Below are 137,100 nucleotides of genomic sequence, written 5' to 3'. Positions count from 1 at the left end.
GCTGCTTTCAGGACTGCAGTGTCTGTATCCCCTACCCGGGGCCCGCTGAGACCTCCACTGATGATGGAAAGAACGGAGATTATAATGGGCGACTGCCAAACAGCCCCGCCAACGTCTCTCCCACTGAGAAGAACGGGAACCAGATCAAAAAGTCCAGCATGGGTAGCAGTTTCAGTTACCCAGATGTGAAACTGAAGGGTATTCCTGTCTATCAAAACAGGAGCCCCAGCCACCACCTGGAATCGGATTCGTGCTGCAAAGAGCTGCTGCCAGAGAAGCCCTTCAGGAACAGCATAGAAAAGCCACCGCTCCCCAGCAGCCACCGCAGTTCGGAGGAGTATTATTCCTTCCACGAGTCCGACCTGGACATCAGTGAGCTGAACGGTTCCATGTCCAGCAGGGAGATCGACGTCCTGATCTTCAAGAAACTGACGGAGCTCTTCAGCGTCCACCAGATCGACGAGCTGGCGAAGTGCACGTCAGACACTGTCTTCCTGGAGAAGACCAACAAGATCTCGGACCTCATCAATAGCATAACTCAGGACTACAACCTGGACGAGCAGGACGCTGAATGCAGGCTGGTCCGAGGCATCATACGCATCAGCACCCGTAAAAGCAGGGTCCGGCCCCATATTTCTATCCCAGCCAGCCAGAGCCACGAGGAGAAGTCCAGCAGAGGCAACGCACCAGACAGCGGTAACGAAACGATGCTGGAGTCCATGGTCATCAGCCAAGATGGTACGTGCAGGTTCTTTGATGTTACTGCTTCCGTACGAGAGGGTTATTTTATCAAAGCCATGGAGATGTGGCGATGGAGCAGGGTTGAAAGCTGATGTCTGTCTTCAGGCTGGGCTTTTTTTCCTGGGACGTGTGAATGGAGGGCCTTATGTATCGATATTGTTGGAGACCTCTGCTTCTCACCAGTCACTGCGTTGCGGCTTTCTTGATAGTATCTTTCACTGTCAGTGAAGTTTGTGCTGAGTAATGTGAGGGCTTATTCTGCTGCTACTCCAATGATTCTGGCTTTCCTCTGCACCTCTAAGCTAGGCAGAAAGACCGTGAGTCAAACTTAACTGGTATGACCAGATGAGCTGGCTTGTGCCAGAGGATGTCCAGTTACCAAGCTGGCTCTCGCCCCTGTGTTCTACCAGCGCTCTTTGCTAATGGCACCCTTAGACTACCGTGACAGGGTGCCTCCTTGGAGCCGAGACTTCCTCTACGCGGTGGGGTGAGGAGCAGCCAGGAAATATCCCCACAAAGAGCAGGGAAGGGCTGCCGCCCGAGCGTAAGTGCCTCCTGGCTGTTTCAGGGATGCTTTCCTCCTTGTCTGGAGCAGCCTGAAGTGACTGACCTCCGGAACAGGTTCTGAGAGAGTTTGTTGTAGGAAGACCTTGAAAAGCTGAGTATGGAGGGTACGGGGCCATCCAGAAGTCGTGGAGGAAACCGGGTGGCTCTTGTGCTTTCCAGTTTAACAGTAAGGCTGCTGTTGCTTCCTGGTATTTAGGGACTAATAAAGCTCAGATTACCAAGACAATGGTGGAAGCAATCTGAAGAATCAGACTCTACCTCTCCTATTACCCGAGGGTGGTGCCTTTTGAAGGAGAGCCCTGTGCGTTCCCTGACAGGGATCTTTACTCTTGAGTCATAGCTGCCCATCCTTTCCTGTCCAAACCGGGCCCTCTTGGTTTTCGTTCCAGATTTGGCCGTGCAAATATCGGAAGAAACCCCAGCAGATGTGATAGCCAGGAATATGAGGCGGCACAGCAGCGCAGGTAACGTAGCTGGCCGGGGGTCTTAGCTGCAGCGGCATCACAGGAGTGAGGGGAATGCCCTGAACCTCCCGTATTACCTGTGCCTTCAGTTTTCACCAGCTGCACAGGCTGAGCTGACACCTGCCTCTTAGGTTGTCGTAATGGGTGTAGTCCTCTCGAGCTTCAGGAGTGAAGGGAGCTCAGGAGAAATCCTGGGTTGGTGGGTCCTTCTGAAAAAGAATGAAACCCAAGTTTGGAGTATTTTCTCTGTCCGTGCACCGCACTTGGCCTGAGAGCTTTCAGTCTCTGGGTATCCCGACAAAGTTTGGGGGGGGTATTTGGGGTGTGACCAGCTGAGATCACAGCTGGGTTATGCTGGGAACAAAAGGAACTGTGCAAAAAGGGAAGCAGGGGAGAGTGACGGGCTGTCCCCGAGCTCCGATCCTCACGGCATGCGTGTTCCACTCCAAAGAGCAGCCCAGGGCTAAAAGACAAGTTTTCTCCTGCGTAATAACAGATCTGTCCTAGAAGATGGTTACAATACAGGCAGGGTTGTTCCCTGCCCGTGGGCTTTGTGTGGCTTTCTCCTCCCTCATGATACACAAAGCCTTTTGTGGCAGCTGCTTGCCTAACTGCCAGGCACTCGGCTGCTACAGTTCACCTTGTCTAATGTCACCATCTCTTCTCTTTCCTCTCCAAGGCTCTCCAACAAGCAGAGATTCTTCTTTCCAAGACACAGAGACTGACTCATCTGGGGCACCTCTGCTTCAGGTGTACTGTTAAGGAAAAGGACCCAAGCAGCAGGCAGGCGTTTCGAGGCTTTGCTGCAATCAGATTTCTCCTCTTTCGATACGGAGCGTGCTATGCCACTTACTTCCCTCCCCCTCCCCCCCGCCCCAGCCTGCCCTGACCCTTTGTTGAAGCCAAATTTCTCCTGCTGTCTGAATCTCACCGGATTTTTAATATTTTTTTTTTGTTGTTGTTGTTGGACAATACAGAACGTCAAGGAAGTGAACTGTGGAGCTAATGAGCTTGGGAGGTGGCATGTGTGCCCAGGGAGGACAAGATGGACAAGGAAGTATCCGATACCTTGTGCCTCTGTGATTTCCATAGTTCACATTTAGCTTCAGCAACCTCAGTGGCCCAGCCCTTTCCCTGTTTTGAGGATCTGTTGTACAGTTCTTGCTTTCTGGCATTGCATAAGTTAACTTGGGTAGGGAGTAACCGGATGGTGTCTTTGTGTTTGTGCCGATGCTGAGGTGAAGGCCAAGCACCTGCTCTCTAGGGACCCAAATCTCTAGTTAAAGTGGCTGAGATGGTCCTAAAAAAGGTAAGTCCTCTATCCACGGTGTCTGCAGTAGCCAGACCTGCTTCCTTCCTGCTGCCCCTTAGTGTCGTCCTCTCCTTTTGCCCCGTAAGGAGAAGGTTCAGGTAACGTGGTTCATTTAATCTTTGGCCTCTTGGCGTGTCTCCCGAGATAGTGCTGATGGCAGAGGGGTGGGATGTCTGGGCAGCTGCGCCACTCTCGTCACCCGAGACCATGGGGACCAGCTTTGCAGTCACTGCCAGCCTGATGTGAACGGCGGGCAGGAGGTGTTGCTGATGGCATGCGATGACCTGTGACTTGCGTGCCAGGCAGCTCTTCCTCGCTCATCTGCCAAGCCCTCTGCGTTTCCCCGTCACGCCGACTGCTGGGGCAAGCCTTGAACTCGGGTTATGGCAGGTGAAGGAAATAGTCGGTTCATTTTTAGGTTTTTGTAATTAAGAATGGAGCTGCTTGAAGGGATTTTCCAGCAGAATAAGTCAAAGTGCCTTGCTTTGGAAGGAAAGCCTCCCTTGAGAGTGTCTCCAGGGGGGTCTGCGGGGAACTGCTTGGTCCTGCCTTTTGTCCTGCGGGCACTCGGCGCCTTCTCCCTCCCTTTGCTCCCCTCTAACAGCCGGGCAGAAGCAGGAGATGTGGAATCGCTGCCCCGAGGGCACGGCGCCAGGCGACCTTGAGGGCTGCAGCATTGCAGCAGGAGGAAGCTGTATTTTACCGGTGTTGCCACTTGGTTGTTTATCATAAAGTAAACACGTGAAGCCATGGGACTTGTTTATACATTCGGGTGCCCTTGGACGTGAATAGAAAATGCTTAGTTGAATTTACCAGCCGTAGAATAAACCCACCCACTCTTTTCTGGGGGAGAGGGAAACCAAAATAGGCCCCGTGCTTTGGTGTGGACCGTGTTTTTGTGCCTTAGTTGGACTGAAATGTGCCTTAATTGGAATGAAATGTGCCTTAATTGGACTGAAATGTGCCTTTATTTCATAGCCCGTGATTACTCTTCAAAAGGTCGGGTAGGGGGGAGAGGATTTAATTCCTCACATGAGCCGTCAGGCTTACTTAAATCAGCCAAAGCCCTTTGAAATGTACAGTTCAAGTCCCTGTTAGAGCCTGTTTTTGTAAACTGCTTGCGTTTCAGAGCGTGCTTTCATAAATCACGGACATTATTGAGACCACACCTTGAGACACTGATGGAGAATGATTTTTGAAAAGAAAGGGGAGAGACTGAGACTTGGATTTGGCTTCCCCTCCTCGCTTTGTTTTTTAAAGCTGGCGGTTTGTGAAAAATCCCGTTTATGCAAGGAAGAGACTTGAAGCAAGGCCAGCCCGGGACTCCCAGAGGGGCTGCGTTTGGGTCACCTCCTTCCGAATGCCACACGTACCGATGGACCCGTTTGGCTTTTCCTGCTTCTGAATGGCTTCGTGACATACGTATTGGGACAAGTTTACTTAAACCTGTGCACTGAGGCGTCAGCATGGGTCACGCTGACACGTAGCTCTGTGGTCTGGGCGCTGGAGCTTTGGAGGCGAGGGGCGAAAGAGCTGCCGATCGCTATTACAGATGCAATAGGACATTTTTTTTATGTTTAGTCTGTGTACCAAGAGTGAACGTGTATGGATTAAGCTTGCAAAAAAACCCCCCAAAAAAACCCCAAAAACTCACTAGGAGGAAGACTGTCAACTCGATGGTCTCTGAAGCTGGTGCACCTGTGGTGTCTTACGGGATTCTTTTGCACTCCTTGGCCTTAAACATCTGATTCGGTCTTTTTTATAAAGCAAAAGATGTTGCTCTTTACCTGTGCTGTGTCTTCTACGTTCCTGCTTGCATCCGTTCGGGGAGAGCATCCCTCAGCGGAGGGAGCCTGGGCCAGGCGGGGAGGGAGTCACGCAGGGGGGTTGCTGATCCCTGCTTTCCCAGCAGCACACGGATAACGATATTTTCATCCATTTGGCAGCTCTTGCCCATGCCCGGGGCGGCGGGGGGGGTGGGGGGGTGTTGTTCAGGGCATTAAATGCCGGGCTGGTGCGTGGGACAGGGGGAAGCTGGGAGCAAATAAAGGGCCTCCTTGGGAAGCGCCCGTTTGCATGCAGGGAAACCCGAACCTTCGCCGAGGGGCGATGCTGGAACTGAGCGCCGGAAAAACTGAGCCTGGGGGGAGAATTTTCAACTCCTTCCCTGTGCTGTAGACGACGGTTGCTAGAAAACGTAAGAATCGCTGCGGAGCGGCTGCTGGCCCTGATGGCGGGGCAGGATCCGCTTGGGGAGGGAGGTTGGCTCGGTCTCTGCCCCTGTGACTTGAAGGACCAGTTTGGCGCTTTCTAATTTCACCACAAAAACTCAGCCGATAACCTGCAGAGCTCCATTGCCTGCCGCTGACCTCCCCTCGCCCTCCCCGGGCAGAGGACGGTGGGGAGGTGATCGTGGGTGAGTTGGTGGGTTTTTTTTCCGCCCCCCGGCGCACAGGACCAACGCCGGTGCACAGGGCGGATGGCGTGAAGGATTGGCACTAACCCCGTCTTTTTTTTTTTTTTTTTTTCTCCTTAAATTCGGTCTGTTAAGGACTTGTGATCCTTTTCTAGTCCGTGCAGAAGACCGAGCCCAAACTTGAGTCCTGGGCATGGTCTCCTGCCTGTTCTCTCCCGATTTTGTTAAACAAAGACCCAGCTCAACCTGGCCGGCCACCCTTCGGCAGCAGGCGGAGTCCACGGCAGTTGTGCCAGAGATGTGTTTCCTTCCTGGAAGGATTTTAAAGCCTGCAACAGGTAAATGCTGCCTTCTCTCGGCTGGGAAGGGTCTCCAAGGGGATGGTTTTGTGCCCGGGAGCCCTCGAACCAGCTGGTTGGGGCCCCAGGGAAACGCAGCAAAGGCTGCCGGCAGCAGCGTGCTGGCCAACCTCCAGCACCCTTGCGCGGGGACGTGGCCGTGTCACTGCTGTCTCTGCTGTCCCCACCTCCTCCTAAGCCGTCCTGCCAGTTCCCCCTGCAAGTCTGGGCCATGTTTGTCTGCCCTCTGCCTCCCCTTCCTCTCTAAATGTCTCCAGCGCTTTTCCTGGAAGGGGTTAGTCTTCCCTCAACGCTCATTCGGGCAGCTGGAGCGACCCTGGGGCTGTAACTTGCCCTGGGGCTTCTGCTTCTCTCCGGCACGTTGAATCCCGGGGGAAAGGCTGTTTCTGGAGGCTCGGGGTCCGACCGCTGCTCAGTGGGGCTCTGTCTGCTGGGGGCCCAGCACGGGAGCTCGTCCCCCGCTCCAAAGCGCTGTTTCCCAACCAGCTGCCCGCTTCAAAAACTCCTGCTGCGAGATCGTTGCGATTCCTGGAAATACTTGAAAACTCGACATTTAAAACTACGATCCCGCAGTCTCTGCGGTCGGTCCGGTGTTCAGCAGCTCTCCTGCTTTTGAGTTGGCTGCGTGGGTGATGGGTTTCCTTCCTCACGGCCGCACGTGGAACGAATCCACAGGGGGGTTTTTTTTTGCCTGCTGAAGGTCGTGTTGGCTGCCGACGAGGCTGTCGTGGCTGTTGCCGTAGCGGTTTTTGCTCTGTTGAGGGTTCTGCCGAGTGCTCTGGCAGAAAGAGTTTGTCGTCCAAGCGGAAATCTTAGAAACATGAGAGCCCTTTACCTGGCCGCACGCATGTAAACATGCTCTTTTCGTGCAGGTACTTCCTTTTGGGAGCCTGACTCAGCACCTTTCTTTTTCCTGAAGACATTGTTTGATTTTTTTTTTTTTATTTTTTTTTTTTTTTTATTGGGCTTGGTTTGGCCAGGAGCATCTCCGGAGACTCACGCTCGTCCGTGTGTCCTCGCCCTGCTGCAGAAGTGCTGCTCTTTAGTACGGTGACTTCGGTAGGACGGGCTATCGTGCGCAGCCCAAGCCGCCCCACCGCCCCGGGTTCCTTGGGGCGCGGGTTAAGGAAGGTCGGCAGCTCTGCTGGGAACGGGTGCGTGAGGCTTTGAGCGTTAAAGAAATTTGTTTTCCCTGAATGGAATGATTTATTTCAGTGTGGGCTGGAAGTTAGAAAGCAGACAGCCTGACCCTGATTCTTTACGGCCTGGTCCTTAGTAACAGAGGAGCTGTGGCTCCTCCTCAAAGTAAGCCGTAACGGTAAATACCCGGTGCCTCCCTTTCCCTCTTCGGGGTTTTCTTCTTTCATTGCTCTTTCCAAAGCAGTCCTGAAGTCTGGGCCCTTTCCCAAAGGATCTGAGCTGCAATATTCATTAATAAAAGTTAAGCCAAGAGGTACTTTCAGACGGGGGGGGGGAAAAAAAACAAACCACCAAAAAAAACCCCAAACCCAGGGGGAACTTTACTTTTCCCATATGGAAAGCTCTCTGCAGAGCCTGTCTGCCTTCCAGGTTTTCTTTTAAAGGATGTGAGAAGGGGCCCAGCAGTGAGGGAGCGATGGCCGGAGGGTGCAGGAGCTTCGGGCTGCGCTGGTGGCCGCGGCTCCGGCGGGTGGCAGCACCGAAACGGCTTCTCCGGGTGACTCGACACGGGCGTGGAACGGCAAAGGGACCTTCATCGCCTGCCACCCTCCAGCACGGTCCTCCCCGGTTCTGCTGGGGCCCGGGCAGGGAAACAGCTGCTGGGAGTCACAAGGATGTGTCGGTAGGGTTCGGTTCCCGATGTCCCTCGGGATTTGGGTGGTGGGATGTGGTGCCTGGCATTTCCCTGCCATGGTCACAAGGACAAGGCCACAGTCTGGGTCTCCGGTAACTCAGGTTGAGGTGGGGATTCACATTCTTTAAGCCACTTTCGCAGCGGCTCGGACCGGAGCTACCCTGCCCTGGCGTGGGTTATTCCAGGGGAAACCGCCTTTTGGAAGCAAAAGGGTGCTTCTGATTCACCTCGGCCTGGGGAAAGTCGGTGGCAGCTGGGTGTTTGCAGAGGACAAGGCCGTCAGGAGAAACACCTTCTGTTCCGCTGGCCGGGAGGGTTGAAGTCCAGGGGTAGCGCTGGGATCAACCGCCGTTCACAAACACAGCCCCGGACATTCACCCGCCGGGGGGTTCAGAGCTGCAGTTACGGCCCTGCTCTCCCGGGACTGTTTGCCTTTTCCCCTGACCCGCGTGAAAGGCAAAATGACACTCCTTCACCCCCCAGAAAATCTCCTCCGGGGTTCCTGCTGCTGCCTTTTCTCTGTCTTAACTCTGTCCTCTCTCAGCTGCTCCCCAACCTGCCTCCTGCCAGTGGCACCCACCAGAGCTAAACCTGGAAAAATCGGGAGTTTCACAGCCGTGATCACCCCGAGCGCTGCCCTGGCTCCCATAAACCACAGCCCTGCAGGGGCCGAGGACAGGGACAGCCACCCAGATTTCAGTTTTGGTAACGCTGTGGGAGCCCTGCACTTAAACATGCAGCACAACGCTGCGTAACGGCGACCCGCTGAGCCTACGGCTGCCACCACGCTCCTGGATCCAGCTGTTAGCAATCGGATCAGGTCGGGCTCGGGGTTTCTGGTGTTGGTTGCAGGGCTGAGGAGGTAACGGGGAAATAACGAAGCCGCAGGACGGGTTCGGGGTGGTGCCGTGAACCACACACAGCCCGTTTGCTGCCCCGGTGCCTGCCTGTGCTTGTTCCTTAGGAGGGACTGGTGGCCGGGTGCAGGTCCCGCTGCAGGTGCCGAGCCCGGCCCCGATCTCCAGCCACTCCAGGGAGCAGCAGCAGAGCTCACACACCGCCGAGAACGGGGTGAGACTTGTCACACGCCTGGAAGAGCAGCTCGGCCCTCCCAGCTCACCACGGTTCAGCACAGACGCTGGCAGGTACGCTCACTCCAGGGCTGAGGGCCACTGAAGCCACCAGTTTTTTTTGTTGTTTTTTTTTTTTTTAACAAGACCAGGAGAGCCTGGTGGTTTATCAGGGCCAAAGCACAGCCAGGCAAACACGTGCGGGGTGAGCTGTAAGACGAACAGCCAGGAGGCTCCAGACAAGAGGCAGATGCCCGGACCTGGGCCCTTGCTCGCCCACAAGGTCACTGCTCACCTGGGCGGGTGCTGGTTTTTGACCCCCAAGAGCCTATAAAACTGGGAGACTAAATGCAAACAATGTCCCACTACTCAAAAACAACAACAAAAATTAAAAACACGCCAGGTGCAATGCCAGGCTGGACTTTGCCCAAGGAGGTTTTTCAGCCGTTTGTGCCCACTCCCTCTGGAAGGAGGTGGAAACATTTTGGGGTGCCAGAGGCAAGAACCACAACAGCAGGGACCAGGAGTAGCCCGTTAAGGACTGACAGGAGCCCGGGCTTTTGTGACACTCTACTCGTTAGCTCGTCATAAAGCAGACCTGGGGCAAGGGTGGCTTCCTCCGTTCAGTCACGCGCTGCTACGTGGAGAGTGGAGCCTGGAGCAATGAGCCCTGGGTCATCCCCGAGTGTTGAAGCTGGTCACGGAGTTTGTCAGCGCGACACGCAGCTCCAACGGCCTCTCCTTAGCCCGGGAGCGAACATCAGTCCAGAGCAGGGAGCCCGAGAGGCATTTACAGGCGGCTGCAGAGAGCATCACCCCCAGCCCTGCCAGGCAGAACTCCCCCGCCGCCCCCAGCACCCTCATTCCCAGGCGCTGCCCCCTCCCCAGCTCATATTCCCTTCTGCGGAAGAAATCACACGCTCTGCCTGGAAATACGCCACTTGTTTTTTTTTTTTTTTCCTTTATGTTGCACTGCAATTTTAACGAAGGTACGAACATGCAGAGTAATGCCGCTTGTCAGCGGGAGCTCAGAAGAGAACGCAGCGATGCCTGTCAGCAGTCAGCGAGGAGAGAGGCTCTTGGAAAAGGGGCAGGAGACGCACTCCCAGCAAGAACAGCACCCCCAGAGACCCCCAACATCCTCTCCCTTGCCCACAACCACAGACTCCAGCCTTCCCTTGCTGTAGGACAGCAGGACACAGCAGGACAACCTCTCCAGCTGCGATGGCAGCCCTCCCTTGCGCCCTGCGGGGCCCAGTCTGTTCCACTTCTGGCAAGAACAGAAGCAGCAGCAGGGAGGAGGCGAGGCTGTCTCTACTGCAATAGCTGGGTTTTTTTAAGGCTGGTGGTTTTCCCTTCCCAAGGAGGCAGAAGGAGAATTGTTTTACAAAACAAACTGGACCTTGTCACGGGAGAGCAGGAAAACCAAAGGAAAGGGAGTAAAAGCTCAGGAGTTTCTGCTACCAAACTGAAATGGCAAAGAGCGCGTTAGCAGCTCCGAAGGGCCAGGAGCTGAAGCTAAGCGATACATTAAGGGTATGTCCTAAAACCCCGCAAGCCTGGCTCTTGTAGCCCTAACACCCTTTTTGCTCTAACCCCTCCTCTCCTAACTGCCGCCTGGGAAGTGTCGCAGATGGCTCCGGCTGGAGCTGCTGCAGGACGACTCTGTGGCCTTGCGTTCTGCTCAACACGGGACAAGTGAGGACGACGTCACGAAGCTGCCTCCACAGCAGGCTCGGGCGGGGATGCTGGGAGTGTTCACCTGCCCAAGGTAAGGGATCCCTACATGTTTGGCAATACGTATCCTGCCCCATTCGACCGGCTGACTGAAAGAGGGGGGGAGAAGGGGAGGGCTCAGTTGAATTTTGCCTTTGAAAAGTCCATTTCTGGATGCTGTTCCATGAACCTGCAAGAAAAAAAAAAAAGGCAAGAGCGTGGGTGTGAGTCAGCAGGAGCCAGAGAGCAGCTCGGGGAGGGGGGTAAGGCATCCCTACTTCCCGCATTATCAAGTTGGCTTCCTCCCCACGCCTTCCGCAGCAGGGACTGTTTTTCTGAGCTCCTTCGGACACACTCCCCGTACTACAAACACATTTCCTCGGGTCAGTGGTATCAGCAATTTGTACCGGCCATCAAGGTCAGCAAGTCCAGACACACGGGAGTTATTAATTATCAAACACACACCCTTTAACTGTTACCTCTCGGACGGACACGTAGCAGCTACGAGACTGATTATGGGGCAGAGGGGAGATTGTGAGGGCAGATTACGATTTAAGCTCAAACTTGTGAGCGTTGCTGGAGACGCGGGGAATGTCTCCAGTGCTGCGACAGTGAAAACTCACGAAGGACGTGACCAGAGAACTCTGGTTTCAGGCGAGGTGCAACCTGATTTCAAATGTACGGCGATCCCAGCAGATAGGACTGTTTGGACTCGGGTTGCCACATCAGAAAGTTCTGGGAAGGCTATGCTGTCCCTACGAGCGATTAGCGCACGCAGAACCTCCTGGCTTCCTCCTCTGCCCTGCGGTTCACCAAGGGATACAAACATAACCGTGGGGGGGATTCACGCACAAAGGGCAAGTAAAGGCAGGCCTCTTGTCTGCCTCAGTGCTCTCATCTCACGGTTTGCCCTGAAACGCCACCGCCGCGTTTCCACCTTCCATTTCCACGGAAATATGTGCTGCGAGAATCGTGTCCTCGTTTAGCGGCCAGGAGGGGCTTCACTGGCAGAGATTAGGTCCCAACCTGGGTGACACCGAGTCTACTTTGGCCTGAACAAAGTCTAAACTTCCTATCCATTACCAGCCAGCCCGTGCACAAGCCAAACTTCCAGAGCCACTGGACCAGTGACCTTGCCAACGAGGTATCCTGTACGTGGACTTCCCAGGAGGAGAGGGCTGCCTCCCTTTCTACCAACTCAACAGACGGGCACTAAGGAAGTCTGGTCTCTGCTCTAGAACAGTTGCACCCTGGGCTGTACCTGGCGCACTGATCAGTGAAGCTTCTGCCGCTCCAGATAAGCCAAGGAAGAAAAGGAGTCGGGCCTGCTACGCTAATCCTCCTTCCAATCCTGACATAAGATGTGGGCTTGCACTTGCTGAAGAAGCTGCATGACCCAGAATTGCCTCCACGCCTTCCCAAACGGCCTTGGGAGCTCCGTGAGTTAATTCTCCTGCCAAGGTGCGTTTTATGCCAAACAGGGCAATAAAGACATAAAAGTGCTATTGGCTTGGAGACAGCTGTCTGGTGGCAGGTGTGTAGGGAGGGGTGATTATCTGGGCTACTGAGTAGAGGGAGATTAGAAAACAATCAAGACCGTGTTAAAGTTCAGTAGAGATGGTACCTCCAGTCCCAAACATGCTTTCTGGACTTGAAATCATCAGATTAAGACAATTTCAGAGCTAGGCTATTACCACAATTTCCCGTTATGCTTTCTACCCCCACGGGCTTTTATAGGTACTGGTGGTTGGCCAACAATTCAATGACCACGTAACTGCAGAAGGGAACACAGGGAGGATTGAAGGCCGACCTGTTTTCTGCTCACGTATTGTGTCAAAGAGGAAGAGAAGGAGCCTGGGAAAGCAAACACCCACAAATTAATGAGGCTTACGCACTTTTTCAAAATGTCTTGCTTCTTCTGTTCATCAGATGTGGGGAGGCCCATGGATTTTTGTCGTTGATCGTACATCATTTTCTCCACCATACTGCGAGTCTCGCTGTCCAGGTCCGACAACTAAAAGCAAGGAATTCTATCAAAATTGGAGTCACTTGTCTCAACCCATACGCACACCCTGCTTGCAGAGGACACGGATACGTTGAGGTTACGCTATGCTGGGCGCACGGGCTGCAGAAATACTTATACAGACACTAATCTATAGACTCAGCTTCATTCATTTAAACTTTTGGGGCCACTTATGTTATGCGATAGCATCACATGCAGCAGCACTCCCAGTACGGGTTTTACACTGGTAAAAAAACAAGATGTAGAAGTTGTACGTGAGCCAAGTGCGAGCACATTTCTGAGAAGGCTCCATTCAGTAAAACTGGGGGAGTTCTTACCTTTGAGTTTTCTGGACAAATTTTCTTGGTGTTGATTTCTGGGTCTGTGGAGACTAGTTTGTTCCACCATTCCATCTTGTTGATCTGAAGAAGCAAAAAATATTTTATTTTTTCCTGGGCTTGTTCTAGGAATTGTTAAGTCTCAGTCACAGGAAAAAGCTGCTGGAATCAAACTTTATTTGACAGTTTTCTAAGTGTCAGCGGAATCTGAACATGGATAAAGGGCACTACGTTCATTTTGAACCACTTTAGGTAGCTTGAATTTCCACAACTGGGAAATCTGAGATGTCACGTTTGGCATGACATAAATGGGATTACAAACAAATCACCAGATTTGCCCAGAAGGGACACAATAAGGGACACAATAAGCAAAAAGGTCTGTCCCTGGATTTTCATGTCCCTAACAGATGTCAAAACATGGCATCGTTCCATTAAGGAAAAACTTCTAAAATGACTGCGTTCCTTCCAGCTTTTTCCTGAACTGCTGAGCAATCAATTGGATATCCTGGATTAGCGTGAGGTTAGGCTGAGAACAGGGGGAATGTGCAATACCCTGCTTCCAACAGCATCACTGACATCGTACCGACGATAAGCACAGCATGGTTCTTCTGTTTCGGCTGACAAAGCCCAGGGCTTTTACAGGTTTTGTCAGACTCTTGTTTCACCAGGGAAGAGGCAGATAAGCCTAAATCTTTCCCGATTCATTCTGCTTTACCTTCTCCAGGTGCACGGTGACTGTTTTACCGTCTTCAATCAGCCAGGAGCTCTCCTCCACCTTCACTTCATTGAAAAGCTCTCCATCGATGACAGGCGAATGGCCCTTCAGGCCAACTTTGAGGTGCCGTCTCTGGATATCCACCACCACGTCCTTGCCCTTCAACCTGAAGTTCACCTTGAAAGGGATGGCCAGCTGGACCAGCCAAAGATCACAGTTGAGGAGCTGAGCAGTGAAGCCGCTCCTTACCCTCTTGTGCCGCTACTGTAAGATTTTTTTTTGCCTTGGTTTCACCAGAATAAGACAGAGCACGCGATATTTTCCTTGGGGTACTGAGTGAGCGGGAGGTGAAAGGATGGGTTTGGCAACAGGATGGCCAATACCTCAAAGGTATCATAAAAAGGGAAGCAGATTTTAATGCCTTGTTTAAACAAGACCAAGTTTTGCCAAAATTAACTACAGCTTCTGGGCATTTTATTTAGTTACCAAGCTCTCCCCTAGCTATTGAAATGCTGCCCTTAAGTACAACTAACAACTTCCACAGACAACTGAGATACAGGGCATCAGCTCCACCATTCTTCCCAGCACCTACACTTATTCCCTAGCTCAGATTCCTCTGATCCGGGTAACAAGGCAATACTTACATCCAGTTCTGAAAGAGTCTGTGTCCATCTATAATTTGGAAGGTCAGCTCCATTGCCAGTGTTGGGTTTAAGTTTTCCTTTATCCTTCTCATCTTCCTCTTCGTCATCTGTACCCTAAGCAACCAATTTAAAGTGTAAAGAAGCTTTTCAAGTTTCCATATATCACTTGTAACAACAGTTCTTGGATTTTATAAGAATTTCAGGTCAGCTGCACATATTTGACATTCACATAAATTTAGCCCCAAATGAATAGGTGTTTCTGTTAAAACATAATTACAAAAAAGGAAAGCAAAACAAAACACAAAAAACCCTCCATTGAAATCTTTGGGAATTAAGTGTGTATTGTCAGCGTATTCCCTCACATTTACAGGAGTTCTCATGGTGGTGCAGAAACTTATTTCTCTCCGACTAAAATAAAGTCCCTAGATGAGCTTTACCTGTTTGTTAGAATCCGAAGATTCACCTTCATCCTCCGCGGGTTTCACTGGGACGCTGTTAACCTGTCCTTGTGCCTCTTTTTTCTGTTTAAAAAGAGAAGGAACGCGCTCAGCCAAGTGTTGGCTCTTTGTGTAACTTGCTGATCTGACACTAGGCGGCCTCAGCCTCTTCAGCTGAAACTAAAGGGCCGGACGCAGAACTACACCCAAGACCGATGGGGAATTTTCAGCCCTTAGGAGAGCGTTAAGAGGAAAGCGGTACTGCCGAGGGGAAGAATCCCTTGGTCCTCATATTTTGAGGACTGTAGCAGAGGGTGTTGCTACAATCAGAGAGCTTGCTGAAGGCAGAAAGGCAAAGTGAGTTATGGGAGAATCCACATGCAAATGCAATGGTGTGGCCTCGGCTAATTTCATTTCGAAGCACGTCAGTCTGGTGGTCCCAGCACTGCAAAGGAACAAGCCTTGAGCCATTTTAAGCACCTGCCGCTATCTGAGCTACACGCAGGCCCGCGGAGGAGACGACCTAGATGGTACCTGCAGGTGCCAGACACCGCTCTCACCTGATCGATTTCCAGCTGCAGCCTTTCTGCTTCCTCATCTGTAAGTTCTTTAATCCTTGGCTCATTTGCTTCTTGCTTTTCTTTAGCGAGTTTCGCGGCTCTCTCCGCCTTCTCACGCCGCTCTGCCTCTTGACGAGCTTTTTTCTCTTTCCGTTCCTTCTGAGCTAGTTTGTTGTGATGGTTGAAGGTATCTGTGATCAGCTGAAAGAGAGGTACACATGTCAAAGGGTTTTTAAAAAAAAATTACCACTTTTTCAAACCCAAATGAAGCCAACTCACTGCCTACTGAGGAGCGCGAGAACATTTGTTAGTTGTACAGATGTTGTGACTTTTCCCTTCGTTTTCACTCTAGTCTTTTGACTGAAAATCTAGAGTAGGGGAAAACTCAAAATATTGAAGTGTAGCCCTCCCTAGTTCTTCCTTGCACAGGGAGCATATTTCCATGGAGATAACAGAGAAATGAAAATTCTCCATTTGATTTGGCTTTTGTGCAATTCCAGCAGGACGAGCAGATGCCTAACCCAGACATTTGACAGCTACGCCATACATCTAGGATAGCTGGAAGAATGGAGACGCTGGATCCAAGCTTTTTTACCTACTTCTGACCTTTCCCACAACTGGGCTTTTCCCCAGGCACTAGACGGAGATTCAGCATCATGATTTAGAGGAGAAACATCTGAAAAGCTCGGTGTTTTACACTCAGGGGCAAGTTCCTACAGAAATCTTTGCTTCAAAGCTCCCACCAAATTCTCATGTTGTTGTGACTATGAAAAGCAAAATCTCAAGGTCTGTGATGCAAACGGCCGTACTGCTCAGGGGGAGAGCCGAGTACACAGGCAGGAAGCCAGAGCAATTGCCCTGTGGTCGATAACACCAGCAGCGCTGTGCAAAGCAGCACGTATGAGAACCGAAGTCTGCTCCAGAAAACAATATAGAGAAAGGGAATCCGCGTGGAGACAGTTCTCAGACTGGTTTTTATATACGCCAGAAACTTCGGGGGGGAATGAGCACCTCTCCAGAGCAACTCAAAGCATCCACGCCTCCTGGTCTTGTAACCAACCACCAAGTATTTCTGCTTTGTTTTAAAGCAGAAAGCCAGATTTATTTACACAACGTGAGTCCACTGTCTCCTAGGATACAGAATTCAAGACGTGCGTCTCCCAGCCTCTGTTCCTCACTCCACGATGATCCACTGGGAGCAAACTATTTACGCTGCCTGAGCTTGTCAGCGTGCACACACCGCACTTCGCTCAACCTACCACCACACCCCCCTCCTCACCCTACACCACAAGGGCTTCTCAAATGCCACCCCATAAAAGACGACCACTTTCCCACCCTCCCTTTCTCTTTGATGCCAAAGGGCGAGCAGGACTGGGGAAGCAGCTTCTTCAATTTTTGTTGTGGTTACTATGGTGTCAAGAGACTCTGTATGGAGCACCTTTTCAAAAGAACATAAAGCATTTTAACAGCTACCACCCAAGGACACAAACACTTCTCTTTTACAGGCACAGAGAGGGATTTGCTATGGAACTGCCAATGTTTGGAGGTAGCCAGCACCTCCAAAAGCACCAGCCAGCGCTCATCTCTGAAATGCTACTCAGGGTTTCGCTCCCTGGGAGCACACAGTCCCCAGGAATTTGGGAATATTTGCTCTCCAGTCTAAGAAAAACAGCAGTAGGCTTCATCTTTCTTACCTTCCCTTATCTGCCTTAGTCTTACCACTTTAGAGACGAGACAGAGTGCGTTATATACTGTGTTAGCAATTAACATCTGCCCTAACACATATTACGCGGCAGCAATGCCTGCTTTGCTGGTGGAGTTCCAGTATCCAGGAAGGGGAACTGCTGTTATACTGGTAAATACAAGCAAGAAATCTTCAGCAAGTCTGGGCAGTTTGCGTTTGAATGCTCTGGTTCTTACTTCCTGAGAGTGAAACAATTTATTTTTTCAGCTCTCCAGCTGGGTGAGGAATACCTGCTGGGTAGGAGTTTCTCAGGCTGCCAATGAGGCCACCAAGACCCCCAGGCTTCCTCCCCACCACGCTCGCTCCGTACAGGTACCATAGCCCCGAGACAAAGGTGCAGCCGCATGTGCAGAGCTGTGGACTTTGTGCTTTTTTCTGAGATGAACAAACAAGGTAAGCTGAGGTTATCAGCACCGCGGTGTCTGTCACCGTTAAGTCACTCCGTCTGCCAGATTTGCTTTCCAAACAAGCCTTTGGCCAAAGTGTGGCAAAAAAAAAAAAAAAGTGCCATCAGTACCATTCGAACAAGCAATCATGTGTGCCTCACCTTGCTTGAGTGATGCTTCATCAGCATCACGAGCTGCCAGTCCCCAAGTGCACTATAATGCTTTGAGTTATTCAGGCAGGGAAGTCTTAGCATGGCACAGATATGGGTGGCATGAAAGTCAGAAGACATAAAAGCTTGAGGATTTGGGGTTTTTTACCTTCTCTGCTACTCCGTCTTCTCCACCGGTGAAGAAATCTGTTTTACGCCTCAGGAAGCTAAAGAACGTGTTCACAAGCTGGCAGTGGAAACGGAGAGGGGAGCGGGAGAAGGGGAGAGAAAAAAAAGCAGTGAGAATACATCACTCCAAGCCACCTCGTGTCTTTTGAACAGCCTGTATTCCTTGTATTCCCTATCTGTGTCTGTGCCAGGATCCTACTGAAATCAGCCCCCTGACTGTTTCCCACTGAAAATATCCAGTGGCTTTGGTGGAGATCCAGCTCCTGGATGTCCGCTTTTCAGGAGGGGCATTTGTGTGGTTTACATGAAGAAGGGGTAAGCAGTTTATTATCTCTGGTCACCTTGGAGGTACACCTACTCCAACACCCCAGGATGTTCTTTAGATCCATCCGAGGCAGGAATTTGGATATGTATGTATACATATTTGTACGTAGATATACATGTATACCATGATTTGATTCCTAGCACACCTAAAGCCTTACAGTGTGCAAACTCACCCTTCACAGATCCGTGGCCTCTTTATTTTCACAAAAGACTAAAATTTGTTTCCTGCCAGATACCGCCAATGAACTAGTAATTGTGAACTGGCATCCCCACAAAACCCCTATGGAAATCTATACTCTCAGTGGACTTGGCGTATCTTTTGTGGGTTTCTTTCCCCAGGAATTCTGTCCTGTTAGTATTTCAGAGGTTTCACTACAGCACGAGGAGCTCTTATTAGCACTGTTTCCCCAAATCGTTTGCTCATGGGACATTCCCACGCTCTCCGGCCCACCTGGACCCCCAGAGCACCCAGCCAGAGTCAGCAGAGCCCCAGAGGGCAGGAGGGGAGCCACGTTCACGTTCAAACCCACTCCATGGTTGAGCGTCTCAGGGGCCCGTTACCAGGTGGTTGTGCTGGGAAACAGGGACAGGGGGACACGGTCCCCCTCCCTGCAGTATTTCGCTTTGCTGAGACCGAGCACTGGGGGCCCAGAGGCGGCAGGAGCCGGGGTGCATGGCCGCAGCTCCTCAGCCCCTCGTTACTGTCACACTGATTAATTAGCGCCTTCTCCCCGCCCCCCCCCCCGGTTATAGCCGCTCCCGGGGCGGGGAGGACACGTGCCTCCCGTGCCGCATGTGCACCGACCGGGGAGGGCCGGGACCGGGGAGGGCCGGGACCGGGGAGGGCCGGGACCAGGCCGCCGCCGCCACCTCTGTTGGCTCCTCCCCGTTACCCCCCCCCCGCCCCATCTCCCCCAGGAATACGGGAAAGCTTCCACCGCCCCATCCCGGGCCCGGCGGCGCTACCTCGCGCACGCCGCCCTGGTGCTGCTGGGCCATGGCGAGGAACATGCCATCGAAGCGGTCCTCCTGCTCCGCCGCCTCCTCCGCGCTCAGCCCCATCCTGCCCGCCACCACCACCGCACCGACGGCCTCAACCCCTCACGCCGGCGCCCGGTAGCGGAAGCGGAGAGACCGGAAGCACTCTCCCACTTCCCGTTACCGGCCAATCCGCGAAGAGAGCGGCGGGGATGGGCGCTGCGATTGGTCTGGGCCGCGGTCAATCCGACGGAGGGAGGCGGGACGCCAGGCGCAGGGTGCGGTTGCCATGGCGACGGGCCGTCCGGGCCCGGTGTCCCCCCATGGCGGGCCGAGGCTTGGGTCTGGCCCGTCCCCGGCTGAGGCACCGCCGTCCCCGGGGGCATCCCTCACACGGCCACCAGCCCCCCCGGAGATCGGTGACGAGAAATTCTTCCATTCCTGCTGGTCAACGGATAAAAATACCAGGTAATTCATAGAATGTTTCCACTGTGCGTCCCTGTGCGAGCTCTGTCATAGAATCATAGATTGGTTAGAGTTGGAAGGGACCTTAAAGACCATCCAGTGCCACCCCCTGCCCTGGGCAGGGACACCTCCCACCAGCCCAGGTTGCTCCAAGCCCCGGCCAACCTGGCCTTGAACCCCTCCAGGGATGGGGCAGCCACAGCTTCTCTGGGCAACCTGGGCCAGGGGCTCACCCCCCTCAGAGTGAAAAATTTCTTCCTCAGTACTCATCTAAATCTCCCCTCTTCCAGTTTAAAACTGTTCCCCCTCATCCCATGGCTCCCCTCCCTGCTCCAGAGTCCCTCCCCAGCTTTCCTGGAGCCCCTTTAGGGACTGGAAGGGGCTGGAAGGTCTCCCCGGAGCTTTCTCTTCTCCAGGCTGAACCCCCCCAGCTCTCTCAGCCTGTCCCCACAGCAGAGGGGCTCCAGCCCTCCCAGCATCTCGGTGGCCTCCTCTGGCCCCACTCCAGCAGCTTCGTGTCCTTCTGATATTGGTGCCCCAGAGCTGGAGGCAGCACTGCAGGGGGGTCTCCCCCGAGCGGAGCAGAGGGGCAGGATCCCCCCCCTCGCCCTGCTGCCCACGCTGCTGGGGATGCAGCCCAGGAGGTGGGTGGCTTTCTGGGCTGCCAGTGCATGTTGGCAGGTTGTTTTGAGCTTCTCATCCACCAACACCCCAAGTCCTTCCCCTCAGGGCTGCTCTCCAGCCATTCTCTGCCCAGCCTGGATTTGTGCTGGTGATTGCCCCAACCCACGTGCAGGACCTTGCACTTGGCCAGGCTTGAACTTCATGAGGTTTGCGCAGCTCTCAAACCTGTCCAGGTCCCTCAGGATGGCATCCCTTCCCTCTAGCATGTAGACCACTCCACACAGCTTGGTATCATTGTCAAAATTGCTAAGGGTGCATTCAATCTCACTGTCCATGTTGCCGACAAAGATGTTAAATAGCACCGGTCCAGGTACCAACCCCCAAGGAACACCGCTTGTCACTGGTTACCACTTGGACATCGAGCTATTGACTGCCACTCTTTGAGTGCGGCCATCCAGCCAATTCCTTATCCACCTTATTATTTAAGGTGAAAATCTGAGAATTTGCTCTTTGTCTGCCCTACATTTCCTCAGAGACACGCGAACCAATGGGCCCTGCCTGGGTTTCACTATTACAGTCCATCAGTTTGCTGAGTTTCTCTTCCCTGACTGTAACAACACGAGTCTCCTGTCAGCAAGGTTAGGCAAACAGCTGCTGATAAAACGACTTCCAGGTTGCTCTTTCCAAGGCCGCTGAACACAGGGCCCAGACGAGTGCCCTGTGTGTGTGTGAACCTCCTGGCAGTGACACCTGCCCGATGACAGCACGGGGCCTTGGTGCCATGGTACAGGCCGGGTTAATGACTTTGTTTATACTGTTTGGGTAATCGCGATAAGGCTGCCCAACCCGCTGTCCCCCTCCCTGCACCGCTGGCGCTTCATTGAGAAAACGGCCGTTGACGCCACACGGAGAACTCATTTACCCCAGCCAATCAGCCCAGGGACGGCTGGCTGTTGGTTTTTTTTAATGAGGACCGCTTAATCACAGAGCGGTCAAGGCTGTGGAGGGGTGTTTCATTGGTGGCCCAGCCTTATAAGAGCTGGTTTGAGCAGCTGTGGGCTGGCAGAGCTGGGAGGACAGGGAGAATCCAGCCTGCAACAGAGGGTTTGGGAGGGATTTTACATCTCTCTACTGTAGCAAGAGCTGAATTTTGCCGAGGATCTGGCTGCCCAGCTCAGCTATGACCACCAGCAGCATGGACGTGGACTGTGAGAGGTGCCAGTGCCACAGTGAAGACAAACACACCGCCATCCTCTACACCCTCCTCAGCCAGAACCGCAAGCACAGCCGGGGCGGCTGGAGCCCAGCCCACCAGCGCTGCCTCTGCCACCAGCGCCGCACTGTCTGCCTCCGCACACCCCACGTCACCTGCCAGGCGGCCTCCAACGTGCTGGTAAAAACCATCAGCTTCATGAAAAACCTCCCTGCCTTCTACCTGCTGCCACGAGAAGATCAACTCCTGCTGCTGGACAGCTGCTGGGTTCCCCTCTTCCTCCTGGGGCTGGTCCAGGAGATGGTGACCTTCGAGGTGATGGAGACCCCAGCCCCCAGCATGCTCAAGAAGATCCTCCTCGATGGCCAAAGCAAACAGCAGGAGCCTGAGCGGACGCAGCCCACGCTGGCTGCCGTGCAGCGGCTGCAGTGCTGCCTGAACACCTTTTGGAAGCTGGACCTGAGCCCCAAGGAATACGCCTACCTGAAGGGAGCCATTCTTTTCAATCCCGGTGAGTGCAGCATCTGAACACGCGCCTCTTGGCTTGGAGATGTTCAGAGCGCGGGCAGGCGTGAGGGTGGGGAGGGCTGGTTACCTTACCCTTAACACCGATCGTTACTAAATGCATCAGGAAGCGGGAAGGAGGGATGTCAAACACTGGTAAAAGCCAGAGACCTTTGCCTGCCCTGCAGACAATAAAGGATCCTGGGGTTTACTTTCTAAAGCATGTGTTTGCCCAGTTAACTATTTTTCCTCCCTCAAATGGCAGCCCTGGAATAGATACATCTCGGTAGTGCAGCATATCTCTCAGCGTGGCCTCAGAGATCCCTTCTGAGAAATTGGGAAGGATGGGAATGGGAAAAATCTGGGGCTGTTTTCCAGCCTCCCTCATCACCGGCTTTTCCTCCTCTCCCTCGGCAGATATCCCCGGGCTGAGGGCCTCCGTGTACATTGAGAGCCTCCAGCAGGAAGCCCAGAGAGCGCTTCATGAGGTCCTGCAGCCCCTGCACCCTGAGGACCACGGCCGCTTTGCCCGCATTTTACTGATCTCCTCCACCCTAAAATCAATCCCTCCCACCCTCATCACGGATCTCTTCTTCCGACCCGTCATCGGCAACGCGGACATCGTTGACCTCATTGTGGAAATGCTGTACGAAATAACGGACAGGCAGCTGGCTCCGGCGACACGCATGGCGTGCTGAGCAGCCACGCTCGGCCTCCGGCCCCGTGGATGCTACCCACACTTTGCCGGGCAGCAAAGCCAACCTGGGAGCAGGGATTTAGGCAGACAGACGCTCGGGACTCTGCGGGGAACTGCACGTCTCGGTAGGGCTGAGGCTGGAGGATTCAGCCAGGAGAAACAGCTCCGGTTTGGCAGATGTTTACAGCAGCTCCTGCTCCGCTCAGCCGCCTGCGAACAAGCCCCAGAGGAGGTTGGGTTAGAGACTGGTCCCGATTTTTACTCGATGAATCCTTGGTGCCATTTAAATCAAGGCGCATTTTGCTGTTAACTCCAAGAGATGAGGTTTGTCCTCAACTAACAGCTTGATTCTGTGGTGTTTAGGCATGCTGAGTAACATGTCATCAGTGGGATCACTAACTGAATGCAAACATTACGGAATTAGCTCTGGGTGCAGTCTCAGTCTGTCTATTGTGCTTGAAATCTTAGAAATACTGACGAATATTCCTCAGGCACCAAGAGGGAAAAAGCCAGAGTATTAAAGCTTACAGGGTGTGCAGATTCACCCCTCCTACCTTTTCCTAGATTGCATCTTTTCTCCACAACGCCGTGAAATACAACAGAACTGCTCGCAGAGCAATGGGTTACCTAAGAGCCCCTAAACCTATTGCGTATCATCTTGGGCTGGGGCCTCACCTCGTTCCTGCGACAATAAGTGAACCCCGAGCTGTGAACACTGCGGAGACGAGCCTTTTAGTGACAGAACCAAAACATCCCTCCCTCGAGTTACAGCTGGGAGCACGCGTAGCCTGGAGAGCTTGCTCCTCCTGCCTGCAGCTTCTGCAACGAGTTAAATGTCAGTATTTTATAAGTGAATGTTCTTGCAGTTTGTATATAAGATGCAGTAAATTATTTTTTTAATAAAATGTTTTACGTTTTGGAACATGGTGGTGACTTTTTACAGGTGGTGTTAAATTTATGGGGAGTTATAAAAACCGGCTGCAGGCTCGGGGTGGAAAGGACGCTCAAAGGAAAAGGGGCTTTCCATAACAATCCGTCTGCGTTGCCACGAGGAGGGAGTGTTGGGATGTCGGAGCTGTCTGATGAACAGCCCCGCGGCACAAAAACCCCTGGGTGCGCCCAGGAGACAGAAATTCGCAGAGGCAGCGGAATCGCAGCCCCTCCACACCTGGTGCCTTTCTCCAGGCACTGAGCCTCGCCCCAGGGCTCCCAGCCCAGCGGCGACGTCAGAGGTGGATGCTCTGATTCACCTGGATGCGCACAAAGCCACCGACAGGTACAAACACCGTCCCGTTTGCCGTGCCCGACCCAGCCGAGGTGTCAGGTAAAACCACACGAAGCCTCCCTGTGCCTCGTCACCCTCCTACTTGTGGAAACACCTCGAATTTTAGCCAGGAGCCCAGTGGGAGTTCGGACTGCTTCGTCAGTCTGTCCCTCCGCTTCCCACCGGAGCCGCTGAATGGTGACAGACGGCTTCCAAGGTGAGCTCAGCCCTGTGATGGCCGTTTTCCACAAGGAGGGAGCGTGTGAGTCACGGGATGATTTCCACAGGCCCACACCAGCCACGGGCAGCCCTGAGCCATGCAGTGCGGTGACGTGTGCCTGAGTTGTGGCACACGGGACACCGAACAGCCCCGCTGCCAGTTACCCCCGTCTCCATCCTGCCCCTAGTCCCACCAGCCCCCGGGGACAGGGGATAGCTGTGGGCTCTCCTGTCCAGAGTGGCACCTGCCCATGGCGCTGCCCATGAGGCAGGTCTGTCACTGCAGGGCCACCCCTCCATCGTGGGACACGTAGCACTGGGGCTTTACCAAGAGGGCAAGGCCAGGACTCCCCACACAAGGCTTGCGCTTCACAGCACAGGGGGGGCTGGACACCCACAGTGCCCTGACACCCCCCCCGGGGCCTGTGACCTCCCCTGGGGCCTGGCTGTCCCCAGGGCTTGTGACCTCCATTGGGCCTGGCTACCCCCAGGGCCTGTCACCTCCACTAGGGCATGGCCACCCCCTGACGCCCCCAGGGCCTGTGATCCCCCCAGGGCCTGGCCTTCCCCGGGACCTGAAACCCCCACTGGGGCCTAGCCACCCCCTGACACCCTCAGGGCCTGTCACCCCTCCCTGGGGCCTGGCCACCCCCAGGACCGGTGACCTCCACCCTCGGGCCTGGCTGTCCGCAGGATCTGTGAGCCCCCCTCCAGGCCTGACTGCCTCCAGGGCTTGTAACCTCCCCTGAGGCCTGGCCACCCCCAGGACCTGTCACCCCCTCTGGGACCTCGCCACCCCTAAGGCTTGTGACCCCCCCGGGGCCTGGCCACCGCCAAGGCCTGTGACCCACCCTAAGACCTGTCCATTCCCAGGGCTTGTGACCTCCACTGGGGCCTGGTCACGCCCTGACACCCTCAAAGCCTGCGACCCCCCTGGAGTCTGGACACTCCTGGGACCTCTGACTCCGCCGGGGGACTGGCCATCCTGAAGGCCTGTAACCTCCATTGGGGCCTGGCCACTCCCAGGGCCTGTAACCTCTCTTGGGGCCTGGCCGCCCCCTGACACCCCCAGGCCCTGTGACGCCCCCCGGGGCCTGGCCCCCCCGGCGCGCAGAGGGCTCCCGCGCCACCAGGCGGCGCCCACCCTCGCCGGCGTCGGGAGCTGACGTCATCACGGCGCGCCCGCGCAGCCCGTGACGCCCCGCCCCGCTGGGGCAAGATGGCGGCGCCCAGCCGTAGCGACGGTAATGGCGGCGTCGTCGCTCGCTACTGCCTGGTGAGTGGTATCCCGGCCGCCCTGCGCTCCGCACAGCTCCGCGTCTACTTCAGCCAGTTTCTGGAGGCCGGCGGCTTCGTCTGCTTCCACTACCGCCACCGCCCCGAGCGTCCGCCGGCGGGCGGCGGCGAGGAGGCCGCGGCGCCGCGCACTTGCTCCTGCCTGGTGGCCGTGCAGCCCGGCCGCGCCCGCCGCTTCGTCCGCATGTACTCGGGCAAGCGCTGGGTCGGGCCCGGCGGCGCCTCGCTGCCCGGACGCTGCCTCATCCGCAGGGTTCGCCTCAGCACCGGGACAGGTACGAGCGGGCACCGGGAGGGGGAGGCCCAGCCTCCCCTCACGGGCCTGGAAGGGTCCGGAGGACGCATTGGGCAGCGGATCCCAGCCCTGCGGGTCCTAGAAGGCAACCTGGGGGTACCGGGGGGTTAAAATCCCTCATGGGACAGAGGAAGGCAAGGGCGGGAGCCCCTCTGCTGTGAGGACAGGCTGAGAGAGCTGGAGGATTTCAGCCTGGAGAAGAGAAGGCTCCGGGGAGACCTTCCAGTCCCTAAAGGGGCTCCAGGAAAGCTGGGGAGGGACTCTGGAGCAGGGAGGGAGGCCATAGGACAAGGGGAGATTTAGATGAGATCTCAGGAAGAAATTCTTGGCTGTGAGGGTGGTGAGCCCCTGGCCCAGGTTGCCCAGAGAAGCTGTGGCTGCCCCATCCCTGGAGGGGTTCAAGGCCAGGTTGGACGGGGCTTGGAGCAACCTGGTCTAGGTGAAGATGTCCCTGCTCGTTGCAGGGGGGTGGGACTAATGGCCTTTAAAGGTTCCTTTCAACCCAAACCATACTATGATTTTACAAGAGTTGGTTTGGGGCCTGCTCATCCCCTTCTTGCTCTGATTTACCCCTCTCTGAGTGTGCGTTCCCCCACAAAACCATTCCTCCTCTCCTCCAGGCACAGAGACGTTTCCCTGCAGTGGGGACAAGACGGCCGCAGGCCAATCTGTCACAGAATCAGACTTGAAGCGTCTGCCCGAGTTCAACCCCCCTTCCTTCATGCCTTATGGGAATGTGGGCACCCCCCTGAAAGTTTTTCTGGAGCTGATCCGGGCCTGCAGGCTGCCTCCCTGGATTATCAAGAAATTGCAGCTGGATTTTCCAAAGACAGCCTCATCCCGTAGGTATGGGAATGTGCCTTTTGAATACCAGGACACTGAGACAGTTATAGAAGAAGAAAGAGTTTACACTGCTACAGGGGATGAGATCACAGAGGAAGAGGGGCCTGTGGCAAGATCTGAGGTGACTCACCCAGCCAGCGCTGAGGAAGATGAGGAGCGGCAGGAGAAGGAGGCAGAGGAGTCGCACTCGGATGATGTAAGTGGAATTTTCTAGCATTGTCCAAGGTTAGCTATTGTAACTGCGAAGCTGGGAGGGCTGATATAACTCTCTCGGAACTCACTTTTAATCTTTTAGTTGTATTGCGTAAATTGCTTGTCTAAAAATGGTGTTAAAATACGGCTGTTAATGTCTTTGTGCAGTGAGCCCCTTGGTACATGAACAGTGTGGGCATTAACGCCTCCAAAACTGCGTGTCCAAATCAAGCTGGTTGTGGGGCTTGAGCCCAAAGGGTTTGGTCCAGAGGAGTGAGCACAAGCGAAGACTGGTGCTGCAGGAGCAGATCTCTGCCCTGCTGCGTGGCAGATTGGCCGGGCTCTGCTGTTGCTTGTAAATGAGGTGACTGGAAGTTGGAGAGCACGTTTGTGTGCTGGAAATGACACACGGAGCTCTACAAATGGTTGGCCTTGAATGCTCCTGTGATTGAAGTTAGTCGTTCTGAGAAAAATGACTTTCGTGACAAAGACTTCTAGAAAACTGGGCCGGACAGGCTCTCCGGAGACTATCTCGTTCCCTCCACCTGACAGACGCCTGTCTAGCCTGTTCTCACAAACCTCTGTCATTACAGAGGCAGCACAATCCCAAAGCAAGCCATTCCCGTTCTTTGCTCTACCAGAATTCACTTAGATGCCAAATCTTTGCTGCGCTTTTATCCCATTAGGTTCTCCTAGCAACAGCGGACACAGAGAAGGCTTTGTTCCCTCCTTTACAAACTTCTTATTCAGTCTTTTTCTTCTCCAGACTAAACAGACTCCTCTAGCTGTTTCTCACAGGCTCTTTTTCCTGGATCTCTAGTCGTTCTTTTGGCTGTTCCTTAGTCGGTTAATGTCTTCCTTGGAGGGCACTGCCCAGAACTGGGCAGGCAGCAGTAAAGCTGTCAGTCTGATCTGTGTCCGTGCCAGCGAACTCCTTCACTGGAACCGACACAATCTCTTTAGGGATCAACTTGAGTGGAATTAATTTGTTGCTAGTGCTGACTTTACGTCCAACACACCTGCTCCTTAAATGGGCATCTTTGCGTTACAGATCGGGTACGCTGCTGAAAGCATGCCGTGAAGTGGGTGTGATGTGGTATTTTTTCACCACTTCTGTCTGCTGACTCTGGAGATGGCATTAGTCAGGGGAATGAGGTCATCAGTGCCGGTCGTGTTAGTGCCTGAAAACAGCAGGCTGAGACGAGCCCTGTCGACAAAGCTGTTTCGGAGGAAAGGCATTGCGATGGGCCGCGAGGGTCAGGGAAACAGGGGGGAGGCTGTGTGCTGTTGGTGTCACCCACCTTTCCCCGGTTCCTTCGCAGGACAATGATACCTGCGAGGAGTGGGAGCGACACGAGGCTCTGCACGAGGACGTGACCAAGCAGGACCGTGTGGAGGAGCGGCTCTTTGAAGAGGAGATTGAGCTGAAGTGGGAGAAGGGTGGCTCTGGCCTTGTTTTCTACACAGACGCTCAGTACTGGCAGGAGAAGAATGGAGGTAACGTTGATGTTTGTGTCGCTGAGCCACAAACTAACCACCGCGAGCTGGGGGGCCCAGCCCTGCAGGTAAATCAGGTATAACCCCATATGAGCATTCCAGATCAGCTGCAGATACGGGCGTCCTGCCATCGCTTTCAAAACCTTCCCTTACTCACAAAACCTGCAGTGGTTCAGTCCAGTTGCCAGAGACCCCAGTGGTCCTACTGGCGGCCTGTTGTGTAAGCGCTGTGGTTTGCAGCGTCTTTAATACCGTTTCCTTCCCATTTTGTTAGAGAAAACAGGGAGCTGGGCAGCCAGCAAACGGCTCGTCTGTGTCAGACTTCCACAACCATCACCAAAGCTGGTGTTTTCCTTCTCTTGGCAGACTTTGATGAGCAGACTGCGGATGACTGGGATGTGGACATGAGCATCTACTATGACAAAGGTATCTGAGCTGAAACCCCCCCAGGAAACTGGGGCGGTTGGGAAATTCTGACCCTGCAGAATTTCTGCAGTGGGGAACTCTTTGACGCTCTCATCCTTTGAAAGCGTCCAAGATGTCAGTGTTCTTTAAACAACGTTTTTCTTGTCTGGCAGTGAGAGTTGCCAAAAAGAACAGGTTCTGCCTCCTTGTTGCGTGGTGCTCTGGGGGAAATGACGGTAGCGAACGGCTTTCCTGGGCTGTGCTGCTCTGACTCTGGCTTCTTTCTCCCTAGATGGGGGTGATAAGGATGCTCGGGACTCGGTCCAGATGTGGCTGGAACAACGACTCCGGGACGGCTTGGAGGATGGCTCTGTTTCAGGGCAGCAGATCGGCACCTTCGAGAGATACACCAAGGTGAGCTCTGGATACGTGCTCGGGAGGGGATGGGGCAGGACAGGAAAAGCAGTGATGGGGATGCTCAGAGGGTGTGGGTTAGGGGAAAGAGAGGTCTTGGATGTGGGGAGGGGGCAGAGGGTCTGGGAAGATGAGGATGGGCTTTGTCCAGTAACTCTGTGACATTTTTCTCCCCTCTTCCAGGGCTTTGGCAGGAAGGTGCTGGAGCAGCAGGGCTGGACGGAGGGGCTGGGGCTGGGCAGCAACAACTCTGGAATGGCCGAAGCTCTGGACAATGAGGGTCAGAACCCCAGATGCAAGAGGGGGCTGGGGTAAGTACCCAACCCTGCCCTGCCAGCCTGTGTTCAGAGCCTCTGCCCGGGCTCGCTGGGCTGACGCAGCAACTAACAGGCCACAAAAGGAGTAGATTGTGAACCAGAACTGGAATTCTGTCCCAGGGATCTGCCTTTCCCTGCACAGCTGGTGTCAGGGCCTGCCACAGCGCTCCAGAGCTAGATGACACTGCTCTTCGTGGTGGTCCAGTGCTCCTTAGAGGAACTTGTGGTGCTAGAGCGGGACTGGAACCCTTTGCAGGTTCACGCAGCACACAAACACGTGTGGAGAGCTGTGCTTGAGGATTGAGGGTCATCTCTGCTGGTGGGGAAGGTCCAAGCGACCTGAGCTGTGGCTGTGCACCTCACCCCTACCTTCTCTGTGGGGTTTCTGGGGGCTTTGTGCAGTGCTGTGTCTCTTGTTCTAGAGCAATCTTGCAGCCAGGAGTAGGACAAGAATCCTTATTGCCCTGTATCAGTCCACTTCTCCCGTGTAGCTCGTTAAGGAAACGAGCTGGGATGCACAGTGGTGTCCCGCTGCCTCAGCAATATTTGACCAAACGTTTCCTGCGTCCCTCTAGGTACCACGGGGAGAAACTGCCGACTTTCAGCAAGGTGAAGAAGCCCCGGCGGGACGCTCCCATCCTCATCTCAACTATCTACGATGACCCTGACCCAAAGGACAGCGGTGACCAGCTGCTGAGGCGCCAGCCACCCACTGCCATGAAGTACAGGCAGGACATGGTGTTTGTCCGGGCGTCACACGGTGCTCTGGAGAGCTCCAGCGCCCAGTCACGCTGAGCAGGGACTGTCACTCAGCCTTTGTACCGGTTCTCCTCCTGTCGAGTGCAGGCTGGCTCCTGGACTCGGCTTTGGAGTGGGGTGTCCATATATTTATTTTTGGAAGAAATATAGACTTGTAACAAAAATAGCCTCAGTGGGTTGTTTGGTTTTTTTTTTCTCCCCTAATTGAACCATTCAAATGGTGGGGACGGAATTTCTGGTCCTGTTTGTTCGGTGGGGACAGGGAAGGGTGTTGTTGTGTTTCCAACTGGCTGTTTAAAGCCGATACTTCTGCCTGGATCAACCAAGCCTGGGTGCTAGGTCAGCCTAAAATCCCAGAACTCGTCGTTTTTGGCTGCCTGAGACCCAGGGAAGGACAAGTATAGACAGGGCCAGCTGTGGCACAGTAACTGTCCTGCAGAAAGCTCGCTGCTGGCCCGCAGCTTCGCGTTGCTTGGGCGTGAACGATCCCACACTCCTGGGAGAAACTCGTCGGGATGAAAGACTCGTCCTGGCAGCCTCCCCGGAGGAATTCTGCGGGAGGCGTTTCCCCTGCGGTCGGGCGTAGCGGGTTGCTTCCTTCCACGGCTCTCCGACGTGCTCTGCTCCGTTTTCCTGACGCAGGCACTCTCTTTTTTTGGGGGAGGGGGGCAGACCCTTTGTCCCAGTGACCCAGTACTGGAGGGTGAAATGTGAGTTGGTGAACGCTTTGCTGGGACGTTCTATCTTGGCCTTTCTTAAGGCAATAGGGGGGGTGCAGGGAGTAATTACCCCTTTTTCGGCAGACAGAGGAGGGAATGGGTTTGTGCCGGAGGGAAAAAGGGCCTGCGCCGGGACTCGAACCCGCGACCCGAACCCCGATTCCGGGGTTCGGGTCCCGGGTTCGAGTCCCGGCGATGGGTGGAGGTGCGCGGTCCTCCGAGCCACCAGGGGGCGCTGTGGCGGAGGAGGCCGTTCCTCAGCCGGAACGCGGCGTTCTGGGCCCGCGGCGACCCGGACCCAACGCCGGGGGCACCAACGGCGGCGGCGGGCGGTGAGAGGCCTAGCGGGACCGGGTCAGGCCTAGTGGGGCGGCGAGCGGGGGATGGGGGGTGAAGGGAGCTGGGCAAGGAGTGGGGGAGAAGGGGGGACGTGGGGGAAAGGGAAGCGTGAGGGGAAGGGGGGGAGACAAAGGGTTATGGGGGGAAAGAGGGGATATGGGAGGGAAAAAGGGGATATGGGGGTGCAGGCAAAGGGGGGAATGTGGGGGGACGGGGTGTCATGGGGGACAAGAAGGGATATGGGGGGGAAAGAGGGGATGTGGGGCTGCAGGCAAAGGGGCGGTTGTAGGGGGACGGGGTGTCATGGGGGGGAAAAGGGGATATGGGGGTGCAGGCAAAGGGGGAGGATGTGGGGGGACAGGATGTCATGGGGGAGAAGGGATATGGGAGGGGAAAAGGGGGATATGGGGGTGCAGGCAAAGGGGGTCTGTGGGGGGAAGGGGTGTCATAGGGGAGAAGAGACATAGGGGGACATGGGGGAAAGGGGAACATGGGGGGAAGGGGGGATGTAGGCAAAGAGGGGGATATGGGAGAAAGGGGAACACGGCGGTGAAGGGGGATGTGGAGAGAAGAGGGGATGTAGGTAAGAAGGGGGACGTGGGGGACAGGGGGTCATGAGTGGGATATGGGGAGAAGAGGGGACGTAAGTAGAGAGGGACATGGGGGAGAAGACGGAACAGGGGGTGTGTGGGGGAGAAGAGTGATGGAGGCAAAGAAGGGGGATGGAGGAAAAGGGGACGTGGAACATGAGGGGTGAGGGGACACAGCATGGGAGATGTGGGACGGGGGGGAGAAGGGATATGGGGAAGGAGCGAGTGGGAGAGGGGGCGTAGGCCGTCATGGGGAGAAGGGGGCATATGTGGTGAGTGGGGAATATGTGGGTCACATGGGGAGGAGAGGGGACATGAAGGAGAAGAGGAACATGGGGATTTGGAGGGCGAGGGAGGGAACATGTGGGTACTGCCACATCAGGAAGGACCCAACTAGGGTGAAATTCACCCCACACGTGGGCAGGAGTGGGGACCTGCGTCCCACAGGTGCAGCCCCGTGGGTCTGGGTGGGAGTTTGGCCCTGTTTTCAGCCGTGGCGTCACCAGCTGGGGGGTAACAGGGTCGTGTCCGCCCTGGCGTGTGGCTCGGATGGGCAGGGAGGGAGGGGAGGCAGCAGTTACACAGTGGTGCTTTCCCTTCCTCTCTACTCGCTCCCCAGGTGTGAATTCCAGCCCATCGCATTCGTATAAATGCAAATAAAATGGTAAACGGGAGCTTTTCCTTTCTCAGTCAACAGAAGGAGAAGGAAATGAGCCGACATGTCTGAGGGCAGCAAGGGGAGCTCGCTGGCCTTCGGCCAGGTGGTAATCGGGCCTCCGGGCTCCGGGAAGACGACCTACTGCCACGGCATGCAGGAGTTCATGGGCAGGATCGGGCGCAAGGTGACGGTGGTGAACCTGGACCCCGCCAACGAGGTGATGCCTTACCAGTGCGCCGTGGACATTGCCGAGCTCATCACCCTGCCCGACGTGATGGAGAATTTGAAGCTGGGGCCCAACGGGGGGTTGATCTACTGCATGGAGTACCTGGAGGCCAACTTCGACTGGCTGCAGGAGAAGCTGGCTGCGTTCAGGGGTCACTACTACTTGTTTGACTGCCCAGGGCAGGTGGAGCTCTACACCCACCACGACGCCCTGAAGAACGTCTTCGCGCAGTTGGCCAAGTGGAATTTCAGGGTACGTTTGGGGCTCTGCAGGGAGCTGGGACTGGCACCTGGCAAGCCACGTGCTTGTGGAAGGGGTGCGGAAGCTTTGTGCTGCACGGTCAGAGCCTTTAATGGTGGGTACAAATGGCTTTATCAGGAAAGGAGGGGAATTTTGTCTCATTTTATGCTTGGAGGGATTGGCAAGAGTGGCTTGTTCAGGGCATTTAATGCAGTGGGATTATCATGGACAGAAACATGGATTCCTTCCTTACGCACTCTCGCTGTGCTCCAGGATCCTGTCCACAGACGTTGTGTGTTTTTTGCGAGTGGGTGCTGCATTTTGTAGCAGGGAGGTAGACGTGTGCGCTGGGCGAGCGAGGACACTTTGCCGTGCGCTGTGACAAATTTGGGCATCATTCTCAGGCCCTGCCTGGCTCCCTTGCAGCCAAACCGAACCGCCCTGCACGTTGTAGTACGTGCTCTGTGCTTTCTTGCACAATGGAAGATGCAAATGAGGACGCGCAGGTGAGAAGAGTCCCATAACCGAGCTGACTTGCTTACGTTGCATTTGGTTTGCATTTGGGCCAAACCATGAATGTGCAAACCGTGTATGGTGTGAGCAAGAAGGGCAAGTTCATTTGCTTGAGAACGTCAGGGGGCATCTGCACATTAGAAATTCTTTCTATTCAAATAAATGTACCTGAAATTGTAGTTACTAAAAAAAGATTACACGGAAAAGATTAAAAAAAGTTACACGGCTGTTTTGGTGCTCACCCAAGTGCTTACACCTGCCTGTGAGCTTTAAACTTGCTTTTTTTGTGGCAGAAGCGTAGCTGTGACTCAGCCGCGCTCTGACTTTGAGTAACATGGTGCAGTAGGCAGTAACTTAACAGAGGTCTCGGACCACATTGTTACAGCTGCACAAAACACAGGGAATCAAACTGCTCGTTAGTTTAATTATTAATTATTCTTTCCAACCACATGACAATTGGCTCTCCCAGCAGAGCGCGGCGTGCGACAGTTACCGCTCCTGTGCGCGAGCATTCCTGCGGGAAGGTGGGAATCTGGAGGCAGTCGTGTTGTTCAGAAGGAGACTTAACCCCAGCTCCCACCCCGCAAAAAAACCTGCCGAGTTCAGACAAGCGTGGAAACTTCAGCGTGCCAAGTAAAAAACCCTGAGAAAAGGGAGAGTAGTTGCAGGTTTAAGCGTCTTTGTATACTGCTGGTGGAGCTCAGCACCCCTATAAGCCTCCCCACAGCCCTCTCTGTGCACCAGCACCCGGGTCCTGAATCCCCCGGGTGGTCCATGGCTGTGAATTTGGCAATATGTACTTCTCTATATGTGTACACTTATTTATGAGGATGTTTTATACGCAGGAGCTAGAAGGTAGGTTGTAACTTGCCCTTTGTGGGAGTCTCACGTAGTTACAGTCAGGTCTGAACAGATTGTCCTATAGCCGCCTCTCAGATTGTCCCAAAAGCAAGCGGATGGACTCGTCACGGCTCTGACCTTGTGCTGTCCCTCTGCGCTCTTGCTCTCCAGCTGGCTGCGGTGCATTTGGTGGATTCTCACTACTGCACGGACCCTGGCAAGTTCATCTCTGTTCTCTGCACCTCGCTCTCCACCATGCTGCACGTGGAACTGCCCCACGTCAACATCCTCTCCAAGATGGACCTGATCGAGCAATACGGCAAGCTGGGTAAGAGCCTTTAACGAGAGGGAGATGTGGAATTGGGCTGCTCAGGTGTAAATTAGCGGGTACAGGGATGTATTGCTGGGAGGTGGTTGGGGAACTGGTGGAAATCTCACTGGGTTCTTCAACTTATAAATTGCCTTCAGAGCTTCTTGGTGTTTCCTCGCAGCTTTCAACCTGGATTATTACACGGAGGTCCTGGACCTCTCTTACTTGGTTGACCATTTAGCTTCTGACCCCTTCTTCAGAAATTACCGCCGCCTCAATGAGAAGCTGGTGGAGGTGATTGAGGACTACAGCCTGGTGTCCTTCGTTCCGCTCAACGTCCAGGTGATGCAGCAGGGGGAGCGGGGCCAGGAGAACAGGGAGTGTTGGATACGTAGCAGCTAGGTTACGTCTTTTTAGAGCCATGAGGGCTGAAAACCTCACCTGTGAAGAGACTTGGGGATGGAAGAAGACAGTGAAACACACCCAGACTTGTAAATGATCTGTGGCAGCCAAAGGAAAAGAAAAGGCTAATGAGCTTAGGGCTATGTGGGCCTTGTGTCCCGGGGTGGGGAATTAAAACTCCCCCTTCATTCAGCTCTTCCGTGCCTGCGTCTCAAAGCTGGGCAAAGTATTACCTAAAACGTTGTATTTAACAAAATAATTAGAAGATTGGGAGGAATACATTTGGGCGCGAGGGCTGAAAATGTTAATCTGGTAGTTGGCAGAAGTGTCAACAAAGGCAAATGGGCTGAGGCAAGAGGTGATGAAAGGGAGCGAGAGGGTGGAGGGTGTCAGCCCATGATGTATTCGGGCTCCACAGCGGGTGCCCCTGGTTGTCCTGCGGCCCCTCTGGGCTCAGGGAGGCCGGCAGCGTCCTCGGGGCGTTGGGTGCTATGTGGGTGGCTCAAAGCCTCGGAGAAAATCCATGGTAAAGCCCGGCGTGAGCTCTTGCCTCCGGGGAAGGACCAGATTTCCCTGTGTGTCATCTCCCTCCCTTTCAGGATAAGGAGAGCATGCGGCAAGTGATGCAGGCGGTGGACAAAGCCAACGGCTATTCCTTCGGAGACCAGGAGCACAGGAGCCTGGAAGCTCTGATGTCGGCAGCAGTGGGAGCCGATTTCCACTTTACTTCATATCCTTTTCCACCAGTCCTCTGTTATATCGAGTTTTAATTTCTCCTTCCTTGGGGAAGAGAGCCTGGAGGTGGGGCTGGCAGTTTGCAGGCCCGGGTTGTTACTAACACCGTCTGACGCTCTTTGGTGATACGAGTAGGGCTCGGCCCAGACCTTCGCAGGCAGTTGTCCACACCAAAGCCACCACATCTGTTGCTAATTGATACTGTGAACGTGGGAGGAATCTTTTGACAATTTTCCGTGCGCTCGCGCTCACTTGGACTGGTTCGTTCCACCTCGTCCAAACCATGCAATTGATTCTCCTGTACTTGTCGGGTCTGGGATCAGTCAGAGCCAGAAATAACTCAGGTGATGCGTGCCGCTGCCAGTACTGCGTCGTCCTGCCAGCCTTCAGGCTAATGTGGGGCTGGTTCCTCGCCGAGAACGTTAAGAGCTCCTTGCAGAAGGGAGTGTTTGAGCCCAGCCCCTCGTTTTCCTTAATTACTGCGTTATCAGCACACTTGCAGTGCAGGAGAAGTATGTGCAATCTCAGGACAGAGCGGTGGAAGAAGAAATGATGGATCTGTAACACGCCCACCTCTTCCACGGCTGCTCTCGGTTTTGACACCTCTCCTTTTCCTCCCAGGAGCTTAAGGGATCTCCGCGTGGTGTGACTCAGGCCGAGTGAAAGCCTTTCCGGGCAGGGGGCTGGCTGCTGGACTCCCTCCCTGGGAAGGGTTTGACCCCTTGTCCTTCAGCCCTGCTGCGCAGAGCAGCGTTTTTGCAGAAAGGCGATGGCTGAGTGCCGGGCGAGCCAGGTCTTTCCTTAGGAACAAGAGTAAAGGACACGGTTAGCGAGAGGAGAGAGAAGCAAGGGGAAGGAGACTGACTTTTTGCCAGGTCTCCTTCTCCCCACCGTGACCAAAGCAGATCCAGAGGAAAGAAAAATCAGGGAGAGCTGTCTCGTCTGCAGTGAGACTTGAGGGTTTACTGCGTAGGAGGAGCATGCATGGGCCTCGTGCTCAGAGGAGCATCCAGGCTGAGAAGCCTCCAATCTGTCTCGAGGAGGACAGAAAGATGGTTGTTTTTCTTCTTTTTTTTTTTTTTTTTTAAATAATGATGGGACTCTTTCTTAATAAAACACTCCTTCGTCTCGCTTTCATCTTGTGTGTTTGCTGAACCTGAATAAATAAAACCAAGGGTGCTACAAAGCCCCAGGCCAAAAAGCCTCTGGTGGGAACGTCACGGCAGCCGCTGCGTTGTGTACTTTGCAGAAAGGCTCCATGTTTGCGACGTCCTGTTCCTCTATGATCTACCTGAGAACAGACAAAGCCTTTGCTGGAGGGAAGTGAGGACGAGCGACTGTGGGACGTGAAAGCAGGTCACTCCTCGCGCGCGCGCTTCTCCAGGGGCTGAGCGCTGGCGGCTGGTGAGCACGCAGCGCGCTGACAGCGCTGCGCAAACTGCAAGCTCGGCTTTTGCAGGCTTTTGATTAAGAAAGACCCTGTGTGACTCAGCGGGAGGTTGGAGCACGTCCTTTGCATGTAGGGCCTTTCCCAGCAGCTGGCTCGGCTGCCCTCATCCACCACCTTTTTTCTCCCGATCCCAAATCCTGGGGCTTCCCTTCCTTCCCGTGTAATTCCTTCTCACCGTCCCGCTGCGGCTCCTGACGGTGATGGCAGCTCACGTCTCACCGACGCTGTGGGCAGCAGCTGGGGTCCATCAGCGCGGTGAATCGAGAAGGTCGGGGTGATGAAAGACGAGGCGGCCGGGCCGAGCAGCCCTCCGAGCGCCTCCCGGCAGCTCACGCAGCCGCACGTAGGATGGGAGCGGGCGAGACTCCCGGCTGCCAGCTCCCTGTGCAGACTCAGCATCGCCTCTTGCCCAAGACCTTGCATAAAATAAGACAGCTTTCTCTCACCGGACAGTTTGACCCTCAGCAGAGCGGTTGCAGACCACCGACTCGGTGAATCCGAATGGGAGCGGGGTCTTCCTTGGCAGGGACTGCGGCTAGGCAGGGAATTAAAACTAAATTTTTTTTCTATCTCGCAGCTTTGAGGCCAGGATTTGGAGAACAGGAGGAGCTCAGGGGGAGAAGGAGGGAGAAGACACACACGCGCGCTTGTGCTTTAACTGGATCAGTTCATGATGAAAGCCTACACTGACATTCCAGATATAAAAGTCAAATTCCTGTCTGCTGTCAGTGCCTGAGCTCTCCTGAGAGCCCAGGGGCTTCCCTGGCTATTCCTGGCTGAAACCCCGCGGCCGCGTTTCATTGCTCTCTGGGGCTGAAGGTCTGGAAGCCGATGTAACCGTAACCGGAGCTGAGACTCCATCCTTGTGGGCTTGTCCCGGCGCGGGACCCTCTGGTTGCCGTATAGGGATGGAAGACGTGATCACAAAACTGTGAATTTTATGGTGGCTTTTTCCATGGCTTTGAGAGATTTGGTGGCTTAAAAGGCTATTGCCGGGTCAAACGGGCGTTGTGCAAGAGCCATCAAAGCTTTTGTGGCTGTTGTTTGGCTTTTTTATTTTAATACCCAGGCGGCATCGGCAGCCGCGGCCTTGCTGCGCTGAGGAAATGGAAATCAAAGGTGAGAGAGGTCTCTCAGCTCAGGGAACCTCTGCCCCGTCGGAGCCAAGAAACGCTGAGGTCTAAAAGAGCCGTAGCCTGAAAAATGCAGTGGTTTTGGACCGAGGGGCTCTTTTTCACAGCCCGGGTTGGGAGAGCGGGGGCTGAGCTGGGACCCCCCCAGCTGGGACCCCCCCAGCTCAGCGGGGGTGATACTCGCGGCTGCTCCCGGTGAGGGCGAAGCAGAAAATGGCTCTGCGATGGGTGGGGATGGCCGGGCACCCCGGGTGTGACATCCAGCCGGCTCCTGCACCCACATGTCCCCATGTTGGGAGGGGACGGCCTCGCCAAGGCTCCCGGGGCTGAGGGAGGTGACACTCTGGCTCCTGTCGCTCCCGTTGAGCAATCAGCCAGGGCGAAGGGCCAGGATTAGTCACCCCAATTGAGGCACATCCCTTGGCGGGGGGGGGGGGGGCCAGGCTTTCTGCCGAGCTGGTCCTACCTGCCCCGGCCCCTCCAAGCCCGGCGCCGGGAGAGGCTGAGCCCACCCCGGCCACGCGTGGCACCTCCTGGGCAAGAGCGAACGCAGCAGCTCGTGGGTTTTTTTGGGCTGGAGGGGTTTGGGCTCCAGTGGCAGCCACTGAACCGGGGTTTGCTGTGACCCCTCCATCGCTCTGGGCAACTGCGGGGTTCCTCTCCGTAGCCCAAAACACAGTGCCTTGGATCAGGCCAGGTCAGCCAGTCGCGTGCAAGTGTGGGTACTGGGATGAAACGTGGAGAGTTTTTAGTAGCCCCCAGCCCCCAGTTAGGGCTCCTTGGTAGCCCCCGGTCAGGGGTCATTCTTGTCCTGGGGCGGGGGGGGTGTGTCTCACCAGGGCTTTAGGACGCACAAGATGGGCCAAAATCCAGCGGATGGGGCTAGCATCTGCCCCAGGAAAGGCTGTGGGGGGCTGCCGGCTCCGTCACGGGGCTGTGAGTTTCCCCACCAAGTGGTCCTCTCTGCGGGGTACGAAAAAGCCTCTCCAAACACTAACCCCCGCCCCTCCCCCCAGCTCCAACCAGGCACCCAGGGGAAGCCCGGCAGCACCCCGGGGTGCCTGCCCGGTGACAGCCAGCCAGCGCCGTCTCCCCTGGGCGCCGCTGGTGGTGGCTCAGCCTCAGCCGGCCCTGCCAGGCAGCCAGGAGCCGGCCAGCCCTGGCCCCGGGCACGAAGCCCTGTGGGGAGGTTGTGACAGCCGGGGACAAGGGACAAGCCCGGTTGTGGGTCTTGCAGCCCTCCAGCCCCGCTCGGGATGGGCAGAGCCTTTTGCAGGCAGCATGGCTAGGGGCAGCAGCCTCCGCTTGCCCATAGAGACCTGTTTCAGTAGCCTTGACCCCATGGCTGCTAGCCAGGGTGGGGGCAGCCGGCACCCTGCTCCCAGCGCCTGACTGGGACAGTGGCTCTGGGGTGGGGGACGCTCCCTGGCCCTGGGAAACCCATGTCTCTTTGCTCTTTTGGTGTTAAAGACGCTAAAACACATATATTTGAGAGCTTTGCTGTGCGGCCCTTCTTGTGCGGCATCAGGGACGCTGAGAGCATCCTCCGGCGTGTCCCAGCCAGGGGACAAGGATGGGGATGGATGTCCCGACGTCTTCCTGGTCCCCCCCGTCTGGGTCCCACCACCCTAGATGAAACAGGGGGCCAGGAGGACCCCTGGGGACACCCCATGCTCCCCAGCAGCACGTCCCTCTCACGGGAGGTGTCATGGGGGCCCGGGGCCTCCTTCCCAGCCCCGAAATGCTGCTGGACCGGCTGGGAGGCCGGGGAGCATCGTCCTCCTACACGGCCCAGCCAGGCTGCAATTTTGGGTGCTGTCGAAATCGGTTAACTCCTGGGAGGCTGGTGGGAGCCCCGTCATCCTCCCGCCACCCATGGGCCCCGAGAAGCAGCAGGGGCGGATGGGTACCAGCACCCCCCAGCTCCCATCTCGTCGTTCCCCCCCGCCCCAGTTTAACCAGCCTGGGCTGCCCGTGTCCCCAGACCGCCGGGTCAAGGGCCAGCGAGAGCCCTCGGCTCGTTTTTCATGTCGGCCGGCCCCGGTTTGGCTAATTACAGGTCTGGGGCTGGTTCCCAGGCTGGGAGCGCTCGGGGCCGGGCGGTGGCCAAGCGTCGGGGCCCCTCGCTGGCCTCCCCCCCGGGAACCGGCTGGGCTCCCCGACACCGCCGGGGGCCCCCCCAGCTCAGCCAGGACCTGCCGAGAAAATTACAACCTGCCGGGGCCGCTGACCCGGTCCTCAACGGGCCACGGCAGCGCCCACGTTTGCTTCTACAAGATGCCATGATGAGGATGGGGAGGGGAATGGGGGGGTGGGTGAGGGGCTGGGGAAGGGGTGGGGGGGTGGGGGGGCGCTGGCAGGGGTTAATCCCCTCGGCTGGGCTCTGCGCCAGGTTCTGCTCTCCAGGTGACGTGTCCTGGGCAAACAGGTTCTGGTTTGCGCAGCGCAACCTCCCACAGCAGCCAGCGCTTTCCCACGGCAGAGCCCTTGCGAACCTCGTTACATCCCAGGCCGGTCCCTGCAGCCCCCTGGGCTTTGCACCGGGTGCCCCGCCATCCCGCCACGCAATGGAGGGGAGGGGGGAGGGTTGCTTCCCCAGCTGTGCCTCAGTTTCCCCAAAGCCCAGTAGCATCTCCTGGCACCCCGGGAGCCGGGTTTTGGCCGTGCCGGGGCTGGGAACTGGCATGTCCCCCACGTCCCCAACTGGGGACCCCGCTGAACCGGGGTGGCACGTCCTGAGTCACGGCGCGTTTCCTCCCGGCATCCCGGTGTTTCCCATCAAAGGCCGGCTCCTGCCCAGCCCTGCTGCGCTTGATCTGATGAGCTCATAGCCCAGGGTGCCATGACTGTATTTTATTGTAATTATTTTTCATGTCGAAACTCGCGCTGGCGGGGTTCGGGGTGGGTGGGGGTGGGGGGCCCTGTGCTCCGTGAGCTGCGCCCTTCACCGTGGCCGAGCGCCAGGGCCAGAAGTGCTGAGCTTTCTCCTGCTCCGGCGCATCCGGACCTCGACAGGGATGTGTCCGTGTCCCCCCCCCGCCCCGGTGACACCCCAGGGCTGTCCCCGTGTCTCTGACGATGCGCCGATGCTGCTTTTGGGGCACCCTCCCACACACACACACACACCCCCCCCCGCCCCACTTTGGGACGTAGAGGAAAGCTGTACAAGGGCCTCGGTGATGGGTTTTGGGGCACTGTGAGTTTGCGCCAAGGGGGTGGGACACCCCCTTGTGGGGTTGGGGACCTCGGTGCGGTGCCCCCCAGCCCCACGGAGTGTGTGGGGGGGTACCGGAACCCTCGCCCCGCGGAGGCAGAGCCCACCCCATGAGCCCATCCACACTGCGGTTCTGCCGCCGCCAAGGGACGGGGATGGGGGGGGTTCACTGGGCATCCCGAGACCCACGTCGCAGGGTTGGGGGGGAGGGATTGGGAGCAGCCAAACTGCTGCTGCAGCTCCTTGGGGACCCGAGTGTCCCCCCCCAGGCCTCAGCCAGCCGGGTGGGAGGCCAAGCGGGTTCCCGGTGGCGGGGGGAGCTGCCCGGACACGTGCGCGGGGGAGAGACGAGGCAGACCAGAGGCAGGCGTGCAGGAGACGGTTTATTGGAGACGCACAGAGGCTTCGGAGATACGTGACCCCCCCCACACACACACCCCCCCAACCCCGGGAATGGGGGGGTTGGGGGGGGGGGTGCCCAGAACCCGCCTCGCCCCATCCCGGCCCCTCACCTCCTCCCGTCGCAGCTCCAGCCCTCCGGGAAAGGGGGTTTGGAGATGGCACACTCCCCCCCCCCCCCCCCCGAAAAAATGTTAAATAGTGGGGGGCTGGCAGCACTCCAGGATGGGGGCAGCCCCCCCTCCCCCCCCGCCTCCTTTCCCCCCCCCCAGAGCAGAGGATGGCGGGGGGGAGGGAAGGCGGAGGTGGGGGGGCCATGCCAAAGCCGCTCAGCAAACACCACACATGGCCCGACCCCCCCCACCACCACCCCAATACTCCCGGCATCCAGGCTGGGGAGGAGGGGGGGGGGCCATATGGAAGCCGAGACACACCACACCCCCCCCCCAAAAAAAAAAAAAAAAAAAAAACCAACAAAAAAAGACCAAAACAAAAATTAAACCACGAAGAGATGCCGAAGGGACTGGAGAGTCGGGGGGGTGGGGGTGGGGGGAGCCGGTCCCCGGCTCGGCAGGGGATGGCCGTTCAGTTCTTGGGCTCTTCGCCAGCCTCGCCGCCGTCTTCTCCGGCGCACTCGGCTGTCCATAGCGTGAGGTTGTCCCTGAGCAGCTGCATGATGAGGGTGCTGTCCTTGTAGGAGTCTTCGCTGAGCGTGTGCAGGTCCCCCATGGCCTCGTCGAAGGTGGTCTTGGCCAGGGAGATGGCCTGGTCGGGGGCGTTGGCGATCTCGTAGTGGAAGACGGAGAAGTTGAGGGCCAGCCCCAGGCGGATGGGGTTCGTGGGCTGCATCTCCTTTTTGCTGATGTCCATGGCTTCTTGGTAGGCTTCCTGGGCGCTGTCTATCGTCTTCTTGCGGTCGTCCCCGGTGGCCACCTCGGCCAGGTATCGGAAGTAGTCACCCTTCATCTTCAGGTAGAAGACCTTGCTCTCGGGATCGCTCGCCTTCTTGATGAGATACTTGTCCAGCAAGGCCAGGACGTTCTTGCAGACGCCATTCAGCTCCCTTTCCACCTTCTCCCGATACTCGTTCACCAGCTGCGCTTTGTCGTCGCCCTCTTCGGTTTTGTGCTCGATGCTGGAGATGACCCTCCACGCCGAGCGCTGGCACCCCACCACGTTCTTGTAGGCGACGGAGAGGAGGTTGCGCTCCTCGTTGGACAACTCGTCCCCGTGTTCCACCACCGCCTTCATGAAGTCCGCCATGTCCTCGTAGCGCTCAGCCTGCTCGGCCAGCTTGGCCTTCTGCACTTGGTGGTTTCTTGCCATGGCTGGGACACGGGCGCAGGGCAGACGCTTGGGCGAGGAGCGGGGCCGGGAGCCGTCGGAGCCTCTGCCGAGCCCCGTCGCCGGGATTCGTTTTTGGCTGAGCGTCGGAGCCTCGAGCGAGAGCGGGAGGAGCCAGCGAGGCCGAAGGAGTGTCCTCCTCCTCCTCCTCCTCTGCTTCCTCCCCGCCGAGCCCAGCCTTAAAAGGAAAATTGCCGTGAATCATCATCCCCCGGGCGGCTGGGGAAGGGGCGAGGAGGTGGGGGGGCCACCAACGCCCTGCCCTCCCCGTGGGTCCCCGGGGAGGGCTCGGCGGTGGGTGCAGCACCCGTGGATGCCCCGAGGCGGGGGTCTCCCCGCAGCCAACACCCACCCCAGGACCAAGGGGATGCCCATCGCGCTGCTAAAAGCGCTGGGGAGGAGGCGGGGGGGGGCAGCGGGTGGTTTATCATTTCGGAGGAGGGGGGGGTACACCGGGACGCGGCAGCGTTCAGCTCTTCCCACCCTCCCCTCAGAGAAACGGGCCACGGGGTGTGTCTGGTCGTAAAAATGGTTTCCTCCCCCCCCCCCCCCCCTCCGCCCCGAAATCATATCACTGTCGGTTTTTTATATGCTGATTAACTTCACTGGTAATTGCGAGGGCTTGACGGGCAGGTATTTATTCCCACAGGTGGGGAAACCGAGGCAGAGAAGCTCAGCAACTCGCCCAAGCGCCGCGGGAGGGACCGCCCCGAAGCCGGCTGCCATCGCCCCGTGCCTTTGAGCCGCCGCGTGGCGGGACCGGCCTGACACATCCCCCCAACCCCCTCCCCAAAAAACCTCCCAGAGTGGGGAATCCACCATCGGTGTGAGCCTGGATCCGTCCGGCGGCAGGGAAACACCCCACCACCACCACCACCCCCCCCAGCCCCACTGAATTCGGGGCTCCCCCATCGCTCACCTCCATCCCAGGGCTGTGTATCCCCATCCCAGCATCTCGCCAGGGACTTAGCTCTTAACCAAAGAGTTTTGGCGTGGGGTTTTTTTTTTGTTTTAATTTTATTTTTTTAATTTTTTTAATCACTTTTTTTAAATTTTCTTTTTTTTTTTTTTTTTTTTTTTTTTGACACGAACTCACTGGCGGTGGCTGGGCCCGCCGGTGGAAACACGCCGCCCTCCCTCCCCGATTAGGATCTGGGCTTCGTGTTGCGCTGCAGTTTCACTCTCGACCTGCTCCGGCTTGTTGCCACACGCCGGGCGCTGGCGGCTGCTGGCCGGGTTGGCGAAGCCGTGGCCTCGCAGCCGGTGCCAAGCCCCGGCGCTATCATCTGCCGTGCGGGAGCCGTGCGGGAAGGGCAGGGTGGGGCGGGCGCCCGGCGGCATCGGGCCAAGGCAAAAAGGGGTTGGTGGTTGGGTTTTGTATTTATTTTAAAAATAAATAAATAAAATTTAAAAAAAAAACAAAACCAAAAAACCAATCAGTGTGACTCGCTGCTTTACTCATCCCTGCAAACAGCCCTCGGTGCCACCCCGGTTGGCAGCGCTCGGTTGCCATCAGCCCCCCCCCCGGCCTTGCTCCGGTCCCCCGGGATGGGGTGATGGAGGATGCTGGGGATGGAGGACATGAGGAAGACCCAAGGATGCTTTTTCCGAAGGAGTTCAGCCCAGGAAAAGACACACCACCCCCCCCCCCACACACACACACCCCAACCTCCACACTGCTCCCTCCCCACCTTGGCAAGGGGGATTCAGGGCTGCTCGCCCCCTCCCTGGCCGAGCCCCCGGCCACATGGTGGGGTTGGGATGCCCCTGCCCACCGTGGGGCTCACACGAAGTGTCAGCACGAGGGTGTCCAGCTCCACCAGCCCCGCCACAACCCCTCCGTGTCCTCCCCCCCAGCCCCCCCGTGGCCCCCCTCTGCCTCCGGGGACTCGCCACGTGCAGCAATTAGAGCTCCTTCCCCAGCTGAGCGGGAGCCACCATGGGAGCGGGTGACACCCCAGTGGGTCGGGAAGAGGCGTTTTCCGAAGGAACAGCCACATGGGAGCCCACTGCCCGTCTCCCTCCTCTGCCTGGGCGGGGGAGGAAGACCCACAGGGATCCTCTAAGAGCGTCAACCAAGCAGAAAAGCCCCCATAGAGGGGCTGGGGGCCAAACGGGCAGCCCGACGTACCCAGCCCTCTGAAAACCACTTTGCAAAAAGGCGAGGCCACAATCCCCGGGTGGGAATTAACCCGCAGCCCTTCGCACGGCAAAGCTGTACGCGGTCGGGGTCTGTGGCCCCCGCCACCCCCCCCCCCCACCCCCCCCCCCCCAGCCCCGCTGAAGGACTTGCCACCAGCCCCGGCTTCAACACCTCGGGCTGATCCTGCAATATCCCGGCTGCGTTTGGGCTGTTTCATCCTCCCATGGCAGCTTTGCAGCACCTCTCCATGGGGAGACCCCCCCGCCCCTTCCCCAGGCTGGCCGGACGCCCCCCCTGCAGCGGGACGGGGTGTGCGATGGCTCGGCTGCGGCTCGGGCGTCTGCTCGGCAGCCCCTGCCAAAGGGGGCTGAGCCGCTGCCAAATTTTGGGTTGCAATGGGCTGAGAGGAGGCTACAAAAGCGTTCTGCTCTACGGGTTTCGTGAAAATCAGAGGGGGGTGGGGGGGGGGGGTGAAGGGAAGAGCCCCGGCTCCCTACGCAGAGGCTGCAGCATCCCCCTGCGGAGCACCCCTGGGTGCCCCGAAGGATGAAGAGCAGCAGCAGAAGGTGCGTCACCCCCACACCCCCCCGAGAGAGGGACACCCGGTTCAGCCCCAGCCCCGGGGGACGCTGCCCAGGCCAGCAGCCCAGCTGGCGACGCTGCAGGGCTGGGGCGCTCCGGCGGCTCCGCCATGGCAGGAGGAGGCAGAGGATGCTCGTGGCCATTCCCAGAGGCGCTGGAAGGATGCTGACAGCCCACCCGGGCCACCCCGGCCTCTCCCATCCGGCCCTGCCACTCTCCCCCTCCCCGGGGCTGTGGGGACGCTGCCGCCTCCCGGCCCTTCAGCAGGGGACAAATTCTGCCGAATTTTGCCGCGTCCCAGGTCCCGCAGGCGCTGCCCATCGCTCCCTCCCCGGCCCCAGCTGTACAGGGCGCAGGGTCACAGAAGGCTGGGACTTGCCTCAAGGCCACCGCTGGTGCCACAGCTGAGTTTAGGGAGCTCTGGGCTCCCGGCCCCGTGGCCAACGTGGCTGACGGCAGAGGGGTGCAGCCCTCCCCGGCCCCCCCCCGCCACCCGCCCCACGCAGCACCGACGTGCCCGGGCACGAGCTGCAGGGAGCAGCTCCCTTCCGCCGGCAGAGCAGCAGCCAGGCGCTGGCGTACAGTAAATAGGAGAAATTTTTATTTGTTACAAAAGTAAAAGGCAGAAATAGACGGTGAATCCTACTGGGCGCTGGGCTGGGCGGGGGGAGGTCAGACCTGGCTGCGCAGCCCCCATCCCGGCCACCGGCGGTGGGAGGACGCGGTGCTGGAGCCCCCGCAATGGCTGGTCACGGTCCTGCGGGTCTTCAACCCCTTCCCCTAAAACTAGAGCCACGTTAAGACGGAACGGGAGGGGGAGAGCTGGCTGGGGCGGGCGGGGGGGGCGGGTTGCAAGGTTAATTCTGACCACGCACTAACTCCTGCCCGCGGAGGAGAGTCCTGAGGCGCAGGGACACGGCTGGGAGAGGGGTTGCTGGGGTCGGGTGTGTGATGCCACCGGCGTCACGAGGCGCTGGCGTGAAGCCTGCTCCTTTCGCAAGCCCGCCGGAACGCTCACCGCTATCTTCCAGCATCTGCGGGAGGGGAGACACCTTCACCGGGCGGGGGTGGGGGTAAGGCTGGGGGGTTACGGGGAGCCACCGGCATCCTCGGCTCGGTTGCATGAGTCCATCCAGTGGCGGGAGACAGCAGGAACTCCAGTTATTGCACTCGGGTGGGACGGCTGTATGGCTTCGAGCTCTGAACCGGCGGGACGGCCGTCCCGGCTCCCGCAGAAGGGTTGGAAAAGCTTTTCCTTGTGCACGGCCGCTTTCCCCCTCTCTCTTGGGGTGGGTGGGAGGGAGGAAGGCGCAGCCCTGGCGAGCGGAGGCACTGGTGGTGGTCATGGCTGTAGTCTCTTGGCTCCCCACAGGGTGCTCCAAGAGGGGCAGGGGGCTGCGGGCCACCAGGGCTCTTGACGCTTGATGGACCCGGTGTGAGCGAGAGGAGGAAGAGAAAGAGAGGGTTAGTGCCAGAAATACAGGAGCGAGGAGCAGCAGGGAGCAGAGCGGAGCACCGGGGCTCGGTGGCGGCAAGGGGTGACAGCGCGGGACGGAGGAGAGCGCTGGCAGCCTTCCTCCACGGCTGCCGCCGAGGCTGGAGCAGGCAGGAGCTGCGGGGGGGAGCGGGGGGGGACCGAGGGGCAGCACCACAGCCCACAAGCGAAGCAGGGCTTCATTGCAACGTGCTGTGGAAGGAACTTACCGCGGTCAAGGGGAAAATAGGAGGAGGAACCTGGTGTGCGAACAGAGGGGGAGGGAGGGGAGGGACCGGGGGTCAGAGCTGGGGTTAAAATCTGTTCCAGGCTCCCACTCCTCTGGTCGAGCCACAGCTGGCTCCAAACGCCACATCTCTGCGTGAGTTGGGGGCTTCCTCCGAGCCCGTCATGGCATCTCCGAGCACGAGCCACCACGGCGTGCCATCCAGCGAGCCCCGGGCTACACAAACCCCCCGCCCGGAGCCTGAGCCCACCCTCAGCCACGCCGTTTTCCACACACACCCCCCCACCGTGGACTGGGCAGCTCCGTCTTGTCCCAAAGCCCAGCACGAAGCCGGGGGGGGGGGGGAAACCATCCCTCTCTTCTCGCCAAGGCTGCGGGCAACCCCTCTGGCAGGCAGCCCCGCACCGAGACGGCACGGCCCAGGGCCGGCAGCGCCTCGCGCCGGTGGGATGCTGGTGGGATGGATGGGACACACGGCACACAGATGTCTACACAACCGGAGGGTGACGGGCTCCGCGGGCAGAGCTGGTCCATGCAGTGGAGATGAGATGGGTCGCTGGGGCGGATGATGGGGAGAAGAAAGCGCTTTCTTACCAGCTAGCCCTCAGAAAGCGGGGCTAACGTCCAAGGAGGGGGGCAAATCCCGTCAGGCTGTGCAGGAAATGGCAAAATCCTGGCAGGCGTCCTCCTGGGGAAGACACCAGAGATTACGCACCTCACCACCCACCGGCGCTGGGTGAGACACGGGGACCACACGGAGCCTGGCACAGCCCTGGAGCGAGCCCCGGGGAGGGGACGGGCGAGTGGATGAGACGCGGCCCGGGCTGGAGACGGGGGACAGAAAAATCCCTTCCTCCAGCAAGAGCCAGGGCAGCACCAATTGCCGCTGAGCATCCCTCGCAGCCCCATCCTGCGGGAGGCTATAGGAGCTTCCAGGTAAACCTCATAGAGGCCAACCGCCCTGTTAAACACTGCAACGCCCGCTCTTTTCTGTCTTAAAGGAAGAAAAATAATCATCCAAGCGATTAACTCTTTAAAAATATAGTTTTTATTACGTTGAGTAACAAAGGGAAGGGGCTTAAATAAAAACAGGAAGGAGTTTGGCCCCTGATAACGCCCCCGACACTGCTCCTCACTCCCCGGCACCCCCAGACCCCCTCGGCACGGCCCAGCTGGGCTCGCCCCGAGGCTCCTCCGCGGCGGGGGACAAGCCCCGCTGGGGCCATCCCTGCGGGAGAAGCGGGGTGGGAAGGGCAGGGCGGCCTCTCCGGATGCAACACGGGCAACGTCCTAAAGCGCCTGGCCCGTGAGATGGCACGAAGCAAGGGCCATCTGATGCGGTAGGGATTCAGCAGCCTCTGCGGCCGTGCTCTCACCTCGGCTCTTCGCGGAGGGCAAGGGAGAGCCGGTGGCCACAGCGAACAAGCACCGAGATGTTTGTGCGGCCACCAGCCGGGTGAGGCCGGGGCAACCTTGTGCCTCTGCCGGTCCCCCAGCGTGCCCCGAAGCTGCCTGCGGGCTGGCACTGTCTGCTCGAGCGTGCAAAGCACAACGCTGGTGAGTTCGCGGGGGACAGGCTGCCCCCCGCCCCCGAAATGTGCTGCCTCCCCCTGAGGTTGACACACAGGCGTCTGACCCACGGAAACCTACCCAGGCAGCTTGACCCGGAACACTGCAAGCCTCTGCCCTGGTGCTAACAAGCCCAACGCTACCTGTGCCGAATTATAAAATGTTCTACATCATAGGAAAAAAAAAACAAAACAAAACAAAAAAAAATCTACAAATTGTGCAAAAATATCCAGCAGCTTTTAATCACATGATTCAAGTATTGCTAACGAGGTCTGTGATTCTCCTCTAGGCACGCTCCAGTGTCGGTGAGGCAGAGCTGCCCAGCCCGGCTCTCCCGTGCCTCCCCAGGGACGGAGCAATGCTCCGGGATGCGCCCCTGGCACACGGGAATGGCTCCGGAGGCGCCGGGGACAGCCCTGGCTCTCACCTGCCGGCCAGAAACGCAAACCCAGAGCACAACGTGAGGTTATCAGAGACCAGCACTCGCTAACTGCTTCCTCTGGGAAGCTCCACCTCAGGATTTCACCCACTTTGCTGTTGCCTTTCGGAGGAGACAGGACATGACCAGGCTTCCCTGGCAAACCAAGGTTCCCAAATCTTACAAGTGTAGCCTTGCCACCCAGCATCTCACGACGAGAGCCGCAGAACGCTGTGTGTTTCTTCTTCCCCGTTAAAAGGGGGGTCCTCCTACTTCGTATCCTTGCTGCAAAACGTTGTCTTCCTGACCGGCCGGGCCAAAACTCAACGAGGTTTTCAACACCCTCTCAGTGACCAGCCAGAAAACAGGATCACCAGCAGCTGGGACCGCTAGCTAGCTTCCACGGCTGCTGGGAGCCAGAGTCCTCCCAGCCCAACAGCCCCAACTTACCAAGGCACAGCAGCTTCTGGAAAAGAAAAGCCGCTCCGGCAGCGGCCGAGGTGAGAACCCGGCCATTAAGAGACAGAACAGCCCTTCCACGTGGGCGCAGGGCAGCAGGACGCGTTCACGGAGATAACGGGGATACCAGGGAACGTACGCTTCCACCAGCCCAGCAGACGAGGCATCACAGCCCAGCTCAGAGTGGGAACCAGCCCCCACCTCCCACCTCAGTATATTCCCGGCAGGAAACACAGCAAAACCCTGGAGCAGACGCTCCGGGCTCAGAGCTCTGGTGGCTCCCCAAGACCTATTTGCTTCCCGGGCGCAGCAGGAACTCCCTGCTTTCTGCACGAGTCTGAGGGTCTTGCATGCTGTTGGGCTCTACCAGTCCAAAGTCCAGATCACAGTGAAACATATAAACAAAAAAATAATAAATAAATTTAAAAAAAAAAATAAAAATAAAAAATATAAAGGCAACGTATGGCTCGACTGAGTCTTTGGCAGCTCTGCATCGCAGGGCTGTCCCGCCTGAGCTGGGGAGATGTTGGAGGGGAAGGTACCGGCTGGAGCGAGGTGCAGGCACAGCAGGCACTGGGTTACACCACAGCACCGCTAGGGAATGCCTCCTACCATGCTGGTGTCGGTTTTGGCTCCGAAGGAAGGGATTTCGCTCTTCGGACTGGACGGGGTCCCGCCATCTGGCTGGATAAATCCTCTTCTGTCTATCAAACTGGAAAACAGAAGAAGGGAAGAGCGTGGGAGGGGAGAGGAGTTAAGGGAACGAAGGCTGGGCGAAGGCGGGAGCGCACGGGCCGCGGAGAGGGCCGTCCTCGTGGGAGCTGCTAACCAGAGCACGGGCAGGAGCTGCCCATTAGACAAACCACAGACTTATCACACAAGCCACCGAACAGCCTTCGGGCCGTTAGAGCTTTGGGTCACCGCAAACCCAAACGGGAACTGGCGAAAGGCCTTTACGACAGGAAAACACCACGAACGGGGAAAAGAACGGGAGTAAAAACGCTACTCTCCCCACAACCTCCCAGCAAAGAGCTCGGTTCCCCGAATCCGCAGATTTGCCGTCTCCGAGTGGCAGCACGGGCATTTCGGCAGCCCTGAACCCAACAAAAAGCTCGGGGGTACTTCAGAGAGCAGGGCCAGGTGTGCAAGCGTACAACGCGCTTTGACTCTTGCTGCACAGCCTGGCACCTTCCCCTGCCGCCACGTTACACCGAGTTCGCACCTCTGAGACGCTCCGCACAAATCCAAATAGGATCCGGTGGAAAAAAAAAAAAGCCCTGTCTGGAGGATCCCCACACGCCCGAGGACAGGCTGGGAGCCCCACGCCGGCGGCACGGCGCAAGGGGATGCCGGCCTGACTCTGCCCAATTGCACCCTCTTGTGACAAAGCGGCGATAATCCTGCTTCGGGTCCAAAGCTTCCTTAGGCCTGCAGCAAACCGCTCGCCCGCATCCTTGCTTTAACACCAGTTCTGGTTAACTCACGGGTGAGAGCGCTTGGTGGGACGCTACTAAGCATTTCGGGTAACCCCGGCGTTGGTAAAAGCCCGGGCGTCCCCGCTGCCTGGCGCGGCGCTCTGCTGGCTGCTTGCCACGACGCTGGATCCTCAGAGCAGAGGAAGAAAAACACGTGCTAAGACGTACTCGCCGCTACCGGCATTTAACCAGCTGCCGCCGAGCTCTTTGGTGCCGTTACCCTGCCCTTATCGAACCTCAGGATGCGTCTTATCTGCCAACTCCACGGAACTATTACAAATGACCCGAACTCATCGCTCCAAGGCGGGAGAAGCAACAGTTCTCTCTCTCAGACGTTTCTCCAGCCGCTCTCTGCGGAGACTGGGAAACTTTCCCCACCAGCACGGGAGCAGATGTGTTTGTGCCGACTCCCCCGAATCCTGATAAACCCGTCCTTTCCCAGGCCCCTCTTGCAGAGCGGGATGCGATTCCCGACGCCGCGGAGGTCGCAGGCTCTTACCTGGGATGGAACGGTCCGCACAGCACCGCGCAGCAGTTTGTGAGGATACTTTTATGGCTGTAGGGATTGGCAAACTCCGAGCCCCTCTTATTTGACCAGGACCCTTTGATCTGAAAGGGAAAGGATAGACGCGGATTAAGATACGAAAGATCTGATAGCAGATAATTAATTACACGGTAACGGACTCGGTTCAAACCCTTGCTCCAGAGGTGGAAGGCTTGTCTTACTGCCGACGTCCTCCCTCTCTTTGCTTTAACAGGCAGCACAGCTGCAGAGAGGCAGCCAGAGGAGAGCAACACGCTGCTCCTGCCTCCGCCAAGGCTCAACCTTGCAGCTAGAAAGCCCCAAAGCTGCGCCCTCCCTGCGCTGCACGGCAGCTTGTCGGCGGCTCCCTCTTCAACACCACCCTCCTCCTCCTCCTCCTCCTCCTCCCCTCGTTCTCTGCGAGGCTGCAAGCTCCTGGGTCCCTCCCGGGCTCCTCCGGCCGAGCCAAGAGCGAGGGGATTCCCAGGCCGGGCTGCCACAGGAGGCAACGATTTCATCTGCCCCAACCCCGAGCAGCTGCCACCGGGACTCTGATTTCGAAACCCCGGTCACGCCAAGCGTAGGCACACACGCGTGGGCAGATGCTATACCCGGCCTCAGGCCCCTGGCTGCAGCGAACCATTTACCATTACATTTCCTCCTTTTTTTTGGTTTTGTTGGGGTTTTTTTGTTTTCTTTTTTTTTTTTTTTTTACTTCCTCTCCTCAGTTGCAGCATAAGGCTGGCCAGGCGGGCAACGCAGCCGGAGCGGCAACGGGCCACGTGCTTGGGACCTGGCGCTCCCAGAACCGGGGTGCGACCCTCCGTTGGCTTCACTTTACGTGGCCGTGAGCATCTCCGCCAACACCTCCGAACGCAACAGAAAGGTGGACGGGAGAGGGGAGGGGAAAAAAAAAATGTTAAAAAAAAAAAAAAAAAGATGCAAACCTGCCTTCTGCGGAGCTGGAAGCCTCCAGCAAGGATTACAGGTCCTTCTGGCCAGGAGGGTGAATTTAGATTCCAAGGATCAGACAGATCCTGCTTTTCCGTACAATCTGCCCTGCTCAGGGTACTCACGGGGCCCTCGGAGCCTGCCTGCCCCCCAGACTTTTTAAGGTACGTCTCGTCAGGAGGTGGCTGGGCGTTATTTGCCCGTTAGGCACGAGGAACTGACAGAGACAAAGGGACTTGCCCAGGGTCTCAGAGGAAACCTGTGGTTATGCAGGACGCTGAATTAAGATCACCCGTGTCCCAGGCTAACACCCAAATAAATCTCTGGGGCCGGCCTGCCTTTTTTTTTTTTTTTTTTTTTAAATCTCGGAACTCCTAATTTTAAGCGAGGCCGCATACAGACTGGAAAAAACACGCACGTGACTTTTTCTAACATTTCAGCCTGACGCTGCCAAGCAACACGTCTTGCACGGTCCCCCCCGCTGCCGCGTGCTGCTTTTCCCCCCCCGCCCAGCTACCTGAAACTACAGGCTAAAAAACGCCGTTTTAGGGCAGGGGCTGCGTGCTTGGCGGTGGATGATGGCAGGCAGCCGCGGATCCTCTGGAAGCCTCACCTCCGCTTAGGAAGGACCGGGGCCGGCCCTGCAGAAGGACAAGCGTCCAGGTACTTACGTCTTCGTTCGTCGTCAGGTTGGAGGCCACTAAATAAGTGTGAAAACCTGAGAGGCCCAAAATAGACCAGACTGAGAAAAAACAAATCACCAGCTCCAGCACAGTGGGGAAGGAAAGAAAAAAAAAAAAAAAAGTCAAGGAAGTCTCGGGGAACAAAATGATCCTGCAAGGAGAGGACTGATTTGGGAGGTACGTGCTGTGACTACGCATGCTGGGCCACGAAAACATCCCAGCGAGCTTCCCATTCCCCACACCATTCTGCGGGCACCCAGCAAGGCACTGCCTGTTCCAGCCGCTTCCCTTTCCACGTAAACTGGGAAACAAGTTTGTCACCTGCTCTCAGTCCCCAGCGGTGAACTAAAGAAAGAATCACAGAATGGTTAGAATTGGAAGGGACCTAAAAGATCATCTGGTTCCACCCCCCTGCCCTGGGCAGGGACACCTCCCACCAGCCCAGGTTGCTCCAAGCCCCGGCCAACCTGGCCTTGAACCCCTCCAGGGATGGGGCAGCCACAGCTTCTCTGGGCAACCTGGGCCAATTAAAGCTCTTCCCAATTTGGGGATGTTCTATCAGCCTACGGATGCCTGTCTGCCCCAACCAGGTAGCTCGGGAACTAAATTAAGTCGTGGAAAGTACCCGAAGGTGACCCTACAAAGAGCTCGCTGCGCTTCTGTTCCACAATTAGCATCGCTGCGCCAGCGCTCGGCAGCCTGAGCCGCCGACGGCGTCAGAAGGATATCTCGCAGGTGTCGTCTTCAGAGTGGCGAGGAATCCATCTCTCTGAGAGCCTGCAAAGCAAAACGGGACAAGGAACGCCGTCCCATCAGGCAGCCCTGCATCTCCAGCCAACGCTTCACCCCCGAGCACGCAGCCACCCCCCGCTGCGGGCCACAGGGATCTGCCCGGCTGCCCGAGAAACATCTACGGTCTGGAACTTTGCCGAAACGTCAGCGCGTAGACACAGCTCCAGGAGATTCGGGGCTGACGGGCAAGTCACCTTCCCCGCCAGGTTAAGGGCGGACGCACCCACCAGCTCTGGTGGGGACAACCCAGTCACCAGCTCCCCCGGTCTCTCTGCAGCCAGGTGCAGGGTGGATCTGGGGTTCCCTGCCGTCTGAGACCCCCTTTATTCGGCTGGGGGGGGAAACAGGGATAGACCCTTCCCACGCTCTGTCCAACAGGAACGGTGACCGGTGCTGCCCCGTGGCCGGCAGCAGGGCACGCGTGGCTGCTCGCGCCCGCCGTACTTACGCAGAGTGAGGTGGGTGACGACGCAAGCGAAGATGAAGGCCGTCAGGAAGGAGAGGGAGAGGATGAAGGCGTAGAAGTAGCGATAGTTGCGCTTGCCCACGCAGTTGCCCACCCAGGGGCAGTGGTGATCGAACCTCTCTGAAACAAAAGGGACGTGGTGAGGACTCCTGCCACCTCGCACCCCGTGACAGAGCAAATTCCGCCGAGCCTGCAAAAACCAGGGGCTCCAAATTGAGCTTCCACCCACCACCCTGAGACCCGCACCTCTTGCGGCACCGCATTAGCGAGAAGTTTCAAGGCGGCCCCGCCGCCTGCTCACATGCCCCTTTTTTTAAGCATCGAAGGCCAAACCTTTCCTCTCGGCAAGCCCTGCACAAATACAAACCTCGTGACTGGTAACATCTACCATTACTAAAACCGAAAGAGAAGAGGGAAAGTTTTTCCAGCACTTCGCAGCGCCGGCTGTGCCTGCGCGCAGCATCGCTGCTCCCTTTCCGCGCGTCAGCTTCCCCCGCCTTCTCGGCGGGGGCGGAAAAACAGTTTTCAAAGTTATAAAGATACGCCTCTCAAACCACAGAAACTGCCTGGGAACCCAGGGCAGGTGCAGCGTATCTGGAGAGACTCCCCACCGCCTTCTAATGAAAGGGCCGCGTTTCAGACCAACCATTCCGCAGGGGACGCCAGCTCAAATAAAACCCGTCGCACACAAAGCGGGCACAAGCCCGCGCCCCCGGCCGGCTCCTCTCCAAACCCTGCCCCAGCCGCGGCTGCTTTCCGGCGAGCTGCGCCAGCGCGAGGAGGCGTCACGGCCACCCACCGCCATCCCCAAACGCAGAACGCTTGGCGATTCCCAAATTTCTTCTCTTCAGCAGAGCCTTGGGGTCCTGCAGCGGGTCGGTGGCTCCTCAGGCTGCCCCGGCAGAGAGCGTAAAGCACAACCTCCGCATCCACACAGAGCAGCCACGCGAGGATTAAAATCTCCATTAAAATGTCCCCAAATCAGATGCCACCCCGCCGCCAGTTCAAGCTGCTGCGGTGCAGCCTGGGAACCCCCCCCTGCCCACCCCCCCTCTGCCTGTCCCTGCCCGCGGGAAGCCACCAGAGACTTTTCTTCGGGTCTTTGTTCATTGCCTCCTGCCCCGCCGCAGTCTGAGGGCACGGGGAGAGGACACAGAAGAGCTCAACCCGCATCCACGGCGGTGCCTCTGCCAGCCTGGCACCAGCACGGCCACAGGCAACACGGAGCCCGCGGCAAACCCTGTGTTCGGTGGGGGCCTCAACCGCATTTCATGGCACAGACCTCCCCAAACCTGGGAAAGCAGAGAGACACGGAGTCTTGGACGTGCCGCCCCCTTGCCCCGAGCCACCGCACTTGGTGTTGCTTTCATTTCAAGCGGGAAGAAGAAAAACCGCTTGGCATCTCGCTTTATAATCCTTTACGAGACGCAGAAGCAACCTGTCCAGGAACATAAACCACACGCACGCGGGACAGCGGCACCTTTCCTCTCTCCGGGCTTACCCACGCAGTTGTCGCAGACGCTGCAGTGAGAGGTGCGGGGAGGGCGGAACATTTTGCAGGTGTAGCAGTACTTGAGTTTCACCACGTACTTGTTTATGACCACCTCCATGGTGCGGGCCGGCGGGCGGTAGGTAGAGGTGCCCATGCTGTCTGCAAGGACAAGGAGGGACAGTCAAACCCGCGCAGGCGAAACCCAAGCCCCCCCGTATCCGCTCCCTGGCAGGGTAAGGGATCGGCGCGTGCTCTCCCGGTTTTAATCAGAAGCCGAGAGGCAGCTCAGCCGACAGGATTTGTTGCGGGGTGGGCAGCCAGGAACTCCAGTCAGCTCCTCGCAGCATTATTTATGTCCTTTCCTTGTCTGGCAACGCTGCTGGGATGCCAGGAGGAAGTAATATCTGCCCAACAGTTTGAGAACATAAAGCAATTTATAAATAGCGAGCGTAAAAGCAGCAGAGTTAGCGTGCCCAGCGACACCAACTCATCTCCCCGCGTCTAACGGATCACCACGCAAGGAGAGACAACATCATCTGTTAAGGCACGGGTGGTTCCTCCTCTGCTGTAAGCATCCAAGTTACCGAGACGAGGGCAAACCTCCGCAGAAGCAGCCCCGGCCACCCCTAGCACACGACTCGCCGACCCGCAGCCGGAGAGACTCATTCCCAGCACAGCGGGGGAGGACAGCCAGCGGGTCCCGCGTGCTCCAGGCGGATTTTGTTGAAATTTAACACGTGTCTCTTAGAAGACGAGAGGATTCCTCCTCCTCAAGGTCGAAACTGGGGATTTTTAGAGACACCGCGAGTTACACCTGCCTGCGCCGGCACTTCGTTATTCACTGGGCGCTGGCAGCTGGAGGCCGTTCCTCTGCTCAGCAAAAGCTGGAAAACCTCTGTATCGCGTTTGCAGTTTTGGGGGTTATTCCCTTATTTTAGTCACTCTTAAAAGAGCACCTTCCCAACTCCGAGGAAGTCTTGGCAAACGGACATGTAACAGTGAGCACGTTAAGAGGGTAAGAAGTGGATTATATTAACGGTAACAGCTGGCACATCAGGCAGCATCTGCAGCCAGATTACTGCTTTAAGCACTTATATATAGAAACACGGATAACCGCTCTGAGGATATTTTAAAACCGTATTTTTTCAGTCGGATGTAGAATTACTGCCTTGCAACCATCTTCGGCGGGGCAGATTCAAGCTGTCTCACGTTAGCTTTGCTGAAGCATTTGTGACTACGGGTCACAGCACCAAGGTCCACGGGTGCTGGACACATACACCTTCTTGGCCGCCACCAGAAGAGCGTGACGTGGCAGTTTTTCGCTGGGGACAAACGTTAGCATACTGTTGGAAACCATCGCAACAAAGGAAACACTGCAGCACAGCAGGCTCAGTGGCAAATCGTAATCTTAAAAAGCACTCACGCCTAAGTTAATTACCCTACGTCCTCACCACCCGTATTTTAGGGAAGGCGGCAGAGGGTCAGATTCCTCCGAGTCTGGACAACGATCACCGTTACAGAGCAGTGCGCACTCTCGCTCCGTCTTCAAGAGCCTGGCAGCGTGATCCTGACGGGGACTTCGTGCTCCCCCGGCCGCTGGCACACAGTCCTTAACGTGTTTGGGACACGGGTGCCACAAGCTGTCCCTCCCCCGAGCTCTGCACGAGCCGCTGCCCGCTCAGGTGTCGTCCCGAGGGCAGGAACAGACACAGCCACGACCCACCGTACGGGGCTTTGCCTCGGAGAGCGATGGGACGGGATAGAAACGAAAGTCATCTCTGCAGACCCTCTCTCTGAAGCGCTGCCGGCTGTGCTCGAGGAGCTCGTCGCATCTCTTTTACCGGGACTTTTAAGACGTTATCAAGACATATCATTGTCAAGCTCCGCGATTTGATACTCCGGCTTTTTCTCCAGAGACTCACTGAGGCTGAAACGCGTGTGACACACACACACACACACACGCACACACACACGCACTGGACCAAACACAGGAGAGGGTCACAGAAGTCTCACCGATCCGCTTTTCCAGGTCTGCGGCCTCGCTCGGGGTGGCTCTGGGCAGGATACCCGGGTCTCGGAAGCTCGTCTGGAGCAGGCAGCTGATGACGAAGAAGAAGAGGACGGCTGCAATGATGGGGATGGCCAAGGTGAGGTGACTGGCAAGGAAGGGGCAGCTGTTAAAAGAAAAGGGAAAAAAAACACATCGTTACCAACCACCGCTACAGAACCGGCTATCGGCGGCGACGTTACACACTACGGATTATCACGGGGGGGGGTGGGCTGGAGCACCTCTGCTTTGCAGAGACCTCTGGAACAGCAAGAGCCAGCCCAGGAAACACTGGAGTAGCACTGGGAAGACAGGGTCTTTGGCACCAAGGTGGCAGTACAAGCCCCTCTGCACAAGCTCTTCGCCCTTCTGAAGTCCCAGAATCCCGTTTCAAAAACCTGGCAGCTGCCCCAAAGCTCGGTCACCTTCTACAACAGCGGCATCGAGAACACGCGGAGAAACACCCCAAGCTAAGCAGGAATCAACACCTGCGTGAACGCGATCCCATTCGGTCCAACACCAGAAGCCGAGAGGGCACTTGGCTTCCATTCAAGGCAGCTTTGATGTCTCCGGATGACCCGCGTGCCCTTCACGGCGTGCCAGATGTTTGGCCAGCGATGCCTTCCAGCATCGACGCTGCCAGGACAAGCCATCGGGCACCTCGGCAGACGATGCCCGCTCCAGGGCTTGCGGCGCTACGACCCGGGGGTGTTTTATCACGGATGGGGACCGGCGCGATGGCACCCCACATCAGGGCAGCTCCGTTATTGGCAGCACGATGGGTGAAGGCTGCCGAGGAACACGGATCTTTGCACGGCGCGGTGTCGGAGCCCCCCCTCCCGTCCCTTTCTCCGTGGGGGGATTTGCTATTATAAGCACCGATAAGTCGAGCGCAGACAGGGAAGCTGCTTGAGCCCCGATGTCTGCGGGCAGCGCTAAGTCTCAGTAACGCCGCGAGGCAGTTTGAGAGGATTAAGCAACTTTTGTTTCAACTCCCGGAGCTCAGCTGTCCAGAACAAAGCAGCCACCGAGCCCCTCGGTCGGACAGAAAGGTCTCCGAAATGAGAGATGCGAGCTTCTCGCCACCCCTTTTCTGGGAGAATCTCTGGACCCCGCTTTCCCCCGCCAGGCAACAAGAAATCACGTTAAAAAACGTGAAGCGCAGTGCAGACCCAGGCAAGATGTATTTGCTCTGTATCTAGCAAACGGTAACCCCTGCGACAGGAGCACACGGCTAAAATAACAACGCAGAAAGCCCCAGGGCATCTTCCACCAAGAAAAGAGTGACTAGGCAAGGAGGGAGGGGGGAGCAGATGTCCTCTGCTTGGCCCCGCACAGAGCGGTGACTGCGCCAGCGCTGCCCGTTGGTTTCAGACGCAGCAGAGAAAGCTGTTGGAGGGGCAGAGACGGCACGAAGAAAGGAGTTTTTCGCATGGGGGATGCCGTTACTGCCTCCTGCAGCGGCCTGTCTGCCCCTTCCAGCTCATCCGACGTCTCAGAACCTCTAATCCGAGCAAATACCTTCATCTCCCCCCGCCTGCAGGCTTGGGCAGCTTTACTCGGAGACTCGCAGGGATAACGCCGTGATCCGAAGGCAGGCGTGACCCCCCCCCAGCCCCAGCTTCATACAGCGGCAGGAAAAACAAGCTCCCTTCCCTCCCCGGGCAGGATCGGGGAGGCAGGAGAGCAGAAGGTCTCAGAGGTGTCGGTAACCAACGGTGCTCCATCCCCGGCTCCTCCGTGTAACGGGGTGCTCCTGGCTCTCCCCTCCCTCGGGGCGCAGGAGAGGGATGGCTTTCCTAAAGCGGAGGGGACGGGGAGCGATGCAGCCCCCTCTTCCCCAGGCACCCCTGCACAGTGGGGGCAGAGCTCCAGCGCAGACCCTCCAGGTGGGACCCCAAAGAGTTTCACCCTTTATCAAGGACCTTTCACCGAAACGCTGCTCCTGCTGCCTCTGCTGACCAAGACCACCGGTCCTGGGGCGGGGGGTGCCTCCTGACTGCGATCCTGGACCAGTTCTCCCCTCTGTAGCAGGAGGGGAAACTGGGAATATCTTTAGAGAGCAGGAGGAGATCCTGGGGGGGGGATCTTTAGAGAGCGGGAGGAGATCCTGGGGGGGGGATCTTTAGAGAGCGGGAGGAGATCCTGGGGGGGGGATCTTTAGAGAGCGGGAGGAGATCCTGGGGGGGGGATCTTTAGAGAGCGGGAGGAGATCCTGGGGGGGGGATCTTTAGAGAGCGGGAGGAGATCCTGGGGGGGGGATCTTTAGAGAGCGGGAGGAGATCCTGGGGGGGGGATCTTTAGAGAGCGGGAGGAGATCCTGGGGGGGGGGATCTTTAGAGGGCAGGAGGAGATCCTGGGGGGGGGATCTTTAGAGGGCAGGAGGGGATCCTGGGGGGATGTTAAACCTCTTCCCCAGACCAGACTGGGCAAAAAAGGTCCAAGGCCACCCCCGTCTCCCCACCACCACCCCCGCGAAGAGGGACGGGCCATGGGGGAGCCGTGGCTGGCTGCAAAGCGGGTCTGGGGGCTGTGCAGGGGGGGGAATGGCGGGGAGAAGGAAGGGATATGGGGGATCCCATGGAGGAATTAGAAAGAGATGCCCCCCCGCCCCCCCAGCCCACCCCCCTCCCACCACGAGGGCGTGGGTGGGATAACAGCTAACCAACGGCACCCCCCCCCCCCCCGGAAAGGCTTAAAGGAGGATGGGGGGCACGGGACGGGGGCTGCTCGGAGACCCCACACGGCTTCACCCCAGCAGGGCAGGGGGCCCGATCCCGGGAAAGGGGGCCCTATCCCAGGAAAGGGGGTAGCCGATACCGGGAAGCGGGGGGGGGAAGACGGGGACACCGGCGGGACCCCCCAGCAGAGGAAGGGGGGGACCCCGCGACCCCGCAGCCCCCCCGGCCGTGCCGAGAGCCCCCATCCCGTCATCCCGCACTCACTCGAAGGCGAAGAAGAGCCCGCTGGTGGCCAGGATGAGGCCGAGGGTGAGGGCGAAGACTCCGCTGTGCCGGGCCAGCATGAGGCGGCCGCCGCAGTAGAACCGGTTGCGGCCGGGGAAAACCTCCCACTTCCGCCGGGGCCGGCGGGTGGCACCGGACCGCTCCAGGCCGGCGGCTGGCGGGGGCGAGGAAGCGACGGTGCCGGTAGCCGGCCCCGCTACCCCCGGCGGGATCTGCCGGTACTCGCACTCCTTCATGGCGCCGCAGCGCCCGCCCCGCCCCGCCCCGCCCCGCAGCGCCCCCTGCCGGCCGCGCCGGGGGCAGCCCCGCCCCGCTACCGGGAGGGGACAAGGGCGGGGGGGGGTCGGACCGGGAAACTCTCCGTGGTTACCGGGGGCGGGGGGAGGGATGCGGGGGAGCGGACAGCGCGCCCCCCCCACCCCGGCCCGCAACCAGGCGAGGTCACCGGAGGAGCGGCGTGCCCCGGTCGGCCCCGAGGTGTGGGGAGAGAAGGAACCGCGGGGGGGGGGGGGGCGTGTCTCAGTGGCACCGAGGGGGCCCCCCCCGCACCGGGGGGGTCCCAGCGGCACCGGGAGGGTCCCAGCGGCACCGGGGAGGTCCCAGCAGCACCGCGGGGGCGTCCCAGCAGCACCGGTAGACCCTACCGGTGGAGACCCTACCGGTAGACCCTACCCTAGGGGAGGGTCCCAGTGGCACCGGGGAGGTCCCAGCGGCACTGGGAGGGGGGGGGGTCCCAGCGGCTCATACAAGGCAGCAGACCCCCCCCCCCCCTGCGCCCATCAAGGGCACTTCCCGGAGATTTCCGGGAAGCTGGCGGACACGGATCCGTGCCATAAATACCGGCTCGGTGGCAGTAGGTCCCCCAGAGGATGGAGGAACCAAGAGGTATTCCCCATCCCAGGCAGCTTACGGGAATTTTGGCCATCAGGAATGACAGCAGAGAGGGGGCAGGACGCTGTAGCATCAGCAAAGAACATGGACATGGCCAGGCAGCGACAGCTCGGTACATAACTGAGGACTGATGCCTTCATTGCACCCAACAGCATCCTTACAGGTACATCAAGCTTTTTAGCAAAAGCGGGTTTCAGTTCTGAGCAGCGCTGCTGCCCCACGACCCGCCTGCACCAACACACCCCCCCGGCTACGTCCATGGCAAGAAGTTGCAGTGCAGGATCAGTCCCAGCAGCCAGAAGGAGAGGAAGAATCCGAGGATGCATTTGCCAAGGGGGGTGATTAATCTGCAGTTCAGCAGCAGCCTCACAACGGGGTTTTCAGGAGTCCTTTTCCCGCAGGAACCAGATTGACCTCGAAGAGATTGCTCGGGGCGAGGTGCCGCAGTTTGGCGATCGGTCCCTTCGCTCCAGAGCAAAGGTTCGCGTTCTTGAAGGAGGTGAGCGGAAAACCAGTACAGGATGGGAGAGGAGGAGCCAAGGAAGCGGGTCAGCACCTGAAGACGACAGGCAGAGCCAAAAATCACATAAGCTGCAGGTCTCTGACTGTCACCGACCCTCATCCCGAGGACGGAAGGAGCCATCCATCCGCCTCAGACGGGCTGCTGAGAAAGGGGACTGAAATACGGCCCCAGTTCCCGGTGCTGGAGTTTATTCCATTGAAATGAAACTCCTCTCAGCTCAAGCCGCTTCACTCATTAAGACATCTGTGTAAGCGATCAAGCGGTCCCCAGGTTTTGGACAAACACGGTAACTAATTGTCACCATCCCACTGAAACCCTTGTCGCCATCCAGCTCAGGAGCTGGGATGGGGCAGCAGCTTCAGGGGAGATTTGAATCTCACTCTTCAATTATTTTTTCACTGGAACCCCCAACCTTTAGTGCCACCAGCTGTGTCCTAAATAGACCTTCACACACTTTCTAGGGACGGGTGACAGGCTCTGGATCCTTCCATTGCCATCCATTAAGCTCAGACAACGTGACAACGACCCAGTATCCTTGTCCCCAAACCGCCGGCTCGCAGTGCTCGGCAAAACTGGCCTTAAGCCCACATCAAACGTCACCAACACCAGCTGGACCCTTTGATCCATGTCCTGGTGTCCTCATCACACCGAGCCCCTGGGAAAATCTCTTTGGGAGATTCCTCTGGCAGAGCAGAGGGATTAAGCGGCTTTGGGAACTCTCGGTGGAAGCAGCTTCCAAAGAGGAAAGGCAAAGCTTTTGGTTTGCGTTGCCCTGCAGCTGGGCCAGCTCCAGGCTGTGACTGTCACTGCCTTGGCCACCACGCCGCGCTCCCCTGAAGAAATCGCTCCTGCGCGTTGCGGTGAAGGTCCTACCTGCACGTGCATGCAGAAGAATCCGAATGCCAGCAGGACCGTGGCATGGACCACGTACACGAAGACAGCGGGGCAGCAAAACCCAGCGCTTGGTTTACCTCCTTCTTCACTCTTTCTTCTCTCTAGACCAAGAGTTAGGCAGTGCCGGGGGTTTGCAATGATGTAGGTCCAGGCAGCCCACGAGCCCAGAAGCGTGATAGGCAAAGCAAGCAAGAAATTTGGTATCTGTCTGAGCTCAAAATACCTTAGAAAACCCACATTCCAGTAAGCGTCTTGAATATAGGAATAGACCACGGGGAATCGCTGGGAGCACCAAGGGGGTTTGTCCCCATCGGTGGCCACCAGACGATAGCCCTTGTCCAGCGCCAGCTGCAGCAGCGGTTTGGGGATGGTCGGCTCCAGGCCGGTGCCAGCACCACAGAACCTCACGTAGGCGTAATACTGAAATAAAGCAAAAGGCAGAAAAATCCCAGCGCACACCAGAACCGCTGAAGATGCCAGGCTGAGGAGCTGCTTCCACAACGGAGGGAGCTTCCTTACCGGCCCTGAAACCCCCTGGAGCTGAAGGGCAAAGCATTTACCGCGGGAGTAGAGAAAGAAGCCGGCATTAATAAGCCCGTTGGCACGCACCCCAGAAGCGAGGGAGAAGAGCAGCCCGCTGAGCCAGCTCTGCCCCGTCTCCAGTTGCCACATGGCACTGAACGCCAGGAAGGCAAACGTGCTCTCTGAGTAAGCAGCTGCCATAAATACGTTGGCAGGGCTGAGCGAAAAGAGAAGGGCAGCAAGGAAAGCCAGCCTGCGGCACCGCAGCACCGCGCAGCCCAGTTTATACAGGGCAGCGGCTGCCAGGATAGAAAAAAGGGAATTAAGAAGCACGGCTGATAGCAGGAGGCGGCTCCGCAACCGCAGCAGCCGCTGCAAGGGCCACAGAGCACCCTCGGCCAGGGCACGCAGGGCCAGGGGGTACAGCGGGAAGAAGGCGCAGTTGTGCTCGTACAGGTAACCCCGCTCGGCGATGAAGAGGAAATGCTCCGCATCCCAGCGCGAGAGGCCTCCCAGCAGCTGCTCCAAGAGCAGGTCCCACAGGCCAGGCTCCGGCAGGCGAGGGGGAGAGAAGGCGTCTGCGGCGTGATCCGGGATCAGGAGGTTAAACAGAGCCTGGAAAAAAAACAGAAAAAGGGGATTGAAGTCCAGCAGAGATCCTCTTGTACCTTACGGAAAGCACCGAGCAGGAGGAGGACTCCTGGGTTTCACAGGAGGGGACAGGAGCAGCACAGAAGCCAGGCTGAGGGACTGTGAAAAGCTGCAAACACAGTCTTTTGGGGTATTTACACCCGAACTGAATAAAGCTCTGGACCGCATCCAGCATGAATCCCCACGGAACTGGACAGGGAAAGGCTGCTCAGCCCCGTGCTCAGGCACGTCTAACCGCATACGTTGACGCTGGGTGCCTCTGCAGCACTGGTGAGCCTCCGCTTCTACTCGGTTTGGCATCACTGTCCCAGCTGACGTACAAGGGAGAGGGAACAGAACGAGAGAAAAAACATTTTCCCAGAGCAAACCGATGCAGGAGACAGCGGCCGATTCCCAGGCCCCCTCTCTAGTCTCTACATCACTCCATCACCTCTGCAACTCGGCAGGCGACCGAGTTCTCTTTCTGGAGAGGAGCAAGCAGAACGCACACACCTCTCTCTCCGTGAGCTTGTGGTGCTGGCCACGTTTTAAAAGGTGAGAGAAAAACCCAGAGAGCTCCTGAGATAGGAGGTACGCAACTTAACGCGTCGTAATGTAATTCCAAATGAAAATATGTTTAAAAAAAAAAAAAACCCAGAAGGTAAACTGCGTAGCTTAACTACACGTAGATCGGGATGAGTCCCCTGCAATAAGTTCAGCGTTGCCAGAGAAAAGTCCACGCTGAACAAATTGGGACTAAAAGACACAGAAAGCCGCCGTTCTACCACGAAGCACGCATCTGGTCTACCCAGGCCCCTGGCATTCCCAACACGGAGTCTTTCATCTCGGCTGATGGTTCCGCTCAGCCCTACCCAGTGGTGACCGGGGCTGCCGCAATCTGCCAGCTGGCTGGTGGCCTGCCGCTGAAGAGCTTTCTCAGGCTGATTTTGTTCCAGGAGGGCCGTGGCCACAGCCAGGCTCTCTGCTGGCTGTCTCGGTACGCGCAGGTGGGACGGAGCGAGCATCCGAGCTCTCCCCACGCTCGGAGAAGGACGGCTCTGGGCGTGAGACTCGGGCGGAATGTGCAGGAGGAGATTATTGTTCCCTTTCTGTGGATAAACTGAGGCTTCAGCCTCTCGTGCTGCCGAACCTCTTGCGACAGCGGCGTGAAAACACAGCGCGTTACAAGGAATTTTATGTAATTTTACTTTACAGCAACCTGCCTCCCTGGATGCAGCTGGTTCTCCAAAGGAGAAGACGATTTCCCACTCAAGCAGAACCAGCTCGCCCCCGGTGCACGAGGCAGTACCGAAGAGAGAAGCCTCGGAGCAGCAAACGAGAGACGTCGCAGCATTTTTTGGCTGAGGAAGAGGGGACTTGCCTGCAGCAGAAGCGTCAGGGCCCTGCAGCACACCGCAAACCACACGACCTCTCGGAGGCGGGGGTCTTGCCTGCTCACCAGCTCCATTCTGAGCTTGAAAGTTGCCTCAAGTAGGTCACTGATGCCAGGGAAATTCTCCCTCCGGTTCTCTGGAAACCTGAATTGATAAACAGAGAGGACAGACGCAGAAAGGTATTTCTGGCTTCAGCCATGTTTGTAAATTATGCGCTTTTATTTACTACCAGGCACTTCAAAGGGCTGCAAATCTCTATGAAGAAGTCACTTATGAAAGAGATCACAGATAGGGGAGATGACGCGGAAGACCTCTTTGATATTGTTCCTATTAAAAAAAATAATTTCCCTGACTTCTTAACCTTGGCCAGGATGCAGAGGGAGAGAGGTTGTAACGCGTCCTCTCAGCCCATTTCTTACCGGGCCAGTGTAAATACCAGAAGCAGACAGGCTCAGCGGCCGCCTCAGCAGAAACACCAGCGGCTCCGCCAAGCATCTACGCACACGTTCGAGTTCCAATGCGCTGAATGGAATTTAAACCATTTTTTTTTTTTTTTTTCTGGAACGGAGACAGAATGAAAATGCGGACTCTGAGCATAACACCTGTGTAAGCAGTTTGCTGACCGGGGCTCGCAGCCGGCTGCGCGCTGCCGGGCATGTTCCCTCCTCTCTCCCGCTCTCTGCCTGGTGTTTGCCCCTGGGAAGCCGAGAGCGGCTTTTCTCCGGAATGCCTCCACGGCACCGACCCCACAAGCTCCGTCAGAGCAAGGCTGAGGTGCCTTCTCAGACACGCAGGCGTCCCCTCACCCCTTCTACCCATCAGAGGCAGCACCTCCAGGATGTGACACTCGCACCATTTCCCCTCCATCGCCACCTGCAATTTTCCAACATTTTGGCAGGGGGTCCCGGTCCGCAGGGCGAGGGCATCGCTGCAAACTGCGCACGCTGAGGTGGCTCTCCTCCACCTCGTCCCTGCAAACCCCACCAGCGAGGCTTAACCCGCTTTGCGGAGTCTCGCTGCTTTCCCTGCCGCGTATATTCCGGGTTGACGTTCCGGGAGCAGCGAGGAGAACGCCTGGCCCAGCGCCACGAACGGCAGGCGCTATCGGTTACGCCGCTTTTTAAGATAACGCATTTCTTCCGTTGGTTCCCCCGCCGCCAACCGCCTTGCAGTCTGCGAAACAGAAGACCCGCAGCTCTCGCTGGGTTCCGGCGACACCACATCCTGCACCCTCTCCCACCTGCCAGCTTTCTGACCCAGCGCCTTCCAGCGCCATAAAGACCCCCCAAACCCATCACTCCGTGATCTAAAAACACGCTGAGGTTTTCCTATTCCCGTTTTACCGACGGAGAAAAAAAAACTCAGCAGGTTAAAAACGGCAGGAGAGAGCAGAAAGCAAGCAGTCAGCAAAGCAAAAAACCAAGATCCAGATACACTCCTTTAGAATTCCAGTCCCCAACCACAGGGTTACGCTTTTTATTTAACCACGTACAAAAGTTTTGGGTTTGCTCATTTTCTTCTCTTGCTCCAGAGCATTCGCAGCTACAAAGCGACTCGTGGGAGACACATTCTCCTGAATCACGAAGCTGCGGCGTTAAGAGAGGGGCTACTTCTACTAACGCGCCTTCACAGCTGCAAATCCTACTAAAGCTCAGCGGCAAAAAATTGCCCCGGCGCTTTAAATATTTTTTTAAAAAGCTGAGAAAAACGCCTCGCATGAACGTGCCAAGGAGGCTCAAAAGCAAAGAGCTTTAAAAAGCCCGTTCCCGTCACGACGCAGCACACCTTGTCACGGAAAGCTGCAGCCCACGACGGCCGCTCCGGCGGAGAACACGGCGTCGGGAGCTGGAACGTCTCTACCCCAAAAAGCGCCGCGTGAAAGAGCACCTGCACGGACGGAAAAAGGACAGGAAAAGGCAGAAGCGGGTTAAAAATATTTCAGTAAAGACAGGCGAAGTCTTAAATTAATCTTAAAGGCGTTCGGCGTTTCCCTCCGCTCTCCGACGCGAAGCGCGTTTTGCTCACTCTGGAAACCGCGCTGAAAAAAAAGGATGTGAATATGAACAAAATAGACGCGGGGTAAATTATGATGTAAATGAAAATATGAACTCAGCAAGGTCCGTACAGCTGCAGTGGGGACCGATGGCCACCCGGTGGCAGCAGCCACTCGCCACAAAGCCCGGCAACCAGCTCCTGGCTGGGCCACAGGGTTCCTATCGGGAAACCCGCTCCAGCCTGCACCCCAGGAATGCTTGGAGAGAGGTTTGGGCACCTCTTGGTGCTTCTCCAACCTGCTGTTAAGAGTCGGGAGGTTCTCCAGAATTATTTAAACCCCCATTCTACCCAGGGCGCCAAAGAAATAAAAGGGGATTTTTGGCAATCCTGTTTTCCCAGTGCTGTTTCCGTGAGCCTGGGGAGCTTTCGGCCTCGTGGCCGCTTTCGCTCCGGCTGCGCTGTCCGGATGGAAGCGGGGATGTGGGAACTTTTGTGGGAACGAAACCTGGCCCAGTTTGCGCAAACTTAAGGCGTCCCGTCCATCCTGGGAGGAGGGAGCCGGCGGGAGCTGGGGGTGTCCGGATGGGACACGGCAAGGAGCCGGGGGCGATGGATGGCCAACCGCCGGAATCCCGCTCTGCCGAGGGCACCCGCGCTCCCCACGAGGGACCGAGTCCTGCCGCGGCCTCGCGCTCCGGTTGTGCCACGTCCTTCGGCGGCTCAGCGGCCATGGGGGGAGGCAGGGCCCGTTCCCCCGGCGTCAAGAGCCAGGATTTGTGGGACCCAGCCGGGGTCGAAGCGCTTAATAGGGGTATTTCCAAGATGAGGGACAATTACCGCCTGTGCGTTCGTTAACGGGTTGACACCCCAGGCCGCATGGAGCAGCCCGCGGTGGGGGGGGGCTCGCCCCGGCTCCCGGCCGCCATCACCAGGCCTCGGCCCCGCGGTACCGGCCCGCGGTCCCCGCTCCCCGCCAGCGGGACCGAGCCTCCGAGGTCCGGCCCGTCCCCGCCGGGGCCCACCGCCGCCCCCCGTGACCTCTGCCCGGTGGGACCCCCTGGTTCGGCGCCCCCCGGGGCGGTTCGACCCCCCCCCCCCGGCCTCACGACGGGGGGACACCGGGGCCTACCCGGACACCCCCGCCCCGGTCCCCTCATGGCCGCCCGGGGGTGGGGGTGTCTCTGCGGGGGGCGGGGCCCCCACCCGAGCAAAGCGGGGGAGGGGGGAGAGGGGGGAGGGGCGTGTCACCGCCCCTCCCCCACCCCCCGCGGCGCGCGCGCGCGGCCCGGCCCCGCCCCCACCTGAGCGCCCGGCGAGCGGATCCCGCGCCGGCTCCATCCCGCCGTCAGCGCTTCCGGCCACGCCTCTTCCGGGGCTGCGCGCGCCGCCGCGTCACGTGTGCGGCGGTAGTTGGGAAGGGGGGAGGAAGGGGCGGGCGGCGCCATCTTTGTTAAGGGCGGGCGGAGGCGCCGGTGGCCCCGCGGCCCGTGGGTCCAACTCTCCGCCAAGGCCGTGGCGCCGGGCAGCCACCGGGCAGGCAGGGCCGGAGGGAACGGGGCGGAGCAGGCGGGGCCCTGCTCCACCCGAGGCATCGCTCCCGGGGGTGCGCCAACACCCAGCTCAAAGGGAGCCGCCACACGGCAGGGCCCAACCGCGGCTCGTGCCAAAACACATTAAGCGACATCACGTTAACAATAGCCGGGTAATAAGCGCATGTTATTATATTAATTACTTACTCTTACAAGAGGGTGGGCAGGTTTCGCTCCAGATCCCGTCCGCATGATGACGGAGGTGTTGGGTTTTACCGTGGCCCCGGCCCAGCTCACACCACGCCGGGCCACAGCCGTCAGGGCCCTGGCAGCACCCTCAGGGCTCCCTCCTGCCGCTGGCACAGCACCAGCAACAACTCTTTGGGCTTAAAACCGACACGCCGCAGCACAGGCCTGACCATATCTACTGCAGCGACGACGGAGAAACCATCACTGCCCACCCAGACCCCAAGGGGGACCCCCAAGTGCCTTTAAACAGGGCTCTGGCTTGGGAAGGAGTCAAGTTTTTCCCCTTGCTGGTAAAAATGGGAATCAGCAGAGTAGTGCAGGTCAGAGAGAGGTGTTTTATAGAACGCCTGCAGAAATGGAAAGCTTTGCCTACGAATCAGGTCAAAGCATCGCGAGTAATGGTTTTTAACTGGAAGAGGGGAGATTTAGATGAGATCTTGGGAAGAAATTCTTGGCTGTGAGGGCGGTGAGCCCCTGGCCCAGGTTGCCCAGGGAAGCTGTGACTGCCCCATCCCTGGAGGGGTTCAAGGCCAGGTTGGACGGGGCTTGGAGCAACCTGGGCTGGTGGGAGGTGTCCCTGCCCAGGGCAGGGGGTGGCACTGGGTGGGCTTTAAGGTCCCTTCCAACCCGAACCATTCTGTGATTTGCATTCTGGGCAGCCAAGTCGAGTTTGCAATCAGGTGGGGCTCTCAAAATAGTCCCCCATTGCAAACTGTGAACACTGCTTGTTCTCATTTTACTAATTTCTCATCTATGCCTTTTTTCTCTTAACCATTTTAGAAGTGTGAGAGGTGTATGTGTCTGCGTGCATGCAGCCGCTGAGGGAGCGGAATTACTCCCCTCAGATCAACTGGTTGTATAAATACCGGTAAAATGGGTAGTTAGCACCACTTGTGACTGTTCTTTCCATCCCAAATGTAGTATTTGCTTATGATTAAATTCACCGTAACATGAACACAGAAGCTGTACAAAAGCTGCTCACGTCACCTTCTTCAACCTTGCTGCTGAGGTCCTTTCTGTTTAGAAAAAGAAGTAAAACTTTTACATTAATCAGATTAAACAAAGCTCCTGGAGTACAGAACTAAATTATCAGAGAAGTCGGTTTTAAATCAACGACATTGTTGCAGAACAGCAAAGTCCAGCAGAATTCTTATCTCACAACTTGGTTTCCATTCAGTAATTTTTAAAGCCAAGGAAGCCCAGCACCATTCCTGTCTCTTAAGAAATCCGTTCTAAGGACTCTCCTCCTGCCGGGCAAAGAGCTCCTGCAATTCCTGATGATAAACAGACTTATTCAGAAAAGAGTCAGTTTGATTCTGGCACAATTACTTCCAGGAACCTGAAGTTTAAGAAATACAGCTAAGGGAGGGCTCGGGGAACTGAGAGCTTCCTAGGAGGGAAGTAGGGGGATAAAATGAGGTGATTTCTTCAAGAAAAATTACATTTGCCTTTAAAAAAGCTTCTCCTTTTTCTTTAACTGGCTCTTTTGCTTAAATGAGCTCGGTGCAGTTCCAGCTAGCCTACTTCTATTATCATGTGAGGATAAAGCTTCAGGCTAAATAAAATACCCATTTATTAACCCATGAAAACGCGCAGATTTTCATATGAAGAGCCTGAACTTTGGCCGTTTGCTGAAGGGCATCAGAGCTCTGTCCGCTGGAAAACCCCGTCCTCTGAAGGAAGTCAGAGTCCACACCGCGGTTCCAAGAAAATGTGAAAAATGCAAGGGGAATGAAAATTTTCCATTTTACAGAGCCGAAAGGGAACTGCCTCCCTTCCGAGCAACCGCCTTTCTCACCCTGGGAACTGTGCCTCTGCTGTAGCTTCACCTCACACTGCAAATCCACTCCTACCCGAGCCTAAGCCAGAACTCCGTCACTGAAACAAGCCCAACAGAGAAAACAGAGCCAGAGCACGTGGCATTTCGGCTCCCTAGAGCCAGATGGGACTTCGGCATCCCCAGGCACAGCCATAACACGCAGGACCTTTGAGGTCTCGGTGCTGCGTGGCGAGGAAGAGCTGACCTACAACATCACATCTACAAGACCTGCCAAGCGCTGAAGCGACCTCCCCACTCTCCTAATAAAAAAAACCCTTACAAACATCTTACCAAGATTTAATGTACATTTATTCTTAACACGTGGAACATATAGTATAAAGATTTCATACTGAATAAATGATATTCATTAAGCCAAAAAAGGAAAAAAGGGAGGAATTTACATCAAGTTTTTAGCTACATCGTCTGAAATACAAATATGCAGAATTCATCACTGAAAAATCTCAATTGTGTTTCTTCATCAGGAACTTCAACTGAACCTAGAACTTTTTCACACCTCGATTAGAAAGAAAACAAAAACAGGAAAAATAAACTATAAGTTGATTGGCTGCTGAGACAGCAATGACTTTATACACAGAGACCTGTACAGCATCCTCCAGGGAGGGATGTCTGGCAAGAGATTAAATAATTGTGTCTCGCTTTTGCAGGTCATCAACTCGTTAACTCGTCATACTATAAAGGGGAAGGGAGAGGGGGACAAAACTGCAAGGAATCTTAGGGTATGTGCAATGTACAACGTCATATATATATACACACGTGGCAGCGTTCGGGCTGCAGCTAAAGGTTAAAACCAGTTCTAAGAGGTGATCTCAGGGTTATTCATACAATCAAGGAGGAAGAGAGAAAGAGGTCAGGGTGTTGTAGGTTCACACATGATACTTTGGGGGAAAAGCCTTTTTTTCTCCTCAACATTAACTAAAAACATTTTTAAAAACTACAGCTTGCTGCTGATCCAGCGTTTTTTTCTTTTTTTTTTTTTCCATGTGAGACATTATTACAGTATGTTTACAGTTTAAGGTGTACAGTACATGAAGTTCTACACGCTACTGCACAGGCCTCCCTTGGACAAGGTCTGTTCACAACTGGTAACTTCTTGGTTCCTGCAAGATTGTGAATGTACAACGATAAACCACACAGAGTTCAGCAGTCACTTTTGTCCTTCAGAGTTTACCATTAAAAACAGTTATGAAAGTGGTGCCTGTCAATGTGATAACACGGCAAGTCGTTTTCCCCAAACTCACTGTAAACGACAGTAACTTTGGTTAAAATAAAAAAAGTCTTCTATGTAGACAGAACTTTGTCTCCTTTAATAAGGGATTCAGGACAAATTTGAAGGGCAGGGGAAGGGGAGAGGGATCGGGGACATCTTTCCCCGAGGGAGAAGCAGGACAGCGCAGGGCAGACAGTGGATTCTGAGGTGGTTTTGCATAAATAAAGGGCAACAGTCAGTTTCTAAGTTCTCCACTCACGCACACGCACACAGGGTCTCGGATCCCACAGCTGTCATGACTGGCCAATTAAAAACAGTACATCACAAATAACTTGTGAAACCAAAGAGTTCATCAAAGGCGACACGGAGATGTCCAACAGCCGCGATTCGTATAACGTGAACTCCGAGTGGTTCTCGTCCACCTTGGCCAGGGCGAGCAGCGCCCGAGCAGCTCGGCGCATCATGTCCACGCTCGTCGACTCAAAGGGTGGGTTCTGCATGTGCATCAAGCCGGCCTGGCTCTGCTGGAACTGCGTGGCGGCCAGGCTGTCCTCCAAGAAGCCCAGCAAGTTGCCAATGCTGCCCTTCTGCACAGCAATTGCTCTTGCTGCCAGGCTGTCCCCCTGTGCCAAGTTGGCCAGTAGTACCACAGCCATCTCTCGACACACCGGGTTCTTTCTGTCACTAAGGAACCGCACCATGGTGCTGTACAGCTTCTCCAAGCGACTGAAGGGGGGAGTCGCAAGAATCAAATCCACGTTGTTGTCCTGGATGCTGAGTTTGCTGAGTGTTTCCAAAACCAGTCTCTGAGGGGAGAGGACCGCATTGGGCCCCAGTGTTGGAAAGGGATCCTGGGCCTCTGCTGACGGACATACTGCCCAGTGGAGGAGTCCATCCAGGATAGGCAAACAGATGCTTTCCGGGTAAGGGGAGAGGTCCAGCTGGCCAGAAATGTTGGCCAACGTGACCAGGGTATTTTCGCGCAGCATCTCCAAGCAGTCCCACCACCACTCCACCTTGTTGCAGCTCACCCCTTGGTCCTGCTCCTCCTCTTTCTCATAGGTCAGGGGGGCCTGTTTGCGTTCTGGATGCTTGTGGTGTAAGAGAATCAGTTTCCCTAGAATCAGCAGCAGCCCGGGATGTTTAGACATTTCAAAGTCGTTGCCCGGCACAAACGATAAACTCCTGATGATGTTCGAGACGCAGATGCAGCGCTTCGCCAGAGAGTCCTGCCAGTCTAGGAGGGTGCAGAGGGGCGTCTCGTCTTTACTGTGAGGTTCGTCCTCCAGAATTTTTATATTTCTGTGGCTCTGAGCTGGACTAATGCCAAAGGGAAACTTGCTGCTTTCTTTCGCCGTTTCCAAAGCTTTGACCTCTTCCTCCTCCCCTGCCAGGGAGCCCGGACGTGCCGAAAGCATGTCATCCATGGTGGCAGTTATCCTTTTCTCCGAGGAGCTGTCGGATGGAGGAGTCTCTCCTTCCCTGGTGCTGGGATTGCTCTCAGCTGCTGAACGTTTCCTCAAGACAGAGTTGCAGGAAGCTCGTTTATGAGTCAAAGGTAGCTCCGTCTTGCTCTCAAAGTGGGTCTGAATGTGCTCGGTGGTGTCTCCGCCGCCAATCCGCCAGTGCAGCAGCCCGCTTTCAAACTCCTGCACTCGCCCCAACTTGTCGGAATAATCTACCACAAAGGGGTCGTTTTTCTGCACAACTTTGACTGGAAGCTTGTCAAATTTACTAACTAGTTTTTCCTCGCTGCTCTCTAGAGGTGCTTTGTCCTTGCTCGAAAACGCAGCCTCCTCCTCTTCCTCATCCTCTTCTTCCTCCTCACAGTTCAGGCTCCGTGGTTCATCATCCTCCTCCCCTTCTTCATGAGAGGAAGCTGAAGATTTGCAGAACCTTTCGGGATCTAATAGTGTTCTTTGCCCTGGGTCTCCCACCTCGTATTCCTTCAGGATTCCAAAGATCTCGATCAGGCAGCGCCGGAAATACTCCACCAAGAGTTCCAGCAAGCCTGGCAGCTACGAGGGAGGAGAAAAACGGGAGGGGAAGGAAGGAAGGGAACAGTGATCAGAAAACAACTTAGGCCAACACGAGTAACTGGGAAAGCAGGGCGAAAAGGGCTAAGAATCTAAGCAGTGCTGTTAATTAACAGGTTCTTTTCACGCTGGCAACAAACCGTTTGGAAAAGAAAGCTTTCTATCCCCTGAGAAAAGGAACAAACGTAAAACCAGGTACTGACTGTCAGTATCCAGGCCGCCCCCGCTCCACACACACATACCTGTGCAAACGCACAGGGGCTCTTGGTTTTACCTCCCCTCTGGTTAATACACAGGGAGGCGAAGGGCAAAACAGCCTTTAGAGTATCTCCCAGCAGTTTTTACAACAGCCACAGGGGCACGGGGCAGCTGACTGAGAGAGGCTGGCCCCTCCGGACTGGCATCCCAGCCTCGCTGCGCACTGTCCCAGGGCAAAGACAGAGCCAGAGGTGAACGAACACCATCAACGCCCAAAAATACATGTGGCCTCCAGCCTTCCGTAGCGCTCTCGCTGCAAAGTCCACTGTTATTCACTTTCTCTGTTACAGGAGCAATACACCTCACCAGAGAGGAGAGAACACACGCTTGCACACCAACAAACCTATCGATTACACGGGACAGAGAATCACCAGCGCACAGCGACGCAGACCCCGTGCTCTCTGCAGACCTGGCATGCTCCGCAGGTACCGGACATTTGGGAATCTGGCCCTACAAGGGCACGAGCTGCTTGTTGCTGTCTCGCTGACAGAAAACCCTACAAAATTAGCACTTCAAAGACCTGCATCAGAGAGCATCTGCACCCACCTGGCTGAGGTTGAAGGTCATTATGCTGTTGTCATCATAGAGCAGGATGTTTATGGTATCTAAGGCCCACGTACTTTCAGCTAGCAGCCCAGACTTCAGAGACATCATCACTCTCCAGGCTTCAGGAGTTCCTGTAACATAAACACATGATACTTCCAGCTCCTGGAGTTTAAAAACAAAAAAGGAGATACTTGATACCACTTTCTGGACCTATGAAGAGCAGAGCCTGTTTAAGATGATGTAGAGACTGTATGTACAGCAATCTCTCCGCAGACAATGCCAAAATGATGTCTGAAAACACAACTAACTTGCAAAAATACAATTATTTCAAAGCCGGCAGAGCCCTTCCACATGGCAGTACTGTATCAAAGGGCAACGGCAGCATCCAGCCCCTCGACAGGCACAAGCAGAAAAGCAGGAGTTTCCTCTTACCAATATCTTTTGCTGTCAGCCGCCTCCTCTGCTTCAACACAGGTTGTGTAGCTTCTACTGATCCCGGAGGGAAGGTGATGTCTCGCCGGATCATGGGAGGCTGTACAGCTGCTGGTGTTATGTGCGAGGCGGGGACTGGCGGTCCTGCCTTCTGCATTTTCATCCCCGAGTGCAGGAATGGAGATTTGCTAGGAGAAGTGCGATTCTCCAGAGGTCTGGGCAGAGGTGCTGGGCTGGATACCTGAGGAATGTGATTCTGCATGCTAGGGGGGGTCTGGTAGTTAGACTGGGGGGGCCTAGTCATTGGGGGCACGGGGGCAGAGGGACCATAAGCAGGTTGCCGGTTCCCATGGGAAGGCCATGGTCCCTCATGGTTGACCCTCTGGTCTGAATGCAGAATTTCATCTGTTCGAGTCACTCCGTGATAAGCAGGCCCCTGGGGCGCAGAGCCGGTGCTCTGCCGATTCGGATAGCTGTACCCTATTTCGTTGCGCCCTTGCCACATGGCACCTTGCTGCGGGCCCTCTGGAGTAGACTGTAAGGGACCACCCATCATCTGAGGAGGCATGTTTTGCTGAGCATTGGAGCCTGGGGGAGCCGAGACCCTGTCTCTGCCAAATTGGAATGGGAACTGGTTCTGTGGCCCTCCGGCAGATCGGCGGTCAGCAGCAGGGTATGTACTCCCATACTGGTTATACAGGTCCTGCTGTGGAGACGGCTGTGCAGTTTGCTGCTGGCTCGGTTGCTGGGTCTGTGCTGGAGGCAGCTGCTGCTGCGTCTGCCCCTGCCCGGTGCTGTACGGTACGTTGTACATCTCCCCTTCGTGTCGCTTAGCGGGCGGGCCGTAGCTGCCATCCATCGGTCGCTTGTAATTCTACAGGGGAAAATAAAAGCATCGACAACATGAGATTATCTACTTAGAAACAAGCAACCCAAACCTCTGTGGGTAGAGCTACTCGGAGCCAGAGGATATGCCCTGCGGCATGGTCTGTAAGCGGGCAAGACTTGTCTCGTTGTCAGCCATATCCAATGTGAAGTTGGATCAGTCTTTCAGCTTCACAAGCCAAGACCAATTCCTTGTGGCTGGCTGGGTAGTTTCCTTGTGGATTCTACAAGGATGCCTTGGGGGCAGAAGTCTGCCCACAGAAAGGACTTTCCTGGAGAAAAGACTCGGCTCTGCTATACATTCACCACAAACCAAACTGTGCACAGGTGCTCGTTTCCTTTCACGTCCAGGAATTTTATCAGACCACATTTCTCTTAGATTTCCCAGAAAAACAGAGGTTTCTGCGGAAGCACCAAACAAAATGCATTAAAAACTGTTGTACTTCCCGCTTCTTCCTTTCCTGTAGATTTCAAAACACATCACTGAAAGGAGCAAGACCTATTCTCCTCTCTACTTCTTTTAAGTGCAAATGGAGAAAACAGTCAATTGCCGAGACAAAAATCCAAGATCTCTTGCCTCCAAGGGTCTATGCTCTAGCCACTACACAGTCTATTCAGAAGCTCCACGGTCATGACTGGCTTCAGATGGAGCTCTAGGGCTTCAAAGATGACAAGTACCAGAGTAACTCGAACTCTTGGCTCAGAGCCCCGTGGCTCTGGTTGCAGAGCCAAACTGCAGAGCAGTTGGAATTATTCTTAGCACAGCTCAGCGAATGCCCTCTCTACACTCTCCTAAACCAGAGGACTCAAAATTATCAGGAAAACATTATGGGTCCTGGCACTGATACAAAGAGCAAGTCATATATAAGGATTATGGAGAGAGATATATGTTCATTCAAACTCTGTCCTGAAACAAACCTGATGTTTCCGAGATCAGCGAGTAGGAGGCAGTAGGGCAGTGGAGGCAGGTCTGAAGCCTCTGTCTGCAGGCTCAGTAAGGCAAAGACATGAAAAGAGCCCTGGGCTGTGCAGAATGATCCACCTGAAACAGCTCCCCAAGGACTTGCTCCAAACAAACTCATCTCGTCACTCGGACCAGAAGTGTTACAGAAACACAATGGGATTCAGAAAGTTCCAGAGGGGCAGAGAAGCCCAATAAAGCTTCTCGATCTCCTGCTGCCTGACCAGAGCACACATATCTGCAAACTGCACAACCAGAACATTGTTTTGCTAACACAACACTGGAAACGCTAACTAAAACTTATTTAAACTATTTGAAACCTGGGGTGGGTGGGGGGAAGCCTCCTGTATAAGGTACTTAATTCTATACATTCATAAAGCAAACGCACAGCCCACTGAGTTTTCATCCTCCCCTTTTCACAAATTTCACAGACAAAACTCTACTGTCTCTCAGTCAAAGAAATCAGACACTTTTTGGTACTCTACCTGCTGTTGCTGTTGATACATGGTAGTTTGCTGGCTAGGGAAGGGGCTGCCCGAGGATGTGCCTTGAGTGGAGAATTGATTGCCATAGGAATCATGTCTGGAGAAGAAACAGATGCGTTACTTGTCTGATCAGATGCATGCTTCACTTTCACAGTCTCAGAACTCTCTAACTGGGAAGAGCCGTTTGTGGCAACACCCCGCACAGACCTTTGCTGCTGCTGCTGCTGCTGCGGGTAGCGGCTGGGAGAGTACATCCCCGATTCCGGGGTGGAAGGCATGATGTTTGGCTGCGGAGTTCCGGTTGCTAAGTTGCCTTCAGGTCCCATGCCAGGCTCCGTCCTACATGGAAACAAAGAGAAAAACCCCACACGTCCACTTAAATTCACCCTTGCTCCTCAAATGGAAAAGGATGATCAGCAAAGTCACAGTAGTGAAGAGAGAATGATCATTTCACACGGGCCAAGCGAACGGGGACGTCAGCAGGTTCAAGTACCCACCTCACTCTGTCGTAAGGACCTCCGTAGGAATAGTGTTGCCGCTGTCCCATGGCCATGTTACCCATCCCTGGACCTGCAGCACGATTGTAAGGGTCACCCATACCACTGTTGGGGCCCTGCCCTGAGGACATGAAGGGATCGCTTCCTGGAGCTGAAATATTGAAATAAAGACCAATAAACATGTCTACCTCTGCCTTAGAAAGATACATCCCATCTTCTGGGCGAGCGGAAGGTCTCCTACAGCATATTCCAGCATACAGCCAGATACAGGGAAAAGGGAGAGGAGCACAAAAGGACTTCCTCACCTTTCCTCATACTGCTGTAAGGATCTTTATTTGGCTCGTAAGACATGCGACCCATCATGTCGGAGGTATTCATGCTGGGCTGGTACCCTGGATTTGGAGTCATGGAGTTCCGTTTCTGGAACGTAGGATCACTACCATCTGCAAAGGCATCCTGTAGGCCCACTGAGTTACTCCTGATTAAAAAAAAAAAAAAAAACAAAAAAAAACCCAAACACAAAATTAGAGAGGTCCATGATGCTCCTCTACATACTTTTCCCCACATGTTCCCTTCTCAGGTGCTGCCATCCCCTAGAAGGACCACAGCCATGCTCCTCCAACACAGGCATGAAGAACTGCCCCTCTACAGCACTGTGCTCGGATCCAATCCCAAAATAACTATTATTTACACATACATGCAGAGTCAACAATGTTGCTGTGAGCCATTAACAAAGGAGCAAAGCCATGGAGCTCCACCAAAACAGGTACTCAAGTCTCCAGTCATCTGCAGTAATGACCCAGAAGCTACCTCACATTCACAGCTTGCATCCAGCATAGTGGAAGAGGGTGCAATGGTTTCATACCTGATGCCTGGCAAAGGGGGCATCTGACTGTGTGGCGTAGATGCTGGAGTTGGTGGCTTCAAGTCTCCTCCTTCTGCCATGGAGCTGCTGGTGGACTGAGGTGTCTGAGGACCCTGCATTGAGCCTGAACCCGCTGCAAAAACAAAAACGTGGTGTGAGTAGCTTTGCACCCTACAGATGCAACCCAGAACCTCCCAGAACATCAGCCCCAAGAACAGAGAGCAAAGAGTCTTTCAAAGAAAGAGGGAGATGAAACATCACCAAAAAAGTTCAAGGAGCTCCACACTGCAAGGACTTCCCAGAAGAACCACGTACAGTGATGTAAAGCCGAGAGGACATGTTCGTTTTCATCATGCCTTTGTTCTTAACTACATTACCTTTTACACACCATGCCACCACTGTGGCATGTTGCCCAGGCTATCTAGTTTCAAAGGCTGGTGCTCTATAGTGCATCATGCAGCATCGAATACGGTCCTCCTTGACAAGTGACAACCACTGACTCATCACATTCACTTTCTACCCAGAAAGAAGGTGGGTTTAAGCCCTCTCCTGGAAGTCTCAGAGTCTTTCTAGTGATGGAAACTCCAGGACGTCAGCTGAAGTCACCAAGTAGCTCTGAACAAGGCTCCTCTGTCTGCTCTGCCCTTCGAGAGGGGTTAATTCATGCAGGTTAATTCAAGCACCACTCCCAAGGATTCCTGGAACAGGGAATGCCGGAGAGGCCGGATCTTTCACTGAATGACAAAACCCGTCCAGCAAGTTCCCTGGCTCTGTATGGGTTGCTTTACGCTACAGTAAGCTTTCATCAAAAATCCCAGGCCGTCATGTGTAATCCAGCTGTGCCGTCAGCTCTAGGAGCTCTCCTCTGCCCAGGGATCGCTGTGACACTGTCAGCTCTCAGGTTCATATGCTCCTCGCAGCTGGCAAGAGCTGAACTCTTAATTAATGTTTCCATTAGTTACCATCCCCAGCACCCGATATCCCTCAGCTTCAGCCCTGCTGGTTGATGAGTCATTTCAGCTATTCATTAAAATCCTCCGAGGTCACGTCCAGGGCATGTTTGTTTACACCCCACCTTCCTGGCACCCTGTCCTCTTCTCCGCGACTCCCTCCCAACCCGGGGAGGTCTCAGGAGAAGGAAGGGCAGAGACAAGCTCAGCGGGGAGTTTCATTCATTGGCCCTCCCCGCCGTTCTCCTTCCCTCGTCAGCAGCGGTTCAGCTCCACTCACTTCCCCCAGGAATTCACTGCTCGTCTCCGTTTGTAATGCTGGCATCGGCAGGAAGAGGCCTCGAGACATTCCCTGCGTCGCTGCCATTTGGTGTTTGTCCCCACCCCCTGCCGTCACTCCCACTCACAAATTTACACACAGTTGGAGCCGGGCCAGTTCCATGCTCTGGGAATTAAAACCCAACGGCAGACTGATTACACCTCCCCAGGGACACGCTGGAGTTTGCGAGCAGGAACCCAACGTGGTTTGCAGGAAACATGCAGGCGAGTGCCCACGAGGCAGCACCCAGGTCCACTCTACAAGGGCTTTCTGTGAACGTTTTTGAGTTCTGAGGGTTCCACTGCATGGAAAGCAGCTCCAGCACCCAGAGCTCTGCCTAGATTGTCCCGCAAGGCCTTTAGATGCTCTGCAGCCTCAAAAAGCGGTCAATGGAGAATTGTGCAGTGCAATCCTCATCATCCACAAAGTTATGCAGAAGTTCATTTGACAGAACAGGCTGAAATGAAGTGTAAGCCAACGCCAACAGGTTATAAAATCTGCAAGGAGACCAAAGCACGTGTGTCTGTGTGGGATGACACAGCCCTTCATCCACATGACGGGACTTCAAAATGCCCCACTGTTGTCCATTTGGATTTCAAACAGGGAAGTTATTCTCCATAAAGGCGATTTGTTGGGAGACAGGCAAATGCATGCAAGTCTGGAGGACGCTGGTTCAGTGGGGCCTCAGCGACCCACCGGAACAGGAGCGCCTACTGGGACTCAATGCTCCTCTAAGGCTCTAAAGTCTGGAGCTGAGGTTGGGAAAGCCGTTTGTGTTGTGTCCTACACCCTCAGGTCCTGTCGATTCAGGAGAACAAGAGAGAAGAAGAAAAGGAAAGTGAAAAGGGAGTGTGAACATGCTGAGCGACACGGCTTAAAGGATCAGAACAACCAACCATGCTTCAGGGCTGCCTCTGCATATTCCTAGTTGCAGGAGTCTGGAGTAAGAGAAGTGGAGAGAAGAGTTTAAATAGGAAATACAGCACAGTCCTCCCACAGCAGGAATCAAACGCGTGGACTAAGTCAACAGAGCTGCACAAACGCTCAGAATTTGCGATAGCCGCCCTGCAAACTCCTACTGCTGATGTGCTGAAGCAAGAAATCGCCTGTACCACGGCCCAGAAGGCAGACTCACAACCTTCACATACCACCGTATCAGTTAAAATAAAATAAAAATTGATGCACCATCTAATCCGTTCTGACAGGCATCTAGTGCTAACAAAAAGTTTTAAATGGCTTCCTGAAAGTCTCAGCCCTCTCCAAATAAACTCCAAACGCTCTTAACGTCTTTGTTTCACTGCCCAGTATCTCAGGGGGGAGAAGAAAGAGGTTTTTGGAAAGAAAGCGGGGATAGATTTGTGGTCTATTTTAAGCGGAACTCAGACACCACTTTAGACAGAAGTTTAGTCTAATGACACAAAAGTTGCTTTATCTTGCAGAATACACCAAGGTTGAAGCTACACTGGGACAGGTTTCCTGACTAGTGAAAAGACATGATTTAGTTTTTTAAAAAAACAACAGACTGTAACTGAGAAGACAGATAAATGTAGTTGCCAACAGGATATTCGGACAAGCACACTGTCGATCAAGGGCTTTGCAGGGCTGAGACGCGACTGCAGTACAATCAAAAAAGGGTTCATTATTCCACTCCTCAGGAGCTAGACAAAGATGATGCCAGGTTTCAGAACCAAAAAGGCATTTTTTGCAAACATTACAGGAACTTCAAAGCAGACAAAGTTTTTATTTCACCTACACGAACAGGCTCCTGACCAGAAAAAGCATCTGAAGGTTTTACTTTATAAGAGAAACTGGAAAATTGAATCTTAAAGGGTTGGCAAGTTCAGCAGCAATTCAAGCAATGAACTCAATGCAAATGAGACAGAAACGATCAGACTTTCTGAAGACTAAAGAGTACAGCATGCACTGCTAGCCTGGACATTTTCTCCTATTTTTTCTTGTTTGTTTGTTTCTCGAATTGAACACTATGCTTAAATATTTGGAAACTGGAGCACCCCATCAAATCTGAAACAACCGTAGAAGTTCATTTTAAAGAGCCTGAATTCTAGAGCATGCAATTTGTAACAGGCTTATGAAGCTCTCCTGGCACAAAGCCCCAGAAAGTCCTCACCATCTTCTGCTGAAGACAGTAAGAAGCAATTCATGAGGAAGACAAGTGCACGCCCACATCAAGCGTTTGCTCCCAGAAGGTACCACCTGCATAGCCAAAACAAGTCCAACTTTTCTAGCAAGTTCCCAAAGCTAAGCAGTAACAACGAGGGCTGCTGGTAGGATGTGCAGAGATCACCTTGAAGGGATAACTCCAGACTTCTCTCTCCACCAGATTCTCATCAGGCAGCGATGTACTGGTATGCACAGAGGTGCATGTGTATTCATATGTGTATCTTTTTATGTTTTCCTTTTTCTTAAACTTAGTACAGGGGTGGGACACACAAAAACTGAACTATCCCAAGAGGCTTGACTTATTCCCAGTATCATTCACTCCCACATTATTAAAGTATTTAATCTACACAACCGGAGAACATCTAATTAGAAACAGACACAGGGGCTTTGTAGAAGTTTGGAACCAGCCTGGCCCGCAGGACATAGAGTCCAGCGTACAGTGCCAGAGATCCTCCGGTTCAAACAGGCATTGCGCACCTTAGACCCGTGTCTAAACTCACCTGGAGACGGAGGCTGTATCTTAGTCTGAGACTTCTTTGAATCGGCAGCTGCAAAGATATCTGGAGGGGGATCTTCGCCTCGCTCAATCTTGCACTCAAAGGCATAGAGACACTGGATGTACTGCTTCTTCAAAGAACTAGCTGCGCTGCTGGACGTGCCCACATTGAGATTTGTGGCTAACTCACGCCATTTCTTGTTTTTGTTGACCTGCACAACCAAACAAGAGGCTCTAAACTCAAAATCCCAGCTGCTTCTCCTCCAAGAAATTTTCCCGGGGAGAAATCAACACTTTCCAGCTAAAACAAAGGATGCAATAAGGGCTAAGCAGAGCAGATGTGTTCAAAACCCAAAACTAGTATCTTCTCTTCCTCACCTGCATAAAACTTTTCAAACAGGGACAGACTGCAAATCAAATTAGCCATGAGGTCAGTTGACAGCCAGATGCAAAGACAATGACAGCGCCACCAAACTTTGCACTGGGCAACGCGGGGAGGGGCGGAAAAAGCACTTGAACTGAATCTCTCCACAGATTGTTCTCAACCAGACAACGGGAGAGCGGACATTTGGCTCACTTAAAGGATGCTGGGTTTTACAAGCATTGTTTAAAAAAATAAAAAGAAAAGAAACACAGCTAAATGGAGAAAGTCACTGCTTACATCTAGCTACAAAGCCAACTCTGAATTCTGTTGCCCATTGGCTTGTGAACCACAAGACGGTGGGCAGCCCTGAACATAGCCACCAGCCGCCGGACACTCACCTGAGTCAATCCTCCAATCTCCTTCACTGAGATGTAGAGCCGGTAAAGGTCCAAGGGTTTCCTGCCTACCGCTGGGAGATTGGTCATGCCCATGGCCTTCTCTTCAGTAAAGGCCAGGTAACGATCTACCCAGATCTTCCTCTCAGGCTCACCACCCAGCTCATAGAGTTTGGTGATCTTCTCATTGGTTGTAGTAGAGGAACTGGACTTCTAGGAGAAGGAAAGAGGTATCAGGACTGAGCAGCACAAAAGCAGCTAGTTCACATCCAACATGGTTTCAAAAAAGTGGTCAGATAAGAGTTCAAAGTTCTGCTGTTATATTGCGAACGGCTTTTTATTAGACCTACGCTTGTCTCAGATCAACGTCAGGCAAGTATTATTCGACAAAGTTATCAAAAAAACCAGCTGCTACTCAGGGAACTCACAGAATACATATTTTTAAAAAGTGAAAGGTTTCAGGAATGCTACAGAAACCAAACAAACCTCAAGGAGAATTTGCAGAGAGCCATCTCTCTGAGACATCCTTTGTGGGCTCATCTGCTAAATATGAAAACATCTAAGTCAACTGCAAATGAGATTAGAGGCACCGGTCTGACCAACGTGTGCGAGGGGCTCCCCACAAGGACCATCGCCCTTCCCTTGCCTATTCCCTGACAGGAGCGCAGAAATCTCCTGCTACCCAGATACAACGTAAGCTCCCATACTGGTTTGCTGGGGAGCTATCACTGGCGTGTCAGCATCCAGGAAAACTGATATGGAGAGGTATCACAGGAATCTGGAATACGAGTTCACAGCTATGAAGTATGAGTACCACACACCAGTTCCTACACATCCGATTCACCGAATTGTCTGTCTATTTAGAGGCAAAACCTGTGGTCCTGCACCTCGCCTGCCTTGACCCAAGTCTTTTGATGTAGTGCATGAGCATGTTATTTTGTCTTTTTCCACATGGATCACATACCCTTGGAGTAAAGGCAGAAACGATTTTGGCACTCCAAATGCTTTCTTAAAAATGGACTTCCAAAATAGAAGTGAACTTCAAATCTGATGTTGTTTTAGACGAACCCCTAAACCCCAGACTGAGTGTTTTCCTTAGCACGAGACAATCCTTGAACTGCACAGACCAGGAGGACAGAAAAACCCTTATTTGTAGCTTCTGGCATCTCCTAGCCCAAGACCATTCAAGTCCTTCTTTGTCATAAGTAGAAAGGCAGATGCCAGAACACATGAGCAAAAATGAGAGATCTTCTGAATCCTCTGGCAGACTGCTGGTGGTACAGGTGTCAAACTTGCAGAGCGTGTATTTTCCTTCACATTGTGAAAGAGGAGACTACAGGCTCAGAAACTGCTTTTTTTGGTGGTTCTTTTGAAACCGGTAGCAGTAATGCAAAGAAAAATACTCCCTGAAGAACTTGTTTGCCTCCCTCTTCTGGCTTTAACACAGGATTAGTAAGAGGTCTGTTTGTGAAACAACTGTAACACTTTAGCGTACCACCTCCCAGCTGAGAGGTGATAACTGAGGAGCTCCAAGCCTACACCAGACACACACTCAGGTTTGTTTACACTTCTTTTGGCAGTTTCACTGTGGCAGGTGATAATTCCTAATACTAAATTGTTTTGCAAGTGAAATTGATTACTCCCAAAGGACTAGGAAATGCTCCCGTTCATTTCTGAACACTTTATAAATCCCAGAAGTAAAACTCTCAGTTGTTTGAATTTTCCTGATAAATCCTGAAGAACCTCTTAGAACCACTGGCGCAGTTCAAACACAGCCAGCGCTGGACACACGAAGCGTAATTCATGTTGAATCTCCTTACACTGAGCAATTCAACTATGTGGTCTTTACCTTTACACTTCTGATTCAAGCTACAGTCTAATTAGCTCTTCACAGGATCTGTGAGTGGGATAAAGCTGACCCAAAGGTGCATCTGTTCAGGTACCTTCTCCCCAGTCAATCAAGACTAGCCCACAATTGAAGTGAGAACATATAAATAACGCGTGCCAGGCATAGGTTAGAAATTCTAGATAAAGGCTTGAACTCATGAGTTGTAAATAGGGGAGGGCGCGTGAATTCCAACAGAGAAGTCCCTTTCCTGGCCCTCCTGAGGGCTAGTGGGTCTCTGTAGGGGATGGCAGAGTTCAGGCTCCTCAAGAGTCCTGTACTGCTATTAACACATGTGGGTATTTGGTGGTTTATTGCAAATATAGCCAGAGCCTACTCTAAAACACACATACATACGTTTGGAAATGCTTACTTCTTTAATTATGCTCCAAAACGTAACAGACGCCACAAGAGGATATCCCACTCACTCGCTACACGCGTTAGAACCATGGTCACAAGCAACAGTCAGATCACATACTACAAGGACAATCACGCAAATGAGAAGTCTGTTCAGGGTAAGGAGGACGAATCAAATTAGGTTTCTCTCAGGAGCCACACTCACTACTACTAGATGGATGCACTGTTCAATCCAAGTTAAGATGCAATGGTTTGACATCCCTGAATGCTGAAGAGGACACGAGTCATTAAAAACGAAATCCAAAACATTTTACCTTTGACTTGGATTCTGTTTTTGGCGTCCCATCTGCCTTATTGTTCATTTTAGTTGCAGGTGTTAATTTGACATCCCCAAGACCCATCATTTCAGGGCTTGCTGCCATCCCTAGGAAGTTAAAAGAACCTTTAAGACTGATTTTCAATCCAGTACAACAAAATCAATGCCATGGCTAACAGTCCGCACTGACTTACCTGCAGAGTTGTTCGCCATATTCCCCCCCATCGGGTAGGGTGGGCCCTGGGGGTTTATCATGCCAGCCATACTGTTAATTCCCTGTCCATAAGGAGGTCCAGTGCCCATCATTCCCCCTTGGTTCATGTTGGGATAACCAGGAGGCCTGGAGAAGTCAAGGAAGAAACAGACATTTACCCCAAATACTAAGCATTAAGATCTTGTTTTCTAATGAAGCAGGTTTGCTAAAAGAAACCTCCTACAAAGGAGCGGAGAAGTGACTTTCTCCAGCTCACTTTTCCAGCAAAAGACCGAAGATCAGGTGCTCTTTTAAAGCTTAGCTACCCTTGAGCCCAAGGCTCATTCTCAAAAGCAAAGGGGATGCAAACCATTTCGAAAGAGGGACTTCAGTTCTGAACGTTTTCACCCTTGATCTTGTTCTACCACATCCCCAAACTGAACTTCATTTCAGTTGTTAAGCCACCTTTATAGGGCAGAACAGATCTGCAAATACTGCAGCCTTGTGCGTTTAAGTGAGAATATATTATTTGTAGAGATGGACAGTGTAGTTCTCCGGCCACATTTAATGATTTTTCTTTATTTCTTTCTGTTTTGTTACCCATACAAGCTACACTATTTTACGTGTCTCAGAAAACCTCATAGACAACTCTCGTTCAGACTTGTTACTCAAAGGGACAGGCTTTGATGCCTTTATTTGGCATTTGGGAACTTGACCTCCTGGCAGCCATAGGTAACATCAGACAGTGAACTGCAGAAGCAGTCGTTAAGTCAGGATAAAGACCACAATGCCCAGTCAGACAACAAATATATCTAACAGCTTTACTGGGAAAACCCAATTTACAAGTCCAGGGCTCACAAGGCATTCTGGTAGGCCACATACACCTACTCTGAAATGGGCAGTGGAAAAAAAAAAAAAAAAAACCAAAAACAACACAAAAAAACCCCACAACCACAGAAAATAGTTGCAAAGTTCAGTGCTGAATTCCAGCTCCCTTTCCCACAGCTGCTCATCAAGGCCCTAAAAGGAAGAAGTTCATTACACTGGACAAGTAATGCCTTGGTTCCATGCAGCTGGATGGCTTTCTGCTGGATTTATGGGCTTTACCACACACGCAGCGTCTTTTAAGTCACCCATGTAACAAAGACGACCAGAAAGCGAAAACAACTGAAGGGATCTCAGAGTTAAATAGATTTCACCTATGAATATTAAAAATTCCCTAAGCATGTAATTAATGATGTATTCCAACACACTGCCTGTCCATTCAAGCTTTATGCTCTTCCTTTTTTAACACTTAAGACTGATGAAAAAGTCTCCAAGAAGGGCAAACCTTCAAGGAAGCGTATGTTCAGTATGACCCCAATTTTGGGTTGTTCCACCCACAGCTCTGAAACCTAGATCTGACGTAGGGAAGGGACTTCAGAGACCAGGGAGAATCTCATTCCTTACCTGTTCTGGATGGAGTTGGCAGCAGCGTGCATGGCAGCGGCAGCCGCTTCTTGTGCTTTGCGATTCATGCCACCTGGTGGGGGGCACATCCCGGTCCCCACCTGAGGTGGCATATTCGCCATGTTAGGTCCATAAGGTCTGTTCCCCATGGCTGCATGGCTCATCCTGCCTGGAGGAAGCCCGCTGTACGGCGGCACACCAGTCTGCCCGTGCATCTGGCTTCCTGCTCCCATGGGATTCATGCTTCCTCCCATTCCTGGACTGGGGTAGTTGGCATTGGACATCGCATTGTAGTTTGGCTGCCTGGGATAACCTCCTAAGGAGATAAAAAGAGGGGAAGACAACATCGTTCAACTAGTTAGTTTATGAATCACCATAAAAAAATCTTCTATCAGCAAATATTTAAAGATCACTAACAGAGATGAGGGGGAGTGTTAACACCTCAACAAAAAGTCAAAGTACTTGGATATAAGCCACAGAAAATGTGTTTTGACATAGCCAAGTAACAACATCGATTCAAAAGCTGCCTGAAACTCTCCCAAACCTCAACCGAGCAGAACGAGGTAAATGGTCCAGGATAGGATGCAAAAAACTCACTTAACCCTTTCCAAAACATACAAGACTCAATTTTCTTTCTCTCCAAAGAGAACTGGCCAGTCCTCTCTATTACATTGCATGCACAACGTCCATCTTTTTAAGTGAGGAGGAAGGATCCTACATTTAGACGTACAACTAGCCCTGAAAGCAACGTATTTCATCAATCTCAACACAAACAAAGCACACTTCCTTCCAGCTCATAAGCAGTGCACTATTTTGTATTACCCACACATTAAGAGGGGACAAATAAGAACGGTTTATCAAAGACAAGATGTTACAATAGAGAGAGGCCTTTTCTATTTGCTGAGCTCAGTTGCCACCTTGAGGAGCTGACTGTGCCTCACCTTGTGGTCCGTACTGCCCACCCTGGGGTCCGTAGCTTCCCATGGAGTTCTGCTGGTATGGCCCCATTCCAGCGTGCATCTGTCCTCCAGAAGACTGACGGGGAGATAAGGCTGAGCCGGGCTGGGGTGAGCTGTACTGGGGCATCTGAGGGTTCCTCTGCATGTAACCTGTTCACCCAGGGAGAGGAGCAGGCAGTTATTAGTGCAAAGGATCCAGAGGTACCACTGGACACACGTGTTCTTAGGTAACAGCAACCCCCAGGACCCACTAACAAAATCCTTTCGGCAACAGCCTAGACAGATTTTACAGTGGTTGCTATTAAGGAGCCAGTGTTATCTGCTAAGATAACAGATCCAATTTCCTGGTTTAACCAGAAAAAAAAAACAAAACAAAACAAAACCAACTTCATGTCACAGGAGTAGACAGTACCACTCTGCAAATCCTACAGGTTTCTTGTTGGTTTTTGTTTGCTTGTTTGTTTTCTCAGGGTGACAACTATATACCTTTAGCCACGAGAGCTAAATTTTACATGCATTTTCCCCCACATTAACCTTATTCTCTTAGGGGGAAAAGACACACTACTGCTGCGAGCACCCCTCATTTTGTAGCTTAAGGTCACGGACCTCGGACAAGCAATATTCACAGAAAAGCATGTCAAAAGCCACAGAAAACATCTTACATCTTACTAGCTTTGGATGGAACATTAAGAGGCCAAACAACCAGCAACAGCTGAATTTACTGCAAGATGCCTAAATGCTTGCAGCTTATAAATCTGGGGCAGCTTTTAAATGCTGTCTCAACATAGAATCCATGTCATCAGGCCAGGTGATTTTCAGTTACACATCTAGAGTTACAAAGAGATTCACACAATTAAATCTTTTAACTCATGTCACACACCTCGATCTTGCGCTATGCTTGACTGGTTCATGGAAGGATGCATGATACTGTCCGACTGGCCACTGGGCGGTCGGGGTGGCATCTGATTGCCTACACCGCAAAAAGGAAAGTGGTTAATCACAAAAACTGCACACCACAAACCCCAGGATGCCAGAGTATTAAATACCAGAATTACAAACAACTTCAGGAGAAGGGCATGTTAGCCACAGTGAAGAAAAACAAGAGCAAGATCAGACACATTAACCCAGAAAAATGACACTGCTGGTTTACCAGCCATCCCACCCCATCCTACTGCATCCTTTACAAGTTACAGACGCTTTAAAACAAACAAATGAGATCGCAAGACCTCAATAACCACATCGTACTAACACTGACCAAATCCTCCCCACTGGCCATTTTAATTCACTCTCCAGCTGCACGAGGCAGCCCCACCAGAAGATCAACACGTGCTGAGTAGCGTTACCTGGTACTGCAGCAGGTGAAAGCGGACCAGAGCGGGACTGAGCAACACTAGCTGGAGATCCAACTGGGGATGGGGAGGGTCCTCTGATGCCTGGCAGGTGAGGAGAGGTATGTGGAGAGAAAGGAGACTGAGCTGGGTTACTCTGCTCTCCTTGACTGCTGGAAATCCCTGATGTGCTTACTCCAGGACTCAGGGCTCCTTCTGTACCCATGGGTAGATCATCTATTGAACCAGACAGGTCCTGCAACACACAGAGAAACACATCAGGCAACAATAAAAAAAGACACGGGACTGTTCTCTCACATACCACTAAGAAAGAGTGCATTTCTCCCTTAGGCATACTACAAATAGAAATCAATGAACTCGGTTCACGTTATCGTCAGTAACGAAGGCTGCTGCAGACTGAGGTAACTGCAAAACGTGTCTTATCCTGCTGCCTGTCTCTGAACCCAAAAGTTCCCTAGCTGCTTTGCCGAGTGCTTGCTGATGGTCCAAATAACCGGCTCATTCTCCTACTTGCTCCTTTTAATTCAGTTTAGAGGCAAGAAATTAAACAATGCATCAACAATACACGTAAACCTGCAAATAGAAGAAACAACCCATGTGATCATGGCTTGGAAGAGAAACATGTCTCAGCTTCTAAAAGACAGAAAACTCCTGCCTCACCATAATTAATTCATAAACCTCATATGAGCTGGGAAACTACTCACTTGAGATGGATAAAAACAAACTAAACAGAGATTTAAAAGAAAACCATAAAATACTCTTCAGGGTTCCCACTTCCCTTTCTTCAAAGATAGCAAAAATTAGCAGTTAGAATATCACCCTATAAAGTTCAGCTGTTCTTGAAGGCGAGGCTAGAAGACACCCTTCCTACCACATGTATCCACTCTGAAGAAGAAAAGCACAAAAAGCCTGAGGAAGTTGAAACCTCCAATTGCCACAAGCGGCGCCTGCAAAGTGACAGAACCAAAAATCAGCTGGCAAGTCTGAAAAATGGGGATACTCCCGAGAAGATAATGATGTGCGGATCCACCACGCGCAATTATACTAGCTGTTTGATAATAAGGTGCATCAGCTATTCCGGCTTGGAGAACGCAGTCCAAGACAGAGTGAGCGGTGGCACGTTTGAACAGAAAGCTGGGAAGTTATAACTATTCCAGTGATTAGATAAAATCTCTGCCAGAGATTCAAAGGATCACAGAAGGTGAAGAAGTGGCAGACCAAAGCCTACCAGGACTTCACCCCATCCTTTGTAAGTCTTTCAAAGCAATCAACCCGGGATCGAAAGTGCTCTGGCCTGAGCCCTGAAGGTATTTCAGACTGACTCCCTCTGACCAGCATGAACAGAGCCAACCTCACATAAAACACCACGCAGGAAGGCCGAGCCAACTGATAAATAACTTGGACGCCCTGGTCTCATTTACACTGACTGGGTGATGCCTTGTTTAGCAGCAGTTCGGATAACATTTTCCCAGCTCCGTGCGGCGCGGAAGGACCTCAGACACAAGATACTGCAAACTTATCGGTCTTCAGGAGCAAGCGAGAGCCCTATCGCTCTGTAACACCTGCCTGCCAGGTGATGTGTGAAAAGGCTGTGACAGCACATCCCCATCATCTAAGCTGGAGGACAGTACGGCACCACATCCTAGAAAGGGGAAAACTGGAGTTAAGGAAGAATACAAACACGACCAGGGAGATAGCCAACAACCTCATCACACTTGTTGGACAGACAGTGACATTCAGGGAGGACAAAGGGGAGAGCTGGGCATCAGCTGCGCCACGTTCAGTTGTCTGCTGCAGCAAGGCAATCTTGCCTAGTTTAACGGTGGAATTTGATCAAAACGCTTCTAACAAACGCTGGCAAATGAAAACACCAGTCACTTGGTGGGATGACTTAGCGCATAGCATGTCCTTCCTCCCCTTCCATTACTGCTTCTGTTTGAGGGACCATTTCCTGCACAACAGTCTCAGAGGTATATTTGCTTACTGCTGAACTATTATCCTCCTGAGGGGGGAAAAAAAAAAAAGAAGCGCTTTGTTTTACTTCAATGAAAGCCAAAAAACTGCAGAAAAAGCCTAAAAATAGCGTCTAAGACTTCTTGCAATTTTCACTACCTTCCTATTGTAACATCAAAAGCATTAGTCCTTTATGCAGCTACTTGGACAACTTTGACAAACCCCACACTCCTACTGCGGAAACCATCTGGAGTGGGAGTAAAGAGACAGTATTTCCAACATTTTGCATTAAAAAGCATCAACCAACACAAACAATCAAGAGCAAAACACTCCTCTCCCTGAGACTCGCTGCCATCAAACTTCATCCACCAGCATGAGATACACAACTAGATTCCCCTCTAAGTCAATGAAGGGATCAGAACGTCCACAAACCAATTCAGTACAACCTAAAACTGGATGGAAATACTGGTATGCCCCTTAAATAGAATAAGATACTTTTAGTCTGAATCACCAAATGCATGCAAACACTGTTTTCACCGTGACTGAAATGAAGTTCGAAGGCCAAAACCCTTTACAGTTTTAAAATCCCCACCACCGTGAGCTTACGCGGGTATGGCATTTCAGAGCAGTTAAACCTCCAGACCAGAGGGGCAGAACCTACAGCTACTTAGATGGGAGATTTTTAGGCTCAACGGGAAAAAACACATTATAAATGTACGCCTGAGATAAAATACTGTCATGAAAGGACAGATACAGAGCAAGCGTGCAAGGTGAAATGCGGAAGATTCCTTCTGTTATCAGGAATATGAGTGACACGCTTCTCTGAGAGGCAGAAGAGAAGGTTTGCCTCCAGGATCTGAGGTCACTGTCTGCTACGTGGTAGGAGCAATATTCATACAAGAACCGGGCCGACTAAGAGGATATGACTTGGTAATGCCAGGCATGAAAATATCTGCAAGACATAAAACGAAGCAATGTTAAAAGCTGTTTGAAAATTAACTCCTAGGTAACTAGATAACAGTCTTTAAAGCTGATGTCTTCGGCCTTGCCTATGCATCAAAGCTTAACCTAAGTACTGCAAGTCATTTAAAAACATTCAGTTTTAATTAAGCAGGTTAATACAAGGGTTGCTTTAGACATGCGAGCGAGGGCCCCTCTGCATTGCTAGCATACCATCACAGACCTCACATATAGGAAACGCAGGCCGCCTAGTTACAAGGCTGTGGATCAGACTCCGAAGATCGTCAGCTTAAGCAAGTTAAAAGTGAATTACATGTCAACCTTTCTTGGATGTTAGGATGTGAACTGAAACAGGACCATAAAAATCAAGTAACTCATAAAGTGACTTGCACCTCTAAAGATCTGTAAGTTTTATGAATTCCAACAATAAAGTCATTTCCCAGGGAAGAAACGCTCTGCCAGCACAGCAGCAGTTTCTGAGGGTGTTATTCAGCAGGACGAAGTTTCTCAGAAGGGAAACTCCTGCAAGGGGAAGGAGGGAAGCGGGGACTGGAACGCCCAAGTGCAAGCAGCTAATCAGTAAGGAGCTGTTTTCCACCTATCAAGTTATTTTCTCAGGATGCCAACCATCAAAGCACAGAGTGTTGGGGTTTTTTAACTAAAGGACACCCTCCAGCTCTGATATCCCGCTTACTCGAGTGCGCCACAAAGTAGGGGAAAAAGAAATCTCTCAATCGCTCCACAGACTGTTTTAAGGACGGCCGTAGCAGAGAAGCTTTTAAAAAAAGAAAACCTCATTGAAATAATGGAGACCTGCTGCCGTCAGTGGGTTCTGGATGAAGCCCAAGAGGAGAGGGCCAGGGAGGTTGTATTTGCCTCCCACGGAGCATCAGGAGGAGACCTGGAAAGACGGAGCAGCACCAGGAGAAGGGCTCTCCTCTTCCCTCCTCCCGCGAGCGCAGCCAGTCGAGCCCAGACAGGAGGTGAGGCTCGACAGCAGTAACTCTGCCAACTTGAAGGAAACGTCAGGGTCTGGAGAATTTCCTCACGTGTTTCCAATGTGTTTTTTATGCATTTTATTGCTCATCTGCCATGCAGATCAAAAACGCTGGAGGGATTCCAACTATTTCACACAGAATCTCACACTCCAGGCTGGCTGCAGCCCCAAAGCCTGAGTTTCTTCACTTGAAATACTGCCCAGTGTTATTTTGGGATGTGACCTGATAGCGGAAGCCCACGGGGACCCTGAAACGATAACTGTTCCAGCTGCGATTGGTTGCCCAGCCCTCGCCGATGCCAGCATGGGTTTGTCAGTACTGCTGACAAACAAGGACTCAGCAGCTAACACCTTCTTTTCACACCACAACAAAACCATGCCTGAAATCACACAATCTGGTACCCAAAGGAGGGGGCAGGGGAGTTCATCTATCTCAGGGAAAGGGTTGCAAGTCCTGGCATGACCAACACAAGGGAGCCGGTGAGTTTATGCTGGAAACAGCAAGGTTTCTTTTATATGAAAAAAAGGAACCACCATTTCACTATCTGATACGAGCTCATTTGTTAAACAAACATAAAGATGAAACAACAAGAAATACTTAAGATCAAGGTAACAAAACCCCAGAGGAAAAGAGATCCAAGGCTCCGCTCTGGCCCATCCCACTGATCTGGAAGAGCAGGAAGACTGACCAGAAAGCAAATTGATCTCCTCGCTGGGGACTGCAGCCTTCCTTTAGACTCCCCTGCCCAGCCCCAGCTTAAGTGCATATGAAAAGCGTGGGGGAAGAGGGAAGGCGCGCAGTCAGGCTGTAATGATCGTAGGCACTATCAGATCACTAGATAGCACTCAAGGAAATTATGAGCCAGAGACGAGCATGTGGTGGAGCTTATAAATTCTGTAAGGCCAGTTGTTTCCATAAAGATGCTTACAAGCAAGACCAGAGAACAACGGCTAAATTTATTCCCCGATTCTTTCTGAAAGGGAAAAAGTCTCTTCATTGCTTCTGACTAATTGAAATACCTACTTTCTATTACAATCTCATTTTCTCTGCAGTTTCTTTTCCACTCATTCAAGAACTATCAACACTTAAAAATCACAAGCTTGTCCTTTCCTTCCCTTTTTATTTCCACACCCAAAATACCTCAATCCTCTCTATCACAAAAATTACACAGCTGACTGGCAAGCTTAGGATCTCCCTGCTATTTCGGGGAAATGGATAGACTCGTTCCTCCTTCTACAGTACAGGCAACGGAATCTTGCATCTTATGCTTCACAAAGCACTCTATCTCCTAACACAAAGCGGCCCGGAGACCTCACCGTGCTCCATTTACACCAGACTTAACAGATTCACATCACATCCAAGGAGACACTTTGCAAAGCTGACTTGAGATTTCCCCAGATGTGAGGGAAGGGTCTGGGGAGGGCTCTACAGCCCTGCCACCGCCCTCCTGCCTACTGTCTGCCTCTTCCAGACCAGACCGCTTCCCCAGGAGAAACCAGAAGTTGGAGCTGGGGAACGCAACTTCAGCTACAGCAGAAATCCAGTTGGTACTTTTCATCTGGAGAGAGCTGTAATCTACTGCTGTCTCCAAAGTTTTTTCTTGCCGACAAATCAGAGTCAGAAGGGAGTTTTTCAGTCTCCGAGCTGGTCCAGCTCACTGGAGGCCCACTGGAAAGGGCTCACGCTCCTGCAAGCTCTGCATCACCGTCAGCTCAATTTCAACTGCCACGCTCTAAAATCCTGACAAAATCCATCAGCATGTCCCACCACAAACACGAAACCCACTGAGCACTGGCTCTTAGGGTTTAGTAGGCAGCCGCAGGCTCACTGAACACCCTGGGTGAAAACATGAAGACCTACCATCGCCATGAGAAGGAAAGTGAACTATTCCAAAGACAAAGCAGATTTCCAAGTCCTGTCCTATCCCCAAAAATATACAAGTTTCACCAGGGAAGGCCACCATTCGTCTCATTCTGCTCTTCTACCATTGGTTATTGTGCAGAAGCTAATGAGTGCATCTTTACAGCACCAAAAGCACCTTCTAAACGATCATCGTTCTTGGTGTGTGTATGGGCTGGACAAGAGACAGAGGGAAGGAAGAGGAAGGATGCGTGCAGGATGTCTCTCCAATAAAACCTCTTGCTGCATCTAGAACATTTCTGGAATTTAAAGTGAAATGAAAGACCCTGTTAACCCTCTGTTCCCATGCACTCCGTACCCTGTCATACTTTCGGAGGAGTCGGGTAGAAACCAAAAATACATATTTTAAAGCTGACGGTTTACCTGTTATTGATTTTGTGTTTATACGTGTGCGGGAAGCATGTTCAGCCACATTCCCAAGCTACCCAACATGACTAAAGACTAATCAAACACAAGCAAAGCCTAGCAACACAAGCTGGTGTCCCCTTGACCAAAACCAGCTTGCCTCCACGTAGGCTCTTACCTCTTATTCTCCAAGGTGTTGAAAAGTTTGCTTTTAGTTTAACAGGGAAAGAAGACTTTCTGCTGACATAAGAAGTAGGGAATGCCCAGAGGGAAGATCGCTGCCATAGTAGCACGAGCTGCACAGTACACCTGTGCTTTATGAAAGCTTTTTAAATTCATGGCCTTGCCTCTTCCTCTTATACACCACTTCAAAATGGGACAAGATCAGCAATCGGAAGGAACAAAGGGATTTAATTATTCAATGAAATCACTGGGTTTGGCCCCTCAGAGACATCCCTGGAAGCTCAGCCTCGGATCTGAGCAAGGACCACGTGTGAGCAACTAGAAACTAGCCAGTTCTCGGGTTCTGCAGCAAGCTCTGCTGGAGAAAAACCCAAGATCCTGGTTATAAAACCAAGCATGCATAAAAACATTTCAGTCCCATTACGTGCCACTTACTCACCCAAGCAGCCCTTAGGTAAAGGAAATAGGTCCTAGACTTTTACTACTTCAAGGGAAAAACACCTCCCCACTAAAACAAATATCAGGAAGGTAACGCTACCAAGGCTTCAGCCTCTGCTAGATGGAGTCCATATTCCCTTCCCTTACGAGGAGTTTAAGCTCCTCTCAGGTATCAGCGCTGACAATTACAAACCTAAGATGGGGACTAGAACATGCAAGAGAAGATTCGTGCAGTTTCCTTGCTCAAAAAAGAAGCTGAAAAGCTCATTCTTCCAGCCTGGCTTTAGACACACTGGTAGAAGCTGCTGGCTCTAGCTGCACTGCAGGAAAAAGAGCATTTGGAAAGGAGGCTGTCAGGAGGAGGGGCTCAGTGTCACACGAGAAATCTTACTCTGATTGCAAAAATAAGCTGCTCTAATCCACCTCAGTAAATCTAGGTGAGTCTGGTCGTTTGGCAGAAAGCAGGTACAAAATAAAAAAGGGAGGACGACAGACGGAAGTGCTGCTGGCTTTACTACATTCCTGCAACGGGAGACCTTGCAAAACAGCCAGCTCTGCTACCGCAGCAGCCATTGATTTTTCAGAGGTCGATACTCCACTCCCACAGATCTACTCGGCAGGAGCTTTAATCACATCTACTGCTCCCACCCTGTGCCACCCCTCCTTCTCTCCCCCCTCCAAATAAAATTTAAAAAAAAAAAAAAAAAGGGCGGGGGGGGCGGGGGCAGACTTTCCTCCCCCCTCCAAACACTGAGCAGACTAACAAATTTCATATCCTCGGTCTTTGGAGAGGAGAGATTCAAAAGCTGTAGCTGCAGCGCCAAGTACAGAAGGAGTAACGCGATTCATCCACAGAACAAGATGTCGCTGAAGGGAAAACCCAGCGTGCGGAAGGGCAGACATTCCCACTCGGGGAGCGCTGGGTGCTGAGCTCTTCCGCAGGACCCTGGGAAACGCAGCAGCAAAACTCTCCAGAAAAGAGTTTCCATTTAACCCTTGGAAAGCCGCTCAGCTTGTAGAAAGTAGTCCAGGTTTTACCTAAACATTGTCACAACATAAAGTATTCCAACAGCAGCGGTAAACGCTGAAGTTTTGCTTGACGGAGTAGCGTCACTTTGGCTAACGCAGGAGGTGGCCTGGCCACCCAGCAGCAGCGTTGCCAAATGGAAGGATAAAATCTCCGGCTTCAACAGTGACCCTAAAACAAGTTGCAGGAAAGAAGGAGCCCATGGAGGACCTCAGGACACAACGAGCAGCAATGTGGCAGCAGCATCTGAGGACGCTCTCAGCGACATTGGTTTTTTGGAGGGTTTTGGGGATGCAGGAGGAGTGAGACCCACAAATCAATCATATCAATCGAAAGGCCGGTCTGACACCAGGGAAGGAAAGTGCAAGTGAGAAAGTAGCACGGGTCTCAGACGGCAGACCACAACCCATTTATTTAAAGAGCTTTTGGTTTTCTTCCAGAGGTTTTTAAGTATTTTACTTCAGTCTGAAGACAAACCCCAGATCATATAAAAAGCTAAATCACGTAAGAGGCAGGAAGCTACCCTCTCATTGCCAGCCGTAAGGATATTCCAATTCCCCAGCAGTGCTTCCTCTGGAAGGCACTTTCTAGTCTCCGATGTGTTCAATTTAGACTCCAAAGCATTTAGTCATCTCAGCACGTGATTATGCCACCATGCCAACCACACGAGTTAGGGTGGGCAAAGAAACGCAGCAAAGGCAGGAGTGTGAAATAATTTAAAAAAATTAAGAAGGCCCCTGTTCAGGCCAATACTTTGGATTTTAAGACAACTCAGCTTTTAGTATTGTTATTAGCCTCTTTGAAACAATTAAGAGTGACAGAATCAATTTCTAAAAAGCAGAAGGAAGGAAGATTTTTTAGGAGAGAACAAGATTTCTAAGGCATCAGGTATTTCCAAGCCTGACGGATCTGGCGGCCCTCTGGATAGAAAAAGCAGCTGAAGAGACAGCTGAAAGCTGGCAGCTCCTTCCCAAAGTCCATCATAGGAGCCAGCGATGGAGCGACGAGGGGCTATGGCAGAGACCCTGACGCTGCCAGCTGGGGCATCTCTAGAGAAACCACTCGCAGTCGAGAACCCGTCCGCAATACCACACCCGCAGGCAGGTACCGCTGATGTGGATGGGACAGAGAAACTGAAGGCACGTTTGGAAAGAATCAAGGAAATCCTCCTCTTGCCCTGGCTCAGAGCGTGCACGGGAAGAGGTAGCATAACCATGGAAACCTGGCCCGTGCCAGACGCTGACGTACGCCCGGTGCTACCCGCGGGGTCAGGGTGCCAGAACAGTCAATTCCTAGAGATGTCACTTCTTGTCATTTCAGGAAATTCAACTTTTTTTTTTTTTTTTTTTTTTTTTTTTTTAAAACAAAGGTTTCTATTTTCCTAGGTAAGACCTGATTCAAAATTATAATAAAAACCGTAACACAATTCCTCCTCCAATTACCAGGATTTGTTTGAAATCACGGTGCAAAACTCGTAGCCATAAGGGTGCAGGCACAAGCCCATCTGAGCGGTGTGGCTGAGCCTTGGGCCCCCGCCGTGCCCTGCATTTGAGCCCCACGTGGAAACAGTTTTCTCCACGGCATTTATGATCGTGCACACCTCGGAGACAAGTCCATCCAGCACGCCAAAACAGGAAAACGATTCCTGTAGACGGAAAGCTCAGGTGTGGCAGCATTTAAAACGCATGCAGCGCTGTCAGCCAAAGTTAAACACCTTAATTTATCCCAGCGACTGCTCCACGCAGCGGCTGAAGGTCACGCCAGCCCTCCCTTGCACAGCGCGGAACCTCGTGCAGGGCTAAGTTTGGATGGAAAGGGAAGAGGATGAGGCTTGTATGTCCGACATCAGACTGACAAGAGGCTTCCGCACATTTTAAAGGCTCTCCAATGACACCAAGTCAGCAGCAAAAAGGAAGTGAAAAACTGATTTCCCTGCCCTACAACTTCTTGAAAACGTGTTTAAAAGCAGAGGGTCACCCGGCCTCAGCAGCGATGGTGCAAGGAGCGGCTCTGTATTTCCAGGCTGCGGCAGCACAGGGGATGCATGTGACAGAGCACAGACTATTGTTCAGCATCCAAGACCAGAACTGGTCATCCTACAGCAATTTCCTGATTAAACGTTGTCCCGCCTAGTCGCTCCGGCCAGAGCCCGTCCTCTCCCAAGCAAGCTGCCAGCCGTCCCTGCCGTCCCCCTCCACGCAGAGGTCTCCTCTTTCAGTCGGGTCCGTAACCGAAATCGCTCCTAAAAAAAACAAGAGGCTGGGGGTTCGGGGAATCTGTGCGAGGCATGCGGGCAGGAAGCAGAGCCGAGCAGCTCGAGACCAGAATAGAAACAGGAAACCAGCCCGGCATCGAGCACAGCGCAGCTCCGCTCCTGCGAAGCTGCATCGTCTCCCAAGGGACGCTTATTGCCGGCAAAGGGCTCCACGCAGCCCGGATCGGGCCCGGCGATGCTCTGCGGGGTGGGGAGTTTCCTCCCCAGTAGCGGGAGGGATTAGCTCAGTTCGAACCCGGAGGAAGGGGTGGGAGGAGAGAAAATTGCCACATGGACAAATAGCTGAGCAACCCTGAGAAGCAGGTCACAGGCACCAAACATGTCACTGGAGTGGCTGGAAGATTAGGGTGGCTTTGTAAGCAGCACTCCATGCTGTCCACTATTAGCAAAAATTTAAAAAAAAAAAAATTTAAAAAATTTTAAAAAATTAAAAGGCACAGCCTTCTCAAGAAACCGCCGCACAGAAGCGAGGGCCACAATCACACACCAAGAAAAGCTCAGGCAGAGGAGCCTTGGTTAGGAAGGAATAAAAAAAAAAAAAAAAAAAAAAAAAAAAAAAAACACAACACATTTTCAACTCCCTGTATTGCCAGAACTTGGGATAGAAACCTTCGTATCAGCATAAAGTGGAATGCACCAATCTCTCTGATACCAGTGTTTCAGGTATTGTGCTCCTCGAGGCAAGCCTGCGGGTGCTGCCGCGTTTATCTGCATATCCACTGGGATGCCCAAGCACCACAGCGTGCAACTGCCCCGCTTTGAAATGCATACATCGCTAATCCCTCTCTCAAGGCAAGCAGTAAGACAAGCTCAAAAGGCCAAAGAGAAACCAAACAGAAGCAGGAAGTCCCATATGGAAAGGGGGGGCCGGGGGGGGAAGAAAAAAGAGAGCCTGAAGTGACCAGTAAAATCAACCGTAAAAGGTTCTTTTCCCCTCCCCCAAAAGAAATTGTCAAAATGATTCATTTTGAACTCAGAGAATTTTTAAGAAAACGCTCATTTCCTGGGCTGCGCCTCCCTCCCCATCCACAGCAGCTTTGAGACAGTTTTTTTTCTGCATTTCAGCCTGTTGCATTGATTATTTCCAGGTCAGGGGACGCAGCTGACAGAGCTCAACTTTATTCCACTTCAAGCACCTACACAGCACAAGCTGAAATGACCACTTTGTAAGAATGAAAAATCCAAACGGTGCTTCCGTGACAACCTCCAGCATCCAAATTCAGAAACTACTTGACTTAAGAAAGGAAGAGGTAATCAAACACAGAAAAAAAACCCAGCCACAACTGCTGGGGATATTCACAGAGCGGTTCTTTCTGCACAAGCCAAAACTCTGCAGCCTCGTTCCTCTCCCCTCCCCACAAAACCTAATTTTGCTAAATCCGTAGACCAGAATGCACATTCAGAAATTAATGGTGGATCAGGAATTTGGTTTCAGTTGGTTATATGCCTTTCTGCCATTGACGAGACACTTTTCAGGCCTGAAGTCAGAGAGGAACCAAAGTGAAACGCAACTGAATAAGCAAAACAGTTTTCCAATAGCGCAAAAACACTGAGATTAAAACCATTCCCACTCCACATCAAGACGAAAATAAGTTGCCCGGAACAGGGATGGGGTTCCTCCTTCAGGCTATGCAGTACACTGACCAAAACAAACTAAGGACATTCTGGGGTGGGAATTCTGAAACTTCCCCACTTTGCTTCATTATGTATTCACTACCACAAAAACTCAAACACAACCTTGCCATTCCAGGACCTCGCCAGTATCCGTCCTCCTGGTTTGGCCAGAAGTCCCACCCTGTGGAGAATCCTTCCTATCGAAGCACTGCTGAAAACACCACCTCTCACAAAAGTTTTGGTTTCCACAGATGGGAAAGCTTCGCTGCAGAAATCCCAGAAGATCCAGTGAAAAGCCAATACAGCCAGAATATACTGGTATCAAATCAGTTTTGCTTCATAAACGGCTTTTAGGGCTGACCTGGAAGTCCTAACAGCACAGCTATCAGCTTCTGTAGTTGGGAAGGTCTAAACAGCCTGATGCAGCAACCGCTGTCTGGATGTCTTTGCTCCTCATCCATCTCAAAGATATCAGGAACTTGCGCTCTGCTCCTTCAAGGCAGCCCGTAAGACAGAGACTGGGGCAAGACAACAATCTGCTGCGTGTTTCAGAATGAGATACAAAATTCCTCCCAACAAACCTAAAACTCCAGAGAACTTTGCAGTCAAACACATTTATAATCCAAACCCAAAGGGATGTCCTAGCACCCTATTTGCTTCCCCTGCACTTGCTACCAGCACCTTCCATGCCTAAGCAGAAGGTAATTAATAGCCGAACACTGTAAATTTGTGACTCCTACAGACTCTCAATCCAAGCCTCAAAAGGTAAAGACACCAAATAAACCGGATACAACTTGCCAGGAAGAATTTTTTGCTAAGGAGAAGAGACTAGGGAATCTCCTGGGAGAAACAGATTTATACTGAGGATTACTATTCCTCTATTACACCCAGACACAAAAGAGTACACTTCACTTCTCCCATACACAATAGCAATCTAAGTTTAGTTTAGCTGCAATCCTGACAGGGACTCCCTAGGGAAGCAGCAAATTCATCAGAGAAATTGTTCACCTAGCCTGCCACAGGAAAACAGCACCAGCCAGGACACTCGCGTGGATGCATTACTCTCTAAATGGCACCAGTGAGATCCAGTCAGCAGCAGCATTCTCCCCCACAATACAGCAAGAATAATCTTCAGAACGGGAACAACAAACCAGGAAATACTGAAGCTAGAACAGCCTGTAACACAAGCAGAAATGGAAGACCAGACATTTTGCTACTTGCTGATGAGCAGACAAAGCATTAGAGAAATCAGTAATTTGACTCTTCTGCTGTTAAATGTCTGAATACGGGAACGTCATCAGGAAAAAGTTTAGTTAGTGACACAAAAATCATTATCAAGAAGAGCTCTTGAAGACCCTCACCCAGAAGGATCAGCCTGACATTTCTCAGGCAGATCCTAACAAAGCCACCAAGAGCTCACAGGAGTTGAAGAACTTGACAATGTCACCATCCAGGAGATCACCACCTCCTGAAACGGTGATGGGATCAGCTAAGGAACACTCCCCCCTTTATTACTTAAAATTCCAACACTAATGTTGACGTACAACATTGATATGTAAAGGCCGAAGACTCATAAAGGCACTGGGTACATAAATTTAACACTTCGTAAGTACCTAAAAAGCAGCAACCTCCTTTTCCTGCTGGAGCTGATCTATGTTTAATCAAAGGTGATGCATGGCACGATTTGCCCCAATTCCAAGATACCCAGCGAGCCATTCCACAGCGCCCACTGAGGCTTGGAAAAGGGCTCAGAACTCCACAAAAAATTAAAAGCCCATAAACTAACTATGCTTCTGTAAGTCATACATAATGGCAAAACAGGGATCCAGGAATCCTCCCGAGTAGGATAAAACTTTCTAAAACAGACAGACTAAGCAATATAAGGAAGATAAAAAGAAATTGATAGCACCCTTCCACATAGCTCTTTTGTTTCTAAGCATCCCCAGGCCAAACTTTGTGCAAGAGATTGATCACCGAAACAGAGCATTGGCTTCCAGACACCTCTGAGGTCCTCCCTTTACGCCATTCCACAGCATCACCGTGTGCTGCATTTCTCAATTTACAGACAGGGGTGCTGGTCTTGTCCTACAAAATCCTAACAAGACGACGAGGAATTACGAAACACACAAGAATAAGGGTGAGTTTCTGCAAGGGGTCTCCTTTTTTTTTTAATTTTTGCTTACCCAAAATTACACCAGAGCTGGGTAAGCTAAAGACTGCTTGACTTCCTAAATGCAAATTAATTGGGGATAAAGTCAGGAAAACAAGATGACTACAAAGTCTGTTTAAAACAGAAGCAAGCTTTACAGCTGGCCAATTCTAAAAGCTGGACCTATTTGTTGCACCCTGGATTTCTCTTCATCAAACCTCTAAAGCACATCGTCAGAAACTGGTGGACATTTAGAACTTTTAAACTGGATCAAATTCCCTGGTTTCTAGGTTCCTTCACTCTTCCAGCAGAGATGCGTATCTTTTCTTAAACTGCTTGGGAAAAAGGAAAACTTGAAAGGGGCCAAATACATTTAACCACAAGGTATAAAACAAACTCCCACTTGGTGCTGAGAAGGAGCCACTTCTGCTAAGCAGAGCAACTAATGCCTATAATCTGAGTCAGAGGGCGCTGATTGGTAGGATTCATGAAGGCTCTATCAACAATGCCACTGAACAGGACTTCCCACCGTTCGGAGCTAGAGCAATTTCTTCAATTACTTCAGTGGCTTCACTTTTCCTACGCTCTTCGCCAGAAGATGGGTCACATGGAAGAACTTGTGGAGAGGCAGAGTGGAAAGAAACATGCTATTTAAAAGGATTTTTTCCCCAGGCCTCAGAACAAATTAAATCTTTGTAATGGGGGTCCAAAAGGAAAAAAAAAAAAAAAGGAAAAAAAAAAGGAAAAGAAAGAAAAAAGAAACAACCCACAACTACTCCCATTAGGTGGTCAGAACTAGAATCACTTTGTATTTTGGGTGACAATTTGTACCCACAATCCAAAGGAATTATTTCAAGGGGCTCACAACAAAGCCCTTCTCATTGCTGAGAGCAAAAAATAACTTTGCTGTATACACAGCTCGCTCGCCTCTGACCAATCCAACTGCAGCTTAGAAAACTGATTTAGCCAGTGGCTAAATAAAAAAATAAAAGCTCACTCACTTCCTACTGGTTACTATGAAAGTAACCAGCAAAATCAGAACTCGGCAGCTCAAAACTCTTCCTCCACGTCAGAGGCACAGACCCAACTTGTGCAAAATAATCTAAACTTTTAACCCTTCTCCATTTTCTTGATGAAGTTTTAACCCACAGTTAAACCACTGTGGTCCAAAATGTACTGCAATACTCGGCACTAATCTCATACCCAACTGTTCACTGTACATACAGCAAGCAGATTTAGAATGCAAAAGAAAATATAATTCCCCATCTGTCAAGGAAGGAGCTATCTGTGACTGATCTTCCTCACTCCAGGTACTAATAAACTTGTCTTTTTCACCAACTGTTCAGTCAGATTGGCCCAAAGGAGCTTAAATCAGCAGTATAAGGATCCAGTGACACAGGAAAGGGAACCGCGCTGCAGGTCTGCTACCTGCCATTGCAACAGCAGGCTGACGGAACAAGAAAATAAAATAAAAATGCGGCGCCTTCCCCTGAAGGTCAGGGTCTACTCTAACAGCAGCCAGGTATTTCAGACGCTGCAAATGGAAAGCTCAAAGAAAAATCTTTTAGCTAGAATATGCAGACCAGAGTATCTAGGGTTAAACTTTACTCTCAAATCCATTACTTTTGTAAATTACATTTAATCTCCAGTGGGAAGCCAGAAGCTAATGACTTAGTAAAAAGCACCGGCAGCCTCCATCATTCCCATTTCCACGTGGAATACTACCAGTGCTAATTTATCCTGCTGTGCTTCTGATTGCCCTCGCCCCATTCACTTCTAGATCAGCTCACCACTCACCGGCAGGCTAGAAGGTCTGGACTGAAGGTTCAAGTTCATATCTTCTTGCCCTTTACTGGAAGCCATTGAGGGAGCAGATGATGCCTGGGACCCAAACGAGTCTTGAGATAACTCCTGAAACATCAAGAAAACACCAAAAAAAAAAAAAACAAACCACAAATGGGAATAAAATAAAGGCTCTGCTGGAATCACTCTGGTATATTCTCACGTTGTGGAAGAATTATGTACCCTCGGTGACACTTGCCCAAAACAGGAAATAAGACAGCAAAGAGTTCAAGCCAGCACGCTTACTGCTCCGAGCAAACACTGCCCGACTGCTATGGAGGGTGCTGGGAGAAGAGGTCTAAAACACGACAAAATGGTAATTCTCCAGCTCTCCCTTATTACAGATCCTGAAGAAAAGAGAGTGTCCTGGGAGACTGCCCACTTGGCTTCTTGCTCTTCTAACATCTTATGATAGCTCTAAGTACTTCATTACACAAACAAGGCAAGTCAATTAAAATCTTCAACTTTTTGAAAGCCAGCTTTGGTGCATCACAATTTTTGCTGAAAGTTCCCAGCTAGCTTTTCACATAACTATTAAAATACTATTAAGCCTTGCTGGAAATAAAAATAACTTATAAAAAAAAAAAAAAAAAAAACAAAACCTGCTAATCTGCTTCATGATTTTATCTTCAATTCCATGTGTTTGCTGCTTTATTTCTCCTCCCTAAAGCCAAGTTTTACATTTAAGAGCAAACTCCTCCGTCACCATCTACGTGTCTCTCTGCAAACTGCGCTCCGCTATTGTGCTAAACCAAGTAGCTCTGGAGACCACCTGGAGAACTCCTGCAGACCACAGCGCGAGAGCCATGCCAGTACAAAATCCTTTAGACCGGTATTGCCAATGAGCAGCATTTACTTGACGCTAGTCTTCAAAACTGCAGTATTAGCGTGGCTTAGCCTGCTACCACCACAATATCTCTCTGTAAGAGATACAGATCTAGATACAACAGAGAAGGCAGCACATCTACTACTGTAACCATTCCAGCCAACTTGCTGATGGCGTAGTTCAACTGATTTTCATGCACAAAGAAAATGACTTGTGCAAGTTTCTTTAAAAAACACTTACAGAAGGAAACAAAGCAGGTGACAGCCTACCTGAGGAGGGGGGAAGCGTTGCTGGGAGTACGCAGACTGCTGCTGCTGCGGCTGTGACGGAGGGTATGAGGATGACTGCTGAGAAAGAGCCGCGGAAGCCGTCTGCTGAGTTTGTTGCTGCTGCTGGTAGGGCGACTGCGACTGCTGCTGGGAGTAGGGAGGCTGACTCTGTTGGTGTTGCTGGGCTGTGGACTGCTGCTGAGGATACGGAGTCGGGGACTGCTGATGGGGTGGCTGGGACTGCTGCTGCGAATAGGCAGGCTGCGATGTCTGAAGTTGTGGAGGTTGAGATTGGGGCTGTTGCTGCTGCTGATACGAAGGCTGAGAGTGAGGGGTCTGGGATGGAGGCTGCTGAGAATATGGAGGCTGCTGCTGTTGGGGATGAGGGCTTTGCTGGTTGTAATACGGAGTCTGGCTCTGCTGCCCATATGCACTGGGGCCCTGCTGTCCATAAGGAGGCATCTACAGAAGAAGAGGGTAGAGTTATGTCAGTTATGAAGGTATTTTACATACACACACAAAGTACGATTATGCTCAAAAAAAAAGAAGATTCAGAGGCCTGAGCAGAGCAGTTAACTGGGAACGTACCGACAATGCCACTACCTATGTAAGGGAAGCCTCCTAGACAATAGCAGAAGTCACTTGTCTATGACATTATTCTTGGCAGTAACAAAATTTTTATAGGCACCATAACCAAGTTTTTAGGGATCCCTATCTGACCACCCTTCAATGATAGTAACATCAAAAGGAAAGACTGCTTGCTCAAAAAAAAAAAAAAAAGCACCCTTTAGGCACCCTTTTGAATCCTACAAACAGTCCAGCAGGAGCCACTTGGATCATGTAATGAACCAACACTGACCTGAAGTCATTTCTTCTGTAAAGAACCGTGTCCCTAACAAAACACAGCAGAAAGAGTATCTTACTCCCCTCACTACTTATTTTTCCCTTGTTTGATTCACAGCTCTGCCGTTGCCTCTCTCGGAAGCAAGGATTCCAGAGGTCCTCATACATCATTCCCACCTGGATCCAGGTGTGGCGCAACACGTAGCCTAGAGAAATGCCGTTTTACCTAAACAACTGATTCCAACCCGGCTGAAGCTGGTCCCTTCAGAAGACACAGCACTTTGTTGCTCTTCTGCCTTCCCCTGCTGTAAACAGAGACCACAGAAGCTTGGGTGCTCTACCTGCTGTGCATATGAGATGCTGCCCATTGTACTTTGCGTCCTGCTTTGCATTCCCATGGGATATCTCTGAGGAGTTTGTGGCCCATACGGCTGTCCTGGATAGCCATGTCCTTGCTGTGGCCCCGCTTGAGGTCCCTGTTGTTGTGTGTAGGGGTTGTTTCCTCCATACGGCTGAGGCCTCATCTTCCCCATCTGATCCATTGGGCTTGAAGGCTGCAAAGCAAGTAGCGACACATGATGTACATCCAGCTACATATAGGAATCGTTCACAACTTCCAAAAACACCCAGAAGAAAACTTCAACAGGTTGGCGCAGAGAAGTAGAGGCTCATCCGCCTCTTCTCAGGTGCTAAACCCCACAGTTACATCCTGAATTACAGCAGGATTCCCGCTGCCCTTTCAAACCTACATACATTTCACAAAGAACAAACCCAATCAGAAGAAGCCATTTTACGCTGACTTATCTCCTGTGGTCAGAGGACAGGAAAGGAGGGGGGAATGGATCATTAAGAAAGATGAACTACCAGTGTAAGTGGCTTTTCCCCATAGTAGGTAGTAGTTTAATGTCCAGATATTCCACAGCAAGGTGAATTTAGGCTGAAAATTTAAATATTCACAAGAAACACTGCTTCCTTCACATATAACAAGGTCTCCCAAAACACTACAGGCTGTTAATTTACACTTACGCATTTCAATTAATCCATATTGATGGGCAGCGCTACTGATATTCACAGCGTTCAAAACTGCAGTTCCATTTTTGCATTTTTATTTTTTTAACATGTGCCTTGCGTCTGCTGCCTTTTGTAGAATAAAGGTTTCTAAATCAAATTTCTTTGGATGCACGAAAAAAACATCAGCCTTGAAAGGCAGGTCCCCAAGTTTTAGAGCAGACATGACGAGGTGAATGAATAAATGCAACTTTCCTAGGACTTCCTAATCTCTACTACCCCTGCCTGGAGCCAAGACATAAGAACGGTCAATCAAATTTCCTGAAAATACTATAAACCTCAAAACGCAGCCTTTCTACCTCGGCAGCACTATTCCCACACTAAAGCAAGGGCTGTTTTGGCGTAGTGACCTCTAAATGAATCCCAGGCGCAGTCTTTAACCTCCATCACTCGGACTGAATAAGAATTGTTCACTGATCTCCTGATGACCTAACTAATACCAATTAGATGTTTTCCACCAGATCACCATGACAATGGACTCTCTATTACACCATTCCTTCCTGCAACTAGCCCTAGGGTGGTATTTGTACAGATCCACCCTCTCTTGCTGAGATCAGGTGCTTGAGGAGTGGCACTACAGGTCTGCACAAGCAAATATCGCACAAAGCCAGCTCCTGCTGGAAACCTGAAAGAATCCCGGAGACCCGAACAGTATTTCAGTTATGTCTGCAGAATCCACCCTCCTGGGGGTGGGGGGGGAAACAAAAAAAAAGAAGTTCGTGCAGTATGCTACACTTCAGAAAATCCTACCCCAACAGCCAGCACAGCTTGAAGTCCCAACACGCAGACCCTGAGAACATTTGTTTGACCAGCTGTCTGCTACGTCTCGCCTGCCAGGCAAGCCACGCAGCGCCGAGCCCACGCCAAACACGGGTAAGGAAGGGCGCAACGGGGATTTAATGGTACTCTTGTGGGGCAACAGGAGCTGGGCCACGGGAGGGAATTTAATGGACTGACAGGAAAAGCACCCCGGTTTTAGTAATGGGGGTGCTACCCACCTCAACTGAAATCAGGCAAATGTGCACCAGTATGGCACAAATCAATTAAGAACCAGATCCAAGTCCCCTCCTCTGCTCCAGTTCAGCGCTGGCCACCCCTGCAAATACAGCAGGAAGCTGTCCACAGACATCCACACGCACGGCACCAGTATGATTCTCTCTGTCGAGGCAGATTCGAGACGCCCTGCCACGCTCAGTTGTGATGGCTGTTTCCATTTTTCATCCATACTGATACTACAACAGTTCTGAAAAAGTTACGTTTTATGTTCAAGTTATTGCAGATACTGCTGCTGAGGAGGAACACAGACGGGGGCTGCAGGACCTCAGAGGAGGAAGCCCGGAGAAGCTCTCAATCCCCGCACTCCCAAACAGCCGGACCCTGCGGACCACACCATGGGCTTTTCACCATGCTCTGAAAAGGAGATTCCATTTACCGGGTCAGAAAAAAACCGAGGTCTTTGATGTCTGGACTCTGAATCCTCAGAGCTACAGTGCCTCACCTCCCGAAAGGCAGCACCCATGTGGAGCTCTCATACACCCAAACGGATGCAAATTGTGTTTACATCTTTCAAGCAATTGTCCCTAACGCTCCCTGAGCCTTGCCTTGTGGGTATCACCTTAGATTACTGACATCTTTTCCCTCCCCACATTATCTTCTTTGGTATGCAAAACCAGTGCCACCAGGAGTGCTTCCCAGCTTTTGACCAGTCAAACCTCTCTTCCACCACCCCCCAAACACAGACCTCTCTTCTTCTTCTTCTACCCGATTAAGTGCAACTTTGGGGTTACTGACTAAACATTTCAGCATATTTTCCGTTTGTTACTTGCTTCCTTCTGGTTGTTACCTCACCTTCGCAACTCGCTAGCAAGGGCAGCTTCTCAAATACGTTCTTGTTTGGGGATTTTTTTTTTTAATTTTTTTTTTTTTTTTTTAAATACGCACACACCACATGCTGCCTCCTCTGCACAGATTTTCTTGTCTGTGGTCACCCACAGAGCTAACCATATCTTCAGGAAGGACAGAAACAAGGTGAAGATCCACTTTTCCCATGACTCCTACAGGAAGCACGACGACCGTTAAAAAACTTGAAGAAATACTTGGAACTGTTTATGCAGCCATAAAAAAAAAAAAAAAAAGAGAGAGAGAAAAGAAAAAACCCAAAACACAAAACCCAAACACATTTCCAGGATGTGACCAAGTCGTCACCTTGATTGCTCAGCGTAGGAGTACACGACGTGCTTCCAAACTGCGTTGCTTTGAACTGCCACTCTTCCACAAGGCCCTAGCGCACAGAGGATGCTAAAAACAAACATGAAGAGCATCACTCTAAATTACAGCCTTATAGATAAAATTCTATAAACAGAAGAAATGTAAACGCCAATTAATCTCTAATGAAGGAACATACACACACTCCTGACTCGCTGCAAACCAACAGGCTAACTCCGGCTCCCTGGGGCTGCCATGTACGTCTCAAATGCTGCAACGCATTGTTTGTTCCTTCAAAATCTTCTGCCAGAAAAGACACACATCTCCTTTGCTGACAGCGCTTTAACCGCTCTCGTCTTCGCAGTGTTGCTCTGGCTTACAGAGCCTACGATCAGGCAGTCTGCTTGAATCCGCTACCTCAATCCTTGTAGGTAATTTAACTACACGTGCCTCAAAGAAAGACCAGCCCAAGTTGAAATGCAGTGAAGCGCGGATCGACCCAAAAGCTCGTGCGAAGACTTTGGGGGGAGCGGAGGTGCCGCACGGCTCCTTTGTACACCCGTGTTACACGAGATGGGGAAGCCGGGAGGAAGCGACGCCTCTTCGCTTGCAAGAACACTTCAGGATAAATAAGGAAATACCAAACCCCCGACTGCAAAAGGCTGGAGATTCTTCTCTGGACTGATACATGGGAAATCCTTTCAATAGGAAACCACAGGAGTAGATTACTGTGATTACACTTCAAAAGCAAAGGCCCTGCCACAGAGAGACATAATTGAGAGAAAGCATCGCTCCTTGATCACTGAAGTCCAGACCCCCTGCTTACACCTCCTTGCATTCATAGAAATTGCTTCTATTCTCCCTTCAATCTCGCCATCTCTGCTGTTTTATAACACTGTTAAGTACCAAAACTTGGCAAAACGTACTCCTGCCACCAGTCAAAACTTTCAAAAGCAAAGTTGTTTGGTACGGCGTGTAATGAAAGGGACCATAAGCCAGTGCTCCAGAGAAACTGCTGAGCTTTCGAGAAAATTTAAGATATTTCTAGGCTAAGAGCTTCTAACAGCGAGCCCAAAGTGAGCTTAAATTGCTGAGTTCAAAAGCTCTCCAAATCAGTATGTGTAATGCAAAGGATGTCAGACCCCGAAAATGAACCGGCGCTGTGAAAACCAGCTATTCTTCAAAAGCAACGCCGGAGCTTTCCTTAAAAAAAAAAAAAAAAAAAAAAAAAAAAAAAAAAAAAAAGCTTCTAAGCACGCGAGAGGATTCCACAAACAATGCTTTTCAGTTTGACCGGTAGAAGAGAAATTTGGCCTCTTGAAAGAACAGTTTGGTTAAATTGGAGGGGACTTGCTTAATGGTCCCAGCAGGAAAACATGTAACGGGAAGAGGCAAATCCCACTTTGGAAGCAAGAGCCAAACTCTCCACAGCTGTATAGAAAAACGTAATTCCGACTTTGCCGATTACCTTATTACATATTTGTACTTTATTACGCCAGAGGAAGAAAGGGAAGGAGAGTCATTTACTGAACTCTCTGGTTTCAAATCAGCGTCATTCCATTATTGGCAAACATGGGTATTGGCCACAACTGGTTTCCTCAGCTGCCCCCAAAAAACCAGAAGGGCCAAAAAAATAATAAAAAAGCCCTAAGCTCTCACCTTGCATTTGAAATCTTTTCCTGACCAGATTTGTTGTCCGTTTTTGGTGATAAAAAATAATAAAAAGCATTACTGGCTGTTTAACCGAGAGAAGCCCTAATTGATTCCCACAGTAATTAACCTGCATTTTACCTCGGAGAGTGGTAGTTAAGGAAGTCGGCACTGCTATTTATAACTCATCTCAAATTGAGGGCAGACTGCCTAAAATCTAACACATCCCAGCTGTACTCCTGTTTGAACTGGGGCCAAGGGAATTTTTTAAAGCAATCTTGGCACTGAATGAATGACACCAACAGTACGAGCGCGCGTGTGGTTGTGTTGTGGTGACGTAGCAGTGGAGGTGGAAGGGGAAGGGGGGGCCGCACGCCGTAATCCCTCTCCCGAGCCCGCTCGCAGGCTCAGCCCCGGCCGGTACAACATGCCGGAGCCGCCCACCGAGAACCAAACACAGGAAACGGTCTTTTCCTGTGGAACGCCTTGAAGTGAGAAGCACATGGCTAATCTGCATAAAAGCAAAGCCACACCACTCCTGCCAGGAAGGTTAGTGCTTGTAATCTCTGGCCGTGGAGCTGGCTGCCTGCGAGGACTTGGACCGGCGCCTGATAACCCAGAAAGAGCCGAGAACAGATGGGCAAGGACCCCGGCAGAAACAGCACCACGCACGTGACTCGCCACATGGCCCCGCGAGCACAAACTATTGTTTGGCTGCTGAGCGCCGGTACAAAGACAAGTCCGACCGGGCCCTGCCAATTCAGCAGCAGCTGCTCCCCTACCGTCATCGGGCTGGTCAGAGGATGGGGACCACCGAACCCCAGAGGCCTGGAAGTCGCCAAGCTCAGAAGATGCCGAGAAGATGCCAACCAGTACCAATGCTGGTTAACACCGTCCGACGGGCTCAAACTGCTCACCTCCCCGAGGCTGAATCCGGATGGGATCTTACTGAAGTGAAGAAACTAGGTCTCAGTAGAAGAGCATGCTCTTTCCTCCTGTCTCCAACCCCTCGTTACCCAAAGGCAAGGGTAAGTTGTCTCTGCAGTCACTGACGTTACAAAGCAGATTGCCATGTTGGCTGTAAAAATTGTATTAGTGATGGATGACGCTGGGAAAGGAGAGTCATCTTCCCTAAGAATTAGTCAGCTGGGATCATGGTCATATTGGATTTAATCATTGAAACCAGGCAGGAGAATAAAACCACCCATGCTCCCCCAACCTTTCTGTGGCATTTCTATCAAAATCAACAAGCTGTATAAAGCAGAAAAATTAGCGACACCAGCATCAGCTGAACAAGCTTACCATGAAAAAGGCCTGGGTTCAAAATCAGCAGCTTTCCCTGCCCATTTTCCAGTGCCTTCCACCCCGTTGAGAAACACCAACCGTGCCAAGGCAGGCAGGGGAACCTCCACATGACAGTCATGGCAAATGGAGAATCACTCAGGAAAAATAGTCCTGATTGCAAGGCTGCCAAGAGGCTTTATCAAACGAGCATTAATGTTTCGGAAAAGCAACCTTAATCAATGTGGAGAAGCTGCACTGACTTTTGCCATTTTTAGTACGTTCTGCGTCCTCTGGAGCTACCAAGAGTTCAGGCTGCTGTGAGACCCCAAGGCTGGGTCAGGTCCTGGAGGTCCCAACATCCAACACCATTAAGATGCCGTATCCACACGGCCTCCAGGGATGAGGGCTTGGACCTCCCACCTCTAAGCCCTCCCAGTAGACTAAACCTCTGCCGTATTTTCAAATTCAAAGGGCACTATGGGAGTTACGCTGCCCGCAGCATCAAGGCACCAGTGCCTTGGTCAAGACAAATCCAGTTTTCCGTGTTCTCACCGGTGTCAAGCTATATGAGGTGTGATAGCCCCTGCAGATAAAGCACAGGTACTTGTGAACATGATACACACAGGAGGGATTGCCCCAAGCTGGCACGAAGCCTTGCAGACCCATCAAAACCAGCCAGGCTGCAACGATTCGCACCAACTGAAAGACTGGCCCAAGCAGACAGTTACTCCCTTGCAACACCATCCAACCATGGCAACGCCATGGCGTCACCATGAAAACAGAACTAACGGGGAGCCAGGCACACAACGACATCCAACGGGCAACAGAAGATGCTTCAGCAAACCCCACTTTCAATCGGTCGCTCTCATGCCTCAAGTTTGCACTTCAGACACTTCCATGCCTGTTCCTATCTCCCGAAGCTCGACACACAAGCGACTCCAATTCCCCCGTAACCCATCTAGAGGGTTCAAGCTGAGAAACGAGCACAAACTAACAACTGCCCTCATTCATGAGCAAACACGGTTCATGTTCCAGTGAGGAACACTTTCATCTGATCTATTTAAGGTGCAACTGGCTGTGCTAAGGTCAATATCCCAGCCTGAACTCGCTGTCTTTTACAGCCTTCTGAAGGGCCAGCACACTGGGTCATACTTCATTGCTTCTCCTCCTGTGGTGGTCTGCTTTAAAGAGAGACAGAAAAGGCTCAGGGGAAGTTAAAGTTATGATAAAAAGAGAGATCTTCCTGCAGCAGATGAAGATGCCCCTAAAAGACAAAACACCTAGAAAACCCTGTGGTAAACACTACACGAAGTGTATTAAGTGTCTCACCACGATAGTTTAAAGACAAGGGTGCTTTACTGAGAACATCACCACAGAAATGAGCACTTCCTTTTTTGCTTTTCCTCTCCCTTTTTTAAACTTGAGAAATTCACTCATTTCCTTCAATCCCCCAGCCTGCGCCAGCACCGCTCAGCGCCCATCAGTCGCTCTCCTTGCCCACCCGCCAGGGCAGCACCCACCACTTTGGGAAACAGGCACACCAGTAATGAAGCAGGCTGGGTCGCTCTGCCTCACACCCGTAAGCTTGGGGCACCAAAACCTGACTTTTGGAATATAGTACAGGATTGGTTGCAGGGTTACAAACACCCTTTGGAAACGTGCAGGACAAATCAAGTTTTATGTAAACTACAGAAAAATAAAACTCCCCATCTCGCCCCTGCAAATCCTAGAATCCAACTTAGATCTTAGCACATAACTAAGAGCCGATGTATCATTATCATCTCATTATCAACAGCCAATGCAGATTAAATTATTGTTTGCCAAAGTGTTCGGATAACTGACCTCTGCTCTACAGTTTCAGTTCTGCAAGTAGAGGGAGCCTGACTTTTTCCAGTAGGTCAGAGTTTGACCAAAGACACTTTCTATTCCTCTAATCTTCTACTAACACACAGACCTCAGAATAAGCTAACGCTACAGACAAAAGGAAAACGGGACATTTTTTTAAATTACTGCAGTCACCTGCTTCTAACCAAGATTTATTTGGAGCTTCTGTAAACTTAAAATCAGCCCTGTTAAATATTGCTCCTCTCCTTGACTCTACATTCATTACACCAGTTCCTTTGGGGAGATTTTCTGTAAATCCAGGATACTAAGTCTTACCAGTGGAAAAAAGATGAGTAAGTTTTCTCCAAGCAGCTATAGTGTGAACTATATCTTCCTGGCTAAACACAATTCAGTAATTACCCCATTAACATTTCTCAGCAAGAGGCCAGTCCACACACCTCAGAGGACTTTCCTAAGCACCACTCTTACTAATACTCTTCAAATTGATTAAAACTGACCAGAGTTTTGCTTACAGGATGTATCATTACGGAATGTTTTATTAGTGAAAGTAGTCAATTCAGAAGAAGGTGATCTGGTGGGGAAGTGAAATGAGAGCCCCGCTTCAAACCCTCCCTGGAAATAACCCAACGGGGGTACAGCGTTCACGTGCAAAAACAAGCGGGGTTCTGCGGGGTTTTTATTATTCTTTAAAAGGTGGAGGGCGAGAAGGTGCCAAGCCTGCCTGTGTTTTAAACAAAGTGCATTTGTTGATCTCATCTTTCCTTTCCGGCCTGACTTTAAGCCCTCCTTAACAAATTCAACAAATCCAGCTTATCAAGGCTCTGGATTTCAGCTCCTTCCTTCAGCCAGTCTTTCTCTCTGACACACGGTCATGCTGCTTATCACACCACATTATTTAGGTATCTCTTGGGACCCTCAATATAATATTTCAACCACTATCATACCTAAAGACGACACGCAACTGGTTTTCTGCAATCTTCAGCATCTACTTGAAGGCGGGTGCACGCTCACGTTAACAGGATGTTTTTCTGGACTTGTGAAAACCTGTAGTATAAAAGGAGCTAAAGAAAGATTTACGCTGAAAACACTGACAGTGGGCTGACCTGGGAGAAGGGGAAACTCTGCTTTGTTATCTGACAGCCCAGCCCAGCCCGGACAATGGGTTCCTTCTTGATCAAACAGCTGCTGAAGTGGAAGCAGGAGCTGACAGCTACCTACATGGTTAATTTTAACGTGGCAGGAGACTCTGACAAACTATTAACTGAATTAAATGCATACAAAATTAACAAAGGATTATGATTCTTCTGCAACAGCTGGAGACTCGGGAAATTTTCAAACATTTCAGAGCCAAATTATGCAGTTTGCTATTTAGACGGGCAGTGTGATCTCTAACATCTCCAATAATTTAAGCACAAAAAAAATATATATTTCCTTCTAGCTAAACAATTAGGTAACTAGCTGTCCTATCCCCTCACACTCACACTTCAGCTCACTTTAAAAGCACACTATTCAGCCAACTTGCCCCAAGACTTCCAAAGTGCCCCTGTTGACTCCTCCCAAAATCTAAGTGACACCAAGATGCAAAGAAAGCTGCATCTCAGCTCCATGGGAGATGATCCCAAGGAACATGTGATAGTTGTAATGAGGTGGTGTTCCTTTTAAGATGGAAAGGAACTTCCTTCCTGAATATTAAATCAGGCTTTAAGTTTAGCCAAACTCCTACGCCTGCTCTAATGAACTGGAGGCAAGTCAACAAAAAGATGGTTAAGTGTCTCATTACAGCTTTTTCGTTCCAGGCCTACTTACACACTAGGAGGAGTAAGCAAGCTCATGTTGTACCACAGAAATGGGACCAGGCCAAGAGCAAGCCATAAAAAAAGCAAGAGGAGGAAGAGCTAGGATGGAACAGCAAAATTATTCGAAGTGTCACCACTGCTTAAGTGATCTGATTTTGATCAGTAAGAGAGCAGCTGCTCCAGATCGCTAGCAAGATGCAAAATATTTGCACTAAGCACCATTGAAAACCTGAAAGGGCTCCAGAAACCCCATAAAAACATGCAGACAATTGTGACCTGTCGCAAACTTCAGTCATCCAGCTAATTCTCCGTAACCCGTTTCCTTTCAAACAAGCAATACCAATCTCATGGACAGACTTTCACCGCTGAACATGGTGGATGCTTTCCAAAAGTTTAGGCCTGAAGAAGACCCAACGCCAGAGGCTCACTAGAGTTTACTTTCCAGAACAAAGTTAGTTTTGTCAAGTCATTAAAAGCCCTTTCCGCACAGAAATCCGACGGGTGCCAGTACACATTCAGGAGTTGATAAAGCATAGCCTCCTAGCTTTCTAAAAACAATTTCTCGCTAGCTCTTCATCCATAAAATGCAGCATTGCAGGTTTCTACCCACTTGTGTCTGTCTAAAAGCTCAACCTGTATTTGAATATCTCATCACTTCGCAAATTTCTCTCATTTTACACCAGAATGAATGGTGGCTGAACAGACTCAACTGGACAGGTTAATTCGCACGACCTCTTTCCATGCCAGGTTGGTAAGGGCACACCTAAGAAGCATCTCAGGATCAGGTCAGAGCTCTGAAACGCCACAGGTCTCCATGGTTCTACCTTTCCTACTGCACATAACGCTGAGATGGAGGAGGACGCAGCCACGCTCACCGTAAGAGACAGGTCCAGCTGTCGGAGACTACCTCACCCAAGGACGCAGAGCTCCATCCTGTCCAGAGCAGCTGCCTGCGCTAGTAAGAGCTGCATGTCGGGGCCTGTAGTTTCTCCAAGCCACAGTTCAGCATTACACAGGCTCTCCCTTGCGCCTGCAGAATAACTGAATCTATTTAAAAGTGTGTGTAAAATCAAAATAATCCAAGAAATCTGAGTTTTGGAATGCATCTGTGGAAAAGGATGAGGGGGAACAGGTTTAAACTGAAAGAGGGGAAATTTAGATTAGATATTTGGAAGAAATTATTTGCTGTGAGGGCGGTGAGCCCCTGGCCCAGGGTGCCCAGAGAAGCTGGGGCTGCCCCATCCCTGGAGGGGTTCAAGGCCAGGTTGGCCGGGGCTTGGAGCAACTTGGGCTGGTGGGAGGTGTCCCTGCCCAGGGCAGGGGTGGCACTGGGTGGGCTTTAAGGTCCCTTCCAACCCGAACCATTCTGTGATTCTAAAAGACAGGAAATCTCAGTTTAAGTTAGCACAAAACTCCCTAATCTATCACTCTCGCCTCCTAGACCCTGAATTCAAACTCACAGTTCAGTGGCGGGCATGAGTGGTGGACATCACCTCGGCTTTGTGAGGGGGTAACAGGAGTCAGACAGCTGCAATTGCCCAAAGGCACACCCTTATCCCAGCCAGGAGCGCTGGGGTGATCACCTGCTAATTACTTCAAGAGTATCTCAAGCAAACCTCAGTTACAGGGTAGCAGCACATTTTGTATCGCACCGGCCTTAGCCCTGGTGTCACCTCATGAGGAAGTAACGTAGCACACCTTCGACCCTGTCCATCCCCCCTGACACCCCCTGCACTACTTTACAGGAGGGATCCAACACGATACAAGGTAACAAAGCTTTGTTCTGCTAATAAGAAAAGTTATTTCTCTTCTCATTCCAGCAGCTGACAAATTCGGATGCTATTTTCGTGGATTTTATTGAGCCTTCTCTTAATTTAGCCTTAAAATTCAGCCTTCAAGACTCCACTTCAGTTCCACGGAACCAAAAATATTTAAAATTGCAGTAATGACAAGTTACCATCTGCATTTACCAAGGATGCACTCGGTAACTTTGTAGCGAGCAACAACCGATCTCCAGTATTTATACCTAAATTATCTATTTGCATCCCCAAAAGCAGAGCCGCTGTCACGCCTGCGTCGGTAGGAGAGGAGGAGGTTGGGGGAGATGAAAAGACAACGTAGGCAAGAAACTGGGAGCTGCAGCCAAGCCGGCTCCCAGACAGCAGTGAGGACACGCTACCAGAGCCTTCATCAAGCCAAGGCTGTCGTGATTCAGGCTCGTTACACTTGGCAAGCCCAACACGAATCCTAGCCCCACAGTGACACAAGGTCATCGTTATTTAATTTAAAAAAAAAACCAAAAACAAAAAAAAACCCAAAAAACAAAAAACCAGCCTTTGCTTATAGTGATTTATGAAGCTTGGGTCTGCAACCCCCCCGCTCGCTTCTGTCCTTGGGCTTTTATTCCATCTATGCCCAGAAAAATCCAGCTTTCTTTTAAAGCGAAATGAACGAAGCGGGGAGTTGCTTAGCGAGTTAAAAGGAGTGCGTGCTGGCAGCTGGTGAGAAGATACAAAAAATTCATAACTGTGCCAATGCCATGGGGGGAGGAGGAACAGCCAACGCTGCAAAGTCTTCACTGGTTTCAGGAACAGGTATAACAAGAAACTGTAAGACAACTCATATGAGAAAAGGAAGATGAGACATGACTGTACCTTGACAGCAGTGACAACTCCGAACAGTTTATTGCCATTTACAGAGTGATCAGATTTAAAGCTAACCTTAATACATGTTCACCATTCAGTACAAGTATCACTGTTGCCTTGACACAGTGCACTTTCAGCACACTCTGCATTCATCATTAAAGCCAGTAAATCCACGCTCTGAAGCTCAGCAGCAAATTATATCTCGACCTCCTGATACAATATGCCTAATGAGTTATTCGCCTGAGCGTGCGGACAACAGATTGAGCACCTTGCTCCAGAGAAGGAGAAGGGAGGCAAGGGTTAAGGGCCAAAACACAGTTGAAAGCCGAGGAGCGCTCAATTGCTCTGGGATATTCCATAGAACACTAATCACTTCATCTGATTTTAATTCCTGACACCAAATCAGTATATAGCTTTTCAAAGGAAATCTTGTCCTAGATTGCAAGGTAATCAATCACAATTAACGTGGAAACAAGCTTTTGCAATGCCGTCATGCCTTGTGAACCAAACAGGAAGGCCAGAGAAGGCGCTTTAGAAATACCTTTAAAGTACAGGCAGGTAGGATAATTTGGGATAGTTCTGTGGGCCTCTTCTGCACATCCATGAGCAGACAGTAGATAACCAGGCACTTTGCTTCTCCTCCAGAGCACGAGCTGAAGAAGAGTGTTTTTATGCCATTTTCATTATGAACCCCCATCCAGGATTAGCATCACCCCAAAGTTCCTTCCCCAATAACGTGCCCTATTCCAAGGGAGCCACATTCCACCCACAGGCAGCTAGAAACGACATTTCCAGCAAGATGATTTTTTGTAAAACCAAAGAAAACTGTTCCAGGTGTAACCCCAATTCCAGAGAGAAAGCACAACCCAGTAGTTATACCATTAACCTTGATTTTGAGAGATAGGGCTTTGAGCACCTACTCTGGAGATTTCCCATGCATCCAGCTGCAGGGCACAGAGGCAAGGAAAGGCTTCCGAGACATGGAGAACTGCTCATACGAGCCTCGCTGGTATATCACGATAAGCTGAAAGACTAGGAGATATTTTCATACTTAAATACTTCTTGTCACAATACTGTCCAATTACCAAAAAAAAAAAATTAAAAAAATAATGTTCAAACCTGTTACATGCAGCAGCTGCCCTGAATCATTTCCAGGGAATCCAAAACACTACAATTAGCACAAGCCCCACACACAACAGTAAAGCAAATGAGTCTGGGGTTTGCCTTTTTTTTTTTTTTAATTAAAAAAAAAAAAAAATACCCCCCACCCAGACAGCTACCCCAGCCCGAAGGGCAGGACTCCAGTACTCCATACACCACCGACACAACACGTGCAGCCACAGCACAACAAAAAAAGCAGTTTCTGGGAACACGGGATCACACTCAGTAAACTGTCATTGAATGGGAAAGCCTTTTCCTTGATTAGCTCTAAAGTCAGAGATACTTTAAAAAAATATAATAAAAAAATCAAGTTTTAACTAATTCCAGCACTTTCACCATTTCAATGTACCTCCTGCACAGAGGTAGGAACTTTTCTTCAAGCCATTTCACAAGGAGTATGTCTGAGAGAAGACCACCTCTAGTCTGGCACCGGTTTAATTATTTACATACAGTTAATGAATACCAGATTCTCCTCCTAAACCTGTACAGGGTGCATAGTCCTACAGTCATTTGGACTTTAAATCCATCACCAGGCTGTTACGAAGTACGAAACTCCAAACAAGCCTACAGGAAGGATCCCATAGTGAGGTACAGAGTGAGCCCGGCCAGCTCCGGAGCCCTGGAAGTTCAGGTGGCAAAGCGGGACAGTCCAATCCCTTCAACGCCATCCCCAGTGAGCAGAATCATCTGGAAGTAAAGGGAGACATTTTGCAATTTAACTAGCAAGTTTATCTCAAAGAAATAGGGGACAGGCAGAAAGCCACACGTTTAAAAGCAGGTTACCATACACTTTTGCCTCTGTTCTCCATACCTAGAGGGACCAGGACAACAAGAGATACTCAATTAAGATGATTTGACTCGGAATATTTTTCGTAATGTCCAATGATAAGGGTAGCAAAGCAAAGCGGTAGCTCCATTGCATTTGTTGCTGTCTGCCCTGTTCCCAGGTAAAGCTGATCCTGCCCTGGAGCAGGACAGCACGCTAGGTGACCTTTCCAATTCACATCCAGACCTCTGCTCAACAAGAAAAAATAGTCCCCTACAAAGGCGACGCAGGCCAAGGAACTAACAGCAAGATTTTGCAGGCAGCACAGACTGCACTGCACATTCTCCTCACCAGAAAGATCAAATTCGGTGCAGCAAACCCAAAACAGAATGGCCATTTACAGAGCGGGTACCCTCCCTCTTCTGCACCTTGTGCTTCTTGGACCCGTATTCACGCTGCTGAAACTACCTCTCTGCGCACTGTTAGTGTTAAGAAAGTACAAACCCACTGTCGATAAATTTTGCTGGCCGTGTTATGCACCGGTCTGAGCATACCCCAGGTGCCAGCAGAGCAGGTCTCCCAGCACGGCGTCCTGAGGTGTAGCTGTGGCCTGAGCGCAGGTTTTAAAACATTCCTGTTCTGTTATTCACAGGCAGGGTGCCAGAACAGTGCTGACATCAGAAGGGAAATGGTAATTTTCAGGGTTTCTCTTAGTCAAACCTGAATGAAATTTCACAAGTGAGTGGAGGAGGGGGGGAAAGTACTTGCTTAACCCAGTAATTCTCCCCTGGGGGGAAATTCCAGAGTCCTCTGAACTTGAAGAATTTCTCTTTGAGAAGAGTCGGGGAATCTCTTGGGATGGAAAGTCACGGCTTCCTTAGGCCACGGTCCGACATCAGTGACCACCGAAACACCCTCTGCTCCCAGCCACATCCAGGATGTCACCGTCACATCCCACCAAAACCGTCTAAGTGTTCTTCAGTCCCCTCTGGTTCGCCACATGGCCAAACGCACCCACAAAACACCGGGCAAGCCCACAGCACGGGGGTCTGCTCGACGCAGAGGGGACACCGGCTGCGCGTCCCCCCACAGCTGCTCTAAAAACTACTCCCCATGTCTAACTTGCAGCTTCTTGGAATACTTTGGGTATAATATAATTATCCAGGAGGAAGAGAAGTTACTCAAGTTGAAGAAAAGGGGGGAAAAAAGAAAATAAAAAGTTAGTAGCAACTGAATTTGTCCTTGAAAGAGTTTCAATAACTATAGCTAACTTAAAGAAATACTGATATGCAGATTATCGCATGAAATGCCAATAAGTGTAATGGAACAGTAGCTTTTTCAGACTTATTTACACAAACTGATTTTTCAAGGGAATTTCATAGGAATTAAGACACATACACACTTTATCTTCACCCTCTGACAAATTTCTTTACCGTATTTACAGAATGAACTGATCCCCCTTCTTTATTTGTTCCTACCCACTTCTGTCCCTTTTTTCTCACGTGAAAGAGAACGTGATTAGGAGTTAGATTCTAGCTACAGTTATCATTTTACTCAGAATATATAAAGCAAAAAACCTACTTGCTGAGAAATTCTGTAGTAGCTTTTATTAAGTTTACCTATCATTATGTGGCATCCTTTACCACACAAAGCTCATGCTTACATTGTGTAAATACTTACTGAGCTGTCACTTAAACTCAGAAATACTCCAGAAAGAACACCACGGCAAACCTGGAAATGCTCTTCTCAATGTAGTCCAAAAAACCTCAAAATTGCACAAGTTGCACGACTGAACTGCTGAGTTATTACACTGGGAGTGCAGGTGCACAGAAGAGGAGTAAGAAATGGGAACCCCTCCCTCATCCATATGTTAATACAGATTATCATCTGATTAAGACACTACAGGAACTGGTAAAATATGTACATGAGCTCAGTCCTGAGAGAAGCAGCTCCTCCTGTTCCAGCCCTGCTTCTTTCGTTCTACGAGCCTCCAAGGGCAGGCTTGGGTGCTGCTTCTTTAAGCGCAGAACTCCATTAAAAGGGTCTTAACAATATATTTAGCTAAAACCGTATCGTAGGGAGGAAAGCTGGTCTCAGGCTTACAGCACAGGATGAGGCTCAGAAGACCTATATTCCACTCTCCGCCCTGTCCCAGCCTTAGTGCCTCGCACATCAACATCTCAGCTGAAAAACTGTCATTGGAAGAACTGTAGACCTCATGTTCCTCCTCTGCATACCAGGGCGAAACAGAAGACTGCCCAAAACCTCAGAATTTCAGCCTTAAGAATGATAAGCATACACTCAATACAGCAGAGATGACATTAAATTTATGATTGGAATTTTACTGGGATCGGTTTATAAATACAGCATGGTCTTCTTGAGCCAACAGAAAATACACACAAGGTCTCTCTTTAGGCAACCAACCCCTCTGCTTTTCCAGCCACTAAAATGAAAAAGGCATCAACTCCTCTGTGTCACCCAGGAACAGGTGGACAGCAGGACCCAGAGAGAACACGCGGCAGTTTTGGTCCAGCGTGCCAAAGAAAACGGCTTTTTTCTTCCAATCCCACCTGTCATTCACTGCTAGCTGGAGATTTATGGCTTTGGCTAACAGACATCTAGTATAGTTTTACCACTGCACATGCATAACCTCCGGACAAATTAGAGGCTGAACTTCTTGAAATCAGCACACGACGGAAAAACTTTTGCAGGACTTCTCCTCAAAAACATATTTTTCCCCAGGAAAACCGTTTCCTTTATTTTTTCCACCAGAACAAAAGGGGAGATATTATTCTGCATTCTTGCTGATGCTTTAAGGGCCCTTCCAGAAAAAGCAAGTAGCCGTAACAGCAATGCTAAATCCTGACAAACTTCTCTTTTTCATTCCCCTCCCTAATTACGCTTGCCTGCCTTCGGTTTCTGCTTTGCTACTGCTGCTACTTGAGAGTTTCCAACATTCTTGGCAGGAACTGGGCAATGGCATGCTGATGAGCTTTTCCCCAGAGCAATCCATCACACAGGAGCTGCAATTCAAAAAAGAAATCAAACTGACTAGACAAAGAATTTCAAATACCCAGAGTAAAAACTGGAAAGGGCATCTTTCTCCTCTAATATTGTAATTACCGAGATCACAGATTCAGGTTCATAGGGTAAAAACTGGATTTCCAAGTTGGTGGTGTTCCTTTGAAAAGAGTAGGAAGAAAAATGGTGGAAAAGTCGCCTATGAGGTAACAGATAAAACAAACAGCTGCACTATTTAGCCTCATTTTAGACATTAGTTTCTCTCTGAAGGAAAGCTGCTGGGTTTTTTAATACAACCTTCAGGTAAGACCCCTAATAGGGTTTCGTGCAATACTCCTATAACGTAGTATTCATTGACCAGTGTTCTCAAATAAGACTACAAAAAAACACCCACAGTATTACGAACATACCAAGCTCACAAGAACAGTAAGACACAGCTGTCTAACAGAACATTTGATTCCCATGCTACCCCCAACCCCAGTTTCTAATATTATTTAGGAAGAGGGAAGAGGTTCTGCCTGTTTGTTGAGCAGTCGCTTCAGGAACCAGAAGTTATAGCAGGTAAAAGGAATTAAACCAGACAGACAGTTTTAGGAAACCAGTAAGTACTCTCACCAAAAAAAAGAAAGGCCCGAAAGTCAAACATACAACCTCCCAGACATCACACTTCTGTCTTGCAACCAACGACACGATTACAAGAGACACCATATGTAGAAACCCTCCCCTAGCCTGGATAATAAATAAGGATTGACAGAGCATTTCACTTATACTTTGTAAAAGGCAGGTGGGCAAGCCGTGCTAACCCCGTTTCACCGAGGAGAAAAAATATTACAGAACAATCCTGTGGTTTATCCCAGGTTTCCCAGCAAACTGGTGCTGATAAGGGTATGGAAAATAAGCTCCACCTGAGAGTCAGAACCGAGGTTTACTCCTGTATCCTACACATAACCTGCCTAGAAACACTGGTCACCTCGAAAACGAGCATCAGGAAGACGGTATTTCAGAAGAGATGAGATTTTAAGAGAATCGGGCAACCCTGGGTTTACTTCAGAGTAGCGCAGAGTATTCGAAAAGGTAAGCCAGCAAAACCTTCAGCATCCACACCAGAATTAACTACATCTTAACAAAATTAAACTAGCACAATTTTCCTACTTTTTTTAAAACAGGGAAGGCCTCAAATCACTCATTCAGAGGCCAACGCTACCCCAGAAAAAGAAGATGCACCACTGTCCTTTTTGTTGGAAAGATCTAGCACATCCTACACCTCGCGAGCAATGCGAGGGCTCCTAACATTACAATGCTAAGCAAGGAAAAACCCCGCGACACAAGCCAATGGGAGCCAGGTCTCAATTTCCGATTCCAAGATATCACAGCTCATTGGCAGCACAGAGCCATTTGGTGCCAATTTAGTTTAAAAAACATATTTTCGACAACATTTTTCATGCCTCACTTGCTACTAAAGTTGAGATCTAAGTCAACAAAAAATAGCTATTGTATGGCAACAGGCCCAAAAGCATTTTTTTTTTAATTAACACACAATTTTTAAACTGAACTTACAACAGAGGCCTAGAGATGTCCATGTGCCTATGGGGAGGTTATCCAACACGTCAATGTTTAATGCGATCCAAAGACATCTCCCGTTACAGGAGATGTCATTTGCTGTAGTGAAAACGCGTACCACGAGAGATGCCCATCTATTAAAGGGAGGGAAGTCCTTTCTCTTAAGCAGTTTCCTTTAAGTCCCAAGGCACTGGGAAAGCCAGCGTATTATGAAGAACTGCTACGCACTCCGAGGGGAAGGGGGGTGGAAACAAATACACGATAGAGCTGGAAAAATTGAAAACTAAGATCCTGGCCTGGTTTCTTACAAGTCATTCCCACAGAAAAAAAAAAAAAAAAAAAAAGAAAAAAAAAAACCACCACAGATTTCTCATCCCACACACTGTAAAACAGCCATTCTGATCTCTTGATCCCACTCCGCATTTCCCAGCTAGAAAGGTCATCAGAAGAAAAAGAAACACAAAGTCGTCTATCACAGCCTCGACAGGCACGGAGCGTGTCTGCCTTCACAGCCCCAGCGTCCTGGGACCGGCCAGCGAGCAAAGGTGTCCATGAGGGCCACAGACTGGAGCCCACCTCTGCGCAAGTGACTACAACGCTCATCTCATTACAGAAAATATTCCACCCAAACAACTTTCACACCAGAAATTACTTCGCCTTTCTTGATGAACCATGTGATGAAACTCCGGCATCATTCATACATCCTAAAAAGTACGGAGAATTAAAGGCACTTCTCTTTTCTGCGTCATCCTGCTTCCTGTCCCCAGAACCTCAGGTTTGCTATCCCAAGGATTCCCGAGCTGCTTCTCTTGCTAGCCTTTGGTCAGATGAATTACATTCTCCTCTCGCTCTCCCAGAGTTTCTCAGAAGTTAGGTGGTAAGTACCCACTCTGCTCATCACTGCACAAAACAAAGAAGAAACACAAAGCTTTAAATTCTTCCAATCTAGGGAATTCAACAGAGCACACAGCAAAAGGAGGCTGTAATCTAGGACTGGTGCATTATTATTAATCAACCATTTCTTGTGGGCAGCACAGATGATGTGTGGAAGCTTTTTTCATCATGCTAGATAAGTCTGTTCTTTTCTTTTTCCAGTAGGGAAAAAAAATTAAAAAAAGGAATTGTCAGTTTGAGTCCAATATCCTTGGCACAAAAAGGATTTTGGGGGAGTTGACTGGTTTTTGGGATGGGGGAGTTGTTGTTTTACTTTTTATATGCACTATTTGTACTACCTAAGGTTCAACTAATTCTCAGAATAACTATTCATTAATAATCCCGGTTGATGGGACTAGTTACTCAGATATTATTGATACAGCACCTCATGAAATCAAGTTAAATTCATTTTCCAAGACAAAATAAGCTTCTTTTACAAATTCCTAACAGAATACTGACAGAAGTACACTTTTGCTGGACAGCAGTAAAACACCGGCTTGAAAAGGTCTATCTGACACCGTATTTTAGCACACTTTTTATCTAAACTGAAATTTTCCAGGATACAAAAAGTACCTTCAAGTAAACACCCTCGCGTTCGTGACATTTGTCCGAATGTCTTGCAAGTATACATAATCATATTCCTGAGGAGCTGAAATCTTCACTGAGGATAATCGAATACTCGCTACCAGTTACCGCTGGACAGTTTGATGCCCACAGCGGAGATAAGATCGGCTCTCTTAGAGAGCGCTACTTCAATCTGACAGAAAAGACAATTAAGTAATTCGAGACGCCGAAGGGGACATCGCCTTCGGTAATCAAGGAACAAAAATTAAGCAGTTTTCAGATCAACACAAGAGGAGTACTGAGCGAGAAGGGAAACTCTGGAGGCTGCATGTCACACTATGCTGTATCAAATGCCCACGGCCCGAAGTTAGAGCAAAGTACAGAGAAGGAAAAGGGAAGTCAGGCCTCGGAAATGCATGTCTAAAAACAGAAAGTAAGCTGGTTTTAATCAAGATTTCCAAATATTAGACACCTGCACCTCCTTTCCCTGTACCTAAAATGTCTGATGCATACCCTGTACTGCTCTCCGCACATTTTCTGGCCATCCCTATTTCCAGCAAACAGGTAATTCTACACATACAACGATAAACATAATTCTCAGGCTCATTTTTCCTATTTGCACTCCTCCGGGAAGCAAAGAGTTGTGACACTGCTGAGCCTGACCACCAGCAGCATCCGACTGTCTGTAGTGAGTCCCTTTATTGATGGGGGGAAGGAGACACATCAGCACTTACTCAAAGTAAGTCAAAACGTGTCCCAAGACATAGACCCAGAGGCTCAGGCCTGTCCTATATTAAAGCTTTATTTGACGTAAATTGATAATTCACCATTTTCGGTGCTTCAGCCACAAGTTTGGGATTGATTGTTTTGTTGTTTGGGTTGGTTTTTTTCCTTTTTCAGGCGGTAACACACCCCAGAAACCCCCACATTCTCCATCTAATAAAGAATCCAAACAGCCCCAGTTTTGAAAAGGGCCAAAATTAGCCAGGAACAAACGCATCCTCAGATCCATCAAAGAAATCATTTATACCAAAGGGAAAGTCACATAACCAAAATAAACAGCAAGCCCATTGTGCGGAGTGGCCCGGCCACTGTTCCGACAACACAGACTCTTATTTCCAGCCTGCATAAAACATCACCAAGCAAAATAAACCCAAGGTACAAACAAAATGCCATCGCCTCCCCTTTTGTTCCAGGCACAATGCGAGCAGGGCAGGCTGTCTGGGGGCTCGGTGTCGTTCCCCCCCCACCACCTCGAGAGACGGGGGGGCGGCTGCCACCAAAACCACCCCAAGGTCACGGCGGGTTCCGATGAGGGGACACACACACACACACACCAGGGCAGTGGGGTCCCGGGGGCTGGGAGGATTTAAAATTAAAAAAAAAAAAAAAAGAAAAGAAAAAAAAAAAAAAACAAAAAAAGAAGAAAACCGAGTGTAAAAGTTTATGAGCTCATCAGGATTGTTGTACCATTACATCAGAGGCAATTATAAATGGCCAAGAGCAGGAGATGGGGAGCCAATCAGATCACAGATAGGATGTCAACCTAAGACCAACTGTCTCCTGGCTTTGACAGAAGGATTTTACCTCCATAATTCAAATCCCAAACCAAAGCGATCCGCACTCGCTGCTCCCATCGCCCGGCTCCTCGCCGCCGCTCCCCGCCGCAGGCCCCGGCCCACCGGCCCCGCGGGGAAGATGGCCCCCACCCGCCCGCCCCGGCCGACCCCGCCGCCGCCCCGGGCGGACCCCGACGGGCCCCGACGAGGGGTGCGGACCCCCGCACACACCGGGGAGGCGGAGGGGAGAGGAAGAAGCCGGGCGGCGGGGGCCGGGGCGGCGGATGGCGGCCGGGCCACGCGTTGGCCCAGGCGGGCCCGCCCGCAGCCCCCAGGCCCAGCCTCCCCTCGCCGCCCTCCGCCGGGGGCGACCGACCCGCTTCCCCCGCCGGAGCCCACACACACACCCCCCAACCCCGGAACGGGCCGGGACGGCGGCGACCGTTCACCGGGAGCCTCGCACAAAGGCCTGGGGAGGGAGGAAGGGAAGGCAGCGAGGCAGCCATTTTAGAGCGAGCGAGCAGGCACAGACAATGGCAGCTCCCCGGCAGCGCCGGCCCGGCGGGGGGAACCCGCGGGAGAGGCGCCAGCCCCCCCCACCCCGCGCCCCTCACCGTGCCCCCCACCCCGGTCCCGGTCCCGTCCCGTTCCCCCCCCGCTCCCCACCCCGCCGCCGCCCCGGCGTTACCTGCTGGCTCCTGCCGAGGGACTGTCCTCCGCCGCCGCTGCTCCCGGGGCTCATGGGCGCATGGTGGCTCCTCGGCGGGGCCCCGCCGGCCGCCGCGGCCCAGCCCTGGCTGTTGCCCCCGCCGTACTGCGAGACCATCTCCGCTGCGGCCGGCCCCTTGGCGGCGGCTCCCCCGTCCTGCGGCCCGCCGCTATAGTCGCCCCCGGGGTACCCTTGGTAGCCGCGGGCGGAGCTGGGGGAGGTGAGGAGCTGGTTGAGGGTGGGGGTGGCGGTGGGCTGCGGGGTGGCGCCCCCTCCTCCTGCGCCGCCGGCGGCCGAGGGCCCCATGACCCCGAAGCGCTGCTGCTGGAAGGCGGCGGCGGCGGGGGACTTGGCGCCGGCGGCCGGCGGAGCGGAGCTCTGCCCGCTGCCCCGGGGGGAGCTCAGGGCGTAGGCCTGGGGGGGAGGCGGGTAGGAACCGGCGCTGCGGCCGGCGCCGGCCGCGTAGTAGGAGTTGTACTGGTGGTTGGGGAAGCCGTGCTCGGCGCCGCCGTGCGAGTTCTGGGGAGGGGGCGGCCCCGCGGGGGCTCCCGCCGGCCCCGGGTAGGACTGCTCCAGGCCTCCGCTCTGCAGCGCTGCCATGCCAGGGCTTTGTTGTCCGCCATGTTGGTGGAAGGCAGCGGCGGCGGCGGCCGCAGCGGCGGCGGCGGCAGCGGCCTGGGCTCCCCGGCCGTAGGGCTGCCCGAAGCCGTAGGCTGGCGGGGGCAAGGCGGCCGGGTGGGAAGGGGGAGGCTGCTGCGGCGGCTGCTGCTGCTGCGGCGCCCCCACCCCGTCGCTGCTGCCGCCGCCGCCACCGGGCGGCTCCGGGAGGTTATTGTTCAGGGTGGCGGCGGCAGCGGCGGGCCTGGGGCCCGGGTTCCCGTTCGAGCTCTTCAGGTCGGACTCGGCCCCTGCGCCCCCTCCGTTGCTGTCGGCCCCGTCCTGCAGCTCCTTCCCCGTGGGGCCCTCGCTCTCCGCCTGCTTCTCACCGCCGCGCTCCGCTGCCGCCGCCTCACCCCCCGCCTCCTCCGGGGGACAATCCCGCTGCTGCGCCTCCGCTTTCTTCAGCTCGGATGGAGCCGGGGCGCCCAGGCTGCTGGCGGCGGCGGGGGCGACCTGAGCAGCCATGATCCCCCCCCCCTCCCCACCCAGCCACCCCCCCCGGACCGGTCCCCCCCCCCCCCCCCGAGCTGCTCCCTGCCTGGCCGGCCGGCGTGAGGCCTCGCTGCTCTGCTGCTCCCCGCTCAGGCGGCGGCGGGCTCTTCAGGGCAGCGGGGGCTCATTCCCCCCCGGCCTGGTTTGGCGAGGCGGGGAGGGCTCCGCTGGGCTGGGCTTCCCGGGGCCTGGCCCCGCTGTACCTCCTCGGTTGCAGCCGGCGGAGAAAGGGGGAGGAGGAGGGAGTGGGGGGGAAGGAGGAGGAGGGGGGCGGGGGGGGGGGGGGGGACCCGGGACGGGGCTCCCGGTGCGGGAGAGGTGGGAGGGAGGGAGGGGGGGGGGGGGGGACACGGCGGGCGGGCGGGCGCCGTCCCCCGGAGCCGGGCCGGGCTGGGCTGAGCCGAGCGGCAGCTCCCGACTCTGGTCCGCCGAGTGGGGCTCACTCCGACACGAGGCTCAGCACTGCCATTTTACCCAGCGCCGCGGCCGCCTGCCAAACCCGGAGCGGAGCGGAGGGCGGCCCGGACGGGAGCCTTCCCCCCCGTCACAAAGGAGGAGCGGGGCCGGCCCCGGCCGCTGGCGGCTCGGCGCGGCGGAGGCTGCCGCACGCAAAACCCGCAGCGGATCGGCGGGGCGCGGGGCTGGGAAGCCGAGAGAGTGGCGGGGTTGGGGGGGGCGGGAGGGGGGAGCTGGCGGGGCGAGGGGACGGCGGCCACCCTTACCGTGCCGGGGCACTTCCCAGGCGACGTCCTGCAGCCGGAGTCCTCCGGGAGAGCGGGCAGGGCGCCGGGCCGCCTCGCCGGCCGCGGGGTTTCGGCTTGTGGGTTAAGGAAGCGCCTCTTCTTTGTCCCTAGAAATTCCATTTAGAATTAGCCCGTGCAAAAACTCTTAGCGGTTGTCATTTCCTCTCCGCCGGTGGTGTCCCTCTGGAAAAGGCCTTGGCGGATCGCCAGGACAATCGCCCGCACGCAGGGACATCCAAGAAAGTCCGGCTCCTGCTCCTGCCAAGGCGAGGGCAGCGGGCACGAGACCAGGAGCTCCCTCGGGGCGACTGGATGGGGAGAACCAAAACCACCTGGACGTGTCTAGACACAACACGTTGAGCAACGGGACGGGATGCTCCGGCAATCGCAAAAGGGTAACGCAGTGCTGAAGCTGCCCAGACTGTCGAGAGGTGAACGGGGAATTAGGCCATGCTCTTCCACAACCAGTTCAGACATTCTCACCTCCTCCATCCCCACGGCCTTTCCCAGAGCAGGAAAAGGGAGGAGAGAAACATACCTGGAACTCCGTCCCGGACACGGCCCGTCCTGTGCCGGCAAGTTCTGTAGCTGCGGATGTCACTTCATATGGTACAGGTCTGCAGCAGACAGTGGAAGATACAAAAAGAAGAGTTATTCGGATTATAAAACCCAAGCTCTCAGAAATTAGGACACAGTTGCCTATTAAAATGGCAACCACGGTGTGGTTTAGATCTGGGTCCCCCGTACTGGGACCTCCCCTGGAATATTTGGAAAAGTGAAGTTTAAGTAAATGCAACTTTAAGGAGAGAGAAAACATCCGAAAACAATGGGTTTTCAGCTCAAAAGATGTTTCTGAGGTTGCCATTTTAGAATGGGGCAGAAGGAACCCCAGTTACCAGCTGTACAGTGAACAAAGCCCAGGGCTCGTCCCGAGCCTGGCGATCAGTGGGACATACCGCAAGAAATCACATTTTAACAACACTGAAGACAGTGGGGAAACTTCAGTCCAGCGCGAGAGGCAAGGCAACGCGCAGAAGGCCTGAATCACTGCCAGCGCTGCATGCCTGTTATGGATGAATTGAGGATTTTGGTGTCTACTGCTGTCAACTCAACCCTCACACTCATTATAAAACTTATAATATAAAATATTTATCATCTAGAATGCAGGTGGCGGAACAAAAGGGTTTATTCCAAAGCTGGAAAGTGGGAGGGGAGGCGGGACAGGGCAATAAATAGAAAAATCTTAAATGTATTCTAGAGCGATAAACTGCCCTGCAGGCTCCCGAACAAAGACAGCTTTGCCATTTTACAGTCTTTACAGTTAACTGTGCAACGCGGAGCAGATTCCATCTCAGCAAATTGGTCAGTCGGTCTTCCTCCACAGCGGTAAATAAACTACTAGAAAGAAAAGGGTAATAAATGATGACATCGATATTGTGATAGTACTCAAAGGCCTTCGTGAAGGTTGGAGCCCCGGTACGGTGCTAGACTCTCATGCTGGAGGTTCCGTGGCTTTACTGATATCTGTGTGGGCCACAGAGCAGCAAAACTGGCAAGATATTCTTCTTCAGAAGAGTCTGGAAACTGTGGAACATGCTAGAACAAAAAGTTGTTCTACATGCTCTCTTCAGAGGAGCCTCTGTTATTTGATCAAACCCCAGGTTCTAGAAAGACAAAGCAGCAGAGGGAGAAACTCCTTCAAGACGTGAGGCTAGAGGCTCACAAGTGAGGCCCTGGGGCTTTACTGATGTCTGTGGTGGGCTATACTGCGCCACAAAAACAAAATACTCTTCTTCATCTGTTTCATTTACACTAAACTTAAAAAAAAAACAATAACAAACTGGAGAGAATTCTGCCATTTAATCCCAGAACCGTCTTGAGCAACCATCTCCCCAACTCCAAAGCTAAGGTCTACTTGAGGAAGCAAAGCCCCACCATCCAACTGAGCACTACCAAAAGTTTAACGACTACAGTTTCCGATGCTCAGGTGCATCCAGCTAAAGACTCCACACTCCCAACATCTCTACATGTGTCAGTCTTTTGGAATCTTCTTCAAAGAGTGCTATGGCAGACTATGAAACCTGGTGTTGACTGTAATGTGAAAAGCAGACTGGATTCCCCAGCCACCCACGCAATAAGGAGACACTCACTTTACCAAATGTTTGTGAAAGCTGAAGCAGATTTTGGAATATGCCTCATCAATGAGGGCCTGGCACTTTACTAAATAACTAAGGCATCCGATGAAATTCCAGCGATGGGGTTTGGGAAGCAGATGACGGTACAGTTCTTAACAACATTTCCACCTAATAGCTGAAAATCCTCCCACCAGTCACCTCATCCCGTGTGATAACGACCATCTTTCCAGCTCCGCGGAACCGGAGGAGACTTTTTGTTGCAGCGCATCAACGTTTCTCAGCCCGAGCCATCCCCGATAAGTCGCATGCGGCCGTCCTCTCTTCCCCCCCACCATCTCCCTAAGTGCTGAGCACGCTTTCCTCCACCACAGGCTCAGCCCCTGCCTGCTCAGATAGGCTGGGGGACCAGCTCTCACATGGCACTGCAGGCCACCACCACTAGGCTGGCTCCTCCTGAGTGGAAGTCTCCTTCATGAAGGTGGCCATGCCATTTAACCCAGCGCTCAGGCAGTTTAGGAAACCTGGTCTAGATTAGAGTACTAGAAACAGGAGTAGCGTGTGTGTCCCCCCCCTCCCTGAAAATTAAAAAAAAAAAAAAAAGGCTCTGCCAACTGTGTGATGGCAAATATGGACTGAATCGTTGACATGGAAACCGGACTAAAGTCAGCCGCGCTCCCGCACGCTCGCACACACACAAGTTATCATTATCCCCAGCCTTTCAACTTGCTACAAACATGGACTGGATTATTGCTGCGGGAATTGGGTAGAGTTTCTACAATAAAGTATTAACTAGCGCAACTAAGCTGGAATGAAACGAGCTGAGAAGCGATTAGTATAGTTGGGTGAAGAAGGATGCTATTCCATTTTACTGAGAGGCAGGGTATGCTGAGATATGCAGACTGGACCCAAGAACAAGAGACCCATCTATTATAATTCACGGAGTATGCTGCAAAATACGGTATGGAGTAAGGAAAGGTTATCTCCTGTACCTCCGCTTATCTGAGAGTAGTTTTGCTAAAGAAAATTACATTTCCTGTAAAAAGGTTTATATTTGCCCAGCCCCGTTTTAGCCACTGTCATATCTAGGTTAAGCGCTCTCATTGCAGCTTCATCACCACTAAGATTAGTATTATTTGAATTATTTGTTTGCTGTGAGAGGCTAATGTGCTGGGCATTGTGCGAGACAATGCTTATTTATCCTCTTAAAAGAAAAAAAAATTAATAATGTCAAGATATTGTATAATCTGCCTCTCCAGCACTGGCACAATGGCAGAGGGGCTGGAGTTTGAGCAGGAGGGAACTCTGTCCCTTGGCTGAAGGCAGCAGCAGCAGCACAGCTCCAAGGCAAGAGCGGGTTGTGTAGGGGATTTTCCTACTTCCCACCAAAGGTCACCCACCCCGGGAAGGGAGGGAACCCCTGCTCCAGGCTGCCGGTCGCATCTGAGCTGCAAAACTTTGGATG

General features: G+C 52.6%; 9 protein-coding genes across 17 annotated transcripts in view; 4 read left to right on the top strand and 5 right to left on the bottom strand.

Annotated features, from left to right (window-relative positions):
- The window catches only part of KDF1 (keratinocyte differentiation factor 1), an 8,777-nt gene extending 3,947 nt beyond the window's left edge, over positions 1–4,830 (top strand). For both annotated transcript variants that reach the window (XM_063356135.1, XM_063356134.1), the window contains exons 3-5: positions 1–738; positions 1,698–1,772; positions 2,452–4,830. The exon at positions 1–738 is cut by the window's left edge and continues 376 nt beyond it. In XM_063356135.1, the coding sequence (XP_063212205.1) occupies positions 1–738; positions 1,698–1,772; positions 2,452–2,534 (896 nt within the window). In that variant the 3' untranslated portion in view covers positions 2,535–4,830. The remainder of the gene's footprint in view (positions 739–1,697; positions 1,773–2,451) is intronic.
- Positions 4,831–9,686: 4,856 nt separating this feature from the next.
- Positions 9,687–19,094, bottom strand: NUDC (nuclear distribution C, dynein complex regulator). The gene is made up of 9 exons (XM_063355900.1): positions 18,934–19,094; positions 17,624–17,701; positions 15,176–15,376; positions 14,616–14,699; positions 14,179–14,292; positions 13,535–13,729; positions 12,820–12,903; positions 12,375–12,493; positions 9,687–10,669 (listed from the first exon to the last, which is right to left on the bottom strand). The coding sequence occupies exons 1-9, from the start codon at positions 19,027–19,029 to the stop codon at positions 10,618–10,620; spliced, it is 1,023 nt and encodes a 340-aa protein (XP_063211970.1). The 5' UTR covers positions 19,030–19,094; the 3' UTR covers positions 9,687–10,617.
- A 92-nt stretch (positions 19,095–19,186) lies between these two features.
- NR0B2 (nuclear receptor subfamily 0 group B member 2) lies at positions 19,187–23,327 on the top strand. 2 transcript variants are annotated; one of them, XM_063355902.1, is made up of 3 exons: positions 19,187–19,413; positions 21,172–21,758; positions 22,169–23,327. In XM_063355902.1, exons 2-3 carry the CDS (start codon positions 21,215–21,217, stop codon positions 22,447–22,449), a joined length of 825 nt encoding a protein of 274 aa, XP_063211972.1. In that variant the 5' UTR covers positions 19,187–19,413; positions 21,172–21,214; the 3' UTR covers positions 22,450–23,327. The 2 variants fall into 2 exon arrangements, with proteins under 2 accessions (XP_063211972.1, XP_063211971.1); XM_063355901.1 differs by having other exon boundaries at positions 19,188–19,413; positions 20,568–21,758.
- A 1,799-nt stretch (positions 23,328–25,126) lies between these two features.
- GPATCH3 (G-patch domain containing 3) lies at positions 25,127–30,126 on the top strand. The gene is made up of 7 exons (XM_063356151.1): positions 25,127–25,502; positions 26,143–26,561; positions 27,880–28,054; positions 28,421–28,480; positions 28,752–28,873; positions 29,057–29,184; positions 29,766–30,126. Exons 1-7 carry the CDS (start codon positions 25,151–25,153, stop codon positions 29,983–29,985), a joined length of 1,476 nt encoding a protein of 491 aa, XP_063212221.1. The 5' UTR covers positions 25,127–25,150; the 3' UTR covers positions 29,986–30,126.
- A 753-nt stretch (positions 30,127–30,879) lies between these two features.
- On the top strand, positions 30,880–36,658 carry GPN2 (GPN-loop GTPase 2). The gene is made up of 6 exons (XM_063356109.1): positions 30,880–31,000; positions 32,288–32,733; positions 34,246–34,402; positions 34,566–34,726; positions 35,386–35,516; positions 36,013–36,658. Exons 2-6 carry the CDS (start codon positions 32,317–32,319, stop codon positions 36,083–36,085), a joined length of 939 nt encoding a protein of 312 aa, XP_063212179.1. The 5' UTR covers positions 30,880–31,000; positions 32,288–32,316; the 3' UTR covers positions 36,086–36,658.
- Positions 36,659–41,957: 5,299 nt separating this feature from the next.
- Positions 41,958–43,118, bottom strand: SFN (stratifin). The gene has a single exon (XM_063355862.1). The coding sequence runs from the start codon at positions 43,041–43,043 to the stop codon at positions 42,303–42,305; it is 741 nt and encodes a 246-aa protein (XP_063211932.1). The 5' UTR covers positions 43,044–43,118; the 3' UTR covers positions 41,958–42,302.
- A 3,247-nt stretch (positions 43,119–46,365) lies between these two features.
- On the bottom strand, positions 46,366–61,610 carry ZDHHC18 (zinc finger DHHC-type palmitoyltransferase 18). 4 transcript variants are annotated; one of them, XM_063355858.1, is made up of 10 exons: positions 61,328–61,610; positions 58,349–58,509; positions 56,345–56,494; positions 54,826–54,963; positions 54,314–54,362; positions 53,574–53,676; positions 51,928–52,037; positions 50,566–50,665; positions 48,102–48,195; positions 46,366–47,206 (listed from the first exon to the last, which is right to left on the bottom strand). In XM_063355858.1, the coding sequence occupies exons 1-9, from the start codon at positions 61,582–61,584 to the stop codon at positions 48,154–48,156; spliced, it is 1,110 nt and encodes a 369-aa protein (XP_063211928.1). In that variant the 5' UTR covers positions 61,585–61,610; the 3' UTR covers positions 46,366–47,206; positions 48,102–48,153. The 4 variants fall into 4 exon arrangements, with proteins under 4 accessions (XP_063211928.1, XP_063211927.1, XP_063211929.1 ...); XM_063355857.1 differs by lacking the exons at positions 46,366–47,206; positions 48,102–48,195 and adding an exon at positions 49,292–50,316; XM_063355861.1 differs by lacking the exons at positions 46,366–47,206; positions 48,102–48,195 and adding an exon at positions 52,599–52,818 and having other exon boundaries at positions 50,648–50,665.
- Positions 61,611–62,348: 738 nt separating this feature from the next.
- PIGV (phosphatidylinositol glycan anchor biosynthesis class V) lies at positions 62,349–70,121 on the bottom strand. Of its 4 annotated transcripts, none has more exons than XM_063356037.1 (5): positions 69,934–70,121; positions 67,988–68,089; positions 66,190–66,346; positions 63,636–64,793; positions 62,349–62,795 (listed from the first exon to the last, which is right to left on the bottom strand). In XM_063356037.1, the coding sequence occupies exons 3-5, from the start codon at positions 66,274–66,276 to the stop codon at positions 62,490–62,492; spliced, it is 1,551 nt and encodes a 516-aa protein (XP_063212107.1). In that variant the 5' UTR covers positions 66,277–66,346; positions 67,988–68,089; positions 69,934–70,121; the 3' UTR covers positions 62,349–62,489. The 4 variants fall into 4 exon arrangements, with proteins under 4 accessions (XP_063212107.1, XP_063212109.1, XP_063212105.1 ...); XM_063356039.1 differs by lacking the exon at positions 69,934–70,121 and adding an exon at positions 69,499–69,642 and having other exon boundaries at positions 67,986–68,089; XM_063356035.1 differs by lacking the exons at positions 67,988–68,089; positions 69,934–70,121 and adding an exon at positions 67,034–67,308.
- Positions 70,122–72,091: 1,970 nt separating this feature from the next.
- Positions 72,092–132,997, bottom strand: ARID1A (AT-rich interaction domain 1A). Its single transcript, XM_063355622.1, has 20 exons — positions 131,588–132,997; positions 109,184–109,396; positions 108,000–108,461; positions 106,860–106,973; positions 91,195–91,435; positions 90,732–90,821; positions 89,834–90,001; positions 88,893–89,208; positions 87,445–87,590; positions 87,249–87,358; positions 84,696–84,905; positions 83,938–84,145; positions 79,988–80,120; positions 79,428–79,600; positions 79,123–79,273; positions 78,833–78,964; positions 78,626–78,722; positions 76,295–77,168; positions 75,863–75,993; positions 72,092–75,040 (listed from the first exon to the last, which is right to left on the bottom strand). The coding sequence occupies exons 1-20, from the start codon at positions 132,731–132,733 to the stop codon at positions 73,316–73,318; spliced, it is 6,840 nt and encodes a 2,279-aa protein (XP_063211692.1). The 5' UTR covers positions 132,734–132,997; the 3' UTR covers positions 72,092–73,315.
- Positions 132,998–137,100: the final 4,103 nt, after the last annotated feature.

The sequence above is a fragment of the Chroicocephalus ridibundus genome, chromosome 19, assembly GCF_963924245.1.
Source record: "Chroicocephalus ridibundus chromosome 19, bChrRid1.1, whole genome shotgun sequence".
NCBI classification, from domain to species: domain Eukaryota; kingdom Metazoa; phylum Chordata; class Aves; order Charadriiformes; family Laridae; genus Chroicocephalus; species Chroicocephalus ridibundus.
Note: the sequence above shows the minus strand (reverse complement) of the source record. Positions and strands in the feature narration are given on the sequence as shown.

Bases quoted from the DNA above. Each gene is read 5' to 3' on its own strand.
- NUDC (XM_063355900.1), bottom strand. From the start codon at position 19,029: ATGGGGCTGAGCGCGGAGGAGGCGGCGGAGCAGGAGGACCGCTTCGAT. The intron at 14,293-14,615 runs GTAAAGCTCATC...TTGGTTGCTTAG, and splicing joins CTTCGGATTCTAACAAACAG to GGTACAGATGACGAAGAGGA. The intron at 10,670-12,374 runs GTGCGTAAGCCT...TTTTTCTTGCAG, and splicing joins AAGCAAGACATTTTGAAAAA to GTTCATGGAACAGCATCCAG.
- NR0B2 (XM_063355902.1), top strand. From the start codon at position 21,215: ATGACCACCAGCAGCATGGACGTGGACTGTGAGAGGTGCCAGTGCCAC. The intron at 21,759-22,168 runs GTGAGTGCAGCA...CTCCCTCGGCAG, and splicing joins AGCCATTCTTTTCAATCCCG to ATATCCCCGGGCTGAGGGCC.
- GPATCH3 (XM_063356151.1), top strand. From the start codon at position 25,151: ATGGCGGCGCCCAGCCGTAGCGACGGTAATGGCGGCGTCGTCGCTCGC. The intron at 26,562-27,879 runs GTAAGTGGAATT...GTTCCTTCGCAG, and splicing joins AGGAGTCGCACTCGGATGAT to GACAATGATACCTGCGAGGA. The intron at 28,481-28,751 runs GTATCTGAGCTG...CTTTCTCCCTAG, and splicing joins GAGCATCTACTATGACAAAG to ATGGGGGTGATAAGGATGCT.
- GPN2 (XM_063356109.1), top strand. From the start codon at position 32,317: ATGTCTGAGGGCAGCAAGGGGAGCTCGCTGGCCTTCGGCCAGGTGGTA. The intron at 32,734-34,245 runs GTACGTTTGGGG...CTTGCTCTCCAG, and splicing joins TGGCCAAGTGGAATTTCAGG to CTGGCTGCGGTGCATTTGGT. The intron at 35,517-36,012 runs ATATCCTTTTCC...CTGCGTTATCAG, and splicing joins GCCGATTTCCACTTTACTTC to CACACTTGCAGTGCAGGAGA.
- SFN (XM_063355862.1), bottom strand. From the start codon at position 43,043: ATGGCAAGAAACCACCAAGTGCAGAAGGCCAAGCTGGCCGAGCAGGCT.
- ZDHHC18 (XM_063355857.1), bottom strand. From the start codon at position 61,584: ATGAAGGAGTGCGAGTACCGGCAGATCCCGCCGGGGGTAGCGGGGCCG. The intron at 52,038-53,573 runs GTAAGTACCTGG...TTTCCCTTTCAG, and splicing joins ACCTGACGACGAACGAAGAC to ATCAAAGGGTCCTGGTCAAA. The intron at 50,317-50,565 runs GTAGGAGGCATT...TTGGACTGGTAG, and splicing joins CCAAAACCGACACCAGCATG to AGCCCAACAGCATGCAAGAC.
- PIGV (XM_063356039.1), bottom strand. From the start codon at position 69,642: ATGGCGCCGCCCGCCCCTTCCTCCCCCCTTCCCAACTACCGCCGCACA. The intron at 68,090-69,498 runs GTGGGGGCGGGG...CCGTCCGTGCAG, and splicing joins TCCGCTCGCCGGGCGCTCAG to GTGCTCTTTCACGCGGCGCT. The intron at 66,347-67,985 runs GTGCTGCGTCGT...TTATCAATTCAG, and splicing joins GCAGCTTTCCGTGACAAGGT to GTTTCCAGAGAACCGGAGGG.
- ARID1A (XM_063355622.1), bottom strand. From the start codon at position 132,733: ATGGCTGCTCAGGTCGCCCCCGCCGCCGCCAGCAGCCTGGGCGCCCCG. The intron at 109,397-131,587 runs GTAACGCCGGGG...CTTGCTTTGCAG, and splicing joins CCCTCGGCAGGAGCCAGCAG to CCTTCAAGCCCAATGGATCA. The intron at 91,436-106,859 runs GTGAGTGGTGAG...TGTGTGTTGCAG, and splicing joins CCAGACCTTCTAGCCTGCCG to GACCTGTCTGGTTCAATAGA.